This window comes from Desmodus rotundus, chromosome 8 (genome assembly GCF_022682495.2).
Source record: "Desmodus rotundus isolate HL8 chromosome 8, HLdesRot8A.1, whole genome shotgun sequence".
NCBI classification, from domain to species: domain Eukaryota; kingdom Metazoa; phylum Chordata; class Mammalia; order Chiroptera; family Phyllostomidae; genus Desmodus; species Desmodus rotundus.
The window spans coordinates 93,430,227-93,574,405 of NC_071394.1; the positions used below are offsets into that span (position 1 = coordinate 93,430,227).

The 144,179-nt window shown below is 44.5% G+C and overlaps 1 protein-coding gene and 1 long non-coding RNA gene across 2 annotated transcripts; one reads left to right on the plus strand and one right to left on the minus strand.

The window, feature by feature from the left end:
- Nucleotides 1-57,201: 57,201 nt before the first annotated feature.
- On the minus strand, nucleotides 57,202-62,412 carry LOC123479385 (uncharacterized). The gene is made up of 3 exons (XR_006654989.2): nucleotides 62,269-62,412; nucleotides 59,518-59,688; nucleotides 57,202-58,352 (listed from the first exon to the last, which is right to left on the minus strand). It is a non-coding gene; the product is annotated as an uncharacterized lncRNA (long non-coding RNA).
- Nucleotides 62,413-62,781: 369 nt separating this feature from the next.
- LMCD1 (LIM and cysteine rich domains 1) lies at nucleotides 62,782-120,505 on the plus strand. The gene is made up of 6 exons (XM_024556705.3): nucleotides 62,782-62,948; nucleotides 93,178-93,266; nucleotides 98,818-99,073; nucleotides 105,910-106,239; nucleotides 117,927-118,142; nucleotides 119,865-120,505. The coding sequence occupies exons 1-6, from the start codon at nucleotides 62,907-62,909 to the stop codon at nucleotides 120,021-120,023; spliced, it is 1,092 nt and encodes a 363-aa protein (XP_024412473.2). The 5' UTR covers nucleotides 62,782-62,906; the 3' UTR covers nucleotides 120,024-120,505.
- The last annotated feature ends 23,674 nt before the right edge of the window (nucleotides 120,506-144,179 follow it).

The following is a 144,179-nucleotide window of genomic DNA, read 5'->3' on the forward strand; positions in this document are numbered from 1 at the left end:
TTGTTTTATCCCGCCTGGCAACTTGTTTCTACCCAGCTTGCCCCTAGTTAAGGAGTAGTTACATTTATACAGTCCTAAAATTACATTCAGCCCTTTGAAGGCAACCATGAGGCTGATGTGCCCACCCCCCCACACCCGCAACCCCCAGTGAAAATGAGTTTGGCACCCCTGGTCTGTACCCTAGGGGCAGTTCATTAACATTTGAAACTCCCTACCCAGGAAAGAGGGAGTGGGGAGGGTAGGAGACGGACTCAAATCAGAAGCCCAAACTCCAGAAGTTGCCTCCACAAGCATTTCAAACATCTGTATTTAAATCTACTCTAAAGGGTTATTAATTAGCAGGTAAGATGTTAGAAACAGTTTTTCCACTGATGAAAGGAGTGGAGTTCAAAGTATATGCTGGAAATGTGATGACAGAGTCCCTCAGTCCCTGGTAAACACAGGACAAGCACCAGGACAGCCGGGCAGCCAAATGAGAGGCCCCTGTGCCTGGAATCCACTTGGTCCCTTCCCTCTCCCACTTAGACTTCGGGTCCTTCTTTTCTGTCACCTGATCTGATTAGAAGGTTTAGCTGCTGTCTCATTGACCCTTTCATGCAAGGGCTTATTGAAGCAGCTAAAAGCACAACAGGTTTCGAGTTCGGCAGCTCACTGGACAGTGCAGCATTATTCCCGGGGCTACCTGCTCACCAACAAGTGCACCTGTGGCAGAGCTCAGGGAGACATGAGAACCCACCCAGAGGTGAGGCACAGAGGGGAGCCTAGAGCCTCTGCTTGCCTCTAATAACTGGATGCTCCTGACAGTCACCACAAAGAGCCTGACAACTGAATGGCCAAATCTGCTGCCTGCTGCGGGACGGAATGGGAGGAAAAAGGAAGGGAAGGTGAAGAGAAAAGAGAAAGGGAATTCCATTATAATGGAAAACAGAAAGGGATGGTGATGGAGAAAGAAGAGAGAATGAGGAGAGGGGACCTGAGGGGAGGGGAAGGGGATAGGAGGGGGAGCAAGAGGACAGAGGGGAGCTCAGAGCATGAGCCTGGGCTGGGAACGGGAAGGGAGCCAGGGAGTGAGCAGGTGGAGAAGGGTGCTGAGGTGGCTACGGGCTGACCTGAATTCTAGGCCAGCATGCGAGAATGCCCCTAGTTTGCTGAGCAGCTTTTGCAGCCCCGTGGTCACAGTCACTGCTGCTGCAGTGAGCGGTTCCCCAGACAGCACTAGCTGCAGGAGGGAAAACTGACCAATGTTAACAGAGGGGAGCTTAGTGGAGCAAAATAGCAGACTCCAGTCTCCACCAAAGGTCCAGACCATAGGGAGGGAGATGGAGCCCCAGCAACCAAGTCCTAGGACCTGAGGTACCCAGAGCCAGGCATCCTGAAGCAGGATAATTTGAATGTTAGGCCAACCAAGGCCCCTTCCTGCCTAGGCAGCTGGGCAGCTGGAATCCTAACAAACAGCAGAGAGGAGACTAGCCATCTCTTTCTAGGGTTTTTTAAACAGCAGCTGGATTCAGCAAAGAAGCCTTTCCTGAACACCCCTTCCTTAATAATACATATTTTCCCCCATAGGTCTCACACCATCTACCTTCTCTGCTGCTTACATGTAACACTTCCAGGTGCTGAGAAAAGCACAGGGATTTGGAGAAAACGTTACAGCAAAATACTAATAACAACAACAATATTAACAGGAGATCTGATATGTATCAGGCACTTACTCTGTGCCCCGCTGCATAACATGCCCTGTGCACTCACTGTCCCAGGCACCAACCTATGGAAATCCCCATCTTGGTGGTAAGGGAAAATAAGGAAACTGAGGCACCGAGGAGTCAAGTATCTTCCCCAGGGTCACAACTAACAGGTAATGGGGCCACAATTCAAATTCTGAAGCAGACGCTAGCTCTGCCACTTGCTAACAGGGTCACCTGCGACAAGCGGCTTCCACTCTCTAGAGCTGGGTTTCCTCACTGGCCCAGGGTGGGTTATTTCACCCACCCAACAGGATTGTAAAGATTGACAAAAAATAATAGGCATAATGGGCCTGGCTGATAGCCTGGGGTGTAGCAGCACTTAATAAAAAGTTGCTGAAAAAAGTGGATAAGCATATAGTGACTATTAGCTACCAGTATCTCCCTGGATGCCTCCTGAAGTCTTCTTCTCCGCACCGAACTTTTCCGATCTTCACTGCCGCAAGCAGCACAGTAGGGGTGGCTGACCAGGCCACATTTCCCCAGGGCCCATCACTGTGGTATGTCTTTGGGGAATTGATTCTCACCCCCCTCCCCCATCTGAGTGGCTGGGGTAGAGGAGGTGGGGACTTTCACCTAACCCTCCCAGACCAACAAAGTCCTCCCTTAGGTTTTTTTCTAGCAGAATCTAGAGAGAACAAGCCTTCTGCTCTGATTAGGAAGATCTCAGGATGAGATCCAGGGTCTGTGCAGCTATATCCCCACCATGCAGAAGGAACCTGCACTCAGAAAGGGAAGATAAAGAAAGCCACATGCAGAGAGAGGAGGAGATGGGAAACGGGGGACCCTGGCAGCCTATGAGTGCCTGCTCCCAGTTGTCACAGAGGACAGCCCCAGCCCTACCCTTGCTGGGATTTTAAGAGCCAACCAAGACCCCTCTAAGCTAGTTTAAGTTGCATTCCTGTTATTTCCAAACCAAAGAAACTCAACTAATGTGATCACCTAGCTCACCATTCATTTATTCCTTTATCCAACAGGTATGTAGTGAAGGCTAAAAATATGCCAAACTCGGGGGCTTAGAGTGGGCCCTGGGCAAGGCTGTGAAAGAAGAAAGGGCAGGGACCACACATCTGCTAAATACAAGAACACACAGGGGCCTATGCATCTGCAATGCCTCATTTCAGTGTGATAAGTGTTTTGCTAAACCTACAGATGGCCCACAGCTACGTGAACAGGTGTTCATCATCACTAGTCACCAGGGAAATGCAAATCAAATGCACCTCAATGAGACAGCACCTCAACCCTGTCAAAATACCTATCACCAAAAAGACAAGATATAACAAGCGTTGGCGAGGATGTGGAGAAAAAGGAATCCTTATCCACTCTGGAAAACAATATGGAGATTCCTCAAAAAATTAAAAATAAAACTACCATAGGACAGAGCAGTTTCACTTCTGGGTATTCATCCAAACAAAACAGAAACACTAACTCTGAAAGACACGTGCACCCCTCGTTCACTGTAGCACTGTTTACAATAGCCCAGACACAGAGATGACCTAACAACCTCTGTGGCCCTCGTTGGGTGAATGGGTAAAGAAAACTGGGCGTGTGTGTGTACACACACACACTGGAATATTACTCGACCATGCAAAAGCAGGAAACCCTGCCATTGACAACAGTATGGATGGACCTTGAGGGCGTTTGCTAAGTGAAATAAGTCAGGCAGAGAAAGACCAGTGCCATGTGACCTCACATATGTGAGGAATCTAGAAACAAAACAAAACCCGAACTCATAAACACAAAGAACAGGCCAGTGGTTGCCAGAGCTGGGGGCGGGGTGACAAAATGTGGGAGAGGGGTCAAAAGGTACGAACTTCCAGTATAAAATAAGTAAGTCGTGAGGATGTCATGTAACTATACTTTAAAAATAAAAAGAATTATGCCTAGTAGGTACTCATGCTCCAACTTTGCAGGTAATAAAATACAAAGACTATATTCACTATCGTGATAACAAAGATCATTGTCATTAGTTAATTGTTTACTATAGGCAGGTGTTGTGCTAAGTGCTCATGTGTATTAAAACACTGGACTTCACTAATTCTAAGGTACTGTCGCTTATAAGATATATCATTAATTTAAAAGAAAAAAGGCTATAAATTGTAATCATAAGACATTTATTATGGGTTGAATTGTGTCCTCACAAAATTGATATATTGAAGTCCTAACTTCCAGTGCTTCAGAATGTGACCTTATTTGGGAATAGAGTCATTGCAGATTGCAGATGTAATCAGTTAAGTTAATACAAGGTCATACTGGAGAGCAGTGGGCCCCGGCTCTGATAGGAGTGGTGTCCACAGAAAAAGAGCACCATGTGAAGAGACAGACACCCACGCAGGGAGAATACTGTGTGAAGATTCGAGGTCTGCTGCCACCTCCAAGGAACCACCAGAAGCTAGGAGAAACCCCTGGAACAGACCCTCCCCTTGTGCCTTCAGAGGGAGCATGGCCCTGTCAACACCTTGAGGGAGAACTTCTAGCCTCCAGAATCATGAGAAAATAAATTGTACAAGCCACTCAATTTGTTGCACAGTGTTACAGCAGTCCTAACAAACTAACACACATTGTTGCTTGAAGGATGCACTTGAATTATGAGATGTTCAGTCACAAAATGTACCAGGGTAGTTTAGTCTTCACAACAAATCCATAAGTTATTCCCATTTTACAAATGGAAAAATTGAGGTAATAAGTATCTTACCCAAGATTCACATTATGCATTGGTGGACCAGAACAAATGCAGCACTGGGTTCTTAAATAGTGACTGTGCTGTCCCCTGAGGCCCCATCACCACACGTGTGGGTGTGCATGCTCATGTGCACACACACACACACACTCAACCCTCTTGTTTATACTTAGGCCCCCAACTTTTAGACCATTTAGAACTAGTGATAACCCCCAAGGAGGAATGACCATCTCCCCAAGGGAACTCTTCACTGACTGTTCTTTCTCTGACTCTGTGGCCAAAACCAATACAAACTTCGCCCAGGCCAGTTCTGTGCCTTGTGGCTTAAGGTCTTCACTGAGTAATGGACATTCCCCAGGCAATCCCTTGGTACAGTTCTAACCATGACGGATCAGATCAGAATGGAGGGCCCCTCAAGGGACCCAGCAGGAATGCTGACAGAGGCCATAGCGTGCCCCCTCTGCACAATGAGTGGGACACGAAGTCCCTAGAAGGTTTCTGAAGTCTCGCTGATGGCTTAGGGGACATTTGTGTCCTGGCCTGGCAACCCTGCTAAATTGTGGACGTGCCTTTCAGCACTTCACCCATTTCCCATGTTCTTTTAGTTTTGAAAAGCATCTTGAGAAAAGGACATTGGTAACAGTCCTAAGAAATATTCCATTTGGTGAGGAACGGGGAAAATGTCAGGACGAAGGATTCCAGGGTTTTGTTTAAGAGTTTGTGATAAAGTGCCACAGCTCCATGCAGACAAAGCAGGTCAGAAGCTGGCATTCGCGGGTCTGCCAGCAGGAAGGCTGGCTCTGTCTGTCCCCTGCAGGGTCCCAGGCGCCTGTCCCAGAGCCTCGCACATAGCAAGCACTCAATAACCCTCACAGAGTTAATGAAAAAGGAAAGCCTCCTGTCTCAGGGTTTTTCCAGAGTCCCCTTGCTGTGTCTGAAATTTTTATCATTATAAATTCATTTCTTTGGAATTAAATGAAAAGCCTTCTAGTAAAATGCACTGAGGAGTTACCCTCTTAGCCAGAATCAAAAGTCAAACATCTTCTAAGACAAGAGGAAGAAAGATGAATCAAGAGTGTGAGAAACTGGAAGCCTGAACAAAGAAACAGGAGACAGAAACAAGCATTTATGGCACATCTCCTAGGTGCTATGGGCTCTCTAGATGGCTTCCCTGCATTTAGGGAGACCCGCCACCAGGTTTGCCCTGAGCTGACGGGGCTCCCAGCTGGAGGACTTTCAGGGCTAAAATCAGGCAAGTCCCAGGCAAACTGGTATAAGCTGGTTATCCTACTTATATCACCTTATTTAATCCTCACAACAGTCCTATGTGGTAGATATTAGGAGTGTCAAATTACAGATGAAGAAACCAAGGCTCAGAAACATAAAGTCTTGCTTAAAGCCATATAGAAAGTTAGTCATGTAGGCAAAATTTAAATCAACACATGTCTAGTTCCAGAGACCAAGCCTACCCAACCAGACCATGACATGAAATCCAACTGACTTCGCAATTTATTCAAATATGATTCCAGACTCCAAATACTCCAAGGACAGTAGATCCTGGCTCACCAACGTTTGAGAACTTACTGGAATGGGTTTCATGCCTGGCACAGAGCAAGCCCTCAATAAATATCTGTTGAATGAATGAGCAATCAGTTGGGAAGCCATCTCCTTCTTCCCTGCAGTCTAACCTGCACAGTAAGCTGCTCTCTTGGGTCTCAATTTCCCCAAGGTTTTCTGAAATGGAAGGCTCTAGAACAGATCTTCAAAGATACTAGAGTTTGACAGCGTGAGAAGGAGAGGGAGCGTTCAGGAGGGTGGAAAAGCAGGAACACGGAGGGAGAAGGCTCGGCCATGCAGGAGGTGGGACTAACCGAGACCTGCTGGAGAAGAGCTTGCACAGCGAGCTTGCATCAGCGCTGTGGGCCAGATGGGAGACGGCTTTGGAAGCCAGGCCTAGGCCGAGCTCTCCAAAGTGGGACAGCACAGCCCCAGGAGAGGGAGATGAAACCCGGGGGTACAAGAGAAAAGCATTAGATACTGACATATGTTTACCTTTTCTCATTGTTTTTAACTTCTCTTCTGTGTGCTCTATAATGGAATGACATAGTACGGAAGAAGGACACACACACATGTTTTAAGTAACATACGTATGTATGCTGGGGGTCTTGGGTTTTCAGCTGTGGCACAGTGAGACCACTGGAAATCACAGCATTTGGCAAAGGCGGAGCTTACTTTTTTTCAGAGCAGGGAAATGGAACAGCCCAAGCCCGCACTGTAACTTGCTGTTCTCCTGAGCTTTATACCTTCCAAACCATTGCACGTTTCCTCCAATTATCTGCTTCCTTATTTTGGTATTTTAAGTTGACCTAGCCCTGAATTTGTGTCCATTCTGATTATTGGTCACATATGTGATCACTTAGGGTGTAATCCAAAGAGTACGAGGCCAGTTCTGACTGACCAGAAACGTTGCCCATCTCAGGAGGCCAGTTCTGACTGACCAGAAACGTTGCCCATCTCAGGAGCCAAGGGGGCTGACATTCACTACATTTGTGACTCTTGCGTGTTTGACACTGAAAAAAGGTATTTGAAAATGCATTGTTGTTTAGAAGATGCTGTGTGCTGGCCCCGGAATATAAAAGAGGAAAAAGTAAGAGTGAGGACAAGGGAGGAGGAAGGTGGAGGGGGAAATCTCACTGTTTAATGCAGGACTCGGGCAGGGGGATATATTACTACAATTCAGTGTAATGAGTACCTTATAGATAGCGGGTTTTCAGTAAATAGTGTTGCCTAAATGAGAAGATTTGTTTAAGCTTTAAAATAAACGGAAACAATAAATGTCTTGAAGCCCCATTGGAGCAAGTGCCTGGCTCGGTCTGGGCAGAGCAGGGAAGATCTATGGAGTCGGTGGCCGTGGAGGGTGACACATGGAGAAGGGCTTTGCCAGGCAGAGAGAATGGCCACAGGATTCCAGGCCGAGGGAACACTCCCAGTCACCAGCATGGACAAGGCAAGTCCAGGCACCCTGGCGGTGTTCTTCTGGGGGAGAGGGGATGTGTCGGGGACCTGTTAGGTCTGACTGCCAAGGAATGTTGGAAGGTGGATGCTGCCTGAATCCAGAAAGAGGGAGGAACAGAGACAGGGAGGTGGCTGACTGGAGCGGCAGCTTTTCAGGAAGGAGTGAGGAAGATCCAGGCGGAGGGAAGGACCATAAGGCTTTGCACTCTGCTCTGACCACTACCTCCTCCAACCAGTAGATGTCACCAAATGCAAAACCCCACTGGAAATTTAGGGAAAAGGAAGCCAGGGAATCTGATCCTAAAGAATTCCTGGACTCAGAGCCCAGGAACAGCCTTAAAGCTAAAGAATGTTGTGCTGAGATCACTCTAGGTCAAGGAGGACTGGTTTTCATCACTACCGCCGAAGTAGATGCCACAACTCAGGTGTCCTGGCGTCACACTGTCTCAGGTGGCCCTCAGAACATCCCAGACGGGCAGCACCACCAGTAGCCCCATTTCACAGGTGACAGCCCCTGTAAAGGGGTTCTTACCTACTCGAGTAGCTTCACACAGCTAGGGAGTGGCTGAAGTAGGGTTGAACCCAGGTCTTTCCAACTTTGTGTCCTGCTTTCTTCACCTGCACCGTGACACACACCCCTGGGATGTGACGTGCTGGCTGTCACCAGCGCAGTGAGGCTGTGGGCACAAAAGCAGACCAGAGCAGCTCTGCAATTCATCAACTCCATCCTGCAACACCAGCATCTCTCCCCAACGTTACAACAGCTGACTGTAATGGCCAGTAGAGGGGAAGGGTAGCCCAGATGATCCCAAAACACAGAACTTGGGGTTTTATGTTGTTTTTTCTTAATTTTTGACACATGTTGTATATGTTGTACCTTATTTGGGGTGATGAAGGAGTGTGTGTGTGTTCAATCAACTTATTTAGCTTCTCAGTGTTGTCTGGTGAGAAATACTCTTCATCTGAGTGTGTATGTTGTCTGACCTAGGAAGTGGATGACGACATAGATAGAAAGAGAGACACAGCCTACTAAGAGTCCCAGAAAGCTCCACTAAGTTCAAGTTCAGACTTTGCCATTCAAACATCAGAAGTCACAGAACAACACGATTGGGAATGGCAATGTGCTACAAGCATAAAATACACAGAATATTTTGACGACTCGGTAAGAACAAAGAAAGTAAAATATCTCATTAATATTTTTATATTGCCTGTCTGTTAATGATACTATCTGGGATATATCAAGCTAAATAAACTATGTTATTAACATTAATTTCACCTGCTTAATTGTACTATTTTAATGTGGCCCCTAGAAAATTTAAGATGGCATCAGTGGCTGGCATTATATCTCCACCCTTATTCAACATGGGGGTGGGTGCCATCCTGAGGGACTCGTGCTCATCGTGTAGCAAGAGGGAGTCATCAGAAGTTGGCAGCAGAGGGACCACTGGATGAGCTGTGGGTATAGAAACCCCCCAGGAGGGAAGAGATGGGAAGGGTGAAGCCAAGGTCTGGGAAAGCACTCAGAGCTGTTATGGTCTCCTAATCCCAAATGTTTAGGACCAAACAAAGCAGAGTAGGGAAATTTGAGAGAGCCCTTTAGGAGGGGAGAAAATGCCTGACAGGTCAAATTCAGATTTTCTCAGTGCAAAAAGACATGTGATCCAGCCACAGTCTTTTGGAGGGAAATTCCTACTCCTCAGCAAATCACATAATCAAACCTCGCTGGCTGATGTAGAATACAAAGCTGAAAAGATAGTTTTCAGGGCACAGGAAAAATACAGTGAGAATGCTTAAGTGAAGGACTTACTCCTGTTTCCTTGTTAAGGATCCGAGAGAAAAATCCAACCCTATTAGGCCCCAGACAGCAATACCCAATAGTGTGCTCTTTTAAACCTCCCTGCAAGGCTGCTGACAGGAAAGGCTGTTACCATGGAAACAGGCCCCGCTGGGAAGCGGAGTGGGGCAAACACAGACAGTCTCACGGCCTGCTGTGTCCACAGAGCCGACCAGTTGGTAAATATTACACCAGGCTCATACCAGAGACGCAAAGCAAACAGTAAGTCATCCGGAGGCTGTGCTGGCAGAGCTCCACGAGGAAATGTTGAACTTGGAAACTGTGCAGCTTGCTTCCCAAGTTACAAAGGGCCATCTTCCAGTACAATATGGCTGATGATGGGTCGCCGCAACATTTGCTGTACCCTTGAACATCAAAGTTCGAACTGCACGGGTCCACTTTTATGCAATTTTTTTCAATAAATACAGTCAGCCCTTCATATCTGCAGATTTTGTATCCACAGGTTTCACATCCACAGATTCAACTAGCCACAAATGGGAAACAGTATTTTCTCATTCGCAGATGTGGTTTCCCAACCACACATTCCCAACCTCAGATTTTCATCCACAGTTGCTTGAATCCATAGGTGCAAAGGGTCGACTGTATAGTCAAAATTATATGTGGATTTTCAGCTGTGCAGGGATTGTCACCCCTAACACCCCAGGTGTTCAAGAGTCAACAGTAATAAAAGGAGTATCTTGTAGCATATACTGTAACCTTTCCAGGCTACATGTACTGGTAGCAAGAGAGATCACAGGTTATTCTGAAGAGAAGCAGGAAATCAGTGGGCAAGTCATTCCCCCTTTCTGGCAGCTTCAATTATGCTTACCTTTAAAATGGGTATAATCTACATGCCAAAGGACCGCTGTGAGCATTCAATGAAATAAATGTGCAGTTAGCATACAGTAGGTGCTTAGTAAATGTTTGTTTCACTTTCCACTCCAGCATAGCCATATAATGTATGGCATCTAGGACTGAAGATATTCTACATATTGTCTGAACACCATATTTAAGTATGGAACTGTCATAAAATGGGACTCATTTTATGCATAATATTTCTGTTAAGTAAACCTGAACCTGCTTAGCTTTCTCAGCACTCACTATTAAATAAAACCTAAGTGATTTTTTTTGCTTTTTATTATTTACATGAACTGCAACTAGCCGTGTCTCCTGCTTTCTTCACTTTTTTTTTCACCAATGTAATTGATAATCTGGATTCAAGTCCTAGACTTATCAACCATCCCAGTTAATCCCACTTTGTTAGACTGAGGCCACAGCCCTAGTCTAGCAGGAGTCGAAAGCTGTCCTGTATCCTCAGGGAACTTGCTATCTGGAACAGTGTTTTCCCAAATGTGGTCTCCTAACTCTCCCCCTTCCTTTAATCAGAATTAACTGAGTTTCCCAGGCCCCATCCTAGACTTACTGAATCAGAACATCTGGGAGTGGGGTCCAGAAACCTGCATTTTGAAAAACCTTCCCAAGTAATATTCATGCCCAATGGAGTTTGAAAATCAATTCTCCCTCATTATTTTTGCATTTCTGAAATGGGTCTTGGAGCATCTACATTGGAATCTCCTGGATGCCAGTTAAAAAAGCAGTCTCTGAACATCAGCCACATCTAAGCAATCTTAATCTCTGGACTCGGGAAGCAACATGTGGAACAAGATCTCCAGGTGATTCTCACGCACATAAAGTTTGAGAACCACTGGCCCAGAGAACTGTAAAGCAGTGCCCCTCACACATGTGTGCACACAGACCTGGAGAGCTTGTGAAAGCAGAGATCCCTGAGCCGCCTCCAGAGAGTCCGATGCAGTGGGTCTGGAAGGGAGCCAACAGTGTATATTTCTAATCCTGGGTAATGCAGATGCCACCCATCTGCAGCTTATACTGAGTAACAGTAGAATAAAATAGATTATTCTTTATTTGTAGAAATAAATCTATGTGTAAAAAACCAATACAAATCCCTTTGAAACAAAAATAACCATCCCTTTTCTTTTTTTCCTGACTGGTATGTATTTTAAATCTCTTTTAATCTAGAAAAATGATCACCATGGAGGTTTTGAGTGTGTGTGTGTATGTTTTGGGGGGGTAAAATGCACATAAAATTTATCATTTTAAAGTGTACAATTCAGTGGATATTTACACACACACAGTGTTGTGCTATATCACTACTATCTGGTTGCAGATGTTTTTATCACCCCTACCGGACATCCCATACTCAGTAAGCAGTTACTTCCCACTCCCACCTCCCCCGAATCCCTAGTAACCACTAATTCCTTTTCTCTCTCTATGGATTTGCCTATCTTGGACATTTCACATAGTGGAATCATGCAATATTTGTCCTTCTGTTTCTGACTTCTTTTACTTAGCATAATGTTTTCACAGATTATCTATGATGTAGCATGTATCAGTATTTCACTCCTTTTTATGACTCGATAATATCCCATTGCATGGATACACCACATTTTGTTTACCCATTCGTCACTGATGGATATTTAGGGGGTTTCCACCTTTTGGCTAGTGGGAACTGTACTACTGTGAACACTCATGTACAGGCATATCTCATTTTATTGTGCTTTGCGTAATGTGCTTCACAGATACTGCTTTTTTTTTTTTTTTTTTTTTGACAAGTTGGAGGTTTGTGGCAATCCTACGTTGAGCAAATTAAAAACTTTCTGGAAAGGATTCACCATTCTAGATGCCAGTAAGAACATTCATGACTTATGGAAAGAAGTCAAAATATCAACACTAGCTGGAGTATGAAAAAATTTGATTCCAACCCTCACAAATGACTTTGAGGAGCTCAAGACTTCAGTGGAGGAAGTAACAGCAGATGTGTTGGAATTAGCAAAAGAAATAGAAGTGGAGCCCAAATATGTGACTGAAATCCTGCAATCTCATGACAATCTCATGAATGAGGGGTTGCTCCTTATGGATGAGCAAAGAAAATGGTTTCTTGAGATGGAATCTACTCCTGATGAAGATTCTATAAAGACTATTGAAATGACAACAAAGGAATAAGAATATTACATTAAGTTAGTTGATAAAGCAGTGGCAGAGTTTGAGAGGATCGAATCACATTTTGAAAGAATTTCTACTGTGGGTAAAATGCTACCAAACAGTACCGCATGCTGCAGACAAAGTCTTTGTGAAAGGAAGAGTTCACTGATGCAGCGAACTTCATTGCTTTACTTTAAGAAATTGCCACAGCGACCCCGATTTTCAGCAAACACCACCCTGACCAGTCAGCAGCCATCAACATCAAGGCAAAACTCTCCACCAGTTGAATGATTACAATTCGTTGAAGGCTCAGATGATGGTAAGCATTTTTTTTAAGCAATAAAGTATTTTTAAATTACGGTATATACATTGTTTTTAGACACAGTGCTAGTTCACAGTGCTAAACTACAGTATAGTGTAGCAATAAAGTGAGTCATGAATTTTTGGTACCCTAGTGTACATGGCATGCTTTATTGGTATATCTGCTTATTGTGGTAGTCTGGATCCAGACCTGCAATATCTCTGAGGTATGCCTGTACAAGTTTTGCTTGAACACCATTATGAATTCATTTAGATATATACCCAGCAGTGAAATTGCCAGGTCATATGGTAATTCTGTTGAACTTATTGAGAAACTGCCAGATTGTTTTTCACAGGGATGCACCATTTTACATTGCAACCAGCAATGCATAGGACTTCCAGATCTCCACATCCTCACTAACACTTGTAATTTCCTTTGTTGTTGTTGTTATGGCCAACCTACTGAGTGTGAACAACAGTCTCATTGTGGTTTTGATTTAGTGTTTCCCTAATGACTATGAAATAAAGCATCTTTTCATGTACTCATTGGCCATTTACCTTCTTTGGAGAAATGCCTGTTCAAGTTTTATGCCCATGTTTTAATTGGGTTGTTTGTTTTTTGTTGTTGTGTCATTTGTATACTCTTGATACTGGGCCAATATCAGATACATGATTATTAAAATTTTTATCCCATTCTGTGGGATGTCCTTTCACTCTCTTGATAGGCCATACCATCTTGAAGATTAATTAAATTCCAAAGCCATGTCAGTACTACAGAAGTGCATGACAGATAAGGGCTTGGAATACTTCCAGTTGAAAACATTCCAAGAACAAACTGAGACCTAGAGAGCTATAGTGGCTCTTCCAAGGTCACCAGTTTTAGTGGTGACTTAGAAGACATTCGGTCCACTCTCCCAACACCCAACATGCACACGCAAACATATGCACACACAGATGATGTTCTTTTATGTCTGGGATGTTAAAGGCAGTGAAATACATCCAGAGAAAGTTTCCTCTTCCCAAAAGTCAAGATGTAATATGCATACGGAGTTTATTTGTCCATACCCTACTTCCTTTTTGGGGGTTTGTAGAAGCCTACAACAAAGGGCATAATGAGTTTAGTAAAATAAACACAGGAATAGTGAGTCTATACAAAGGAAAAGGAAAGAAAGAAAATATGGGCATGGTAGTATAGATAACATAATCTACGAGTAGCACCAAATTTTGCTGTGAGCTCCCTGGCAGCCAGGAGAAAATAAGACTACATAATTCTTAGTATCAGGACTAGTGATTCTTAATAAATAGTTAAGAAAGAATATGTTTTTCTCAATGGCAATTCCCAAAATCATTGTCAAATGGTTAAAAGGTCTCCAAATGATTTTAAAATATTTTATAAGTTCTTCTGACACTGCCAATCTACTATTAATGCTTTCCCCTGATATTCTTCAGTAGAGCAGCCCAAGCAAACACAGAAAGCTACGTGCTAGAGCTAAGAGAAGACGGCATACTAAGAGTCTTGGGAAAGGACTTGGAGGGTTCACATGTTCATCTGCACACAGCATCCCTGATAAAGCCACCCTTAAACATTGAGAACAGTGTATACTACACATTTCTAGGAGTGGAACAATTCCAGAGTCTTAGATAGCTTTCCAGGAAAATAGAATGGGGAGCCTCCAACTCTAAAAAAAATTAATCATTCCTTTTTTGGAGAGAAAGAACTGTATCTGAGACATGGGGAAGATAAATTGGTGGGAAAAAAATCTAAAGAGACGTCTCCTAATAAGATAATATCTTCTGAAGCAGGAAATTTTTCAGTAGCCAATGCTAAATGAAGTAGCAAAGCAAGAAGCTTTCTTCTGAGGGGATTGCTCACTATTTTAACTAATTAATCCAACACACCCTAGCAGCGGTGTCCAAACTTTTGGCATCTCTGCACCACACTGGAAGAAGAGTTGACTTGGGCCATACATTAAATACACTGTGATATGTAATCACAAAAAAATCTCATAATGTTTTAAGTAAAATTATGATTTTGTGTTTGGCTGCATTCATAGCCATCCTGGGCTGCATGTGACCCATGGGCTGCAGGTTGGACACCCCTTCCCTAGAGTGACAGAAAACTGTCAAATGAATGTATGTGAAGGTGGGGAAAAGTGAGAAAGTAAAGGGTTAGAAACCAGGAGAAGAGATCACAGTCAAGCAGAGTTCTCCATTCCATTCTGTCAACACATACTTTTTAGTTCTTGGATCTGAGTTACCAAGCCATAAAATCTAACAGATTAATCACTGTATGCATTAAAAGTCTTTCATCAAAGGCAACGGAAACTGATTCAGATTAACTTAAGTAGAGAAGGAATTTATTGGAGGATGTAGGGTGACTCAAAATCAGAGGAAAACTAATGAGAGGAGAAAACAAAAGGCTCGGTCTGTTTAGGACATAGCATTCTTGATTTTTCAACCCCAACCACATATGTGCCCTTGCATCACTCAGCAAGAGTGAAATTCCTGGGAGGGAGAGTCTGATTATTCCAGCCTGGGTCAAATGTCCATCCCCTAGCCAGAGGAAGGCAGATTATCTGACCAGAGGTTCTCAGCGGTGGGGAGTGCAATTTGGCCCCCAGGAGACATCTGGCACTGTCTGGAGATATTTAGGGGCATCAGTGGGCTACTAAGTTTCCTACAATGCACAGGACAGCCCCTAAAGCAAAGAATCCTCCCACCCCAAATGTTAATAGTGCCAAGGTTGAGAAACCCTGATCTCAACTGACCAGCCCCAAAGGAATGCAAAGAAAACATTTCGTCAATGAAAATGTGAAGTGTGTAGAGGATGCGTCCACTGTCTGCTCTGCCCAGATTCCCTTGACTCCTTTGGGCCTTTTCTCTTTTCCCTGCCCCAGCGTGTTCTCTACCAGCTCCCATAGGCAACTTTCTTCAAAGGATGTTCCTTGGGTTGCTGGAGCCACTTGCAAGCTCTGTGAGCTGGGAGTACCTGAGAATTTACATCTCCCATGGGTGACTCTGAGTTAGGGGAGGTGATAGGAAAACTCAGCTCTCTCACCTCAAGTCAGGTGCACTTTACACTCCAGAGCTCCCACAGAATCAGGCTGAGGCTGGGGGATCCCAGGCCAACTTCCATATTTTTCTTACCAGGTTCTCCTAGGAACACTTTCTTTTTAAATTAAATTTAGTGAAGTGACATTGGTTAATACAATTACATAGATTTCAAGTGTACAATTCTATGACACATTGTCTGTATATTGCATTGGGTGCTCACTACCCAAAGTCAAATCTTCCACCACCATGTATTTCTTAGTAACTCATTTGTCCTCAAGTCCCCTCTCAACATCTGCTTTTGAGGAACCTGGCCCACAAGTCAAGGTTTTATTACCAAAAGAAAGAACAGAAAAGACTGCCAGACAGCCAAAAACAACAGAGATCCACCATAGAGCCACAAGCCTTCCTGTCTGGGCTTCCGGCTCTCCCCTCGGACAGGGCAGCTTCCTGGGGGCCCAGGGGTTAAGTGCTCCAGCTGTGCAGTCAAACCTGTGTTTGAGCCCTGGTTTGCCATTGAGTAACTTTAGGTGAATTAGTTCCTCGTTTTTCCCCTTTTTACCTATAAAATAGGCATTTAGGACCTACCTCATAGGATGGTCTTGAAAATTAAAAGGGAAAAATAAGACACATTTATTCTGGCATGGAGTCCCTTACGGATACTCATCAAATGCAGATGCACGATTACTAATCATTAGGTGAAGAAGCTCTTCGCAGAGCATTGAAAATTAAACCTGTAAGTTTAACTGGAGCTGAACTAATTCACCTTTCATTGTGAACCTTGAACTCAGGGATTTGCAGGAAGGTGATCAAGACACAAATTGTGAAGTAGTGAATACCTTCACCTGGCTGTTTTCATTTTAAAACTACACCTGTCAGAATGGCTATCATCACTAAATTAACAAACACCAGATGCTGGCAAGAATGTGGAGAAAAGGTAACCCTTGGGCACTGTTGGTGGGAATGAAAATGTGTGCAGCCCCTGTGGAAAACAGCAGAGTTATGTCAACATAAATAAATAAATAAAACTACCTTACTACCCAGCAATTCCACTTCTGAGTGTTTACCTAAACAAATCCAAAGCACTAATTTGAAAAGATATATGCATCCCGAAGTTCATTGCTGTGTTACTTACAATAGCCAAGATATGGAAGCAACCTAAGTGTCCATCAATAGACAATTGAATAAAGGAGCTATGGTGCATATATACAACAAAGTATTACTTGGCCATAAAATAGAATAAAATCTTACTATTTGCAACAACATGGATGGACCTAGAGGTTATTAAGCTAAGTAAAATAAGTCAGACAGAAGAAGACAAATACCATGTGATTTCACTTATATGTGGAATCTAAAAAAAAAATAACTGAAAAACAAAACAGAAACAAACTCATAGATACAGAGAAAAACTGAGGATTGCAGGGGGTGGGGTGGGAGTGTTAAGAGCTGGTGAAAAAGGTGAAGGGATTAAGAAGTACCAATTATCGGTTACAAAATAGTCATGGAGACGTAAAGTACGACACAGTCAATAATACTGTGATAAATATGTGTGGTGCCATGTGAGCACTACACTTATCTGGGGGATCATTTTGTAAGTTATATAAATGTCTAATCACTATGCTGTACACCTACAACTAAAACAATATTGAATGTCAACTCTGATTGAATTTTTTTTTAATTTTAAAGTACATGGTAACATTTTGAAAATCAGTATTATTATTACTTTCTTTTATTATAAAGGAAGTAAGAAAGTAAGAGAATAAAAGGAAGGGAGGAAAGGAGAGAGAGGAAGGAAGGACAGAAGGAAGGAAGGAAGGAAGGAAGGAAGGAAGGAAGGAAGGAAGGAAGGAAGGAAGGAAGGAAAGAAGGAAGGAAGGAAGGAGGGAAGGGAAGGGAAGGGGAGGGAAGGGAAGGGAAGGGAAGGGAAGGGAAGGGAAGGGAAGGGAAGGGAAGGGAAGGGAAGGGAAGGGAAGGGAAGGGAAGGGAAGGGAAGGGAAGGGAAGGGAAGGGAAGGGAAGGGAAGGGAAGGGAAGGGAAGGGAAGGGAAAGGAGAAAAAAAGAAAGAAAGATTCTTGGAATCTGAGTTAAGAAGCAAAAGCCAGGAAGTGCCCCAACCTAGATGGAATTTTGATGGGTGGGTTGCAGGCTGGCTGTTATCTAGAATTACATCTTCATAAGCAGAAGCAGAGATTTAAGGCTCCAAGATGCTTTTCCATCATTAATAGCAGATTGGCGCTTTCCAATCATTACCAGTAGAGACAGCAAAATCACCTCTGTGGCAGAGCATCTGGCATCAACCTTCCAGATGGCTGGAGAGGCCGCCAGCTCACCCAGGCAGGAAGAGACAATTATATGGAGGGAGAATTATGATGCTTAATCACAGAAATGAGGGGGGAAGTCGTGAGAGAAACCAAAGTGGAGACCCCTGGGAAGCTGAATTGCTAATTCCTTGTGGAAATTCAGGTAGCTGAAGTGCAAGGTTTAGATGAATGCCTTCTGAGTGAAAGGTAAGAGATCACTAGTCCGCAGATAAGAAAATTAGATGTTTGCAAGCAGCAGAGATGAGCAAAGGAGAGTCGGCAATCTTCACAACGTGCAAACGAAGTCCATCAAGTGAACTGAAGTCAAACAAAGGGTATTAAGAGAGACCTAGAAGAGGGGCAGTAAACTGGTCCCTGGGTGGGAAGGGAAAGAGAGTTCAAACAAGTTGTCTCGTTTCTCTGCTTTCTCTGCTGCTGTCCGGTAATGACCTTGAGGGTTCTCATTGAGGTTAAGAGGATGCATTCTTCTGAGGCTATGAAGTTGTCTGATACAGGAGCCACTAACCACATGTGGCTATTTAAATTATTTTAAATTAAATAAAATTTAAAATTTAGTTTTTCAGTGGCACTGGGTACTTAGGCAAGTCACATTCTTCCCTGACCTAAGAATCCCTACAAATAAACAAGGAGGCTGACAAGAAGGTCTGCGAGATCTCTGCCCGCTCCAGTTCTCTGTTCTGCAGTCTGTCTTGGAAAACAACTCAGGTGGAGCATCACACCTACACAGTCAAAAACATGTCCCTGCAGTCCCAGAGCTGTCCCATCCCACGTCATAGCCTTTTAGGAGAAGTCTGTAACTTAATGCTTAGAATGTGAAAGACGCTTTATTAAGAGCTTTACATCTATTCAATTCTTGTACCCCTACAATAGATGTGGAAACCGAGGCTCAGAGAGGTAAAGTCACTATCCCAAGGTCACAAAGCGGGTAAGTAGGCCCCAGCATCTGTGCTCTTGACCTCTGACAACTCACAACATCAAGGACCACCACCAGCACTTATTCAAAGTAAACATGTTCTTCCCAACAAGCACCCCAGTCCTGGCCACACCACGAAGAAGGAGACTGAAGGAGGTGAGGAGAAGAGACCAGGAGGGAAGGAGAGTGAGAAAGGGGGAAGAAAGGAGAGGAGGAAGGAAAGACACACAGACAGAGACGGCTTCAGTTGTCAGCCAATGGTGCCTAGTCAGGGAACTGTACCATCTGGTCTTCCAGTCTGACATCTGTACAGGCAATGGCTGACTTATTCCTTCCTTTTGCAGGGAGGAGAGAGAATGGAAGACAGGCAGGGTGGACAGGGGTTGGGGGCTGGGTACAAGGATAAGTGAAGTCCCATTTGTTAGTCCCTGGTAGAAGCACTTCTGACCTGTACTGATTCATTTAATCTCCACAACAACCCCATGAGACAGGCACTTCATGATCCCCATGGTGCAGGTGAGAAAAGTGAGGGACAGAAGGGCATTCTCCTGAGTCTCACCTCTAGTTAGTGAATTAGCTTCAGTTTCCATGATCATGAATTACCACTGTAGCACATAGTCCAGGTGCTAATTCATGGAGGAATGAAAGGGCCATTGTACTAGGAGTTAGGAGAGCTGGTTCTGGGGCCACTGCTGCCCCCAGCAAATTCTGATCTTCAGTATGTTCTTTCCTATCTCTTAGCCAACATTTCCCCATTTATAAAATGACCCACTTGATATAAATGATGAACACATGTAGTAGCAGCAGTAGTGGTAATATTAAAATTAGTAGTAAAAGTAGTGGTTGTAGTAACAGAAGAAGTGATAGTAGATGCAATAGTAATGCAAGTAATAGTAGTAGTAACATAAGTAGTGATAACATACATAGTAGTGATAGAAGTAGGAGTAATAGAAAAGAGAAGAAATAGTAATAGTAGTACTAATAGAAGAAATCACAGTAGTAACAGTAGTAGTCATAATAATGGGCATAGTAGTGACAGTGGTAATAGAATTAGTCAAAGCAATAGTAGTACTAGAAACAGAATAAGTCATAGCAGTAGTAATAGTAATTAAAAAAGCAATAGTAATGATAGTAGTAGTAGTAGTAGCAGCAGCAGCAATAGTAGTAGTAGCAAAAGAAGTAGTCATTGGGGAGGAGGAGAAGGAAGAGGGAGAAGAGGAGGAGGAAAAGCATTCAGTGACAGCCTCCCATGAGCCAGGCACCATGCCAAGTGGCCTACTGTGTGTATTCACTCCCTACATATCTCTTGTTAAATAACTACCTATAATCATGCCCAGTTTACAGATGGGGAAACTGAGACTTGGAGATGTCAACCTGTGCAAGGAGGTGGCAGAGTTTGTACCTTGATGGTCAGCTGTGTTGCCAGTTACTGGGGTGCCCCCCACCCAGGCCAGGCTGCCTCTCTAAGGCCTCCCATGCAGGGCTCCAGAGGGAGTTGTGTCCTTTCAGCTTTTATAGTGCTCATTCCAAAAGTCTTGTTACAAAATCTAATGATTTGATCCCTTGTCTTCTGAATTAGGAGGAAACTTAGAACTCACTTCCCTTAGATAAGGTTCTTTATAAATATTTTCCATGGAATGCCCTCTTTGCTTTGTTTGAAAGATCGGCATGAGACTGGTTGTCACCCAACACTCTGTTGACATTTCCTTTTTAAAGAACATAACATACATTCTTGGGCTGGATTCAGACATTCTTACATTTCGGTTTTTTGTGTTTTTTTAACTATTTATAGAAAAATGTAATCATTGGAAATGTTAGTTGAAAGCCCCAAGTTCTCTCTTCCTCTTTGATGAAAGGCATAAAATGTCAGCCCTCCACAATTCTACGAGCATTGCTCCCCTCACTGGCCCAGCCCTAAGGCCTGGAACAAAGCCTCAGGATAATAATTAAGAACATTAATTCAGCACTTAGTGTACATCAGGCATTGTGTAAAGCATTTGACATGCATCTTTTTAATTTAATTCTCTCCATAACCTTATGAAATACTGTGTCAGCCCCATTTACAGGTGGTGAAACTAAAGGTCCCAATCATTAAGAAATTCTCCCAAGCTCACAAGTAAGTGACAGAAAAGGAAATCTTGAATGCAGGGCTGTTTGAATACAAACCAGGACTCCCAGATTGGCTGGGAGTAGCTGCAAATAACCAGCTAAGGGAATTTAAGTAACTACAGAAGGACAGAAAATTTCATTCAGCAAATGACCCCCACTACATACACACAAAATAGGCATGAGAGGCAACTGGTAGCACCCACCTAAGTAAGATGGGAGGGGAGAGACTCTGTGAATATCTTTGCAGTCATTCATTTATCATTTACCCAACAAACATGTCCTGATCACCTGGAATGCCAAGCAAAGCCCTAGGGACTGGAGATACAAGGAGAACCAAGATAGATACAGTCCCTGCCCTCCTGGGAGCTCACAGTTGAGGGGAGACAGCAAGTCAATAGACAATTACAATTCAGTGGAAGAATAAAACACTTAGTTTAACACAAAGGACTAGAACAACCTGGGAGGGGACCTGATACAGGCTAGGAGGAAAGAGTACAGTCAAGGAAGGATTCCTGAAAGTGGTGACACTAAACTGCTATTTGAAGAACAAACAGAAGTCAGCCAGGAGGATAAGGTGGACTAGAAACAATGTCCTGGGCAGACAGAATGGCAGGCACAAAGACCTGGAGGAAAGAGCGAGGAAGGCAAGAATGGGGAAGTGCAGATTACCTGGATGGATTGAGATAGAGGCCTTGGTCTATGGGGGATGGGTGATATGAGCCACTACAATCACTCAACTAAGTCTCCTAGTTCTCGCGCCAGCTCCAAGCTCACCCAGCTGTGCTCTAGTTATCAGAGGTGTCCCATGAAGGTTTGTTTACAGAGAGAGAATGTCCAGACAGGAGTTAAATTTCAACTGCAAATTAATAAATTGACATTCCAGTTCTTACATATCATTCTTAAGTGACTTTGATCATTACCAGTAAGTCAGTCCTCTGGAGCCCAGTCACCCCAGTGTCCAAGCTCACAAAAAAACAGACAAAGAACATGGCACCCTCACTCTACGTGGACCCAACTAGTTGAGCTAGACAATCACTCCAGGAGGCATACTGCTGCCAACCAGTGTTTATAGGCCATCCGTTGGGAACCCTTTGATTGTGACCAACAGAAAACTCAATCCAAAGTATTAGACAATAAGGGAGTTCTGGCCAAGTTGGAGGTATAGGTAGATATGCTTTGCCTCCTTGCACAATCAAAAGAAGGACAGCAACAAATTTGGAAACAAAAACCACCCAGAAGTGCCAGTAAAACAAACTGTGTAAGTCTGACAACCAAAGAGTTAAAGAAGAAACGTTCATCAGATGGGTAGGAGGGGTGGAGATGGGCAGCTGGGGCAGAGAAGACATGTGGCATGGCAGCAGCTGGCAGACTGGGTGGTCCCACATTTCTGTGGGGATAAACCGGGAGAAACAACTGGGGATCAAGATAGATCATGCAACTCAGGGTTCCAGTACAGGGAAATAAAGCCTCAAAACCACTGACTGAAAAAACCTGTGGGAGTTGCAATGGTGGGAGAAACTCCCAGCCTCACAGGAGAGTGCGTTGAAGAGACCCACAGGGTCCTAGAATGTACACAAACCCACCTGCCCAGGAATCATCACCAGAAGTGCCCAATTTGCTAATGGGTAGTGGGGGAAGTGACTGAAAGCCTGTTGAGAGCCAAGCAGGCAGCATTGTTCCCTCTTGAACCCATCCCCCACATACAGCATCACAACACAGCAACATGGGTTGACCTGCCCTGGCAAATACCTAAGGCTCTGCCCCTGAAACAAAAAAATATGGCCCAAATGGAAGAACAGATAAAAGCTCCAAAAATAGAACTAAATGATGAAGAGATAGCCAACCTATCAGATGCAGAGTTCAAAACACTGGTAATCAGGATGCTCACAGAAATAGTTGAGTATGGTCCCAAAATAGAGGAAAAGGTAAAGGCTATGCAAAGTGAAATGATAAAAAATATACAGGGAACCAACAGTGAAGGGAAGGAAACTGGAATTCAAATCAATGACCTGGAACAAAAGGAAGAAATAAACATCCAACCAGAACAGAATGAAGAAACAAGAATTCAAAAAAATTAGGAGAGGCTCTGGGACAACTTTAAATAGTTCAACATCTGAATCATAGGGGTGCCAGAAGGAGAAGAGGAAGAACAAGATACTGAAAATTTATTTGAACAAATAATGAAGGAGAACTTCCCCAATCTGGCAAATGAAATAGACTTCCAGGAAGTCCAGGAATCTCAAAGAGTCCCAAAGAAGCTGGACCCAAGGAGGAACACACCAAGGCACATCATAATTACATTAGCCAAGATGAAAGATAAGGAGAGAATCTTAGAAGTAGTGAGAGAAAAGGAGACAGTTCCCTACAAAGGAGTTCCCATAAGACCATCAGCTGATTTCTCAAAAGAAACTTCACAGGCAAGAAGGGGCTGGAGAGTAGTATTCAAAGCCATGAAAGGCAAGGACCTACATCCAAGATTACTTTACCCAGCAAAACTATCATTTAGAATGGGAAGGCAGGAGTTCATCATCACCCAGCCCTTATAATATGAAATGTTAGAAGGACTTATCTAAGAAAAAGAAGATCAAAAGAATGAACAGTAAAATGACAACAAACACACAACTATCAACAACCGAGCCTAAAAAAACAAAAACAAAAATGAACTAAGCAAACAACTAGAACAGGAACTGAATCACAGAAATGGAGATCACATGGAGGGTTATAAGTGGGGAGGTGGAGAGGGGAGAATGGGGGAAAAGGTACAGGGAATAAGAAGCATAAATGGTAGGTACAAAATAGACAGGGGGAGGTTAAGAATAGTATGGGAAATGGAGAAGCCAAAGAACTTATATGTACGACCCATGGATATGTACAAATGCTGGTGGGAGGGTGTTGCTGGGCAGAGGGAGATAGAGCGAAGAAAAAAATGTAAAAACTGTAATAGCATAATCAATAAAATACTTTTTTTAAAAAAGTGTTAGACAATAGGGAATTTATTATTTCACCTATCAGGAAATTCATTGAAGGACCCAGAATCACTTAATTCGGTAGCTCAATGATGTCATCACGTACCAGGTTTCCCCCCACCCCCTACATTTTTATTGTATCATTGTCTTGCTACAGCTCCTGGTGTCCTACACAGAAATAACATCCACTAGAAGAAAAGGGACTTTTCCTGCCCTATTGTTCTCCCCCAAGTGCCCCCTCCCCAGAAGATTCCCCTTCACATCTCATTGGGCAGAAATTAGTCACATGCCCTTTATAATTAGGCCAGAATTTGGTTTAAAAGAAAAAGAGAATTGCTTAGACTAGATCCACTGTGGGGAATGGAGAAAGTGCCTGGCCCATGGCTCTGTGCAGAAGGGCAAAGGTGAACTCTTAGGGGTTCTGCAGGTCACAAAAGGTGGGAGTGGTTGAAAAATGAATATGGGTCATTGTCTGCTGCAGCAACTGTGTGCTTGGCATACAGTAGGAGCTCCACAAACATGTTCTGAATGAGGAAAAGGACAAGGAAGTTAGGATGGTTGTAAGAGGTGGAGCAGCGAAGGGGCTGTAGCCATGTATTCAACAGAATCCTTTGAGTTGCAAGAAATAAACACCCAATTCAAAACTAGTTTCAGAGAAGAATAAATTATATTTACTTGGTTCATAGAATTGACAAGTCTGAGATTGGGCTGGCTTCAGGACTTGGTTGGATTCAAATAGTATTTTCAGGAATCTGTCTCAATTTGTCTCTGGACTCTGCTTTTCACAAGATGGTCAACAGCAGCTGGTGCTTGCAGCTCACTCACCCCCAGAGAAAGGAGGCTGTCCTCCCCAACCTCCAGCACAAGTCCCTGATCTGATGTTTAGTGGCCTGGGTCAGAGCATGTGCCCATCCCTGACCCAGTCCCTGTGGCCGTGAGCAGTTGATTGGTCAGCTCAAGGGCAGGAGAAGAAGGTGGAGCAGGAGTACTCAGAGGTAAGGAGCAGAAAGGAACATGGAGGCAGAGCAGGCACAGGGTAAGGAAGAGGGCAGAGGCTGCTAAAAGGAAGTGACTTGGCCCCTGTGGCATTTTGCATTGTTTCCTCACAGCTTCCACCTGGTTGTTCTCTGGCAGGGAGGAAACAATTGAACAGTCTGTGCGCTTCAATAGTCTCTCCCTGCTAAGCAACCAAAAGCACTTCCAAGAATCATTCCACACCAAGAGTGGAGTGTGTGGGTGGGGAAAGAAGTTCATGTTTAATGAATGGACCCTAACAGTTTTCAAAGAATCGCAGTGTAAAAACCACATTTCACCTAGATTTAGAATGGGAACACAGGAGATCATTAATGAAGTTGTGTTCTTCACAGCCACAGTGAAAATGAAGGGAGAAACATAATCAGTGCCACTTGGATAAAAGCTGGGGATTTAATCACCGCCTCTTGTTCGGATGGGGAGCGGTGGGGACAGGGCACACACAGTAGGTATTTTCTAACTGCACAGCCTGGGTTACATCCCAAGATGCCTCTCCATTTGGAAAAGGAGTTGGGTTGGACATGTGAGTGGACTTTGTGTTGTTTGGAGCCACCATTAAGTACACTAATTTCAAGAGGATTTCCAAGAGGGGGCCCTTCTGCATTAAACACCACAGCCCCCCCAGCACCCCAGGGTGATCGCATGAAAAACCTAACACACACTGCAATGTAGATTTGGTGGGACGAATTCTTTGGCCCAATTTTTCTACCATAAGCCCTTTGACCTTGCTGATCTCCCCAGCTCGAATGCCCCTCACTATGATCTGTGTGTGGCTGGCTCATGCTTCGTCTTCAGATCTCAAATGTTACCCCCTCAGAGAGGCCTGGCCACACGAGCTCTTTCACACGGCACGCTGTGAAATCTTGGCATCTCACCAGCTGATATGCATGTGGTTTGTTGGCGTGTTCACAGACTTGTTTATGTTCTGGCTCAAGGGTGGCCCCATATGCTTAGTCGTCAGTATATGGCCGGTGCCTCCACCAGCCCTGAGATATTTGTTGAAAAGATGAGCTGATTATCTCTGGGCCCTTCCCCCTGATGCTTAACTCTGGAAAGGGGCCATAGCAGACTCCTTGCTCCTGTATCCCTTTTGTGCCCCCAAACCCTTGCATAGACTGCTCCCTCTAGGGGGAATGCACGTCCTACTCCACTCTCATATCCGAGGGCAACCTAATGAACCCCACTCATTCTTCAGGGCCTAGGCCAATGTCAACCCCCTTCTGTAGCTTGCCTCAACTCCCACATTAGCCCATGACAGTGTCAATTCTGCTCCCACTGCCCCAGTCAATGGCAATGTCCCTGCCTCTCTCTGATCTCACCCAGGAAGGTAATGGGTAGAGAATGATAGAAACAGCACAGATAAGAGTCAGCCCCACATTCAAATCTTGGTTCCAATGCTTATTAGCTATGGCTGCTCGGGAGAATGTGTAGCTTTTCTGGGCCTCAGTTTCTTCGTCTGAAAAATGGAGATCATAATAGCACTAACTAACAGAATTTCTGGGAGGACTAAATGAGATCAACTACGTAGAAAATGTCCAGTCCAGCACCTCACACCATTGTTTTAGAATTCTAGCATTAATCACAGCTATTTGTGGATGTGTGTGTACTGATAGGTTGTGAATTCTTCAGGGGGTGGGGAGACAACATGCGCTCTCTCTCTGTATTCTCATGCCTCAAACATAGTAGGTGCTCAATATATGCTTGTCAAATTAAATTGGATGCCACCCTTACATGACCCAGGCATTTGAGTGGCTTCAATATTCCTTCTCCGTGACCTGCAGCTGTCTAAAGAAAGCAAACCCATATGGCTCACATCTTAAGCAAAACTTTAAGAAATGTTGCCAGCCATGAGAAAATAACCATGCCCTGCGTTCCCACACCAAACAGAATTGCTTTCAATCAAACGTCGAGTCTGCACTCTGCCCTTCTGACCCATGTGTGTCAGTGTGAGCAGTCAAAAAGTTACTAAGAGAAATCGCACAGAGCGATCAGGAAATAACATTTGCTTCGTGTCTGAGCCTCTCCTCCCTCTCTGTGGATTTATCTTCACGTTCACTTCTCAAGCAGAGGTCTGTCCCCGCCCCCCGCCCTCCCCAAAATTGTTCAGAAAACACGAAACCTAATGTCCTAGCCCTTTGCTGCCTAAAATTGCCAACTGTTCCCTTCTTCAGCCTCAAGAACTGTGTCGACTTTCAAATCCTAACCACAGGGCCACAGAGGAGCCAGACACACTAACAAAATATTATTTGCTTCCCTGGTTTCTAGTACATTCTACAGGAATCGTAAGCTCCCAGAGCCCCAAGACTGCAAATTCCTACCCCAACCCATAACTTCACCACTCACCCGGGCACCAGTCATCCTCTCAGACACCTAAGGTGGCTCCAGCATCTCATTCCAAGTGTTGACTATGCTTTCTTTTTTCCAACATTATGAATGTGCTTCCTTTTAAAACGTATTTTTCTTGGAAAGATCTGTATGTCCTCATTACAAGTCTTTCAGACTTCATATTATGCCCCTTAAAAAGTCAACCACAACTGGTCAAATAGCTTCAGTGCATACATTTAACAGGAAGGCAACAAGATCCGTTACTTTGTTCAAAGATGGTAGCAGTTTGGGAGGAAAAGGCAGTGATGGGCGGTGAGGTCACAGATGGGCCATCCGAGGACCATTCTTCATTCGGCAAGTTATCACTTACTTGGAATATCTCTTCCATTCCATGGATTTTAGGCATGTTTTCTTGTTCAATGAGAAAATGGAAGGAATTTTGAGACCTTTCATTTTTCTCATTCTTGTCATATAAACATGAAGAAACTGCCCTCTCTAAAAATGCTGCTAAGTTAGGGCAGCCCCAGGATATTTCAAGCCCAAATTTCTGGCCATTTCTCTCTGTTTTATTCTCACATCTGATGAAAATAGCTCTTTCCATAGCAACATCACATAGAGATATGGCAGATTTTGGTTTCTTTTTAAAGCAATACTGTTTATCTTGAAACTAAATCAAATTCTCCCCCTTTTACTCTCACTCCTCAATCACACCAGCATTGGCAGGCTCCCTTGATAGCACGTGAGGACACCTTAGCCGTCTTTACCAGGAGACTATAGTTCTTTCTCTAGTCCCGCATGTGACATTAATCCTGCGTGCTTGTAAACAGTTCTTAAGTTTGAGCTTGAGTCCAAGTTCTTAGCTTGATGTTCAAGGCCATTTTCACAATTGGCCCAGCCTGCTTGTAAATTTCCACGTCCTAACACTGCTACATTTTACCTGGCAGGCAAACAATACCAAGCTGCTTCTCCAGGACTCAAATGTACCTGGACTTCCTGGCCAGCCCACCATTGCATTACAGTCAAGTTCAACATATCATCTCCTGCCAGGCACATACATGCTTACACACACATAAGCACAAATACATAGACACTCAAATATACTCTCTATAACATTCAGACAGTAAAGTAGAATTTTACTGAAGGTCTATGGAGAGAAAACTGAAGAAGGCCATTAGACTGTGTATCATTTGGCCAAATCCTTTAATAATTCCTTTAAAAATATTTCCTCAGAGTTCCATACCCTATGATAACTGTCAAGAGTATCCCTCCCCTCTTTATCCAAAAATTGTTCTGTAATTGAAGTTAACTCTTTCTCCTCACCCTGCCCTCTGCTCAAATATCCACTGAACAAAACAAGAGCCAGAAAACCAGCTGATAGGTTTCCGTGAAACCAGATCATTAGGCATATCTTGGTGACCCAGCATTCCTGGTGAGAGGTGGCTGCTGATGTTCAAGTTACTGTGTAGAGTTTACAAATACATCAGGCAGTTCTGACTCCATGAGTGCACATGCTGCTCCCTCTTCCTGGAATGCCCTTCCCGCATTGCCTATCTGATGAACCATTTAAGGCTTCAAAACCCAGGTCAAGAAGCACTACTTATGAGAAACTGTGGGGATTCCAGGCAGGTTTCCTCATCCAAAGGGGAAATAGGAAAGTCCAGAGCTGACCGACCACTTTGAGTTAGCTTGACCCCTGGGTTTCATACTTGTTGGCAATTCCTTTGACCCTATCATACCATAAATTCCTTAAAGGGGAAGTCTTCCTACTGAAATCTTAGCTCAGCACAGTGCATGGCAGAGAGTATAAATGTACCAGTAAATGTTTGTCAGATATAATTTTACTGTAACTGTACACCTAAGAGTAGGTGGAGTGCGGGCACATGAGTATGTGAATAGAAATTGCTGGGCAAGTTCCTTTTTCTTTCTGAGCCACAGGGTATACTGTGTGCAAGCTGTAAGCACTTTCCATGCATTCAATCATTCAGACATCATCCATAATAGTACAAAGTGAACACTACTATCATCCATATTTTACAGACAGTGAAGTCGAAATTTAAATTTCCCTTCCACAGATTTTTTTATTGTTCCAAATACTTGTCGCCTACCCTTGGTGTCCTTCCCTATAGGAAGATTATGTGTTTGGGCATGGCTATGTGACTTGCTTTACTCTTCTACAAAGAGTAAAAAGTGATGTGTCATTTCCAAAGCTGCTGGAATCAACATGTCTCTTCTCTCCTTGCCCTATGAGCAGCCTCTGCTCTATCACCCTGGAGCCCAGAACAAAGATGACACGCAACAGAAATGGGCTGGCCCCTGTGGTCAAATAGGAGGGCAAAAAATAGGCCTTTGTTTTGACCACAATCTGGGAGTCATTTTTTTACCTCAGTATAACTTAGCTTAAGCTGACGAATGAACTGCACAAACTTGGTCTTTTTTTCAACGAGTGAGATTAATATCCATATATTCACATAAGCCGTAAATCTGGCATTTGTCTCTGATGCCTGTTCTCCCTCCCCATCCCTCCCACCAAAATTCCAAGTCCTGTCAGCTCACTTCCTAAATCTCCTGGACTGAAATGTCCCATGTCTCTGTCCATCTGCAATACCACCTTTTAGGTCAGGCCACCATCACCTCTCCCCTTGATGCTGGAGTGACATATCTGAACTTCTCAGCCCTGTATCCCACCACCTTTTACCCCTTCCACACTACCCTCTACAGACGCTCTAAGAAGCATCAATCATGCTTCTCAATCATGCATGAGATCACCAAGCAAGATCTCATGCTTGGAGGTCCTCAGTGCCTTCCCATTGTTCTCAGGAGACTAAGCAAGGTCCTTAACTTGGTGACAGGTCCCTCCCTCTACTACCTGGCTCCTGCCCACCTCCCCAGTCCCACCTTACCCCACCCTCTCACTTAGTCTCAATGATCCAGCCACTCTGACCATCTTTGCACTCTTAAACAAGTGTGTTATCTTCCACCTTCAAGTCTTGTACATCTCTCTACTACCGGCCATCATTCCCTACCCCACTACTCAAATGTCACTTCCTTGGGGAAGCCTCCAGGACCCCCATAGTTTGGGTCTGGCCCCTTAATTAAGTCTTTCATTGGACCATGTACTTCCCTTTCATAATATTTTTCACAGTTGCAACATATTTATAGGATTGTTTTATGAAGCTGCCTTCCCAACTAGATTGTAAGTTCCATGTTAATGAGAATCACACCAAATTCATCTTTTAATGTGAATACCCAACAATTTCTGAAACATGGAAGATGCTCAAACAGTTGGTGAGTGAAGAAACAAGTGAAATAAAGACCCTTTCCATTTCGATATTCTGAGGCTCCTCGTAATGCTTCAAAAATACACCCACATACCATCCCTCCTAAGTAGAAAAAAGACAGTCCTCCCCATTTGGTTTGTCGGGTCAGAAAACCCCAGGTGCCACAGTAGTAATATCTTGTCAGTGTTTCTTAAGGTCCTTTCACATGTAAACTCACCCATTCAGGCCCTCTGGTCATGCAGATAAGTTGAACTCAGGACTGCTCTGGACACTGGCCCTGGACACAAGTAAGATGAACATGAGTACTGACAAGTAGGGCTGGGTCTCTGCAGTCTCAAAGTTAACTTGGTCACAAGCTAAAATGGACTGTTTGTCTTTTGGAATGTGTACAGATGGTGACCAGAAATGGAGCACTAGCTGATATTTTCCCTCAACAACCAGCCAGGGATTTGGGCATCCCAGGGGTATGGTCTAAGCAGTTTCATATAAACAGGACCAGAGGCCCATGGCAGGGCCCCTGTGTTTTTCTAGGCCACTGATCGTGACATTGGCTGTGCCACTGCTCTTACTGATGGTGTTCAGAGGAAGGAGGCCTGGGCCAGCTGCCAAGGGATGCTCTGTGATCAGCAAGGCTGTTTATTTCACAGAGTTCCAACCTGAGTTCCAGAAAGCAGCCTTGAAGTTCCCAGGACAGCAAAGCCCAAGCGTGAGCAGAATGGTACAATGAAAAGAACCAAGTTTTTCCTGTACTCCTGGGTTCAAATCCCAGCATAGCCACTTACCAGCGATAGAAAATCAGGTAAGTCACGGCATTTCTCTGAGCCCTAGTATCCTCAGCTGTTGAATGGGGAGGAGGGTGAGGATAATTCTTGCTAACTCTGGCATGATTAAATGCATATGAAGCACCTAGCACATAGTAGGTACTCTATAAATATCCCCATCTTCTCTCCTTCCCTAATTCATCTTCCAGGATTATAGCAGAGTTGAATTCTTGGATTTTACCTAAATAGCTAAAAGAGTGAGTCCTTGAACCTCATACTCCCATCCTCACTTTCATGAAAAAGATGAAGTTTTTTTAGTTCCTTTAGAAGTACAACAATTAGGGGTGAACTTTATAAGAACCAATGGAACATTAGAGAAATGACTGAATATTAAGAAGTATCTCTCCTCACATTGCAGAAGCAATAATATCAATGCATATCTTTTCTTGAGTGCCTCCCAGGGCCAGACACTGAGCCAAGTGATCTGAATCTCTGCCAGCAGTGTGACCTTGGGCAAATCACCTAGCTACACCTCCGCCGCACCTACTGCAGAACAGGGATATTAATGACGTAGGGCTTCATCATAGGGCCGCTTTAAAGAGTAAGTGAAATATTCTATTTCATTTGGGTTAGCTAAGAACTGAGTGCATAGGAGGTCTTCACTAAATGATGGATCCTATTTTCATCATGAACATGCTGGAGCAAGTACGAGTGGACCAAGAGCAGGTTGCACGTACTTGTTTCCAACTCGGCACTCAGTGACATCATACAACTTGAAATCATCTATGCCCTGGCCAGTGCGGCTCAGTTGGTCAGAGCGTCATCCCATTAACTGAAAGGTTGTAGGTTTGATTCCTGGTCAGGGCACATGCCTGGGTTGTGAGTTCGTCCTGGTCAGGGTATGTGTGGGAGGCAACCGACTAGTGTTTCTCTCACATTGATGTTTCTCTATCTCTCCCTTCCTCTTTCTCTGGAATCAGTGGATATATCCTCTAGTAAGAATTTTTTTTTTAAAGAAAGAAATCAGCTATAATGGAATTTATACCACAGAAACCAGAAAACACTACAAATAAGATTTTCAGAGAGTTTGTTATCAACTATTTACAAGAACACCGTTCTAATTATTCTTTCTATTTTACCTATAAAGAAAATGATGCTTCTGGAGAGGGTAAGTGACTTTCCCAAGGTTACATGGTCAGTAAATAGCAGAGTAGGGGGTTAAATCAAGTTTGTTTGACACCAAATTTCAGTTTTTTTCCATAATAGATGTGCTAATGTTTAAAGTAGGAAGAGGAAGCAACTTGCATTTGTAACCGGTTCCACATATATTATGATTCCTAAATAGAATCAAAATATATATCAAAATATCTACTATTTTCAATTTACCAAACACCTTGATAGCATTTTACTCTCTAACAGTGCTTCACAAGTATTAATTCATTAAATCCTAGTAATGACTTATGAGGTCCTTCTTATTTTCATCCCACTTTCGAGAAAAGAAAACTGAGGCAGAGGAATCTAAGTATGTTCAGGGTCATGCAGCAGAACAGAGATGCAATCCAGAATCTCTCACTGCAGCATCTGTGCTCTTAGCCCTGATGCTAGACTGTGCCTCCATGTTAACAAGGAGTGTTTGCTTCAAGCTTCAGCACAAAATCTGCCTCACTTCTTTACCTTGAGAACTTAGTGGCACCGTTTTTTTTAATCCTTGAATCAACAGAAAAAAATATTTACAGAGGCTTCGTGATTGCACCACGAGGGCACAAGTCAGTTTGCACAAGGGCCGAGCAGGTGGACTTCTTCCGTCAGCGAAATTCTAATTATTCCACAGCCTCCCCTTTGGAGTAAGGCCTCGTGTTGCTGAGGGTTGACGGCTGGAGCCTCTGAGAGTGCAGCCTGAGGTGGTATATAGAAAAGATCTATACTGCCTTCTTAACCTTTTATTACAGAAATTTTCAAGCATTCACAAAACTAAAGAAGTTGAACATTTTCAATCTAAGGACTGATTTCCTTACCTAATGAACAGTGTTCAACTCATGCATTTAGGAAGTAAATGAGGCAAGCCCAAATAGATTCCAATTCCAATCATTCCTCCCCAAGTCCACTGCTGTGGCCTTGGCCCAGGTGATGGCATCACTGCCCGGAAAATTGTGGTCGACTTTAGATGGTTCTCCTGGCTTCCATTCCTGCTGTCCTAAACCCTTTCTCCATGAAGCAAACACAGCGAGACTTATAAAGTATAAACTGTATTGTATAACATCCCTTCCAGAGCCCTCCGGTGGCTTCCTATCACACAGGAATCAAGTCCAAACTTGTGCCATGGCCTGTGAGACCTCAAGAGATCAGCCTTCAGCCAATATCCTCAACCTTATCTCCCTCCATCTCCCTTTGTTCTCTCAGCTCCAGCCAATGGGCTTTCTTCCAGTTACTCCAACAGGCCAAGTTCCTTTTAACCTCAGGACCTTTGCACTTGCTATTTCCTACCTTAATTCTTTCCCCCAAATGGTGATATGGCTGGCTCCTCATGATTATTCAAGGCTAAACTTAAATATCATTTCCTCAGAGTACCTTCTTTGATCACCTCATTTAAAGGGCTCCTCTAGCATGTTCTATTCACACTTCATTTCCTTCAGAGAACTTGTCACTTGCTTATGCATTTCTTGTTTTAGTTGTTATTCTCTCTCTCCTACCTAGAATATAAATTGCATAAGAGCTGGATTTTGTCAAGTTCATAATTGTCTTCCCCGTACCTGAAACAGTGCCCAGTACCTGATAGGTATTTAATCAATATTTGTTGGAAAAACTAATAGGTAATGAAAACAAAATATGCAATGGCAGTGACACCCACCCAACGTCCGACAGCCTTGGAGTTCTTTTCCCGAGTAGCAGGGTTGTTGTGGAAATGTCCTATGGTGTCATTTGTGATTGGAGGAAGTGGTCTCCAAAACAGTAACATCCAGCCAGAAGTCCTGAGGAAAGCAAAGTGATTGGCGAGACTAAGAGGTACCCACCATTCTGCCTACACTACATCTTCAGATTGGGAAAAGGAGGCCACAGACAGAACATCCTGCTAGTCAGGCCTTTGTATAAGTGTGGCAGGACCTGTGACTCGCTTCTACCTGAAAGAATATGGCAAAGGCAATGGCACTGCATTAGACAAGACTCCATCTCAGCAGGCTGGAGGGATGGAGACGTTCTCTGCCTCGCTGGGTGCCACATTGTGAAAGGGCCACGTGGCAAGGAACTGCAGGTGACTTCTAGAGGCTGAGAGTGATCCCCCGATGACAAACAGAGACAGACAAACAGGGATCTCAGTCCCACAACCACAGAAGGTGGATTCTTCCCACAACCTGAGGGATCTCAGAGTGGTTCTTCCCATGGGCAGACCTCTGATGAGACCACAGCCTGGGTGACACCTGGGTTGCTGGCTGGTAAGATTCCAAGCAGGGGACCCAGCTAAGCTGTGCTCAGACTCCAGACCCACAGACACTGTGAGGTAATTAACATTTTTGTTGTTGTAAGCCACTAAATATGTAGTAAATTGTTACACAGAAATAGAACATGCACCCAGAGGAGATTAAAGTCATTCACTCGTTTACAGGAAAAAAGGCCCCTTCACTAAAGATGTTGGCACTAAGGCCAAGTCAGAGGCAATCAGAATTTATAGAGTCTGCAAACAAGAAAATGAAGAACAGGGTCCTGTTATTTACCATTTCTAAGACAAACTTTGTAGTCAATGGCCAATACAGTTGTGATGCCTCCTGGTAGTTTGTGTTAAATTAAGCAAAATGTCCTCATGGACTTGTCTTTTGGAGCAACAGGAAAAAGAGAGTTGGGGAGACTTGCTCCCAGGCCTAGAGGGAGAGAGTCCAGAGGGATGGTGTGTATCCTGAGAAGAGAACAGGGTAGCTGAGACCCTGGGGCCTGTGAGAAAGGGAAAGAAGTAAACATTTTGTTGTAGAAAACATGGGCCCCAAATGTAAAAGAGACTTAGCCAGAAAGGATCACTGGTGGGCCCCAGTGTGGCAGCTACCCTGTCTTTTGTCTCGCTGCCTCTCTCTGAGAACAGCTATAAACATCTGCAGATCTGACTCGCCTGGGCAGGAGCTTATGGGCGTGCTGGGGCACACACCATCTTGGCCTCCCTGGCACTCCATTCACCGGCTGGGCTGGGCTCACTGGGAGGTCCATGAGGATGCTGGACAGCACCAGCACTGGGCCGAATTCCGAGCCCGAGTCAGGTTTTAAGTCCAACCACTTCCCAAACTGCTAGATAAGTTTCATAACACACTTATTATGAGCCGATGGAGACCATCTTCATCCCTCGCAAGTCATTAAAGTCAGTGCCTTGAGATGGCTGACACCAGGCACCAAACAAATATTGGAAGTAAAAGTACAAAGACATAGCACAGATGCAAAAAATAAATAAATAATAAATAAACCATCATTGACAGAGCCAAGGGACCCATCTACTTCCTAGGACATGATCTTCACATCGACTGGTGATCTCTACCCACAACAGGGAGTGTTTTCCTCCTGGAGGTGGTACTCTGCTTCCTGGCTATGACTGGGGTGTGGGGTGTGTCTCGGGAAGACTCCAGGTATACCTTGGGTTCTATCATCTTCTAGGAGCAAGGAGAATACATGTCAAAGGGCTAGGGAGGAGGCAAAGGGGAGAGGAGCTCTCTGGGAAGAAGACAGGGCTGTAGAATCAAGGAGATGAGTGGGGTTGAGGGAAAAGAGGTGTTAGAATAGGTAGGATTGGCATGGAATCAGAGGAAAGAGGACTAGAGGAAGCTTCGGCTGGATCATCACTCACAAACATCAGTTTGCCTTCAGTAATAACTATTTGGCTTGAGAAGTGGTTCCCCAAGTATGGCTCCTGAGTGAGGAGCTTCAGCATTACTCAGAAATTTGTTCAAAGTACAAATTCTTGGGCGCTGTTGCAGACCTCCTACAGAAATTCTGGAGGCAGGGCCCATCAATCTGTGTCAACAACCCTCCCGGGAGTTTTAACGCATGCTAGAGTTTGAGAACCACTGCTCTTGGGTACCCGGTGCCCTCACATTGTCTCCCAGACAATTGCTACTCCATCTAGAGAAAAACAGGCCTTTGTCTGTATTCGTCTCACCTGCCCTCCTGGAGTTGTATGAGTCCTACCTGCCAGGCCTTCTCATCACCACTCTCCATTCTCCCTGGTCTAAGTCACCTAATACTTAGGTGTTTATGCTTGTCATAGATTGAATTATTGGCCCAAATTTTTCACCACTCCCTATGACTGGTGCCTTTTGCCATGAAGTCATACAGTCCCTTCACAAAAGGCAAATTATATCAGCCCACCCCTTTTCTTTGGGCTTGGTCATGTGACTTGCTTTGGCCACCAGAATTTTAGCAGATGTGATGCAAGCAGGGACTTAAAATGTGCTTGTGCATTCCAGCTTACCCTCTGACACCTCTGCCATCCCTATGAGATGAGCTCCCCCAGGGGCCCACCATGCCTTCAGCCTTGATCTAGAATGGACACGTGTACAGCAGAGCCCATGCCATCACATATCCCAATGCATAGACCTACAAGCAAAATTGTACACCACAAGATCCCAGGTTGATTTGTTACCCTGCAATAGCTGACCAGTACATTAGGCACCTGTAGATTTGGCTGCTGGTCTACTGGGTGATCTATTTCCCCATGACATTAGACTCCTGCAATCCCTGTGCATTATGGCAGAGTAGACTCTCAGGCCCTTGCAAGGAGACAATGAGGAATAAATTTAAGGGGGATCAAGTTTGGGACACGGGGAGCTCTCCGTTTCTCTCATGCCAACTAGGTCTGTCCCATGAGACACTATTCAGTCAGACAATGAGAAAGACACAGAGGAAGTAGTGGGGAACAAAATAGGAAGGAGAGGCAAGAAAGGGTTTGGACAGACAGGGAAATGATATGTTAGGATGAGAAATAAGTGACCAGTGATAAGTGTCATGTTATGTCCTCACTATCTCCCACAGCGACGGCCCCCCAAAGGGAAGCAAGCTGTAGGTGTCTCTGCTCCAGGCAAACCCATCTTCATTTACTCCCACTTCTGGTCATGCTGCCCTGCCATCGCCTCTTACTCAGGCTTACTTTGCCAGCCTGAGCTGCAGCAGGGTGAAGCAGCATCCCTTTGGTGGGAGGTAGCTGGGGACTGTTTGCAATGAGCAAATTGCTCCCATCCAGATTCCTATATTGCAATCAGTTGTTGCTGAAGTCTTCTCAGGGTGGGTCACAGCAGTACAATGCACATGGACTTCACACTCAGAGCTGCCTGGGAACTTAACTGTCAGGGAGGCATGTGCTAGCCACCACGGCACAACCTGGCCATGCAGGGAAAGCTGAGGCCACCCCTGGTCTTCGGCACATGGCTTCCTTTTGTAGCAAATGATGCTTTCTATGAGCATGGCAGAGGCACTGTCCTACAAGTCGAATCCTGTTCAAAGAGGAAATAATTTAATGAGCACTTTCTGGGTGCTCAGTGGTGGGGATCTGGCAGCTTTCAGTACGGCATTGACAGTGTCTGAGATATGTTGTGAAATACCTTCTCTTCTTAACCCCAGTGAGTTCAGCTGGTTTGTGCCATACCAAAATCAGCCACCCCATTTGCAGCACAGGGATATGGGCTTGCCCCAGCTTCTCAGAAAGAAAAGGGGGGTACAGGAAAGTGCAATAGGCTAAGCACTTTTTTGTGCCAGGCATTATGCCAAGTGGTTTACATAAATTCACCTCCTAACTCTGCAAGGCAGTATCCTTATCCCCATTTTACAGAGAAGAATAGTAAGTCCACACAGTTGTTAGTGGAGAGCCACATTTAGAATCCAGACAGCTAAAAGCCAATGTTTGCATTCTTGCTATAAAGTTACTATAGGGGCCTGTCTATTTTATTAAATGTTAACTCATTGAGGACAAAGACTGTGTCTGCTCTCTCCCTAAGCTAAATTACACACTCATTGTCCCCTCTACTCTTCCCCACACTGGTGTTATTCTCATTTTACAAATGAAAAAACTAAAGCTCAGAGAGGTTAAGTAACTTGCCTAAGATCACACAGCTAATAAATGGTAGAGCTAGGATTTGAACACAAGTCTGAATTCCTAATCAGGTTGCATTCCTTAGGTTGTGGGTATCTGCACATTATGAACCAATTGTGCTAGCTGAGAAGTGGTTACCAGTCTGGAAAAGAACTCTCTAAAGAACATAGCTTTCTCGAAGCCCCAGTAGATAACCCAGACTTCTTAGAGACATATGACCTTGCTAATGTTTGTGTCTATGGCAACCCTGAAGCCTCAAAAATACTTTGGGAATGAATTCTACCCACTCTGTGGTTGCCTTGACCCAGCCTCTGGAGCTCACCTTTAGAAATGCCAAAAATGAAAACAACGACAACAGTGGATTTGAACGAGTGTCTATAAAAGTAAGTCACTTCTTGGATGAGAAATATTATTAAAAATGTATTCTGAAGGGTCACATTTCCCTAGCCTGAAAATATCCAAAAATGGAGATGAGAGATAAATTGGAAGAAACAGAAACAGCCATGTTCTACGACAGTTTTCCCCTAGTTAATCCAAAACCTGCATGAGCTCAGAGAGAGACACAGGAGTTTCTATGTGGCCGTATCAGGGGCTCCCTACCTAAACTCATATCATAATTAATAAAACTATTTTTTATTTCAAAAAGTTTATTTTTCTGTTTGGTTTGGTTTTGTCTGCCTACCATCTTTTCTCTCTTCTGAGAGCATCACCCTAATTTTCCTGGTGGAAAACTACCATCTCCCATTTGTGTTCAGGGGGGTTGGGAGAGGAGAGCTCCATTCCCACTGCCAAGGGCACCTGATGTACCCAGTTCTCACCCATTGACAATATTCCATTGGCTGGCCACAGGGATTGGTTCAGAACCAACTCTCAGTACCATCTGAGTCACTCAGGGGGAGCCTGAGGCTTCTGGGGGAAGCACCAGGAACAGCGGCCCTCCTCTCTTGCCTATGCCTGCGGCTGCGTGCAGGGATAACAGGGAGACTGTCGGGGGACCCTGCCTGAGGAGTAAGCTGAGAGATGGGTGTGGGAACTGACTCCTGACTATTTGAGCCCCTTTGGCCAAATGCGCAGAAGTAACCTCACTTTGCCTGTGTGGCCAGAATTGTACTGTGAGAAATTTGTACTGTTCTCTACCCATGACTACCAAAAAATCTTAATTAATATAGTATTAATATGATATTAATGAGTAGAATCCAGGAGAGACATACAAAGAGCCATCCTCTATGTCCTGGGGTGCTGGACTGGAAATCTAATATTAGTCGAGCACCTCCTATGTCCCACAGCCTGGGCCAACAGTTTTTTGTTTTTGTTTTTTTTTACTTTGAGAGCAACTATATTTGCTTCTACCCAAGTAGTCCTTCTTACTGGGATAATCTCTCTGCTCATCTCCATCCAGTGCACTCCTACTTATCCTGCAAAACCCTCCATCACCTCCTCTGGAGTTAGATGCTGCCTCTCCTGGGCTCACGCAGCACCAGCCCACAACTCTCTTATCTCTATCATACTTCCATGTTTTATATCTGAGATGTGGTGGTCTTTTTATTACCCAAGTATGAGATAATCAATGTAAAAAAATCCTAATACAACATGAAGGATAAAGTGAGATAAATTTAAGATAAAAAGTGAGACAAATTCTCCCTTTCAACCCAGAGTCTCTTTCCAGAAGTAAATATCATCAACACTCAATGTGACTCCATCCAGACGCTTTCAATCCCACTACACTGCAATGTTTGTCTGCCCCAGGACACATGAACTCTCCAAGGACAGGAATTTGGCTTTGCTCACTTTGTAATGGCACGATGGGGCCATTCAGCCTGGACTCCAACCCTGGCTCACACATTTACTAGTTTGTGACCTGGGATGTTAACCCATCCAGACAATTTTCCAAGACCATGCGCACTTCACTGTGGACAGGACAAGTTGAAGTGGGCATCAGCAGGGGACATTCCTTCCTCAAAACCGCAGCCACATTGGTACTTAAAAGCAGTAAGAATCAAAAAATTAGACATAGGTCCACAGAGCTTTGCTGGAAGAAAAGCTATCATTGCACAGATGAAGAAACCGATGTCCAAAGACACACGGGACAAATCCAATGCCCTCAGCCTGCTGGTGGTACAGCAGGGGCAAGAAACAGACCTCAGAGTCCAGCCCACAGACTTTTCAGTGGGAAGATGGCACAGTCCTGTGTCCTGGAAATACACTGAGTACACTGATTTGGCTAATCAGGCCCTACATGGAGAGCTACGTGAACTTGAACAAGTAGGACACTCAGTTTCTCCATTGATAAAATACAGATATTAATTCTTTCATTTAAATTAGTAACAAGAACATATGAAAACCCTTTAAAAAATCAGTTAGTAAAATACAACCAATGCAACAGGAAAAGTAGGCAAAATAAACAGACAACTCACAAAAGAGGAAACATAGGGCCAATATATACACATAATTCATATGTATATGAATTCATGTTCAATATCCTTAGTGCTCAAGGAAATGCAAATCAAATGGGAGACCACTTTTTTATGATTATTAGCTTGGAAAAAATTTTCAAATATGACAATTTCAAACACTGCCCTGCATGTATCTGAGGGCTCTTTGATAGGTTGCCGGTGAGCATATAAATCAGGGCCACCACTTTGGAAAAACAAGATGCACAAGAATGTTCACAGGCCACCCTGTTAACAAGAACAAGGGTCTGGGGATCGCCCAAAAACTCCTGAGTGGAAGCCTGAGTGAATAGCCTGTGAGACATAGTAGTAATGTGTAGAGTAGCATGCAGGCTAATTTTCTACAGCCACCACGATGGCTAGAAGTGCACCACATGCATGGATCTCAGAAAAGTATTATGTGGGAAAACCAAGTCCCTAAAATTAGGTAAAATATGGTAGCCTTTTATTTAAACAAACTAAAATGAAATGTACACACACATATTTTTGAATGCACATAGATGCGGAGAGTGGAGAGGGGAAAGCCAGAGGGTGGTGGAGATGGGCTTCAGCACACTGGTCACCTCTGATGGGGTGGAGGAGGGGGCCATATTCTTAAATGTAAGTGTCCACGGTTGGGCTTTTGTTTTAAAGTCCAGGTCGTGAGCGTCCATTGCCTTATTAAAATACGTAATTTTTAGTACCTGTTATGAACCCAGAGTCATTATCAACATAATTCTGTGAAGCTGAGGACCAAGGACAATGTGGACAAAGACTCCGCTTGGCAGGAGCGTTACGAGGATTCAGGAGTGGCCCAGCTCCTGGGCACCTCCACAGTAGCAGCCAGATCTGCAGTGGCGGTTGTTACACACACATGTGGCTCAAAACCACATGTTTCAGCTTGAAGGGAGTCAAAGAAAATAAAATCCTTTCACTCCTCCTCCCTCTGCCTGGGGGCCCTACTGATTTTGTGAATCAATACAATCTCTTGGAAAAATTGTTTCAAGTATGACGATTTCAAACTCTGCATTGGGTGTATCTGAGGGCTCTCTGAGCCTCCTGGTTTAAAGATCACATAACTCTTGTCTGGTAGGTATGACCCAGTTACTTCCAAAAATCTCCAACTGACCCATTTTGAATAGTAACTACCCTCTTTAAAGTTCTGTGACTTGTCTGTATCACCTTCCCTTCAGGAAGAACTCTCATAGTGGGTCTCCGGCCTTGTCCTTTAGAAAGATTTTGCCCAGCCTAGACTTTGGGTTAAAAGAAAAACAGCTTTCAGCAGGAGAGGGGTGGGGACACACTGTTGACACTGCTCTCCCACGGGCTGTAGGTGAGTTTTCTTTTTCCTCCCACACAACACAAGGAACAGAGAAGTCATTTAAGCTTTATAAATACTGGCAGGCTCAAAAAGCAAGTCGCCAGCCTTAAAAACATGTCTCTGTTTCCTTTGGCTAATTTGCAAATCCAGTCATATTTTCAGATAAGAAGGTAAACAAAGGATGAAGGAGATTAAGGAGGCCCATCTTAGGACAGCATCTTTATAGAGAAAAATAGGAGAAGAAATGTTACTGGAGTCTTTCCCTTTCAGGGAAAAGAATAGTAGCCAAGTGCATAATAGCCCCACTCCAAACCCAGGAGGGTAATAGGAGTAAGCACTTCTTTCTGCACCTTCAAGAAAATATCAGAACACCAGTGAAGAGGGGATCAGACCTATTTGTGCCAGATCCCAGTCTTGAGGCTCAGAGGCAAGGAACAGGGTGGAAGAAAAATTAGTTGTCTGTAGTCTAAGAGCTCTGGGATGCAATAGGCTGCCTGGAGAAATAAAGAGTGCCCCATCTCTTTGGGAAAAAAATCTACCTTGAGGTAAGCTCCCTCAGCAAGGCCACTGAGGAACGTTCTCCCGATGGTAGAACCAGCTCCGTAGCAGGAAATGGGGAGGTAAGGAGGATGAAACTGAAACCCTGTGAAATTGAAGGCTGAAGTTTTCATAACTCAGGTGCAGGTTCACAGCTCCTACAATATTGGCCAAGAAGCATGTGATCTTAAGAAAGATAATGAACCAAGAGACTGGATAATCTTTAGTTTCTCCCCCCTACCCCAAACCCCAGGACTTTAGAATCCTTTATGCCTCTGAATTCAGGCTGGAGCAAGTAGATATTTTATAATACTCAAAGCTATACCCTAACTGGAATGTGGCATCCACGAAGGCAAGAAATTCTGAATGTTTGCTTTGCTGCTGCACCACCAGCATCTGCAACAGTGGCCAACACTAAGTACTTGGGAAACATTTGTTGATGAATGTGGAGGAAAGAACCCCAGCCAAAGTCTCTATTTCTTTTCCATTGGTGACCCAAGGACAAATGATGTCCCATCTGGCTGCTAGTGGAGGTGGCTAGGCCTCAGCAAATGCTCATGTTTGAACCTTCTCTGCACAGATTCAAATAGCCCCCCGTTCCACATAATTCTAGCCATAACCATACCTGGAATCTAATGTCAGCTCCTGATTCTGTCATCTTTGGAACAACCCTAAAATGTCCCCCTGCTTTGAGACTAGAAAGGAAAGTGTTAACTGTGGCCCCAGACACCAGATGAATAAAAGACTCCCACTGCCCTTGACTTCAAACCTTTCCACGTTGTTGACATTGAAACCTAACTGTGTTGACATTGGTCTCCAAGGTAAACAGGGCTTTACAGGGGAAATGTTTGGACCTCGAGATTCCTGTTTGCTCAAAGTTTGGACTAATGGCCGGAATAATGAGCATTTCCATTCATTTCCTTTTAAAGTGTTGCTTATAATGGAGCTAAAGGGACAGCACAAAACCATTCCTATTGGTCAATTATCAAAAACAATCTCTGGGATGCAATTAATACATCCCACCCCCATGGGATTTCACCCAGAGGAAATGCCAAGAATGGCACCTCTGGGCAGGCCCAGATCCTGAGAGTGAAAGCAAGGGGAGAAGGGAGAAGAAGGGGAGGTTAGGAGGAAGGAGGGTGCAGGGCAACAACATCTAATCTGAACTACTGATCTCCACCCCAGTGTGAACCTGGTGCAAAATTAAACCTATTAAGCACCTTCACTCAGTGAAGCCTTTGACAGCCTGAGAGAAAGATTTTACATTTTCCATTTAATAGATGAGAAAACTGAGGCCCAGCGATGTGTCCAAGGTCACACAGCTGAGGTGTGAGCAAGCTGGGACTTATGCTAAAGCCTGTGCTCTTAACCACTATATTGCACTGCCTGTCTTTAAGCCCCAACCCTGCTCCTCTTGTCTCCATATGCATCCTTCCCCATCATCTGAGCATGGTTTTTAAATTACACTGTGACTCCTCAAGCCTGAAAAAAGAGAAAGTGAGTATATGAAACAAGGAACGAGTGGCAGTTCCATGTGGGTGGGTAGTAGTAGATTGTAAAGGCTAGAGATGGAAGTGAGCTTTGTGGGTAAGCCAATGGGCTTGACCAGGGCCAGGGCAGGGTTTGAAATGGGGGAGGAGCATGGCCAGGACTGTGTGTTAGAAACAGCATGTTGACTGTGGCGTGCCAACCCTCATGGGGCCCCAAGCGAGACAGAAACTGCTAGGCTGAGGGAGTCAGTTGGCCCATGGCACTCCCAGAAGGGACAATCCTGGCCAACCCCAGCCTCATAACTCAGTCTGGGAAGGTGGCCCCTGTAAGCTGGTTCCTTGGGCAAGGAGGCCTTCACGAGCTCATCAGGAGAGAATGCAGAGTGTCCCTGGTTTAGAGAGGAAAGGATCTGCTACCCAAGACCATAGCTGGGCCATCACACAGAAGGGCTGGGCAGAGAGCTACCTTTGTTTCTGACACAGGTGGTGTTGCACCCAAACTGGAGTCGGGCTCATCCTCAGCACATGAGGGCTGAACACTCTGAAAATGAGCCCCATGAGCTTTGCTACACCAAGTATTGCCCAGACACCAGCAGCAGCAACATCACCTGGAGGCTTGTCAGAAATGCAGAATCTCATGCTCCGCCCCAACCTCCTGAATCAGATTGTTTAAAGTCAGAGAAATGCTGTTCTAGAGCGAGCCCCAACCTAGGATCAGAATCCCTAGAGCTACATTTCTCAAATCTGCTTGACATATTAAGCTTCCCAAGTGAACTGGATACTTGCTGAATTTTAAGAACCAGCATGAGAAACCTGTGAAATGTCATAAGGACAGCAATATGGTGGCATTCAAACCACATCTTTCAGATGCCACCCTCACCCAGGAGTGTCACAAAAGTTCCCTTTGAGACAACATGGAAAAATACCATCAGTAGATTTGTAGCTTACCTACCTCTAAAAAAGGATGTCCGACAGACCATAAACAGAGCAGGTGGACAGTAAAGTAGAATTGATTATAGGAAAACTCCACAAGCCCATAACTTAATTAAGCACCTTTCTCCAATTTGGGATATTACAGAGCCGAAAATCCCACCTGTGGGCTATCTCCATTCTTGTTCTTTTTTATTATTGTTGTTCAAACATACACCCCTCTACGCCCCCCACCCCACCCATCCCTACCTCCCACCCTCAAATCTACCTTCCTTTGGCTTTGTCCATGTGGCCTTTATACCTGTTCCTTGATGGACCTTCCCCTATTTTCCCCCATTATCCCTCTCCCCCCTCCTCTCTGGTTACTGTCAGTTTGTTCTTTATTTCACTGTCTCTGGTTATATTTTGCTTGCTAGTTTTGTTGATTAGGTTCCACTTATAAGTAAGATCATACAGTATTTGTCTGTCACCACCTGGCTTACTTCACTTAGCATAATACTCTCCAGATCTATCCATGTTGTCATGAATGGTAGGAGCTCCTTCTTTCTTTCTGTTGCTTAGAATTCCATTGTGTGAATATACCACAGTTTTTTGATCCACTCATTTCCTGATGGGCACTTAGCTTGCTTCCAGCACTTGGCTATTGCAAATTGTGCTGCTATGAACATTGGGGTGCACAGGTTCTTTTGGATTGGTGTTTCAGGGTTCTTAGGGTATCATCCCAGCAGTGGAACTGCTGGGTCAAATAGCAGTTCTATTTTTAGTTTTCTGAGGAAATTCCATACTGTTTTCCATAGTGGCCTCACCAGTCTGCATTCCCACCAACAGTGTACTAGGGTTCCCTTTTCTCCACAACTTCACCAGTACTTGTTTTTTGTTGATTTGTTTATGATGGCCATTCTCAGTGGTGTGAAATGGTATTTCATTGTGATTTTAATTTGCTCCTTTTTAAAATTACAAGTTTTTCTAGGAAGAAAAAGCCCATTTACATTCAGACTAAGTTATTGATGACTTTTTAGAGCCTGCTTTTCCCAATGGCGATCCATCAACAAGTCTTTCATTCTACCCTCAAAGAAAATCTAGAATGTTCTGCTTCCCTCCACCTCCACTGCTGCATCATGTCTCATTTGCATGCCCACCAACTTCCCAGCTGGTCTCTGCTCCTACTCCTTCCCATCTCCAATCTCTGCCCCATGTGGCACTCAGAGTGGTCACTGAAAGAGGTAATTCACATCATATTCTACTCTACCTGAAAGCTAAGAACTACCTGTATCAGTTTCCTTGGCTGTAGCAAATTACTACAAACATGGTGGCTTAAAGCCTTATTGTCTCACATTTCTGGAGGCCAGAAGTCCAACATCATGATAACTGGGTTGAAATAATTGTGTCAGCAGGGCCATGCTCTCTCTGGAGACCCTAGAGAAGAAACCTGTTCTTTGCCTCTTCCAGCTTCTGGAGGCTGTCAGCATTCATTGGCTTGTGGCCACATGAGTCCAATCTCTAAGTCTGTGGTCACATTGCCTTCTCTTCTATGTGTGTCAACTCTCCCTCTGTCTCCCTCTTTAAAGGGATAATAGTGATGACACTTAGGGCCCACCTGCAAAATCCAGGATAGTTTCCCCCATCTCAAGCTCATTAATCACATCTGTAAAGTCTGTTTTTGTCATAACAGATAACATTTACAGGTTCCAGGGGCTAGGATGTGGATATCTTTGGGATTCATTATTCAGCCTGCTATACTGCCTTTCCATCGCCACTGATAAAATTCAGTCCTTTTTTTAATTTTTATCCTCACCCAAGGACATTTTTTCATTGCATTTTTAGAGAGAGAAGAAGAGAGAGAGAGAGAAACATCAATGCAAGAGAGAACATAGATTGGTTGCCTCCTATACACACCCAAACTGGGGATCAAACCTGCAACCTAAGTATGTGCCCTGACCAGGAATCAAACTTGTAACCTTTTGGTTATGGGATGATGCTCCAATAAAGCCATACTGTCCAGGGCTAAAATCCAACGTCTTGACTGTGGAGCCCAAGGTGCTATGTTACCTAGCTGTTCACCACCTCTCAGACCCCCATCTTGCTCCACTCCCCTCATCTTGCAGCCCATGCCTCTGGTGTGCTTTTAGATCTTCATGTAAGTACGTTTCTGCCACAGGGACTTTGCTCAGACAATTCCTTTGTCTTGGAAAGCTACTACTCGTGACCTCATTTGCCAAACAAATGAATGTGATAGTCCCAAGAACTCAGAAAACAAGACGGTGGACAAAATAGAAGCAGCAGCATGGGTAGAGATTAACTTCACCTACTTCTCAATTTTGCCTAGAAAATTGTTTAGCTAAAGCTGCTTACACCTGCTCTTTTTTTCAGTTGCCAAATACCTCAAAATATCCACAGCTCTTAGTTACCTGAAGACTCTCTGGGAAGGAGTTGCTTAGATAGTAGCAGCCAATCTAGAACTGGGTATTGATAGGAAAGTCACAGGGAACCATCCCCAGCCTCTTGTTCTTGGAAAAATAAGACAGTCCTCCATATAGAAAGCTATTTTGACTCCTAGTGGTCAATGAACGTTCATTGTTGGTTTTGGTGGCAATTTTACAAAGGCCACTGCTAATGGCTGCATTCTGCCTTGCAGACAGGAGCCCTGGCTATAGTTGAATGACATCTAATTATCATCTGACTCTGAGAGCAGGTCTATCATTAAGTGGAATTCCTAGTGTGCTATTAGGATGAAAATGTACGCAGCAGTTCTTTCTTGCCCCGGAAAGAAGTCTGAGTTCTGCATAGTTATCTAAATCAACAGCAGTCACTATATTATAGATAGTGGGCAGTCTAGAGTAATCCATTCACCTTGTCCAGTTTGCCTGGGTCTCTCTCCACTAGCACTTTAAATCCTGCATCCAAAGAAATCTTTTAGTTCCAAGTAAACTGAGATGACTCGTCGCTCTGCTGGTAGCTAACCAGCCTGTCCCTAGCACTTGAGGGACCAAGAGTGAAAGGGTATAAGTAGAGACCTCTATAGTATATGTCTAAATGTATAGATATTATAAATCAAGCTAACACATTTCTAAATAAAAATGTGTTCCAACCTCCTACCATGACAAATGTCTTCAAAATAACCTGGAAGGCCAGGTTTGAGTTCTGAACTCTGGGACTCTCCTCTGGCTTCTGTTCTGTCTCTATCCTCTCTTCCCGCTCCAAGCTCTGCTCCCATCCCCAAGGGAGTCTTGCTAACATAGATGCAGATACTCAAACTCCATCCATATGCCATAAACAGCTACCTCTTTGTTCCCTCCTCCCAGGGTCTAGGTGTAACTGTGAAAAGGTATACCCTTGAAGGAGAATGGCATGAGGGAAGAAGCCCATTCTGCTCTGATAGTTGGATTAGCGCCCTTCAAGCAAGGTATTCTGGGGTCCGGGGAACCTAGGCCTGGCTTGGAAGGGATGGGTGACCAGAGGGACAGAGTGGGGTCCCAGGACAGGAGCCACTCTTGCCTGAGCCTACAGGCAATTCTAGGAGTCACCATTTCACTGGAGGACCCTTGAAATTTGAAACCATGGGATAATTTTCAACTACCAAATACACCACCAGGTCTTCCTGGCCAAATGTGAGTTGTTCAGCCCAGAAAAATAAATTTTGCACAAAACATTATGTAGATGCCCCCAGACTATTCCTAGAAAGAACTAAGGTCCTCAACTAGAGGAAACAATATCATAGTATAGGAAGGAAAAGAAGTCATGTAGCAAAGAAGAACTATCTGGAATGAGTCTCTTGCTTGGTGATGGATAAGAAAAGTATCTGCCACAGAGAGGAGATCAGAAGCTTAAAATCCATCCATCTGAGTCCATGCTAATGCAAGACTTCTGTATTCCTTCATAGGATTTACTCTGATGGATAATGTAGACTGTGGCCAAGGTATCAGTAGGTTAAAAACACTGCACGCTGAAAATGACTAGTCTGCTCTCACATAAGTGTGGCAAGTACCAGGCAGCCAGTGTTACATAAATAACAGCACAGAGGTTATATGTTATGAGGTGGTGGAAAAGATCATGAAGGCAGAAAACACTGATGTCATTATTAAAAGCATACAGTCAGATCAATTGGATTTAGATAAGGCCTCTGCCACTAGGTGAGTTACTTTGCTTATTTGACCCTTGGTGTTTCTTCTTGAGCAAAGTCAGGATCAACATAGCATCTACCATATGTGATCGGTACAAGGATTAGGTGAGATATAACATATAAAGAACTTCACCAGTGCCTCTAACATTGTAAGTGTTACAAAATACTGCCTGCTAGTAGTAAGAGATGAGGTGGTGATGCTGATGGTGGTGATGGTGGTGGTGGCAGTGATGGTGGCGATGGCTGTGGTGGTAGTCATAGTGAATGGTGATGGTAGTCACAGAGATGATAGTAGTGGCAGTACTAATGATTGATGGCAGTGGCAGTGGGTAGTGATAGTGGTGGTGATGGTGGTGGTGATGGTGGTGGTGATGGTGGTGATGGTGGTGATGGTGGTGGGGGTGGTGGTGGTGGCGGCGGCGGTGATGGCAGTAATGGTGGTGATGGTGGTGATGGTGGTGATGGCGGTGGTGGCGGTGGTAGTGATGGCAGTGATGGCGGTGATGGTGGTGGTGGTGGTGGCAGTGATGGCGGTGATGGTGATGGTGGTGGTGGTGGCACTGATGTTGGTGATCGTGTGGTAGGCACAGAGATGGTAGTAGTGGCAGTACTGACGATTGATGGCAGTGGCAGTGGGTGGTGGTGGTGGTGGCGGTGGCAGTGATAGTGTTGGTGGTGATGGTGTTGGTGGTGGCAGTGATGGTGGTGATGGCGGTGGCAGTAGTGAATATGATGGTGATGGTGATAACTGCAGCATTACACAAACAGAGTAGTACTAGCTTTTGTCAAGAAGAGGCAGTACCATTGTCATTATATTGAGTTTAGGTCAATTCATTGGATTCTGAGGCTCACTATTCTCGAGTCTGGAAAGAAAGGAGACATCTTTATTGGAAATGAGACATTGGGTAAAAAGAATCCCTTTGGGAAAGGAGATGATGTCTGAACAAATCCTGTGGTAACTGCAGAATACCAAGTAGAACTGACTGGGAGACATACAGAAACATGATTCACATGCCCTCGTTGAGAATGGGTGGCATAAACCCACAGTGCCTGTGGGCACAGAATCACCTCATACCATGTGAGAGATGCCTTGAGAAGCTGCTGAGGGAGCTCACCATTGTATTCACGGCTGTACGGCTCAAACTGAGTCACTGTAGAAATTCAGTGATATCTCTGGCGATAGAAGACGGATCACTCACAAGCAAGCCTGAATCATTACCACCCCTAGAACTATCCACATCCCTGGCCAAACTTAGATACTACTCAATTTTTAGATGAATCATTTCTAAATTAAGCATGAGGATTTCCAAATTAGCTCAAAATGATCTAACATCTGGACAAGAGATACATATTACTGAGTTAGAGGAAGAGACATACGGAGTGAGAAAAAATAGAGAGAAGGCTATGTTCTCTAAGAAAACAATTTTCTTTCGAAAGATTGGGTCTATTTTTACAAAAATGACTGACTCACTTTATTTTTCTGATCATTGAGAAGGAAAGAGAGTATGTGTAATGGATTGCTTTACAACCAAATAAAGATGTCATGTGGACATTAGGCTTTCTAATTCTAGCTACATTTATATTATTCTAGCTACATTTAAAACACACATGCAAGCACAAGATTAGTTCATTTCTCAGTCGGATTTCCTAAGGTCTTTCTATTGTTATGAATAACTTCCCGCAAAGCTTTCTCATGCCTTCTGGGATGCAGGGATATAGCTCACCCCAAGATACTCTCTGACCTGGTTACCCCAAGTTCTCTCTCTTGTTCCCATGGGCTGCAAACCTCTCACTACAGGGCTCTTGGCTCTTTGGGAATACATTAGAAAAGTCCAGAGGCTCTCTTTGCCCTGACTTTTCAGTGCCCTTTGTTATAGGTTTCCCAGTTCCAGGGCCTCTGGGGGTGGGCAGGGGGAAGCATTCATGGTTATTACCCTGAGCTCTGGAAGTAAGACAGATCAGGGTTCAACTCCTGGCTCTGCCACTTCACTCTACAAGACTACCGACAAGTGGCTTATCCTTTTGGAGCCTCAGCTTCATCACCTGTGAAATGGGAATGGTTAGAGTCCCTAACTGAAGACTATTGGGAGGGTTAAGTGCGACCATATTTGTAAAGGACTTGGCTCAGTGCCTGGCTACATGGCAAGAGCTCCACAAATGTTAGCTCTTAATCTTTCTAATGGAGGAGTATTTGGAGTTATTTATTTATACACCCCAGGACTTAAGCCATTTGAATCTGATTTTTAGGTAATAAAACTGTAATCTCCAGCCAAACTAAACTTTTCCTCAGGGCCCAGGCTTTTCCTATCATAACACTTCCCATTTATCACCTTTTGTTGTAATTGCTTGTTTAAGAATCTCTTCCCAAGGAGAATAGATCCTGTGAATCTTTTTTCACTGCTGTATGCCCAACACCCAAGAGAGCTCTTGGAACAGAAAGAAATATGCAGTAGTAATTTGTTGAATGACTGAAAGAGTGAACAACCAATGGACCAATGGAATGACAGACTGAATGACTGAACCATAGACCAAATGACTGAATGACCAACGGAGTGACTGAATGAATGGGTCATCTAAATTCAACTGAATGATATGAAAATACTTCCCTAGCATGACAAAAGATGAGACTACTAAATACAAGATTTTAACTTGAAAAGATAGGATCATTGGGGGATGGGTGGAATATGTAACTGTTTTTGAATATTTTAGAGTTCAATTCTTTCCTCCCCCCATCAGTGATGGCGTAGATGTTAATACCCTCCTGGAAAACATTACTCACTCCACACTCATGTGACCCTCAAATTGCACATGCCCTCCCCCAACCTCCATCATAATCCAGGATCTACTTGACAGCTTCTGGCCTCTGCATGTCTATCCATGTCAGATGACATCATGGCCAAACCATGCATCTTGAGCTGTGAGAACAACTGGGGGAATCAACAGGAAGCCCTAGAGCTTCCACCAAATGATTTCTGATAACTAAGAATCTTTCCTGAAATCTCCCACCCACCCCTTTCTTCTGGGTGAGCTCATCCAGTCTTTCCAGAAAGGCTGATCAGTGGCAAGGCATTGCTGGACTTTGTCAGGGGGATTTGGTGTCTTCATACCTTGTTCATCAGACACAGGATACACTCATCTTTCAGGAGCTCTGGAAATCTGCCCATGGACGTCTGGACATTCTGTTGCATTCCCAAAGGGCCTATTAGGATGTACATGGTTAAGCCATAGAAGATCCAAATTGTTTTTAAATCAAAACCTGCCTCAAAGGAACTTACTTAAAATGACCATTGAGCAGTATTTTGCTTATCCTATCCTTCTTCAAAGAATATATGGTTGTAATAAAATAAGTGAAACATTTAATGCTATTTTTCAGGTAAAAGGGAAGTAAAAGACTCCCAATCCAGGCTGATCAAAACCCTAATGGTCACTGGGAAGATTTTCTAAGAAAACCAAACATGGTGACTACCCACCTGGCAGTTAGTAAATAATAATCACACAGCGGCCAGGTATCAAACACCTTTTCCATGCCAGGCACTAGATGGCATGCTTTCTATATATTAGAACATCTAATCTGTATAGCCGTACTATGAGGCTGGTATTCTTGCTTCCTGATACGGAGAGGTAAACTGAGGTTCTCAGCAAGTACCCAAGCAGGAATTTGAAGTAAATTTGTCTGACATCAAAGCTGGGCCCTTATCCTTCCACAGGTTATACCACAGTTACCAAGGTTGGAGGGAAGGGTGACTGCCAATAAGGTGGAATGGAATAGTGGAACACCGGCAGAATAAAACAATGCCTAAAATCTGGAGGAAAGAATGGAGAGAAGACTTCATGAATCATGTGAGAAGGGGAGAGCCCCTCCAATAGGTTCCAAAGGCTGGAAAGTACAGATGAGTTGACAGCTCTAGGAAGACAGATGTCAACCCAAGGGAACCAAGCACCTTCTAACAATGACAGCTGTCCAAAAGTGCTGGAACTGAATGGTGACAAAATGACCTTTTGGCCATGGAAAGCATTCAAGCAGAGGATAGGAAACATCCTGTAGGTTGCCACAGAAGAGAGAGTGGGATACCTTTCAGGTCCTGTCCTATTCCCAGTCCCTCTGTTTGCTTTGGCTAAATGCTCACTAATCATCTAAGAAAGCCCACCCTTGCCTGCACTCAACCATTATCTGTCACTGACATGCACAACCAGTCCAACATGACAGTTTCATCTCCTTGAGGATAGAGGAAACAACCATGAGGAACTGTTATTCTGAACCTATTTGTGATAAACAAGAAAGAATTGAGTAGGCATTACAAAGGAGAGGAATCTTGGAAAGGAAAGAAACTATGAGTATTACTGTGTGGCAAGAAATGAGTTGAGTGCTTTATACAGGTTCCCTCCCTAAAGGTGGGTACCACCCTCTTGAGCTAGGGCTGATCATTTCCATTTGAAAGCTAGAACAATCTAAGAGAAAGGTTACTTGTTCATGGCCACGTAGCTAATATGTGGTAGAACCAGGGTTCAAACTCAGATATGCCAGACTTCAAAACCCTCACTCTTTTCTCAATAGTATGTTGCCAAACCCAATGAGTGAGCTGGAGGCTGGGAGGGGCACTGAGAGAATGGTACTGAGGAGAGGTAGATTTTGATGGATGAAAATAGGAATAATAAGGCTGCAGCATGGGGTGAGGCACAAGGAAGTAGGTCAAAATGGGATGCTCAGACAGGTCAATTTAATCATTGAGAACAGAAAAGAGACAGCAAGGAAATGGATCAAGCCAGACATCACAATTCAATATAATTTCAGCCTTGAGCCTAAGCACAGGACTGGTCCCAAATCACAAATGATGCAGGTTCACACACAGGACCTCAGATATTTTAATCTGAACAAAACCCACACATGTCAAGTCTGCCCCAAAGGTAACATCCTGAAACATCTTCACCATTGTTTTCCAGCATGGGATGATTTCAATATCCCATGAGGAGATGTTACCGGGTAACACAGGTTCATGAGGCTTGGGGAAATTTAAGTGCCAGCATGGCAAACAGAATGGAAAATGTGATAATGAGAAAACATGTTAATGGCAACTTTAACTATACTGATTTTTATCTCTTGTCTCCTAAATTCTGAGAAACAGTGCCACAATGCTCTCCCCACCCCTCACTAATTAGATTTTCTGATAGGTTGAGTAGGTCTGATTTTCCCCATTATCTGATGAGTAGAATCTATTCTTAAATTAAATTTCATTCTAAATAGTCCCCATAATTAGATTGTTGAGGGTTACCTACAATTAGACCAGAGGTGTTAAGTGTGTAAGTGTGGCAGGAGGGGATGAAATTTTTCTTACTTCCATGCTAAGGATGCAGACCCTATAGGGTAGGGATTACATGTGACTACCATAGTGTGGCACATGGTAGACACCCCAAGAAATGGTTGCTGTGCTTTCATTGTTGTTTTGGAGGTTTTATCAGTACTAGCTTTGGAGTCTGGTTCATGCAGGTCCAAATTCTGGCTCCGCAACCTGAATTGTGACCTTAGTAAAATTACTTAGTGTCACTAGGACTCAGTGTGCTCTTCCGTAAAATGGGGATAAAACCACCTTCCTCAGGAAGGTGTTAGGAGGATACAATAAACTGCCCTTGGGTAGAAACTGGCAAATTCATTCTGATGGTAGCTCAGAAATGGCACTTGGTACCAATTTTCCTGGGCATGCCTGTTGAAGCTAGAAAATCTCTCCTTTGATAGGCCACTATAATCCCACTATCCAGCCCCCTCCAAGCCAGTCCACCTTTCCCAAAACACCTTCCTCCAAAGATCAAAACTGTTCTAAGACTTGAAACTTGGAGCATCAGTACTATCCCCTAACCCTATATAGTGAGTCAAACCAACACTTCATTCCCAGTGGGCATGTAGAACACAATATGTATTTTGCTACATCTTAGCTGCAAACTCCATGCATGTCAACAAATTAGTGATTCGAGCTAAGAAAGAGGGTCCATATCAGCAAATTGCTGCACATTCCCCAGTGTCTCACAGTCAAGCCTCATCCCCAAAGATTCAGGAATAGATTCATGTTAGTTGGCACCCTGGCATAGAAACACTCTACATTTGGAAAGGCCATCAGGGCTTACACCTGCTTCTGCATAGAGCCCACACTTACTCCTCACAATAAGCCCTATTTTTACAGATGAGCAGACCGAGGCACAGGGAGTTAAATACCTACAGTCACTGGCAGTTGCCAAAGGACAACTCCACAATCTTCTCATGATGCAAGAGCAGCAAGCAGACCTGCCCAGAAGGAGGCCCCCCAGATTTCTGTCTTGCCTCTCCCAGCACCTCTAACCGGTTTTCTATTCTAATTGCCAAAGCCCAAATCCTCTTAATGAATTCACATGCCAATAGACAAAAAGAGTGTAAGAAACACACAGGGCAGTCTATAGCTCAACCTAGTGAAGGCTGCATAGGCATCATCTAAAATCCACTTTTGCTCCATGTAGGTCAGGGTTCTCCATGGAAACCCTCAAAGGAGAAACTGAAGGGAGTTTAATGAAGGGGCTATTGATGAAGGAGAAAACTGGGTTCAATGAATTCACTAAGGAGGAGGAAGCACCCCAGGAGCCAGTGACAGCAGGAGACAGGGACTACCCCAGGCCCTGAAGTGGTCAAGGGAGAGAGCTGTTTCAGGCTGCCAGAGCTGTGGCTACAGGTAGAAAATATCATGACTTTTAAAACCCAGGCCAACAGGGGAGAGGTGGGGAGATTTGATATACCCACCTCTGATCTCCTGCCAGAGCCTCTCCTGCTGGCTGAACCTGATGGGAAGACAGCAAAGGAGCCTGTTTCTGGAGTCCTGGCTCAGCCTCCCTGGCAGAGCTGGAGGACGAGGGGAAGAAGTGAATCTGGGGGGCCGTGAGGGACAACAAGAATGGTCCCCAGGGTCTGGAGTCGCATCTCTCCACACCAATCCAGGCTAAGCCCTCACTCTGAAGCCCGGCATCTCCTCAATGATCCCAGCTGGGTTTGGATCCCAACCCGCTCTGAGACTTTAAGCAGAGCTTCAGTTTCTCACCTGCAAAGAGGAATCACAACATCTACCACCTGGAGTTGTTTCATGGATCAAAATAGTTTAACCTCTGCTCCAGAAGTACTCACCACAGTGGCAATTTCTGGCCTGTTCATGAGTAGCGCTTCCTTTGTCTGCGACACCTTAGCAAGGCTGCAGTGGTAGCGGTTGCTCTCAGAGTTCACTCTGCCGCCCAAGGATGACAAGAAGATGTCAGAGAGTAAGCCAAGAAAGACAAAGACCCAGTGAACAAATATGGGGAAAGGCCAAAAGTGAAGAAACCGTCCAAAGTCAAAGTTTGGGACAAGCTAATAACCTACTCTACTTTGATAAAGCAACATGACAAACTCTGTAAGAAGTTCTCAGCTATAAGCTTAAAACCCCACTTGTTTTCTCTGAGAGATTGAAGATCCACAGTTCCTTGGCCAGGGCAACCCTTCAGGCACTCCTTAGTAAAGTACTGATCCAACTGGTTTCAAAGCACAGAGCCCAAGTAATTTACACCAGACACACGAAGGGTGGGGACGCCCCAGCTGCTGGTGAAGATGCATGTATGACAGGTCCCACCAGCTATACATTTTGAAAAATAAAACTATTAAACAAATTTTTTGAAATATACAATCTAGCCTCCAAAAGTATTGAGGGCACATGGAAAATACCAGGCACGTGTTCACTTAACCTGTTCACTACTGCTACCCAAACAGGGGTCGCTGCAGAAAGCCAGATAAGGATTTGCTCAAACATACACACATACACGCATACACACACACAGAGGATGGATAGGCTGGCTGAGTGCAGCATTAAATATTATACCCATACAAATTAAATATGCCACATGGTTCAGTCCTGCAGAACCATACCTAGGATCCTTTTTTTGATAACAGTAAATGCTACTTTAAAAAGGAGATACTCAACTCATGTAATTTATTGCCACAGAAAGCTTTAAGAATTAAGAGGACCAAAAGTATTTCTTTTAAAAAGAGGTACCGAACTTCTTCACTCCAAGAAATAGCAGAGAACTAAATCTTTAAAACAGACCCAAGAATCGTGAAAATGAAAGTGTTTTCTGTGCAGTGTAACAATGGACCACAAATTTAGCAGCTTAGAATACTCATTTATCATCTGATAGTTTCCATGGTTTCCATTACGGAGGAGTTTAGACATGGCTTAGTGGGGTCCCCTGCTCAGTGTCTCACACAGCTACAGTCCAGGTATCAGCTGGGGCCGGGCTCTCCTCTGACGTTTGGATCCTCTTTCAAGTTCATGTGGTTGTTGGCAGAATCCATTTCCTTACAGATGTAGAACTCATGGCAGCTTCTTTAAGGCCAGCAGGATCTAAACAGAGATTTCTCCTTACCCTCTTTTAAAGGGCTCACCCGATTAAGTCAGGCCCACTCAAGATAATCTCCCTTTTGATTAACCTATGAGGGACTTCACATTGCTAAATCCCTTCACTTTTGCCAAAAGGCACAATATAATCCTGGGAGTGAAATCCCACCACCTCTGCCTCATTCTATTGATTAGAAGAACCTTAGAGTTCTGCCCATGCAGATAGTTATAGATGAACATGCGAATACACTTTGTAAGGCAGGGAGAGTAAAGATTATTATCCTTATTTATCAGAGACCCAGAGACTCTCTTTAATGCATTGCCCAGATCAGTGAGCTCGCCCCCATGATGGAGCCAAAAGACTGAGGTTGCCTGGGTCTAAATCTTGTGTTCTTTCCACTCCCTTGTCTACCTGCAAAGAAGGGAATGGCTCCATCGCATCATCAGGTGGGATGTATATCTGATCCTCCGGGCAAATGGACACTTGCTCCCAGTACATAATAATAAATCTGAGTTGTAAGTGGCCTTGCAGATGGTGGTCAGCCACACCATTTTTAGCAAAGCTAGGATCAAAATGCAGGGCTCTGGACTCCTGATCCAGTGCTCCTTCACAATGGGCAGATCTCTTTGTGTCTTTCACGGTCCCTGTCAAAGACAGGCCACAAGGCAGAATACTTGGGTCCAACAATCATGTTTTGTTTTTATCCAGATGTTTCAGCCTTCAAGCCAAAGCCTTTCTTGATCTAGGAGGGCATCCAAAAATCTGGAGAAAATTAAATAGTTATTCTAAAATTAAAGTCACTGTAAGAATGGCAGGAAAGAAACCAAAATTTTTAAGTTGTGAACAATTCACATATATATGGTATAAATGATGGTCTAAGTCGACACAAATTAAGATATACTATGTGGTTCATGGTGTACATGGTAGGGCAAACCTAGGTTTACAGTTGTTCATGTGGAAAATAATACATTAATAATAACAATACAAGAATAAACTGTGTTTTGCACACTTACAACTATAATCCTATTTTTGCCCCACCCTGCATTTATATCAATTAATACACATTAAAATATACTATGTGGTTCATGGATTATTTATATCTACCAACTCTTAAGTATAGAGTGTTTTTATGAACACAATGTTTTTTAAAAATCATAACCAAAAGAAGCATCATCACTCAACTAAGCCATGCTTGCCACACTGTAACAATAAAAATATCATTGTGAGCTAGGATTATTGGGGATTTCCTAAAGTGTCTGGCATGAAACCAAAAGATCTGGGTTCAAGGTTTTGCTTGGCCTCTTTCTAGCTTTGTGACTTTGGGCAAGTGACTGTCCCTCCCAGCAAAGTGCTAGAAACACAGAATAGACCAGGCACTTAGCTATGAGTCCCCAGCCTCTTGGTCTCACCATCTGATAATGAGGGGTTGGGTGTCCTTGCTGGGTGTTAAATAGTAAATCAGATATTGCCACGCCCCTGCTTAAAACTCTATAACTCTCTGTCCAATATGGTAGCCACTGGCCACATGTAGCTATTGAGCATTCACAATGCGCATGATCTCAACTGAGAGGCCCTGCAAATATAAGACACACCAAATTTCAAAGGTGTAGCGTGAAAGAATGTAAAATATCTCAATAATATTTCATGTCAATCACAGATATAAATGACGATGTTTTGGATAAATAAAATATAAATAGTTCACCTGTTTCTTTTCACTTTTTTGTAATGTGGCTACTAGAAACTATGAAATGGCACACATTATGCCTCAGTTGGAAAGCAATGACCTATAGCTTCTCACTGTTGTCAGATAAAAATTTAAACCCCCTTTGTGTGACTTCTGGGCCCAACATGATTTAATCCCTGACTACCTCTCTCAGGTCCTCTCCTGTATACTCCCTGTCCCTTATTACCCTCCAGCCACACTAACCTTATGGTCTCGTTAACATAGCAAGCTCATGTCCAACTTAGGGTCCTTGTCCGCATGACTCCAACCTTCTGGAATGTTCTTTCCAGGGTGGTTCTACTCATAGCTGACTTATTCTCCGTCTTCAGGTCTCAGCTCACATGTCACCTTCATCTTCAAGCCTCCCTGGACCACCTGATATGAAGGAATGGCACATCCAGTGAGTTCCTCCTCCATTTGTTTCCTCCAAGACACTCTTTGCCACACTTAGTTACCTTATCTAATTGTCTGTTTACCTGTGTAATGACTGTCTCTGCCCACTAGAATAGAAGCTGTGTGAGGGCAGGAACCTTTCCTGTCTTATTCACTGTCTTCTGAAGCCACAGCTAGGGGACTAACCCATTGTAGTTCTCAGCTCAATGTTTGTTGAATGAATGAATGAATGAATGATGAAGAGAGCATGAGTCAGAAATCCCAGTTAGGACAAACCCAGTGCTAATGATGAGGACAACACCACCATCTTACTTCAGGTGCCTAATCTTTTGCTTGTCGCCAATCCTCAACAGTCATTTTAGGAGGCGGTGGGGTGTAATCGAAAGGCCACAGTCTGGAGTTAGAAGTTCTGAGTTCAAATTTCAGTTCTGCCACTTACTGGCTGTGTGACCTTGGATAGAGTCCTTGACTGTCCCAGTCTCTGTTTTCTCTCAGACTAGTTGTCCTGAAGTTCAAGTAACAGAGAGCTTTGTCAACCAGAGAGCCCCAGAGATATTTATTACACAATGATGTTCTTGAAGGGTAGAGATTCTTTAATTTACCCGTGTGTCCCCAGCACATAGCACAGGGTTTGGCTAAAGGCAGGTGCCCCAAAACTGCCTGATGGATGAATGAAGCTTCAAGTAACTCCCAGACCCACACAGTAATGAACTTTGGAGAAGTCAGATCTCTCTACTATTCCAGCCTGGAAAAGAGACCCTGTTTTTTTTTCCCAAAGAGAAGCAAATGGACCTCAGAGTTGGAGTGAGGCTGAGGTGTAATGGCCACATTGCCTCCATTTTCCAGAACAGTCCCAGATTAGAGCAGTCTGTCCAGGTGTCCGGCCAAGTTGAAAGTGTCAGAATCAGCATCCTCAGCTGGGAGAGAGAAAGCTCTAGCAGGGAGCGGGATCACCTGTCTGGCACAACAGGCTCTTTTACAGAAAGGAGATAAGAGGGCCACTCCAAGCAGTAGCTCCCGATCCTCACACTCTGAGACACAGCCATAATATCTGACCCCTTAATTGAAACTGAGGCCAAAGGTAAAAATAAGGAGAGGGGAAGGAGGTCTTGGGTTTGGAGCTAACAGTGTTAAAGTTAATAAAATTAGAACTATTCTGTGGAACAACAATTTCTCAAGATGAGGCATGAAGGTGCCTGGGAAGGGAGTGGGAAATGACTTCACTGGAAAGGCTTCTGCCTAGTTTGCAAGGGATAAAGCTTGCCTTTGTTATTCTCCTGGCTGCTGTTCCCACACCTCTGAAATATAAAGGCCTTGGGCATGACAACCCAGTACAGCACTATTGTTCCAAGGCTTTGCTACAAAAAGGGCTGCTCACATGGAAACCTCTCTCAGGCCAGGCTTCTGTTGGCTACAGATTATCTTGCACACTGGTTTAACATGCAGCCCACCTTGGAAGCCTGGACAAACCAGACCAGGTGTAGCATTGCACCTTCTCTCCCTAGTCTCACCTTGCCAGCTCACTGCTGATTAAAAGGCTGACACCAACCTCCATTCATTCCACAAATGAGTTCTGAACGTTATCATGTGTGGGTATTGGGGCTAGAGCTGGGAAGCAAGCCAGACAAACCCCAATTAGAGCAGAAATTCATGAAAGAAGAAAAAGGCCATCCCTCCTCTTGGAAAAAGGGAGTCCCAGTCAGAAAGCCCTTTCTGGAAATGTGGAAAAGGAATCACAATTTAGGATCATTGGTTAAGATCTGGGATTGCTGGAGATGATGGTGTGTAAAGAACCAAATGGATGGGGCTTTAGGAAGGAAAAGTGCCTCCAATAAGAAAGTCCTAGAATGTGATCTGCAGCTCCCTGTCCCCCCAAATCAGTCCCACATGATGTACTTTGAAAGAAAACTACCCTCCCATCTCCCTGCAACCTGGTTTTATTTTAGCCCACTTGAGCCCTGGTTTCTAGCAGGTGGGACTACCAATGTGGGTTACAGGATGACACTCACATGACATCAGTTTTCTCTCCAGGGTGAAAAGGGGCTGTGTTTCAACCTCCATCCAGGCAGGGAAAATGACTCTGGAAACCCAGGTCTATGGAATTGGCTCAGTAGAGGAATGGGGATTCATAGGCAAACAACATGGCATAGTGAGGGAAGAGCTGGCCAGGGCTCTCCGGGAGTTATGTTAGATGCTGCAGCACAAATTTCATAGACTATGGCTTTATCCTGTGTCCCTTCTCCCCAGGTGAGTTCTTGCTCGCTGTCTAGGGTTAAAGCCTTGCTGAAGAGTTCAACTTTAGTCCAGTTAACCTCTGTGGTCATATTTTCTCATGTGTCAAATGGGAGTGATCGTGTGCATCGTAATAATGAGATGACTACAAGGACGCAGTAAGAAAGCATGCTGGTAAGGAGTGAAGGTGTACATCTTAGCATTTATAAAATCAGGGCACTCTTCTCTTCCTCGCTGAATCAGAAGGACTTACAACAGAGCAAGTTAGGAAAAGCATATTAATACTTCACAAACACTATGTTAAAAATTCATAACTCGCTGGACTCTCACCTCCTCTCTGGTGATTGGAGAATTTGCCCAGGTTTGGGAAGCGTTAGCCAGCAGGGCAATGCCCCTGCATACCACCTGCCTCCCCTCTGCTCGCACCCCTCCCGCGACAAGCAGAAAGGGTGGGAGGGGAACCCAGCTCAGCTTTTATTTTTGGATCCAACTCACTAAAAATACCTCCGCCTTCCTGTTTGATCACTCTCCCTTCTGACCTGAATGAATCGCGGACCCAGCGGCCCGCCCCACCCTCTGTCGGTTGTCCTTTAAAGGAGAAGGGCGTGGGGACGAATTCCTGCTGCTCCGGGGACAGACGCGAGCGGACAGGCCAGGCAGGGGCCGCCGCACTGACGTCAGGGAAGCTCTCGCTCTGCTGTAGCCTCAGGCCTGGCCCTGGATTCCTAAAGGGAGAGGGGGGGAGCGGCGCGCTGGGATTGGCTGGCCTAGTGCGAGCGCCCGCGTGGATTGGCTGGCGTGGTTTTAGAGGGAGTCCCACTCTCCAATTAAAGGGCCCGCCGCGCCCCGCGGCGCGCAGAGCTCCTCCTGGGCCCGCGAACTTGGCCATTCAACCACCGCTGTCCCAGCTGAGCGCCGTCGCGCCTCTGCCTGAGAAGCCGGGCGCTGTTTCTCCAGCCCAGAAGAAGATGGCAAAGGTGACCAAGGACCTCAACCCAGGAGTTCAGAAGGTGAGCTGCGATTTGTCTGTATTTACCCAGGCACTTTTCCCCGTTTCTCTCTCCCATGTGTTCGTGGAGACTTAGCTAGTAGTGAGAAGGAAACTCATTAAATTCCAGGACCTCACAGAAAACCAAATACTTGGGAATACTTGCTTAAACTAACAGGCAACCCCCGCCGCCACCGCCCCCCCAAAAAAAGGCCTTTGTGTAAAGTATTTGCAATGGATCTTAGTTCTTTGGTGATGCTAATTAAAATTTAGGTAAGGTAAAACCTAATTTTTTACGTGGTAATCCAATGGTCTGTGGCTGGAACCCTTCCTTCTCTCCCTTCCCCCTGCAGCGACTGAGGTGAAGGTTGGGGGGAGAAGGAGTGGCATGTACTATTTACTCACAAGGAATCACCCCTTTTGCCCTCACCTTAGTGTTTCGTGTTTTCCACATACGTTTCTTTAGTTGGTGATGTTGGCAATGGCAGCAGTTCCAGAGCACAGGAACTAATTTCTGTCTCCAGGGTCTGCACGTTTCCCTTTCAAGAAGGGCTGGCCGGGAGCCCAGAAGGTCACGGGTGAATTACTGCCGGAGGGGCCTGCAGCTGTGCCTGTAGCTCCAACACCCACCGGGTACTTACCTGAATGGCGCTGGGAAAGGGGACAGGCTTTCAGAACATGAGCTGGAAGGGAGCAGAGACAGCCTAGGCCAATGGAGAAACTGAGGCCCAGGGTCAGAGAGAGTTGGTGCCAGCAGGCAGCAGAGCATAAGGAGAGCCTTAACATTAAAACCCTGGCCCTGCCACTTCTTAGCTGCACCCTAGTGACCAAGTCATTTTCTTGAATGCCACTTTCCCTGTTTCCAGTGCCAGGATGAGGGTCCCCACCTCCCTCCCCGCAGCAGTAACAGTAATAGTACACTGTGGGTTAATCTCCCAAAGCAGTCTCCTTCCCGCCCGCCCCCTTTTTTAAAAAAGATCTAATAGGCTTTATTGAGGGATTCATGAATCAGGGTAGTATCCTATTTACTAAATAGAGAGGTGCTCCAAGAAGTTCCAAATCAGTTATTTTTAAACTGATTTCAGGGGACTTGGTCTTGCAGGGCAAAGTCCTCCATTTGCCATTACCTGTGGGGTAGACCAAGGGTGGGCGGGGGTGGGGGGAAACTATGTCGGAATCCAAATAAAAATGCAAGCCAGCCATTTAGAGGCACAGCATTCACACGTCTGATTTATAGCTGCACCACTGCACAGCTGACCTTCGCCAACTCCCTCGGAGTCCAGTGGGCCTGTCTTAATGTGTACACCGAGTCAGACTTCATCAGGGCATTTCTCTGGAATGTACCATGCTGCCTTGCATTTGCCAGACTATTTGCAGAATCAAGTCACCTCTCCTTCTATGGAATTCTCATAACACTTTAGACCATTGTAAGATACCTATTAATTTCTACCTAGTAGTGAGTCAGGCATGCACTGCTCTTATTTCTCTACACATCTTTCTAAACTCCTTAAGGGCAAACTTTTCTTGCTCATCTCTGTTCCAGCAAAGCATGTCATACACAATAAGACTCAACAAACCACAAGTGAACCTTTGAATATCCGTTCAGCTAAGACCAGAATGTTCAGCGGACAGTACATTTTGTGCATTATGTTTTTTAACTTGCAGCTCCAGGATGTTTGTGTCTGAACTACCTCCCCAAATCATTCCAAGTAAAAGAGTTCAGGGCTAAATAGGCAGAGTCCCACTGTCCTCTGGAAAGTCAGATGATTTCAGTGGTTTTAGCACCAGCTGACTGATGGTTGCTGTATAACATGAGACAAGGTACATGGAAACCCCCTCCTCTCTGAAAATTAAGACCTCCTCTCTAAAATTAAGTTGGAGGAAGCCTTGTTTTATTTTGTTTTTTGCTTTTATAACTTGATTTCTTTTTTAAGTTAAAGTATAGTTGACATATAATATATTAGTTTTCAGGTGTACAACATTTACAGGATGGGGCAAAAGGAGGTTTATTGTTCATATGGAAAAAATACAATAATTAATAAATAATAACACAAGAATAAACTCTGTGTTTCACATACAACTGTAAACCTACTCTTGCCCCACCCAGCAGTGATCTTATACCTTGTGATGTGATCTCCATGATAAGTCTAGCAACCATCTGTCACTGTACAAAGTTCTTATGATATTTTAACTATATTCCCTTGTCTGTTTTTATTTTTCTTTGCATAGGAGATCATGATTATCTAGGTTAGAGGTGGAATATGTTCTCCTTCTTGTCCCCTCTGGTGCCAACTTTCTCAGCCTGCAAAGGGTTTATTTTTCATTTAGATCCAGTTACAAGCTTAGAGAAAGAATGTGGTGGGTAGAGATGAAAGGACAGATATTTTTTACCTCTTGGGACTGTGATAATCAGTAGGAAGATCGCCACTTTGTAGCTTAACCAATGTCTTCAACTCAAAAAGTCAAGGGAAGGGAGTAGAAGCTTTCCTTGCTGTGCATTACAGCAGTGATTAAACATTGTCTCATATCAACAGCATGCTGAAAACCTTTTATTGCATATTTACTTGTTAAATCTGTAACAGTGGGGGGTTTTATAACATTTGGCTTCAGGATGCATAATCACACTTAGGCATTTCAAAACGACTTCATAGACTCTTAGAGCTGCAAGGGACCTATTTACAAAATGAAAAATGGTTTTAAATGGCATACAAGCTGTCTCCACTGTCCTGCCTGCAAGGGGAGGGGGTGCAGGGAATCCCCAGCAGCTGGAAAGTCATAAAAAGTCTTCAAGAGAGAACACAGAGTAGTCTTGGAGGTCACTAGCCAATTCCAGGTACCATGGGTCACAAACACAGTAGCAAAGCTTAGAAACAGTTAAGTCAAATGCTCCTATTGGATGGCTGTTCTTCAGTTATGTGTTTTTCTACTGGGAAAGAGAGGTTTTGTAGCACAGAGAATCCATGAGAATGATGAAATGGCCAACATTTCTTGGTAACAAAGGGTTTTGAAGGCCAAATGCCATTTCTCTTGGTGGAATCAACCATTATTGTGGATTTGTTCTTCTATTGTTTATTAAGTATATTTAAGAAGTTTGAGTATTAATATTCCTGTAAACAGATCTGGGTTCAAATCCCAGCTCTACCACTTACTAGCTGTGTGCTCTTGAGCAAGGTAATTAACTTCTGAGTCTGTGTCCTTGTCTGAAAATTGAGGAGACAATGTCAGCATCTACCCCCCAAGATGACTGTGATTATTAAATGAGATGATGTATATAAACAGACTCAGCACATGAACCCTGAAACAGAGTTGGCCATTAGTATTGCCGGTGGCAGTTTACTTCCATGGGTATGCGAATGCTGAAAGGAGTCTTTTGGTAAATGAAGGACACCCTTTTCTTCATAACTGCTTTATAACTAGAACAACTAATTTTCTTTCAGTATATCCAAAACCCATTGCTCAGCTGGGACAGGAACCAAAGATCTTGTGTTCATTCTAGCCCAACGGACACAAAATCTGCTTATGCAGAACAAAGTTGGCCAGTCATCATCAAGCATTTCACTCTGGAGTCATAGAACTGTCCTGGAAAGGAACACGGAATTCTTTTCACTTTTGAGATAAGGAAACTGAGGTCCACAGGGCTCAAGCTCCTGATCAGAGATTGCTGAGGTGTGCTGAAGCCTATTAGGCTCTATAAGAATACAGGCCCCTTGGCTGCCAAGGAACTTGCAGGAATTCGGAAAGGACTAGAACAAAGAGATCTAAAAGCATGTACACTGTTGACTGAGCATGTGCCAATGGACTGGCTCCAAAAGGTTCTATTTTTCACCCCTCAGCACAATGTTGGAGGAGCATTCAATGACAGTTCTTCTAAGTGCATTGCCAGGTTCAGCTGGGCGTCTCCCTCCACCCTGTCCACATCACATCCCTCTTGGCTTTCCTGTCCTTCATCTTTCTCCTCCCCTCTGTACTCAGTACTCAGTCCTTCCTGCTTTCACCTCCAGTTCCTTCAGTGTGCAAAACTGCTGGCATGTCGCCTGGGCGAGCCAATCCAACGTAAACACGGCTCCTCGAGAATTGTCGTTGGCTCCCTCAATCTTAAAAATATATTAAGCTGTCACTTAAAAACCTTAATAGCCAAGGCATTGGAGACATGCCCATAGGTGTATAAGCAACTTGGCCCAAAAGAGAGCCTTATTTAAAAAAATAAAAAAGAAAGAGAGAAAAGGAAGAAAAAAATAAATTACCTAAGACCTTCTTAAACGATGTTCAAAAACAGATGCTGAAGCCATTACTTTGCAAATTGCAGATGCTTGTCATGTTATGCAGACATGTCTGACTATGTGGAGCTGGGGGCTAATGACTGACTTTCGCCTGTTGTGATGGGAGGCAGGGAAAGGCCTCATCACAGAGCATCTCTAGGCTTTAATCTAAGCCATTTCAGCTCCAAGACTTTCTCCTTGCCCAGGGCTTACAACAGTTCTACAAGTAGGACAGTGGAAAAATACTTTGCTATTCCCCTCCAAAGATCCTACAATTTAATCTCTCCACATTAACTGACCAAAGGTGACAAGTAAGAAAAAGAATAGCAAAGTCTGGGGACCGAGAAGGAGGGACAGATGCACAGGCCCTTGTGTATCTTTCTTTCCACCCCTACTCCAGCCACTTCCGGTGAGGATAAAGTAAGGAGCAGAGAAGTGAGGGAATATTTCCTCCTGCAAGCCACTAGAGTCAAATTTAGAAGAGGTATTTGATTTGACTTTTAAAAGGAGAATCATTCTTTCTTTCCAAGTTGCATATTCAAAATAACGTGTATAAAATAAAAATATTTCATGTTATTTAAATACAGACCTTGGGAGTTCTTATGTCCCTACTGTTCATCCAATATTGTTTAACTATTTATTCTAAGACTTTCAACTTTTCTGGGAAGGAGTTGAGTCATTATAATAACTGCAGGTATTTTCACCCTGGGTGACTTTGGACATGTCACTTTTCCTAGGAAGTGGCAGCCCATGAATGAGAAATTCTAGTACACTGACCTTTCTTGTACACCAGACTGCTGCCCAAATAACAAATGACTGTGGAAAAATAGACCTAAAAGTCTGTTTCATCGGAAGCAGAATTATAGAATAGCTTTTCAAGACACCCAGAAGAAGAGACAGCTGTTACTTTTTAAGTGCCCTTGTCTGGAAACCTACCCCCCCCCCTTTTATTTGGCTGGTAGCTGCCACAATCTCACCAGATGCAGGGCCAGTCACTTCTGCAGGAGTCCCTCTAGATCATGACATTTCCTTAACTCCTCGTGGGACATTTGGTGTGTCCTGCACCCATCATGGAGCTTTGCAGATATCAATGGTACAGATCTACAGCAGCTCAAGAAATGTTTTCTATAAAGCTTTTATGGAAAGAATTAAACAAGAACGTGGGTCTCATATGTGCCCCTATAGACTTTTTTAGTGGCTGAAATTTACATTTTGCATCTAAGTCCCATTATCTAATGTGTAAATTCAGTTGTTTTCACAAAAACAGAAACAATAATGCAATTACAAAGCCTTGTAAAATTCCCACATCAACTTTTTGAGCCATTGTCTGCTCTTTTGTATGAGAAGCAAACCCTTTTACATTTGCTTTCTTAGAAAAGACATTTTGGCCTTACTTTTACTGTTTATTTGCATTCTTGTCCCCTAAGCACTCTGCAGGAAGAGATTCATCTGTTCTCTGTTAGGACAGACAGGTTTGAGGAAAGGCACAAGAGAGGAAGGAAAGACACTTCTTGAGTGCACACAGGGTGCTTGACATCTTCTCTCATTTCATTTAGCCTTAAGGACTACCATGCAAAATTATTAATGTCCTTTTTACACACGAGTAAATTAGGGCTAAGGGTTTAAATGATTTGCCTAAGATCATATGATGGCAGGTTAAGAACACAAACTCCGTTTTCTCTAATTCCAAAACTTAAGCTCTTTCCACTACAAGAAAAAACAAAGGTTTTCATCAGAAGCAGAAGTCTAGTGGAGAGAGACTATGATTATTACTATGAGTTTCACAGAGATCAAGGTCTTCCTACACAGTGATAGTCTGACTCAGGAATTGCCCAGCATTTGCTGAATGTTACTAGGCATCTGTACCTCTGTCATATCTCTTGGTCACTACCAGGTAATAAACTGCCACCCACACCAAGTCAAAGCCATTTCCCAAGTATATAGACAGCAAGGGCTTTCTGGATTTCACCTGATTCCTGGTTTTCTATGAGACTGGTAGGCTTCTCTAGGGAAGAGTTCTAGGCTAATAGACAATCTGAGGAATCATACAGTGTTATCCTGAAATCACTGAAGAAGCAGTAGCACTTGACAAAAAGGAAAAAAGAAATCCTAGAGATCTCAGGCCCAGAGCTTCCAGGAAACTCTAGCCTAGGAATAAGCTTGTATATCCATGCCTGGTCAGGCTGACTCATGGTCTACCCAATAGCACGTGAATCAGGACCAAGCAAAACATGGCCCAAGCCCCTACCAGGACATGCTTTAAAAGGGAATAAGATCGCTGAGCGGGCAGAAATCAAAGGCTCCATTTGGCAACTCATTCTTCCAGGACAAAGGAGCACCAGGGTTCAGCACATGGTGGCTGTTTCAAATCCACATGATTTCTTTATGGATTGTTTTTCTTTTCCTCCTGTTTTAAAACATTGGCTCCTTTGTAAAACCAATTTTTGGAGAAAATGCAAATGAATTATTATATAAAAGAGCTGAACAGAATCTAGCGATCTGCTTGATCAATCCCTTAATGTTGCGATGGGACATGGGGGAGAAATGGTGTACCCAAAATTTAGCTGTGGCATAATTGAGGGGAACTCTGACTCACAGCATCTTCAATGAATGAAGAAGAAATGGGTATGTTCTGTATTCCATCACTTCCATGCTCAGAATACTGATTTCATGTCCACTTTATACCCTCAAACTTCAGAAGGTCAAGTGAACATTTTGGCTATGAACTTATTAGCTTTGGCCATAAGGTTGAGGCCATTTTGAGGAGTGGTTAATCACATGACCTCTGCGAGCAGACACCTAGATGTGACTCATATGCTGCCATTTGCTAGGTCTGCAACCTTTGCCAAGTCACTTTTTTCTTTCTGGACCTCGTGGTCCTCATTTGAGAGAGAAGAGTTAATAAGTTCTATATTTAAACAATAATTAATGAGATAAAGCACATAAAGTGCCCAGGTGCATAGAAACTACTCAAAAACAATTTCTTCCTGCTGTTATTGGAATCCTCCCCATCAGCACAGAGCAGAAATCTCATAGGTAGTTACATGCTGGAACTTGGAAGACCAAGTCCAGCTTACCTACGTCACATGTGGCTTCTAAGGTATCAGATTGCAGGACCTTCTCTTTGTAGCTAAACTTAGACCTAGCCATAAATATATTCAGGCTTCATCATATGCAAAATCATAACAATGACAACAATTTGCCCTGAGTATCTGGTTGCCACACTTCCAAAAAGCAGCCCTGCCCCTTGCCTGGAGAGGCAGCCACGCATTGGCCCCAAACATGTGATCTTACACAGACACTTACCTTCACCAAGCTTTGGGTGTCTTATTTATTTATTCAGCACATACTATGTGTCAGGTGCTGTGCTGAGTGCTAAATGCAAGACAGTAAGAAAGTTTTGGTCCCAGCCATGTAAACTTGAGTCTGGTGGAATTCATTTCTCAAAAGATGGGGAAAATGCCAAATAATGCCCGGGTTCTATGATTCTTTGTGCCATCACACACACACACCCCTCTTTCTCCTCCTTTGCTACCCTACCCTCCCTCAGATTTTCCAGCACTGCACACATCTAACCCACATCCCAACCCTGGTCATCTCTACAGTGTAACAGTGGAATGAGCACAATTCTTCTCCCAATTGTTGCATTTAAACAGAGCATTGAATGAAGAGAAGTTTGAGGCAAGGGGGACTGACCACCACTGGCAGCTCCTAGATGCCACTGGTAACCAGTGGCCACTTCAGCCTCCTTGCAGACCTGTGGTGGTAGACAAGTCCTCTGTGCTCAGTCTGTGTCTTTAGGGACTCTGTCCTTCATGGTGTTGATATCAGGGGCACCAAAGAGCAGGAGCATGGGGAAAGGGCTCTTGGCTGACTAAGACTCCATAATAAAACTGCCTTAAGAAGACAGCATCTATTTGGGCTGCATGACTAAGTGGCGTTTTCAAGTACTGATTCGTGAGTCTGAGCACTGAGGTGACTGACCTTGCTCATCTGTTGGCTGGAAGAGGTGGAGGGAAAGTGGAGTCCAGCCTGGCCCTTAGCCCAGAGGAGAGCCACCCAACTACTTCTCACCACCTGTCCTCCCCACCGCAGTCCTGGCCCGGTGGTGTCCTTGTTAGGATGATCTGGCCCTAATATGGGAAGGGGTCAGCACTGGGAGCTTCTTATTCTAGAGGAAGTCTAGAATGGAGATTTTTTTTTTATCTTGTCAGTAGATAGAGGAGAGGTTAAAAACCAGGGATCTGTGGATAGAATTGAGGGTACCAAGAAATGTAAATTAAGAATATTGCATCCTTATACCCACAACCTCTAACTGAAATTCAGCATTTCCTTCCATTGTGAATGAAGACAAAAGCCCTGGCAGTTTAACAGCCCCTGTGCCTTTTTAAAAAATTCAAAGTTGTTGCACATGACATTCACATTAGAAAAGGAGAGATAGATGCAGTCCCTGTGCCCTCAATACCAATGGAACTCTTGTACTTCCATAACCCATGTGGTGGCAGATGTCCAATGTACTTATCTCCTGTTCTGCAATAGTAGTGATCAGATCCATTGGTAGGTCTTGTTAATTAATTTAATAAAGACATGACTGTTACCAAATCACAGATTTTTTATATTGATACTATTCCTGTAAAATCAGTTTCCTTTGTAGTTCTATGTATTTTATTATATGCACTTAAAATATTGTTCTGAGAAGGGATGCTTTCCTTTCAGACAGTCAAAAGAATCTAACTATATTAAGACCTCCGTTGAAATAAAACTTGAACAGTATTCTACATACACACACACAAATATACACATATGCATATATAAACACACACAGGCACACAACTCCAGAAGATTGAGATCTGAGGTACTTGGGGTAGAAAAACTGAGTTTAAATCCCAGCTCTGCCACATTTCCTATTACCTTGGACAGGGCACATTAGCTCTGAGCCTGTTTCTTCACCAATAAAATGGGCCTAAAAGTTGTTTTCCTCACAACAGTAATGTATTAAGTTCTTAACACAGTACTTGACAAATGATGAATGTGTGTTAAACATGAGTTGTTTACCACTGCTAAAAGAACTAATGAGAGTGAAGTGGTAAAGAGAATAAAAATATTTTAATGAAACTTATTCCTACCTCTGGTTTGCCCAACTTTAAAAATTCATTTTGTGTAAACATATTATGCAAGTATTACATGCCAGGGAGTGAGCTGGGAAGTAGAGAGGTAAAAGGAAAGGAATCCCAGAGGCTGATGTTTTCAGAAAAGGAACAGCCAGTTCAGCCATCGAAGATTACACCAGTGTCTAAAGACCTTGATCAGAGGTACGAACATGGAACTCAGTGAGATCAGAAGAGGAAGGACTTAACCTTACCTGGAGAGGTCAGGGTAGGCTGACGGAAGAGGAGACATTTGAGCCAGGTGTTGAAAGACAAGGATGAATGAGCTATTAGGATCGGGTCACTGTCCAGTTTTATGCCTTCCAAGCCTGACACCCATGTGTGCCATCCTGTTTAACTTCTACCTTGGGGAGTATCACCCATCTTCCACCATGGAGAAACACACCCTTCTGTATCAATCCATGATGCACATCTGTTACTTTCTCATCTGAGATCCTGTTCCTTTGCCTCGCAACCAGGACCCTTTGGGGTGGTAGGATGGCAGGGCCTGCCAAGCTGGCCTGCAGAAAACTTCTCACGGCAGTCCTTCTTAGGACTCTCCTAAGCCCAGCAGTGGAGTGCCAGCAAGCCCAACCTCACTGAGTTTGAATTTTTGGCAGGAAGATGTAGATTCATGTTGTGAGAGAAGAAAATAAAAAGATAACTGAGGATAGGCAATAAATATCGAAAGCAAGGAACAAAAAACCACACATACCCCCTAGATTCAGCACACTGCCTATGTGAAAACATGAAAACATTTCAAAGAGCCTTCACCTGTAGACTCTGATGCCATTTAAATGATTATTAGAGGAACAGAATCCCAAGTAGGATTCCTCAGTGAACTGTGAGGAAGAAAATCCGCTTTTGAAATAGGGGAACTTGATTGACAAGATCTAGAATCTTGCTGCAAAACAATTTCTTTTGCACCGTTCTGATTTCAGATTTCTGATTTGGTCTATAAATGTGGGTACCTCTTTTCCCTGTGTTAGAGCAGAGGATGCATCAAAATGAAAAAATACATAGTCTGGTATCAAAATGCCACTGGGACGATTGTTCTCGATTTTTGTCAGTTGCACATAGTGCGTTAAACAGAGAGAAAAAAATTCCAGTTGATTCCATGCCAATTAACTGAGAAAATGAAATTATGGGAATCATCCCTGTGTTTGAAAGGACCTGAAGAGGAGGCAAGTTTTGGTGGAAAAGCTGTGTTTTCTCATGTCTGTCCTGCACAGCCAATAGGCCCGAACAGCCTGCAGGGAGAGCACAGCTGTAAGATTCACACTGATTAGGACATCTACTGTCATCCGCTCTGTCCCTTTCCTTGGACCCAGCCCTGACTGGGGCCATCACAAGGGAAATAATCATATACCTATTTGAATAATTCTTGCCTGTATATTTCAACAATCAGGATTTACTTTTAAGCGGTGGAATGGGCCTTAGAGATTCTCTAGGTCAGCTTCCTTGTTTAACATACAAGGAGATAGATCTGACAGGTTAGTGGCTTACTCAAGGTCACAGAGCTTGTTAGTGCAAAAACAAGGATTAGAATTTAGGGCTTCATAGTATTGCAAGTCCAGAAAGACTTAAAAACTCTATTTTTGTCCAAGCACCCATCTGAAACCTTGAACGTAAGATGAACTGGGCAGCCAGATGCTGTAAGAATACCACTGATGAGCACTTATTCCTCCTAAAGAGATGTTTTTTTGTAATCCCTCTTATTATTAGACAGCTCTTTTTTATTTGAGCTAAAATCCCTCTCTCTCACTCTCCAACTTCTCCCCATTGGTTCTCTCTGTTTCCTTAGTTAGAGATACATTAGACACTTTTTAAAAACATTTTTGTTCTGGTTCACCAACCATCTCCTACTTATCAGTCAGGATTAAGGTCAGACCATCTTTTGGGGAGTTACTTCCTACCTTCCAGGAGACCTGACATATGCTTTTCGTTGAGTGAGATGACCAATATACAACCCCCAAGTTTTGTTCAGCATCAGTTTCGTGACTTGTGACACCTCCTCCATCTGGGCAGGTTGTTTCCCTCTCCTCCCATCACTAGCCAGTGGGCAAGGCCACTTCCACACCACCAAGCCCTCCTGTTTCCTAGAAGAGAGTGTTTTAAGTGGAAAATGTGCCAAGAGAATGGAAAAGGAAATTTCAAAGCACTATGAGAAGTGCTCTAAACCCATGTCATAAGTACTAATGCAAAACTAACACTGTTTCACACGCAACGTACCTAATTTATAAAAAGGAGGGGAGAGTAATATGAAATCAGAGAAGGCAATGTAGGAAAAGCTGAAAACCTTGGAAAATAAAGAAAATACCTTTTAAAAGCTTTTTAAAATTACTTGCAAACATGTCATGGCTTATTACTGTATGGAACACTAAAGGAGTAGTAGAGTAATCTAAGTTTTATAGCCTTGTGACTTTTCCATCTGGAGGAAATGCCCAATAAATGTGAAAGCTGGTCATTAAAATTAACTTGCTTTCATTAAAAGATACCACTAAGACAGTGAAAGACAAGCCACAGAGAGAAAATATTCCTGATACATATATCTGACAAAGGATTGTATCCAGAATATGTAAATAACCTCTATAAATCAATAATTTTAAAAGGCAATCCATTTTTTTCTAAGTAAGTGACTTGACATGTCAAAAAGGAAGATGTCTCGATGACTATTAAGTATAGGAAAAGGTAACAAACCTCATTACTCATAAGAGAAATACAAATTAAAATGATAATGAGACAGCATTACATACCCAACAGAATGGTAAAATTAAATAATGGCAACAGCAAGTGCTGACAAAGATGTGGAGCAACTGGAATTCATATATTGCCAGGGAGAATGTAAAATGATACGATCATCTTGGAAAACTGGTTGCGTCCAATAAGTTTATATGTATACACCCTATGGTCCAGCAGGTTCACTTCTAGGTATATAGCTAAGAAAAAGGCTCACTACTGTCCGCAGAAAAAAACTTGAGCAAGAATATTTGGAGCAGCTTTATTTATAATAGCCAAACACTGGAAATAATTCAAACCTCCATCAACTGGAAAATGGATAAACAAATTACTATATATTTATACAACAGAAAACTAATTAATAGTAAAAATATCTAATATTTGCAACAACAGTAATCTTAAATATGTTTGACCGATGTCAGACACAAAACCTACATACTGTGTAATTCCATTTATGTGATCTTCAAGACCAATCCATGGTGATAGAAGTAAGAATAGCGAGTCCATTTATAATAAGAGATTGTTACTGACTAGAAAGGGGCATGAGGGAACTTTCTGGGGCACAGGAAGTGTTCTGGCTTTCTCTGGACGGTGGTCAAAGGAGATATACATATAATCAAGTGAATACTTGAGATCTGTGAATTTTTAACTACATGTAAATTTTCCTTGAAACACTATTAGAAGTAAAAAAGACAATATTTGGTAAGTAATTGGAAAGTGTTATGTGTCCAAACAGCAGAAGGATGTGGGGACAGGAGGCTGAGGGGTAGGTTCTTGCTGCAGCCCCAGGGAGCCATCATGTAAATGGACAGCTTTGTCCCAGGGACCTGCCCCTAAGGATTCTTTTGAATTTTCCCATTGACTTTAGTCTGAACTAAAGTTTCTGTGTGATGAGTCCCTTTTCAGCCTCAACATTCTGCTGCCCCATACTGATCTGTCACTAGCTCCCTAACCATATGTTTTCCTCCTCACATGCATGCTGAAAGGACTTCTCCATGGGACAAATTCCTGTCCATTCCCTAGCTCCCTCCACCACAAAGCTGTCAGTGCAGACCAGGGTCTCTCCTCAGAACTCCTAGCATGGATTTACTCTCCTACTAACAGACTTTTGTTTTCTGAATGACCCCGGAACATATGCAGGCAGCCCCACCTGATTAACTCCTGTACCATAATATCCTACAGGTGCTTAAATTCTCCACTTATAAGCTTGAGTCAGGGACCACACCTTATTCTCTTTTGTGAGCTCCCACAAAGCCTGGCATACCACAAGGGCACAACAATGTTAATGGATAGAAAAGGAAATGAAATAAAGTAAGGATATAGGAGAGAGAAGGAAAGGTATCAAAAGAAGCAAGAGCAAGTCGGTTCTCCTTCCTGACAGAGACAAGGAATCTTGGGGGATAGAAAGAGTGAGAGAGAACATGAGAGTGGAGGACACAAGACAGGTGTGGAATAGAGTAAATGAGACCATTAACCTCTTCTAGTGCCCAACACATGTTGCTTAATCTAAAACCTTCTGATTCATGGACCGAGATCAGAACTGGTGAGATAGGAGTGAGGCCAGGGGAGTGGGAAGGATTTTCCTTGGTGGTGTTTAGGAAGGATCTTAAGATGAAAAGGAAATGAAAGTGAGAGGGTTGGGGAAGGCACCATTCCAAACCAGACTCTGAATTTTTAATGTCTGCTTCCAAGTTTATTATCCTCCTGCAAACTTGTCTACAAAAGGATTGATTTTAGGATGGTGGATGAGCCAAGCCTTTGACGTGTTTCCTTCCTTCAGACCACTAACTTGAACCTTCATATGAACCCAAGGCCCCCTGTTTCTGGCTGGAAGTCTCTTGAGAGCAAACTCCAATGGTCTCCATGGTCTGGGGAGGCAGTTGGCTCAGATCTCTAGACGACAGCAGCCACATCTCAGGAGAGCTGGCCCTCCTGAGAGACAGGAGCCAGCGAGACAACTGAAAATTGGCTGAAATTTAGTCCAAACAACTCATAGCTCAGACCGGTATCTACTTTAAGTTTCTAGTCCTTGATGAATATTTATTCCCAAATAGGGCCAGTGGAAAAGTTCCATCCGTGTGGATTTTAAGAGTTTTGCCTTTCCTCAGCCACGTTGACCAAACTCAGGAAAGTTGCGGAATCCTTGCCAAGTACATGCTCTTTGAAGTGCAGGAAATTATGAGAAGGCCCTGGGCCCGTCATATTTCTTCTTATCCTGAAGACTTAGAGTTGGCACTCTCTTTTTGAAAAACACTTAATATCAACACCTCTAGGTGCTTTATAATTTTAGCCAAGTCCTTGACACCGAGCTGACTGCAAATACTTTGAAACAGTGAATGATGTTCTGGGCAAAGTTTTGCTGGGGGGAAATTGCTTTGGTTGATATTTTTTCCCATCTTTTAAAAATCACAATAATTCAATTAATTACTTTAATTTTGTTCTTTACTTTGCTAGTAGAAAAATAGCACCCCACATTTTCTCCTTAGTTTTATTGATTATTCCATACTCCCCAGAACCAAAACACTAGAAACTTCAATCATGTGCTGCCCTTGATCTGAGGGGCAAAAATAGAAGCCTTGCTCTTGTACTAGGCCTAGTAACTGCACTTATCAAGCATTGGCCACAGGCCAGCATTGTTCTACATAGTTCTACAGTTTTTTCCTAATGTTTCCACCAACCCCATTTTACAGAGGAGTAGGCTAAGTAAGATTCAGGGATAAGATTCAGGGACTAACTAAATTGCCATGATCATATTCATATTTTGCTATGTAAAGTGTGGTCCCATGTATAACATGCACCCACATTTTTGTGCACACTATACACAGGATTATTATACCCATTATTAAAACCATGGTATGTGATCATTATACCCATGTATAATGCACATCCTTATTTTTCCTTCAAAAATTTAGGCAAAAAGGTACACATTCTACATGGCAAAATATGGTAACTAGTGTGATAGAGGCAAATTAAATGTAGAAAATCCAATCCACAGCTGTACACTCTTCCCTCTATACCTTTTCCATCTATACCCAACATGTTTACAGAGCTCAAGCATGAGCCGTGAACATGTTGGTCACAAGATGAACTTAGCTGGTATACAGACATGCATTTACATATTGAAACACATTAGAATTTTCTCCCTCTTCAGCTCTTCCACCCTTCAGATTATGTCAAGGAAACATTTCTCCACCTGGTGCTAAAATGTCTTTAAGGCCTCAAACACTCTACCCAACTCCACTTTAAACACATGGAGAGTGGTTCTCAGGCTCAGAGCTTTTAGAAAGCAACAGTATTAGCTAGATTTTAATAACATTGTTTCATAGTTACTGTATTTTCATGGTTACTTTCTATTTTTTTTAAGATTTTATTTACTTATTTTTAGAGAGAGGGGAAGGGAAGGAGAAAGAAAGGGAGAGAAACATGGATGTGTGAGAGATACATCAATTGGTTGCCTCTCACATGCCCCCAACTGGTGACCTGGCCCGCAACCCAGGCATGTTCCCTGACTGGGAATTGAACCAGTGACCTTTTGGTTCGCAGGCTGACACTCAACCTGCTGAGCCACACCAGCCAGGCTACTTTCTATTTTTTTTTTATATATTTTAGGGATAAAGGTATTTTTTCAAGAAGTAAGTTTTTAAAAGTGATTTGTTTAAAGAAAAAATATGAATAAGTAATCACCCAGGTGGTATATTGAGAACAAAATTAATGAAGGAGGAACATGGAGTCCCATAAATACTTCATATTTGATAGCCCCTAATATCTACAGCACTTCACAGTTTTCAAAGTATCTCATATGCATCATCATAGTTGATTCTCACAACCACCCTGTGAAGCTGATAGGGGTTATGATCCACTCTAAAGATGAAAAAAAAGCCTTGGCTGGTGTGGCTCAGTGGATTGAGTGTCTGCCTGTGACCAAAGGGTCACTGGTTTGATTCTCAGTCTAGGGCACATGCCTGTGCTGTGGGCCAGGTTCCCGATTGGGGGCACACAAGAGGCAACCACACGTTGATGTTTCTCTGTCTCTTTCTTCCTCCCCTCTCCCCCTCCCTCTAGAAATAAATGAATAAAATCTTTAAAGATGAAAATAAATCAAGTTTCAGACAGCAGAAATCGCTTGCTGGGGTCACACAGGTAGTGAAAAAAATAGCCAGGGCTCAGGTTCAACTCCCCAAGCTCCAACATGAACAGTCCTCCCCCAGCACTTTGCCAGCAAATTATTTCAAGGGCAGGCATGGATAAAGGGATATTCCAAAGCAGTGAGCCAAGTCCAGAAATGCCATGGAAAGTCTGCAGAACTTAATGACTCTCACGGATTGGCCTGGGTTTTCACAATTTCCTAGTGCTTGTATATATTCTATTTCATGGAAAGCCTGTGGTTGCTACATTCTCAGTTTCTCTAAAAAAAAGTCTGATTTTCTCTAGTAAGTCACCTTCCAGAAGGTTCAGAAACTGGTTCTCCATCAGGGGAACATCTCCTACCTTCTGGGGTACACCACGAAAGGAATTGACACAAATTAGAAACAGGTGTCTCAATGAGGAAAATTTGGGCTTTGCCCAGTCAGGACAGCTTTCTTCCGAAGTCTTCTTGCCTTGAGCAGTTGATTGGCATTCAGACTGCAGGTACATGTGACTGCATGGGCAGGGATACCATAAACACAGGAGAACCAGTGGGTTTGGGTGGCAAAGAAGGTGAGTTGGCAGTTCTATTGATCTATACATGAAGAGATTCCAAGAGCTAAAGACACTCCTGGTAAAGCTGAGAGCTGGAGGGAATGGTTGAAGCCATTTGAGTAGATTCATGCATGAGAGAAGAACATGCTGAGAATATAGGGAACACAAGAGCCAGTGCTAGAACCTTAGAAGGAAGAGGGAGCCACTGAGGGAAAAAGAGAAGGGTTTACCAGAGGGGTTGGGTGACCCCTTCCTTTTCAGAGGAGGCTAGAATTCTAGAAACCAGAGGAAACCAGGTGGTTCTTTTTTCTTCCAGCCCCTCCTGCAAGCATCAGCCTCAGATGTATTAGCTTTTAATGCACCAAGAAACACTGATGAAAGGCAAAAACGGAAGTGTTATAAAAGAAGCTATTCAAACAGAAGTTTACTGAAGCCCCACTATGTACAAGGCATTATTTTAGGCACTGGTGTTAGAGCAATGAACCAGATATGCAGGGACCCTGTCCCCATATACTTTCAGTCTAGCAGAAAATAATGACATTAAAGAGTTCCATCCACAATTAAATAATTACACTCATGATGGGTACTAGGAAGGAATACGAGATACAGGGTTTTCTGAGACCATATGTTAGAGGCTGAAGGAAGATTAGGAATTCATTAAGTGAAGGAAGAGAGAAATGGTTCAAGCAGATGGAGCTGAATGTGGGCAGACTCAGAGGCATACAGGAATTTGTCATTATTTCTGGAGCACTTGGTTAAATGCATAATTCTAAATTTACTCAAGAGGTCATTTTCTGGAGAAAAACCTGGCTTCTGTAGTTCTGATTTTACACTTTAAATGTGTTACATGAGCTTCAAAGGTGAGACCTTAAAAGTGAATCATTTGCAAAGTGAATAGCCATATACTAATTTCTGTTTCATAAAACTGCACTTAGAAAAACCTGACCTAAGTATTCTCTAAGTTATTTTCATTTCTAAGAATCTGTGATTTTCTTATGTCAGATTTTCTTAAACACAGAGTTCAACTATATAAAGTATGTATAACTACTGCATTATGTAGGGGTAAAATCAGGAAAAGGAAATATTTGAACGTGTATTGAATGTTAGTTTTAAAAACATACGATAGCACAAAAGAGAGAAGAGGGAACCCGTTTATAAGAAGGATACTTGTTTTAAATGGAAAAAAAAGTTTTGCTAACGGCATTACACTAAAACACAAGTGTTTTTCTTAACATCAAGGCACCCATATCGGATGAAAGGGCCTGTGTGTGTGAATGCTTCCATTGTCATACCTTGTATAAGTTAACCTAAGAATTTGGGCCTGAGATTTCCCAGCAGGAATCATTTGCATAAGCAAAGCCTGCAGACTTCTTAATAACAGTGCTGTACATTTACAGGGCACATTTTGTTTTAAGATATTAAGATTCAAATAGGCAAGACTAAAAATTCTCCAACTTGGTTTGCTAAGTCTCTCCCATTTCCAAAATTATTCCAATAAAAGTGTGTTATCCTTGGAAAGATCAACAATGCTGCAAGTTAAGAAATCACACACATACACACACACACACACCAGATTACATCCTTATAAGAAGACATCAGGCCACTAAAATCAGGAGAGTCTTATAAAGTCTGGGAAGTACAGTAAGGAAGTACTGGCCTCAAGCTTACAGTTTTCTGCTTGAGGAGTCAGTCTATTAGGAGCCAAAACCTAAGAACCATGAAGTCAATTAGACTTTAATTTCCAAGTGCAACCTGAAGATATTAGGCCTGGCGACACCAACAGCTTGTTCTCATTTAGGAGATGGGGAGGGATGAGTAGAGAGACCCTACTCAGACTTTATTTTCTTTTATTGTGACCCCCCCCCCAACAGGCTACTTGGTAAATCTCTAGATAAGATTCCCCAGGGGGTCTGGATAATTTCTGGCTCATAGTGAGGCTGGTGGCTTTACTTATATCTTCCAAAAAGCTGGTAGGGCCTGCCCAAGAAAGAAAAAAGGACCATTTCAAGAAAGGGGAAAAAAAAAAAAAAGATTTCAATGGAGCCTCTGGAAACACTTAGTTCAGCAAGAAATGCCAGGACAACTCTTGACCTGTAGGGATCCCTTTCATTGTCAAAGAAAATGCCCACCCTCTGGGAATCTGGTTTGGAAAGATCCATAGAAAGTCTGGAGGTGTGGGAAACACGAGGGCCCTCGTCCCACTGACTGTATCAGTTAAGCAGGGAACCCCCTCAAATAATAGGCTGACTTTTCTAGAAACTTGGGAAGTTCTCAAAAACAGAAGAGAAAGTTTTCGCCCCTCCACTGGTTTTGTCAGCCTGCATGTATGCAATTCCCTGTGTGTGCTGTCCTGGTCAGTGGCTGCATCTCGTTCAGTCCAGCAGGGTCCCTTATACGTACGACTTTTGGACCTGTTTTGGATACAACCACACGTAAACATCAGCTATTGGCAAGACGCAGGCACAGAAGAGGCTGGCTTCTTTTCTGCCTGGACTCTGCCAAAAGAATGTCAAACAAGAGAGTCAAGAGTCCTAGATTCTCCTTGACCTCTCACACAGATCTGGTCATGTAGCCCCAATACCTTTGAAAGATAAAAGAGATATTCTGCAAATATTTCACTGCTGCCCACTTCAAGCTGAGAGAGGGAGCCCAGCCATGCAAATTATTTTCTAGAATTGCTACAGCTCTTCTGTCCAAATGTCCTTTGTGTCAGGCCTTTCCAAGAGCTGCAAGCCCTTGAAAAATGTACTGATTTGAGTCTTATCGCTGCTTTGACTATTTTTTTATGAAAGTGCTAAAAAAAACAAAAAAAAGTAAAATTATCGAAAAGGCAGACAGAAGAACGGAAAAGAAAGGGGGCAGATAATCCCCTATCTTGGCTGGCAGAGAGCTCAGTGTCTGCTCCATCATGCCAAGTGATAATGGGGTAGGAGGTAGACATTACTAACTGCCTCTGTTGGCTGACCAAATAGCAGGAGGAACTGTGGTTGTAATAATTCATTTTTAATCAGGAGGTTTCTAGGATTCAGACAGTTAAGAATGGGGTCATTGTTGGGAAGGGGTGAGCTTTTAGAGCCAGTCACCCCACAGCAGGCTTCAACACTTACTCCTGCTGTGGCCCAGGGTCTGGACATTCCTGCTTTTCTGGAACCAGCTGGAATCGGTGAGGCTTCGCTGACCAGAAGAGGTGGAAGAAGCAAAGGCAGGGTCTTTAACAGAGAAACTTTTATATTTCCTTCCCACATCTGCGTTTGCTTTTCTACTCAGTTTTCATAGCCAGATTAACCCTTTTTATTCACATCTGATGTGAACCTTGGGGATCTCTGATAATTTCCTCCCCTGGAGGGGAAGAAAGAACCAAACAAGTGGTTACAACTATAGAAGTGTTCTGTAAAGTGTCAGGCATGGTGGTTAGGAGCTTATGGGGGGAGAGGAGGAGGTACCTAGCCTAGGAAAATCAAGAACCTCCCTGAGGAAATGACAGGAATTGGGTGGTGGTTTCCAGGTCTTTCCCGGGGGCATGTTCATCAAGGAGCCTGAATAGATGATTAGGACCCACTTCTGGACAGCTGGTGTGGGAGACACAGGAGCAGCAGGCCCCTTCCCCCAGCCCCAGAGAGTCAGGGGCCACCGTATATCCTGTGACCTTCTGTGAGCTCCAGAACAACATGTTAGGTTTCTTTGAATTTGATGCTCCTTCCTGGCCACCCTGACTTTAACTTAATTCTATCTGTTAAACGTGATGTTTTGAGAGAAGGAGGACAATAAGAAGAATGTGGTATAGTCTTCCCCAAATCCAAATTCTCCTAGAGTTGAACGTGGACAAACAGACAAAAAAAAAACTAGAGTCTGGCTGGGTGGCTCAGTTGCTTGGAGCATTGTCCCATACAGCAAAAGGTTATGGGATTCATTCCCGATCAGGGCACATATGGGAGGCAACCTATCAATGTTCCTCTCTCACATCCATGTTTCTCTCTCTCTCTCTCTCTTTCTCTCTCTCTCATTCTCTACCCCCCTCTCTCAAATCAATAAATATCCTCTGGTGAGGATTAAAAAACAAGCAAAATAAAACACCATTTCTTAGAGTAAAAAGTACCCTTTTGTTGGGCATTTTTACAAAACTGTATCTGCGGCATCAGACACTCCTAGCATCCTGAACTAAATCCATCAGACTAACTCTTTCTACCACAGCCAGTCCACGTGACAAATTTAACACACGCAGAAACCATTTACTAGGAAAATAATTGAATCTGTACCTTGAAATACCAATAACCCAGGCACTTCTGCAATCAGCTCATGATCCAGCAAACATTTTCCTACTCTGTAGCTTTAAATAGGATTGGTCTTAGGAAGGGAGAGAGGAAAAGAAGGAAGGAAAGAAGGAAGGAAGGGAAGGAGGAAGGGGAGAGGTGCGGAGGGGAGGGGAGGAGAGGAGAAAGTTTTCCTTCCATAGAAATCTAAGTACTAGATTACTTGAGCTAATCTTAATTTGTTTAGTCTGTGCATTTTCTTCCTCATTACACTGTTCAGGAAAACAGTATCTAAATTAAAGAGATTTCTTCACATCTGAGCCTGTCCAGACAGAGAAGTAGAAATGGCCAAGGGGCAACCCTGGGGAAGAAAACACACAGACACACACAGACCCCTGTCGCCAGATATTCTGTCTAATGCAGACGAGGACTTTGCTGCTGCCTGTGTGAGAGTCGCTGTGGTTTTAGGAAGCACTTTATCTGAAGTTGTTTCCCTGGCCAATTTGTACATCATCATAGAGACCACAGGTCCATGGTGCAGAATGAACATTTGAACAAGGAGAAAGACTGCCTGCAGCCAGTTCTGCACTCTACGGCCTCGTGCTACCATATTCTAAGCCTGCTGTCTTAAGGCAAGATGGGATAAAAGCTAGAACCCTCTAGGATCCCAGCTACAAGTCCCACTTTTCCATCTCATGTTGGGGGAAGCTGTTCTCTTGGCCACAACCTGTGGCCTTAGCTTGAGCTCCCCCCCACCCCCCCCAACCCCTGCCAACCAAAAGAGGAGCATCAGTAGGAACATAAGAAGCCAGAGGTCAGAAGCAAACAGGGCAACAGTGCTGCTTAAGACTGGAGGGGGCAAGACAGGGAGCATTCACTTTACATTAAACCAGGAAAGAAAAGATGTTATGGAAATGCATGCCAAAAGTCACCCTAATTAAAAGCAAGCAGACTGGAAAGGGCCGTGTTGTTGGCCTTCCCCCGGCATCCCTTGGGTGGGGTTCTGGGCCCCACCCTCCACCACTGGTGACAGGACAAGTGACAGGGAGGGTTTGTGGTCAGGAAGAGTGGCAAATGGAGAGAGTTACTGTACTGGTAGGTAGACTGATTGCAGGGTTGGGTGAAAAGCGTGAAAGGAAAGAAAAAACCTCATAGACAACAGTATGGCAATTACCAGAGGGAAAGGGGGGTTGAGGGAGGTCGGGGAGGGTAAAGGGGGCACAAATGGTGATGGAAGGAAACTTGACTTTGCATAGTGAACATACAATACAACTTTTAAAAATAAAGATTTTGTAACCCCTTTTTAGCAACTCATGTTTTCAATTGTTGGGGAGCTTCAAAATTTGGAAAAAGTCCAGGCCCCTGTCACAATCCTGGGGTCCTTGAGCAGAAAAGTGAAGTGCAAGCTCCCCTTTATACCTCCCAACTAGGCCACTCTCCAAAATGGTCAGACTTCCTAAGGAAAAACAATCTCTCTACGATGCAGCTTATAACCATTCTGGGCCTCAGGTGTTCCCAGGTTGGGTTCCTCCATTTGATAGGATCTCTCAGTTCCCATCCCTCATGGCCCTGGAGGGTGGGGAGGCCCACCCCTGACCTCAGGCCTAACAGAGGGTCTTTATCCAAGACAGCCCTTGAGAGGAGTCAGCCAGCTGGCGAAACTTAGAGGAAGAGGAAAGGGTGTAGCTTCCCCTCTGCACAGATGTTAAGAGAGTTATTGCATTTGGCATAAAAGCCCAGGAGACAGGCTTGTGCCAGGGCAGATGGGACCAAAATGAAATGACAATAACAAAACTCAGACATGCTATAAAAATTCAACTTGTAGGAATTGTGATCTGCAAGTTGAAGATGTGGGTGTTAAGCCAATGATGTCAAAGATGTTAAAATCCAAGTTGGAGCAGCTGCAGGTACAATGGTGTCACACAGTTGTTTCCAAACTTGTCTGTACATTGGAATACCACAAAAAACTTCCAAAATGACTGTAGCCTACGACCTGTCCCCAGAGATTCTGGTTAAATTGGTCTGGGGTGTGGCCTGCGCTTTGGAAGAGTTAAAAGATCCTCAGGTGATCCTCAATGCGGACAAGTCCCTCACTACTCAGGGTGGTCCCTGGACTTGCCACACCCCAATCGGCATGTTAGCTGGATCCCAAGGGACCTTTAAGCTAATTCATGTCAGGTTAACTTGAGACATGCTGCTTTATCTAATTCTGTATTTCTGTGAGTTACTTGAGAAAAAAAATGGAAGGGCCCCAAAATATCTGGCAAAGGCTTCTTGGCATCATCTGCAGTACACTGGTTAAATGTAAATGGAGACTCAGGATTCAGAGAAACCCGGGTTCATATCCAAGCTCCAGTGCTTTAACTTGACCTCTTTGAATCCTCTTAATGAGGGAACCCAACCCCTCCTTGGTTTGCACGGAGTTTTCCTGGTTTTGTCACTGCAAGTGTCTCATCCAGGCCCTCAATCAGTCTCAGGCAAATCGGCACAATCAGTTCCCCTCCCATGGACTCATGTGCAACCTGGGGATACAAGCAAAGATCAGTGGTTCTCTGACATTAGTTGTACATCCAAATCACCTAGAGGGCTTGAACAGCCATGGCTGGGCCCCACCTGCAAAGGGCCTAATTCAGTAGGTCTGGGACCGAGGATTTGCGAGGCTAACAAGTTCCCAGGTGCTGCTTGGGGAACACACCTTGAGGACCACTGCCAAGATAACCTATCTCATACAGGTGTTGTAAGATTTGCATGAGCTCAGGCTCAGCACAGTGATGGAAAACCACAAAGCCTGGTACTTGTTACAGCTGTTGTTAATTCTTCTTATAATAGAAAAGAGGGGCCTTATTGTAATAACTATGTATAATGCCAGGTGCGTACTAGACTTATCAGGGAAATCACTCTGTAAATTATAAAATTGTCTAACCACCATGCTATACACCTGAAACTAATGTAAAATAATATTGAATGTCAACTGCAGCTGACAAGTTTTTTTTAAAAGATGGAACTTACGCTGGTCCCTAAAGAGTGGGTGGGGTTGTAGACCTCTGAGGTGTAGATGACGATGAACAAAAATGCTGAGTGTGTATTGAGGAGAGCTGCAGGGAGCCCAGGCGACTGGGAAGGGGATCTGGGTAAAACCAGTAGATGATGGGAAGCAGAGATGGGTGAATGCCGACAGGTGAGGGGGCCACACCATGGGAGCCCCGTGACATCCAGCGCTCAGCAACTTTTATCTCTTTAAAAATGGTTCACCATTACTTCAGAACAAGGTGGGTGCTAGTATCCTCAGTGTTCGCAAACTATTAAGAGTTGAGAATAAACCCAGAAATGACTAGCAAGTTGCTTATTATCCAACCGCCTTCAGAACTCAGGGCACAGTGCGCATGCCAGCTCCCCGGGAAGTACTGAGCACACCCGACTGGCTGTCGTGTCAGGCCTCCAGGGAGGGGCCTGTGCACTAGGTGAAGCCAGTGCCCCAGCGCCTTTCTCCCACAGGCGCCTCTAGGACTCTGATTCACTCTCTCTTCTGGCCACACGCCTGACAACTGCCTCAAGGCCTGTCCATTGCCTTGAACATCTATTTACACTTCAGTTTATTTAGCAGAACAGGGTTGGATGGTGGAAATCCCAGGACCAAGATGACCGTGACCTTTTCCTACTGCCCCCAGCCCTAGCCCTTCCAGGACTTCCCATCCCTGAAAACACACTCCCCCACCCCTTTGGATCCAACTGGCCTGATGCCCAGAGTCAAGGCCAGACTCATAAGAGGTTGTCTGGGGTCTGGGACTCCTGGTGTGGTAGAAAGTCACAGGGTCTGGATTCCAAAGACATGAGTGTGAATCATGTTCTGAGCAACAAATCCCATCAGCCCTACGCGCTTGCTTTGCTCATGAGCCAAGTGCAATATATCTGCAGCCCAGGGTTGATATGAATATACTTTGTAAACTGTAAAGTGCTTGGTGGAAAGTGCCATAGCAGATTGGATAAGAGCATAGCTCTGAAGTAAGACCTACTTGATTTCACTTCCTGCCCCTACCACTTAAAAGCTATTGGATCTTAACCTCTTTGGACCTCTTTCCTCATATGAAAATAAGGTTAGGGAAAATAAGTTCAGTAAAACTATTTCTCTCTTAGGTTCACCAAGAAGCTTTAGTTAAATATCATGAAAATGCTTGGCATTTTCCTGGCACATAAGGTGTATTCAGTGAATGTTAGCTACAGTCGTAAACCTGAGGAAAGGTCAAACATTTTGCTTACAGGCCAGTACAGATAAGTGTAGATTTAAAAGGTGTCCTCCCTGCAAGGAGCCCCAGTCCAGGCCATTGTGTATGGACAAGTTGTGTCCCCTCTCTCAGACCCAGCCATGCATCACCAGGTGACCAGGAATAATGGTGATACCTCACAGGGTTGTCAGAATGGTTAAGGAAGAGAATACTTCAGTGAAATCCCTCCATAGACTGTCAAGCTGTTATTATTTGGGGGCTGTTGACGGTAGTGGGGTAGTTTCCAGGATCATTTCTCTGTACATGACCTCAGTTCTTTTCTGGACCTTCTCATAACTTCACCCCGCCCCAGCCATCTCCACCCTCTCTCCTGGGAACCCCTAGGGGAGGGTTCGTTTTTAAGTAACAAAGCATGTTGACCAATAATCTTCAATGACATGTGTGCTTATGGAGCTTACTTGTAAAACACATGTCAGAGTAGTAGACTTGGAATAGAATGGAGTGTCAATTCAGAACATGCCAGCTCAGAAGGCTAACCCATGGATGGAAGGGGGGCATGTGATGATGTTAGGAGATAATTTTCAGAAAGGTAAAATCATGACTCTTGTGCAAGTATAAATTAGAACTGAGCAAAGATTTTAGTCCACTCATTCATTAAAGAAGGACTCAGTAAGAAATTTAGATCAATTCAAAAACCATTTAAGAAGCTAGGTATTTATAGTCAATTTAAAGTTAAGATTGATGGGTTAAGTACATAACTAGTTCATGCCCTATAGGACAATAAACCCTAACCTTTGGGGTTATCTTTTTCAAAAGGAAAAAAATTATTTGTAGCTCTGCTGGAGAAAAAGCTACAAGTTAACATGAAACACCAAGTCTTGGAGTAGAGCAAAGTAAATTTTTCTAGATAAAAATTCTAGATGCTTGGGGGGTTGGGGGCAGGGTGCAATGTCATATTGCCACCATATGACATTGAAAGGATCCCCACCCATCTTTCTGCCTTATTGCTACGTTCTGGATAATTTTTAACAGTCAATGGTAAATAATTATTTCACTTTACAAATAACCCTTTACTCTTACGTGTTTCTTACAACAGCCTTGTTGAGACAAAAAGGGCAAGGATGACTAATTTATCAGAGGAGGAAACTGAGTTACACAAGGAGAGGGAAGCTGACCTGGGAGGAGAGCCCCCATTAATAATTCTAGCTCCCATGCTCACCCCTAAACTCCATATTGCATTTCCCCTTTCTGGTTCCTCTTCATCAAAGCCCTACATGGTTCTTGGTGACACTTTCCCCCTTTAAGACTTCTCTTGGGGTTCACCTGAAGGTGAATGCTTAAAGAAGGGAGGAGTCCCTGTTGACCCTGCCCCTTGCATACCCATGAGACCCCTGGTCTAAGTCCTTTCCAGCACCCGCCACAATTCTGTTCCACAACATCAAATGAACCACATCCTACTATCCTGAGCCAAAGGAAATTGTCAAAACATTTTATCCTCCCCTCAAGAAAAAGAACAAAATAGATGCTACATTCCAAGAACCCATTTTTTTAAGTGACAGGTCCTTTTAAGTGCTTCTCTTCTTAGCTACTGTGAGCCACTATGGGCCACTGTGCCATCTTTTATCAGAGACGCAGCCCACATCAGACCAACCCACTGTTTATGAACTGGAGTATGTTGTTTGAAACACTATTTCTGGTTGATGTTTTCCCCTCCTCAATAAACAGGATCATTTTCTGTGTCGGAGACAACTGGGTCTGGATGAATCGCATGCAGTGGACGAATGGCTATTTATTGTGTTAACAATCTACCAGGAAGCCAGCTGCAAGTGTGGCCTGATGGCCCCAACCTATTTCTTCCTCAAAAGGCCATTTATTTCTCTCTCCCACAGACTTCTGTCACCATGGAAACTGTCCCACTAGCAGGATGGAGACTAGAGCCAGACCTCTGCTTCCCGCACTTAGTCAGAGAGGCCACACATATCCATGAAACTAAGATATGAGGTGTGCAGTTAGAAAAGTAGTTCCTTTGAAGTTCCCTAAAACTCTGAAGCTATGGGGAAAAAAATTTTTCAGAACACCTGAGTCAGGGTCTCTCAGACTGTTTGCACGAGAAGCAATGACAACAACGAACAGTAAGCAATCAGTGCAGGCAGAGCCCTCTCTGTGCCACAGCCCGTTGGGGCCTCACAGTGACTGCGTGGGGCAGGTGGGTTCGTATCATCCTCCTGACGCAAACAAGGAACTGAGACTCCACGACTGCAGTCACTCGCCCTGGGCCAGCAGAAGGAAGGCAGACAATGAGCCTCTCGCCTCTCTTCTCCCTTCCAATGGAGGCTAGCACTTGAAAGGCTCTGGACGCCTTTTTTCATCCAGTGTTCCTCATCTTCATATGATTGTGCAACCCTTCCAGCCCCTGGCCCTCAACCACTTCGAAACATCTCACAGACCAAAGATTCTACAGAACAAGATTTGGGCAGCCCCAATTCCGGCCAGTTTTCTCATTTTACAGAGGAGCAATTTAGGCCGGGTAGGGAAATGAGTCGCTTCTAGCTGCACAGCTAATAAATGTCAGAGTTGGCACTGCAGGGCCACCTCCCCCCCACAACCCCCCACCCTGCAGGCCAGTGCTCTGCTTCGCTGTGCTGCCTTACATCACTGTTCCTAAACCAAACCCTGAGCCAGCCGCTCAAGTCTTCTGGCCAAGCATCAGGACTAATCCCCTCATAGGGTAACTGTTAAATCAGCCATTCATTCGAAGAACAATAATGCTCAAGCTTGCAGGGTGTTTGGCCACTTATGAAATGCTTCCACATAGCTCTTCTCTTTCCAGGCCTCACTGCCTCTGGGTCTGTTCAAAACAGTCTAACATTAGCCAGGGCGGGGGGAGGGGGGGGGTGGGGACGGGGACGGGGACAGTGGGAAGAGGGGATTACAGGAACTACTATAAAGGACACATGGACAAAACCAAGGGGGAGGGTGGAGGTGGGGGAGAGAGGTGGGTTCACCTGGGGTGGGGTGGGGTGGAGGGATGGGGAGAAAAGGCATACAACTGTAATTGAATAACAATAAAAATTAAAAAAAAAAAAAAAAAAACCAATCCAATGGTGGCGCCTTATTCATAAGTTGTATACCTCCCAAAGTAACCTTTGAAGCACTCAACTATGAAGTCTGAAAGGATTTCTGTATTTCAACTAGTAGAACCCAAGGTGTCAAGAACAAGTGTTCGCAAGGAGCAAAGTTCTGCCTGTGAATGAAAGCTCCCAGCTTAGAATGAGGGGTTGGTGGTACGCATTATCTTGTTCTCCAGTTTTCAATTTTAACGCAAATCTAACACTGAACAGACACAAATATGAATATACTTCCCTTCAAATAGGTGTAACATGGCTCTTCCTTGCCAGAGCTGTGAATGTGCATTAGAACCAAGAGCGCTCATATGTCCCAAAGAGCACGCTTAGACTGTGCTTGATGCTGCACATCAAGCTCTTTTGTTCCTTTTTGTCCTTGCCTGTTTTCTTTCTTCTGCCAGGAATCCCTTTCTGCCAGTTCATCTTGCACTGCCCTGACCCAGAGTCACCTCCTCTAAGAGGCCTTCCTGGATTTCCCATGCAGGTTTATTGACACCTTATTCTGTGCTCCTAAAGTCTTTGTGAAATAATGTAATAGCAGCTGATATTTTTAGTGCCTAATTCGGTCAGACACTTTACATACATTATCTCTGTACCCCTTTGACAGGTGAGAAAACCTGGCTCATTTGGTCCAGGTCAATGTGGTTGTTAAGTCATGAAGCTGGGTTTGGAATTCAGGTCACTCAGACTCCAGACTCCATGTGTTTCTACTATACAATTGGCAACTTCCTTGCCTCAAAAGTACCCTTTCCAGCATCAGGTGATAAGTATGTTTTTCTTTCTCCATCTCCCCCTAGACTATGACTTCCTCCAGGGCACACCTGGTCTTAGGATGTATCCCTGTGTGTGGCACATAGTAGACGCTAAATAAATGGTTAAGTGAATCCATAGCTTGTGAATGATGAGCTTATCCCTTTATCGTACCCGCTGAGGGAGCCTTGCTTTTTGATAAAATCATAGGACATGTACATACTGGTACCAAATCATCCACACACACCCACTCCCAATGGAGAGTCAGGTAAGATTCTCGGCCAGCAGATCCTCATACTGACAGCCCACTGCTTCTCTAGGTCTAATATAATACAAGTCTCCTAAATTCTGTTAATTGCAGGTTCTGATTTAAAAGGGCTGGGGTGGGGCCTGAGCGTCGCATTTCTGCACACTTCCAGTGATGCTGCTGGTATCAAGGCCTCGTTTCAGAGCCATTAGGGTCGAAACACAGCAGCAGCAGCAGCCATTGCACTTCTGTTCCCTTTGGCTGGTAACAGAAAATGAAAACTGGCCTGCGTGTCCTTTTCTTTCCAAAGCCCAGCCTGATTTTCTACATTTCAGCAAAATATTTAAGTTATGCTTCGGGCTATAAACTTTTGGCAGCATGAACATTGGTTTGTGCTTTGCTTTAATCACACCCTATCAATAAATTACAAATAAATGAGGGAGAGGGGACATTTGCTGGAAGATTCCATTTCAGTGACAAGTGAATCCAAGGAGTGGGGGAGGGTAGAGGAAGGAGCAGATGGTCCCTCACAGCAGCCATGGTAACTAATGACAGCACTGTCCGTTGTGAATGAGCCCCCACTGCATTTTCATTGGAAAGTGCCCCACCCTTCCACACGTGCCTGCGCTATGGCCACTTTCCCAGCTGGTAAACAGTAAGTGGTGGTAAACAGTAAGTGTTCCTGGTAAACAGTTAGTGATGGCTTACTCATCTCAAGCACTTTGAACCCCACACAATCCCTTTGCTGGCATGCCAACTCTTGTAGAGGTCAAGCATCCCTGGTCCAAGACGTTTGGAAGGAAAACACCCTCTTTTCTGCTCCTTTTCCAGATGTCCCTGGGCCAGCAGCAGTCAGCAAGAGGTGTGCCTTGTTTGAGATGCAAGGGGACGTGTTCAGGCTTCGAGCCACATTCGTGGAGGTAACAGAATTTGTCAGGAAGGCTCTGCCTGCCCTCACTTCTTGGCTGTCCTTTCAGGGAACCCTGGTCATTCTCAGCTGGGACTGCTTAGGATGCACGTTTTGGAGAGGAGTGGCTCTGGAGCTAATGCACTCCCACTTGGCCTAGCCCAGCAATGCCAGAAAAGCCCTGGGGGATGAAGATGAAGAAGGAGCTTCGCACTCCATTAACTGTTTCAAGGTGGAGGCTCAGCCCAGCAAGAACTGCGCTGGGAAGGTGTGGGCAGTGTTAGCTGGTGCCTGGTCCTCTGGGTAGAGCTGTCTGTCCTGGGGTTTGGTGTATAGGGTTGATCTCCTTCCACTGCACCATCATCCGTGTTGGTGGGTTCTTATCTGAGAGTGCCCCTGGGACAGAAATAAAAGTCAAGGTGTCCACACATTTAGAGACCAAGATGTGGTATTCACATCCACATGGGAGGACCGTAAAAGCCACCTGTATTTTTCTTTTTTTTACTGAGGACTCTGAAAACTGGAAGCAGGCCTGCCACACTACACAATCGCAGCACTGTTCACATCAGCATCTGGGTGGATGGCACCCCAGAAGCTGTGCGGGGCACAGCCTGCCTGACTGTCCCTGCAGTCCTGGGAGGGTTTGTAGGGCACCATAGCAAAGAAGGAGCTTTTGTCTCCACTGCCAGAACATTGCCTTGGGCACTCAGTGGCGGAACAAAATTTGGGAGGCCTTTGTCTCAGAGATGTTGGCTTCCACTGTAAGAAGACAATTATAAAAATATTTGTTGAGCTGAACTTAGTCATTTGTATTTAAATGTTGAGATAACCCTAAGGAATAGGTATTAGTATCTCCATTTTGCAGATCAGGAAATTGAGGGTGGGTAAGGGGGAGATGGCTATTATACGGCAGGATTCAAACTTGAGTCTGTGGGAAACCCCATGGTGTGCTCTCAACCATTCTGCAGTACAGCGCGCCATGAGATTTTAAAGCACAAAACTGTCTCTGACACCATTCCCTGACCTTCCTTCAAGGTCACCAATCCCGATTCCTGTCCCCTGCACAAATTCCTCCCATGGCTAAAACACTCCCAGGATAGGGAACCTCCCTCCATGCATCTATTTTGGCCACTTGAGCTCTTTCTGGCCTAGAGGAGAGTCACCTTCCCTATCATGTCACTCCATTGGTCCTGAATCTGCTGACAGGGTGTCATAGAACAGTGTTTAGAATCATCAGCATAGGATCCTTAAAACAGCCTAGGAGGCCTCCTTTCAGAGTTCCCGGGCAGGGAGCTAATGTTCCCCTAATGCACACAGAGTCCATTCAGTAACATTTTCCTTATCACAAGGATCATACCCCAGTGCTTCCTGTTGCCTGACCTCTAAAAATAATCATTTAATATAGTTTGCCTGGTTTTCTAGGTGTTTATTGGAGGAGGGAAGTTCTGGACACCCTGTTCCTCATAGCTGGAAGCAGAAGTCTCTCAGCATTATTTTAATCCCTACATTTCTTCATCACTCGAACATCAAGTGAATTTATCCTTGAGAAAGACAGATTGCAGCCTGTAGGTCCTTCCTGCATCTCAAGTGTCATCTTTGGTTTAAACAACCTTAACAGGGACCTTAATTGGAGCAGTGAGGTCCCACCCTTAGGGAGGAAACCATGTCAAATCACTTTTATTCTCCAGTTCCCATACTCTCCATAGTTTGAAATATATGTAAAGATCAAAGTGGTAGCCAGCCTGGTTTAGTGGGAAAGGCCCTCAACAATAATCACAGGACAGAATTCATGTGCTGACTCTGCCTGAACAAAACACTTCCCTTCTCTAAGCCTCAGGCTTCCCACCTGAGAAATAGGGATGTTGGAGCTGATGTGCTCTGGGGTCCCCTTCTAGCTTTACAATTCCATAGTTTCAGGCAAACCATTTATAATCAAATGAATGATTCACATGGTTAGTAGAATTAGAATGGAATTAGTATCAGAAGCACAGAAGAGTAGCATTACATAGAGAGGAGGGTACAAGAGCAGACTTTCAGAACAAGCATATTATACAAACAGGGAGGAGTTCCCCCAGCAGACTTTAGCATCCTGCACTCCCAATAGCCATGCTGGGCTCTTTGCCCATCTGGAAAACTTCACAGGATGCTGTACTTCCCTTCAAGGAGGAAGAAAACACACCTCCAGGACTCTAGGTGTTTCAGAGAGAGCCCAATTCAAGCTCTCTTCCCAGCTTGCATAGATTTTTTATATTATTACTATTCTAATTAGCTGTATTTTTTCAATATACACAGACTTCAGTGGATAGAGGTGGAAAAACTGATTTAAGGAAAACGGGACATACTATGAAAAATGGAAGTGAGACCACTGGCTCTTCAAATTACAAAATTTTGCATCCTTCAGTGTCTTGCTATTGATGTACTCCCCCAAACTGCTCGTGACAGCATCCCTTCTCACAAGATGCTATCTCCAGGCCAGTGTCAGCAGCTGCCCTGCGATCTGTAGTGTTAATTCTGGCTCTTCTCATCAGGGCAGGAGATCTTCATCAATAATGCTGCAGTCACATGATAGCTGGGCTTCCTGAGCTTTTTGAGGGACAATCTAGAGAAAGTCAACCTGAGCTTATTAACTTCCTGAAAGGGAGGAGTAGTAACTCTAGTGCTTTTGTGTCATCGAATCACCTCAGGAACAGGATCACAAATGTCCATGTCCGGCTCCCACTGCGGACCCATGAGTCTGACTAGTGGGGGCCAGGGCAAGGCATCTCCAAGTTTACCCAGCTCCCCAGGTGATCTTGAAACCCAGCAAAATTTAAAAACTCATCGACTAGACCAGAGGTCAGCAAACTATCTGCAAAGAGCCAGATGGGAATCATATTAGGCTTTGCAGGTTATAAAGTCTCTGTCATACCTGTTCACCTTTGTCCTTGTAGCATGAAAGCATTAATTTATTTAAAGACAGGATATTCAAAATTTTTTACCCATTTAAAAATGTGAAAACTATTCTTAGCTCATGGGCCATACAAAAATTGGATTCGGCCTATTAGCCATGGTTTGCAATCACTGATGTAGACCAACCCTGTCATTTGATAGGTAAGAAACTTGACCATGGAGCTAGGGTAGGCTAATGTGTAGGCCAGGATCATATTCCAAGGCTGTGCCTTTCGCACAGTTAAAGGTTGCCTGTGACAGAGTGCAGAAATGGCCATTTTTAACACCACAAAGAACCTGTATATCTGTGTCCTCTACAATCGTGGTACCTGGAAAGAGTGAGGTAGACTTCTATAAAGTCCCAGCCATGTGCCTGGCAACATGAAAAACATGAATAAAGGAGAAATAACATGGACGCAATCTCAAAGAACACCTCATATTTGTCAACATTTTCCTTTTCAAAGTGTTTACTTTACCAACGTCTCTGTTAGCATCCTGAGAGTCTACGTTAACCAGGAAAGCAAAAGGCAGCTTCCTCACCCAGTTTCACATACAGAAGTTATTGGGGAAGCCAGAGGACTGGCCAGAGACCAGTATTTCCTTCACTTCCTTCCTCTTCCTCCTCCTTCCACTTCCTGCTGTCACTGTGCACATTAAACCAATGGTGCTATCACCTGTCTTCTTGGAGAAGCAGTCTCCTTCCTGCCTCATAAAAAGGAGAGGCAAGGGAATATTACTGACCATAATTAAAATGCCCCAATTCCACAAAACAAGCAACCCCTTCTTAAGAGAACAAAAAGACCTCATTTTCATCCTGCATCACATTTAGGTGCTAGAATTATCCCTGAGATCACCAATTTTAACTTTTCTCAAATTGCAACCCACTGAATAGGAGCTTGGAATGCAAGCTTCTCCTCAAATAGTGTTGGGGATGCTGCCTTCTTTCCACCTAGGGTCATACTGCACATCAATACATTGAAGACAGGAAGCAGCCTCACATTAAAAAATGTGGTTCACCTTCTGTAACCCACTGTTTTTCAAACTCAGCACCACTGAGCCCTGTCCATGTGCTGCGTACTGCCATCCTGGAGAACCGGTCCGGTCCAGCAGAGCCACCACACAGCACGTGCAGCTCTCACCCGGCCCAGCCTGATTTTACTTTACATTGTAGTTTCCCCCGACTCTCCCCACTCTCCCAACTGGAAGTTCTTTGAAGATTGTGAGGGGATCTCCTCTTCATGTTACACGAGGGTTTTTCAACCTCAGCACTTTTGACATTGGGAACCAGATTACCCTTGGTTGCAAAGGGGGAGCTATGAATTTTAGGATATTTAGCAGCATCCCTAGCCTCTACCCTATAGAAGGCAGTAGCATCCCATTGTGATAATCAAATGTGTCTCCAGACATCACCAAATCTCCCTGGGGGACAGAATTGACCTTGGTTGGGAACCACTGGTGTAAACCATCAAGGCATGCCCTTTCTAGCCCCACAGTCAATATTTGTGATCTATGATTAAACGTATCAATCTCCCTAGTTTAGAAGAGCCAAGGAGGGTTTCTTCAGGCATGTCTGGCTGGGAAATACTCATGCAACTACAGTGACATCTCTCTTGCTTAGGCTGCCCCATCTCTGCGTTAGGTCTTGAAAGAGGTCACTTGACTTAACAAGCTCTTAAATCGCATGCATGGTGCATCTGGGATACAGCATGCCTGTGGTGACAGGCCAGAAAGGGAGGGGCAATATTTTGCTTTCAGGACATAGAACTCTGGATTCCTAAACCATAACAGTGTGACACAAAGTAGCCAATCACTTCTGTTTTTGTCAGAGAGAAGGCCTGGGCTTTACAGTGAATTTGAAGCTTCCCCAGGATGCTTTTCCTTTTCCCAGCCTCACCACCAAGACCTGCCAATCTCTTCACCAATCTCTTCAGCCTGAGGGGTTTTCTAAGTTCTTCCTCTTCCCACTGGCTCCTGTCCACCAGTTTCCTGAAGAAAATTTCCAGCTCTATTCTAACTTCAGAATGAGTGTTCAAGAGTTTAAAAGTTGCTGAAGCTGTGAGGCTCAGGAATCTTGGGAGACAGTATCAAGTTCCTTACAGCAGGGGGTCCACAACTTTGTTTATAAAGGTCCAGATAGTACTTACTCAGGCTTTGAGGGCCAGATGGTCTCTGTGCAGCTGTGCAAGTCTGCCGTTGTAGCCCCAAAGCAACCACAGAAGATATGCAAATGACTGACCATGGCCTTGTTTCAATAAAACTTTGTTTACAGAAGCAGCTTATGGGCCAGGTTCAGCCCACAGGCCATGAAGACTCCTGCTTTAGGGCATCTCTACTCAATAAACCAGCTTTTGCCACCACAACCACCCGGAGAATAAATGTGCTGCTGTTTTTTTCCAGCAAAAGTCATACCCCACAGTCCCCACCCATAGACAGACTGATAGACTAGTGCCTCCCAGAGGCAGTCCCAACCCCAAAAAGGCCCATTGGTCTCGTGTCACCATGTGTCTGCTGCTAACCTTTCCCAAGTCACTGGAGTTACACTTGCACTGCTTTCGAAAGGGTAGATGCTGCCAGTGGAGACTGCCTCTCTTTTCTGGAGGCTGACCTCACTTGTCCCCATCTCTACCTTACCCCAGGAAAATATGCAAGTCATGCAAATGCAGCCAAGAGGACCATTGCCTGAGCTCCGACCTAGAAGATGATCGGAAAATTGGCCGCTTGCTGATGGACTCCAAGTATTCCACGCTCACAGCCCGGGTGAAAGGTGGGGATGGCATCCGAATTTACAAGAGGAACCGCATGATCATGACTAATCCCATTGCCACTGGGAAAGATCCCACCTTTGACACCATCACCTATGAGTGGGCTCCCCCTGGAGTCACCCAGAAACTGGTAAGAGAGCTTTCTCCAACCAAGTGGTTGTTTTCTTACCTTTGTAAATATTAGCCATGCCACAGGTTCCTGAATTCCAAGGACAAGTTAAGAAGAGGGCAAGGTTACAGAAATAGTAAGGATGGCTGTGGTTTTGTTTTTGTTCCTACCTCACAGTGCAATCTTGAAGTGAAGACTATCTGGTCCTCAGCTTTCCTCATCCATAAAAAGGGTAGAGTTGTTCATCTGAACTCTAAGGGCCCTTCCAATTCTAGTCAAGGGCTGCTTATGGTTCCCTATGGGCTCCTCACTTCTAAACAGAGGATGGTTTATCACCCAGAACTCTTCAGGTGCTTGTCTTTATCTGCACCATCTTCGTTTCCCCTCAAAGTGGCTGGGGTGTGCCATTTGCAAGCCTCTAGGAGAACAGAGAAATAGCCCTTGCTTCTGCTTAGTAGCTGAAGTCTCTTGGGCTTAGAAGGGAAAACCAAACTGGCTTTTCACAACTGTGGGGAAGAGACACACAGAAAAGGCTTGGGCAAATGGTTGGAGAAGCTCTGAGGAGGGTAGAAAGGATAAGGCCCACAGAGAACAAGTGACCTGCACAAGGTCACACCCTGGCTATATGGAATCTTCTGGGGACCCATAAAAAGTCCCCATGCACCAGACCATTAAATCAGAAGCTCCAGATTGCAGGATCAGAATCACCAGAAGCAAGCATTTAAATGATGTCCCAGGTAACACCACATGTGGCCACCTTCAAGACCCAGCAGCCAGTCCAATTCTGAGTAGACCACTCAGATTTCAACAAGCATATAAATCATCTGGAGAGCTTGCAGAAATGCATTCAGTAAGCTTGGGCAGGTCCTGAGACTCTGCAGTCCTGACAAAATCCCAGGTGATGCTGATGCTTCTGGTCCCCGGGCCACATCTGAGGTAGCAAGGGCCTAGATGATTTCTATGAATTAATGAGCTAAAAGCAATCCTACAGTTTTAGAGATGCAAGCCTGACATTTAGTTAAATCTCTCCTGGGAGAACAGGAGAACTTTTGGAGTCCTACATGGTTCCATCCCCACAGGCTCCTCCCACAGCTCCTGCTCCACCCCTGTTACTCAATATGTTGCAGTGCACCAGCCTTCCTCCTTCCTGCTTAGAACACACTAAGCTCTCAACCTCCTCAGGGACGTTGCACTTGCTGTTCCCTTACTTGAAATATTCCTTCCTGTTCGTGCACGGTTATGTCTTTCCAACAGTCAGGTGTCTAACTATCCAGACTATAGCAGATGCCACCTACCCTCCTACTCTCCCTCTCTTTCTCAGTTCTCCATTGTTTCTTTAGAAGCTTTGAAGCAAACTCTAATTGTCTCATGAGTGAAGCAAGCCCCACAAGGGCAGACACCACAGTGTCCTGTACACATTCTATCTGGCCTCTTGCACTGTGCAGGTCACGTAGTGAACTTGAGTATTTGTGCTCCTGGCAAGTGACATTCCACATGCAGTCAGTGGACTGGTGCCACTTCTCAAAACCATTGTGGCTGGTTCACAGTGAGAAGTACAAAAGCTGAGAATAAATGTGGGGAAATGTTTGTAGCAATGGACATCCAAGCATGTGATCAGAGAACTCTCATTCCCTGTGGTCAGACGCACGTGAAGGTCTCACGTGTCCTGTGCTACCTTCTCATCACGTGCAAGGAGCTCAAACTCTCTCTGCACAGGTGGGAAACTAACCGCACAAACTTGATCCTTCACCATAAAGAGTTTGAGCAGCCCTCGTCTAATCTAGAGCATAAGAGGGAGGAAATCCCTTCTATATAAAGTGATAAACAGAGGCAAAGATTTGTTTTTTAAAGCTGTACTTTTTAAAAAACATGTTCTAAAAGAGCACTTCAGCATTCATGAGCTTAGCTACCCTATGAGGCGGGAATTATTGTACTTGTGAGGCAACTCAGAAAGGTTAATTAGCCTTGGCCAGCAGTGCTGAAACATGCCGGCTGGTTCCGAAGGCGGGGCTGGGTAAGCCATCAAGTGGGTCTCTGAGATGTCAATGGAAACTAAAGCATGCAGCTCATTAAAAAGCCAGCTGTGGACGTCAGGATTTGACTGGTGAAAACCCCAAATGCTTGGGCCCCAAACTAATCAGAAGAAGACAGCATCGTCAGGCCATGATTAATGATGCCTCATAAAACGCACAGGATAAAGGCCATTCTGTCTACCCTGCATCTGGCCTGCCGAGCAAGTCACATTTTTGAGACTGGACAACTCTCCCTTCCTACTCACCTTCCCAACTTTTTTATTTAATTCCCAAGTGATCAGGGCTGATTATATTTTGGAAATGGGACTGAATCTTGCTATCTGTCATCCTTCCCAACTAAAAAAGCCAGAGAAATTCTTAATCCTTTAAAAACTGATTACAGTAAGCCTAATTGCTAATATTTACTGAATACTTACTATGTGCTAGGCCCTATGCTAAGAGCCATCCATGTACAATCTCACCTAAATTTCCAATACTTTTAGGCATGTACTATTTATCCTCATCTACAGAAGGGGAAACTGAGGCTCAGAGAGGTGGCACTGCTAGCCAGATGTTCCACAGACAACTTAAATGGCAGAGACAGGTCTTGAGATTAGGCCTCCCTGACTCCAAAGCTTGGGCTGTTCCCTTCTAGGCCAGGCCAGGTGAACTAGACAGGTGGAAAGGGAGGCAGGTATTTTGGGTTAGCATTTCTAGGAAAGGCTTCCAAGAACAGGGGGGAGGGAATTGAACAGATCTTTGAAAGCTAGACAGGATTTAGGGGGCTCCACAAGATGGAGAAGATGAAGGGAACCAGCATCCACTGAGCATGTTGGATATGATGTCAACACCTCACCACTCCCTGTGTGTAGGTCCATTGCTGTCCCATTTTATTAGGGAGCAAACAGAGGCTTGTGAGGAGCCTATGCAGAGGAAGCACTCACTCATACCTGACCCTCCACTCCTGCACATTCCAGCAAACACTGGTGATGAATCAGAGCACTGTCTCCCACTGACCCCTCAGTGGGCCTCAGAATCCTTAACACAGCACTCCAGGTGGCCACTATCAGCCAGGACTGACATGCAACATGAAGCCCATTTCTTTCCTTGTCTGGAGCTGGAGAAGAATCAGGAAGAGCAGGATCTGAATTGGTTCTTCTAATTCCAGAGCCTATGTGTGTTCCACTGCCCAACCTTAACAACAGAGCTCCTTTCCCTTCCACTTTTCTGTCTGAATTTTTTTATTTCTCTCCTTATAAAGCCTGATTCCAAGAACATCTTCACCCAAGATGTCCCAGCCAGACAGCAGAGCACCAAATGACTCAGAAAGGTCCTCATGAAAAACTTAAAACCTAAGTCTATCTTTCCAGCTGGGCTGAGGAAAGGTCTCTTGCTAAAGGCTTTGGGAACATGACCTTAGTCAGCTTCCTGGATACCTAGACATCCTCTTATAGGCTATGAGTGGCACAGGCAGCTGACTCTGGCCCAACCCTCTCCCCCCTCTCATCCCGTTCCCAAGTCTTTGTAGTCCACAGTGATTGCTTGAAGGGCTGTGGTGAGGTAGATTCTGAGACCCTCATCAGGGTGATTAGCAATATCTGTTCTGGGTATGTGACTAGGAAGCACAGGCAGGAGTCTCAGGCCAACCATGAAGGCATCACAAAACACACACCAGTGACAGCGAGATGCAATGGCCTTGACAGTGCAAAGGCAGAGAAATGGTACCCGGCTGGGGCTCAGAGCTGCAGCAGGAACACTGGGAAGGAAACTGCCTGCCTCCAGGGCCCCAGCCAGGAACCCATGTACTCTGCAGGCCGCACACATGCACAGCCAGGGCAGAGCCATGAAAGAACACTGAAGGCAGGGATCAGTAGGAGACTGGCTGACGAGGCCACTGCTCCAGGACTTGTACCACAGAGTTTATTGTAAAGCTGAGCAGGAAGAGGTGCAGGCACTTTAAGGCCAGAGCCACAGATATATCCCAGGACTGGGGAGTCCTGGCACCAGGTGATATGTGCTCAGTCCACCCACCTTGACATGATGACAAAGGGAAACTCCCCCAGTGAAGAGGGGACAATTTTTTTCTCTTTGCAAGTCATCCATCTTATAGAGAGGTAAAATGAAGGGGGTTGAGACCCAAGCTGCCGAGTTCAAAGCTGTCTCTACTACATACTAGCTGTGTGACCCTGGGGAGTGACCTAACCTCTCTGTGCTTCAGTTTCCAGAGGTAATATGAATACCTTCCTCCCAGGGGTGTTGTCAGAATTAAATGTGTTCACATACATGAAGCATCTAGAAGAGTGCCTGGAACATTGTAATTACCACATGTGAGCTATTCCTATCATTCTTAAACCACTCCACCTTAAGGAGTGGGTGGCCTTCATTGAAGAGGTGATTCTCCCATGAGCTGAATCGTCCGTATGACTGAGACTGTTCCAACACATGCTGGCAGAGTGAGCAAAGGCCCATTCCACTTCTCTAAAATCCTTTCTTAGATCCTGGGAGCAGGGCAGGCCCCAGGCAAGAAATGGGAAGAGCTGGTGTGAGTGTCTGCCCCCCCAGGGACTGTCCCCTAACCCTCTCCCAAGGTCCTGAGCCCTGCTCCAGCCTGTTGGTTGTGGAACTGCCGCTTCCCCTGTCCTCTGGATGGTCACATCCTCTCCCTAACTCACTGTCTCCAGAAAGCCCCTGCCCCTCAGATACCCTGCTTCAGACACACCCAGGAGGACCTACAATAGGGCTTACTTCCATGCCCTCCAGACTCCTAAGTCAGAGTCTTTGGGTAGACTCAGAAAGTTTTGTACAAGGTCTCCCAGTGAGGCAGCGTAACGTTGGAGACTGGGTTCCTCAGACCTGGCTGTCTGGCATGTTTGTGCTGGAAGCCACCTGCAAGTTCTTACTGATCAAAAGGAAAACCATGGGTCACCTTGGTCTTCCCATGAAGACCAGGTAGACTGGTCTTCAGTAGACTAGGTCTACCTAGTAAGGTTCAGAGATAAGCCCTTACTAGACGAGTACTCAGATTCTTGTTCCCCAATGTTGGGTGAAGGATCTTGGCCTCTTTGGCCAATAAGAAACCATCACCTCCTTGGTCCCCTTCACAGGCTGTAAACCTGGGTTGGTGCTACTGCTCATCTCTCTCAGTTGTGGTAAGGATCAAGTGAAGCCACCACAGGCTTCTCACGATCATCAAGACCATAACAATCATGCAGGCTACCCTGAACTCTGCAGATGAGGAAACTGAGGCCCAGAGGGGTTGGGTACTACTCTCTCTGTTTTACACAGAGAGCAGCTGCAGGACTGGAGCTAGAAACCCAAATTTCTTAACACCCCAGGACTCTGTTGACCATCTAGGCCATCTTCCGCTTCTGGGAAAGCACCTTGAAAAGTGTTAGGGACTGTGCCGATGAACAGGGATTAACAGGGTGTTCTGTGAGTCTGCAGTGCCAGGAGGCATCTCAGGCAGGTATCCTCAGAATCTAGGACAGAGCCACCAAGGGGGCATCCATAGCCACCCATAGCCACCCTTCCACTGATGAGTCTCACAGGAACCCAGGTCGCCTCCTGTCCCTTTTCTAAACACACTTACCCACAATTCATTTATGATGAAACTCAGCAAATACCAGGCTCTGGGCTAGTACCCCTCACCCAGGTTCTTTACCCCTGCTCCCTAAAAGCAGGAAATAACTGGACTTTTCATGATAAATTGCAGTATGAATTTCCAAGCTGATTCACACAATTCCAAGATGAATCCAGCCCCAGTGATGCAATATGAGGCAGGCAAGTTCTAAAAGAGTAAATAGGGCAGCAGTCACCTGGACAATGGGAATCAGGCAACCTGGTGGGTATGTCAAGGTCATGGTCAAGGTCAGGCACAAAAGTGGAAAACCTTTGTCAAGGATACTTTGCCTTTTACAGTTTCTCATGCTTTTTTGGCCTTGACCTTTATTTTTCCCTATCTCCCCATCCCTAGGACCCACCCAAGTAAAAGATTTCTGTTCAGCCCTAGTCAGGTGGCTCAACTGGTTGGAGTGTTGTCCCATGCACCAAAAGGTTGCAGGTTTGATCGCCAGTCAGGGCACACACTTAGGTTGCAGGTTTGATCCTTAGGAGGTGTGTGTATGGAAGGCAACCAATTAATGATTATCTCTCACATCCATGTTTCTCTCTCTCTCTCTCTCTCTCCTCTCTCTGTCTCACCCCTCCCTCCCTCCCTCTTCCTCTCTCTTTGAAATCAACAAATATATCCTAAGATGTAGATTTTTTTAAAGATTTCTGGTTTGTTTGTTTTTTTTAAAAAAGCCAAATTGGACAGTGATTCTGAACATGTTAATATTCAAGTGGTTACCATCACATCCATGTGGAAATGTTATTGATGTGAGTGAGACCTTGTTGATTCTACTATTAGTCAATGTCTTTGCATATTTTAAATCAATAAACCAGGAAAAACCTTATGTCCATAATGATTTAATTATGCTTTTCTAAGAAAATCATTTTTAAACTAGATTGACTTCTTTTTTAAACTAGGAGCATCAACATGAGGTAAGTAAAGTAAAAATACTCCACTTTTGAAGGAAACAAAATATATGTCACAAAGTCAGCAAATCTAAAATGAATATCTACTTAAATTACACAATTTTCATCAAGAAAATGACTGTGACTACAACTTGGGGAGGGTGAAAGCTTATTCAGGGGTCTCTTGAGCATCACCAAAATTCACAACATTCCTTCCCCGAGAATCCTTGGGTTCCTCAAAAACCTGAAGAGGCTGGGAATTGTTCACGGGTTCTCGGATCTCTTCCTGGGAGCCTGAGAATCACAGTGGGTTTCTGTCATCCTGACCAGGGCCTGCAGTACATGGAGCTCATCCCAAAGGAGAGGCAGCCAGTGACTGGCACCGAGGGCGCCTATTACCGCCGCCGACAGCTCATGCACCAGCTCCCAATCTACGACCAGGACCCTTCTCGCTGCCGTGGACTTTTGGAGAATGAGCTGAAGCTAATGGAAGAATTTGTCAAGCAATATAAGAGCGAGGCCCTCGGCGTGGGAGAAGTGGCCCTCCCTGGGCAGGGCGGCTTGCCCAAGGAGGAGGGCAAGCAGCAGGAAAAGCCAGAGGGTGCAGAGCCCACCGCTCCGACCACCAACGGCAGCATTGGTGACCCCACCAAAGAATACGTAAGTCTCTCCCAGGCTTCCGGGGCTGCTGCAGCCAGGGCAGGCTTCTTCCCCTCATTTATGCACTCCATACATTCATGCCTCCATAAGCTATTTGGTGCTCATTTACTCTGTCTTGGCACTGTCCCATGGAAAATAATACAGGGTCACTGCCCTCCAGAGTCTCATTGTCCAGTGGCAGTCACAGACAACCAAACTGTTGCAGCTTAGAGAAAGGGTATCTAAGTTTCCTTGGGGTGAAGGTAGGTTTGGATTAGAAACTGAGGCCCAAGGTGGCCTCAGAAGAACTAGGAGCCAGCCAGGCCTTTAGGCTTTCAGGGGAAGACTTATGCTGCCCTGAAGAGGTGAATATGTGCAATGAAAGATCTAGAGAGCACAGCAGTCAGAAGATTGAACGCAGTCCCAGGTGACTGAGAGCATGGTGAGTTGGGGGGGAGCAGGACACAAGGCTGGCCAGGTCAGCAGGGGCATACTTCCTGAAGAGTCAGGCCATCCACCCATTCATCACTAAGTATTGCTCAGCCTGTACTGTCTGCCCAGGGAACCAAACAACCCGAGGATACTGTTCCCACATTGGAGAAAGCCATGGGCTTATGGCTTTACTCTCAGTGCCATGGGAGCTGTGGCAGGCTTTTCATGGGAGGTACCATGGCATCTGAGCCATGCTTCTGAAAGTTTCCTCTAGTGGGAGGGCAGATGATGCGCTGTGGGGCTGAGCCACTGGAGGCTGTTTAAGAACAAAGGAGGAGCCAGGGTCTGAGGGTGAAACCTCTGGGATGGCTTTGCCTTAGTCTGTCCCCCAGGAAGTGAAAGGACAAGCTTGAGACTGGCGTCACTGGAGCTGATGTTCACTAAGTGTCATAGCTGCCAGCTCCCTTCTACCTTTTGTACCTGTACCCCAACCCCCTCATCAGACAAGTGGTTTCACGCTTCTAATTGACATTTGGAGATAAAAAGTACACAGGGCCCTCAAGCACATTACCTGACTTGGTGGGAACAGGCTGGCAGTTACCCGTCTAAGCCAGAAGTCCCAGGGGAATGCCAGCCCAAACAATGCTGTGCACCCATCCAAAAAGAGCTGACCTGTTTCTTCCCTGTTGCGGTGACTCAGACTTATCTCAAACTCCAGTCCTGCATCTCCAACCCCCCATGTTGCTGGCACATTCACTTGGGATTACCATCCAATAAACTATGTTCATCCGAAAACTCTAAGGCAAAAAAACAAAACTTACTTTCTCTAATAAGGCAAATTCGGCAATGATGTTGGTAAGACCCATCCCTCAGGAAGAGTGTATGTCCCAGAGACTTTTAAAAAATTAGATTTAGTGATGATGTTTTATAAATGAATCTCTTCCCCAACTCTGCCTTCTATCCACCCTCAAATAGCTACTTGTCCTTAAAAATAAATACTGTGTAATTCCAAGTTGGAAGGTGACTTCTTTAAGTCGTGACCTTTCCCAGTTGCCCTTCCGAAGAGAGAGATGCAGATCTGAGAACCTATTTTATCTTTGACTCAGCCCCACATTTTGTTCAGTGGGGAAACAGGGCAAAAGTGGCTTGAGATCCCAGATCCCTGCCTACAGTCAGCTCTAGGAAACAGTTCTGACACATAGGAATTTAAACAAGACCAGACAGTAAACGGCAGATTCCACAGTCAGAAAATAAAGTGGGGACTCCAAAGGAAGCCACTATTGATTGGCCTGGGCTGGCTGGGGAAGACAGCATTCTCCTTCCTTGCCCTAACCCCAATCTAAAGTCAGTAACTAATTATGTAATTACTGGCCTCAGGTCTGTCACCACCTCTAGAGGCTGAGGTCTAGTCTTGTTCATCTCTGTACCTGCCGCAGGTACCTTCAATAGAGATAGTAGGTGCTCAGTAAGTATGTAACCCATGAATGAATGAACAAATGAATGAATAAATGAATGTTCAGACTAAATTAAGCCTGAAAAGATGGGGACAATTTGGATGGCCATTGTGCCTAGGAGGATGAGGAGATCTCAGGTCACCTTTACTAAGCACCTGCTCTGTGCCAAATGCTATGCTCACTCTTTCAGGGTCTCTGGTTAATTTGCACAGTTGCCTGAATGGGGTGAATGTCACCAATCCCATTTTACCGGTAAGGAATCAGATTCAGAGAGGATAGGTAGGTAACTTTCCCAAGGTACCCCAGTTTCTATGCTGAAGGACATGGATCCAATAGTAATTCTAGAGTTATAAAACCCTGCTTGTTAATCTGTTCCAGGAAGAAAGGAGGTTCTTATCGAACTCCCTCTTCATCTCCTGGAAGCCAGGGAGCAGATCCCATAAAGGCAGCTAGATAGCCTGCCAGGCCGTAGACCGTGTGTCCCCAGCAACGCCACGTTCAGGTTGGACGTGGGCTGCACTCCCTGCACTGCTCTGCTTTCCCCCAGTCAGTGGCCGCATCACATGAACGTGGGTGCCGGCCATCCTGGGTGCTGCGTTCCCCTTGTTTCTCATAAAAGGTCATTGCAGGACAGTTACCGATGCCGAGAAGCAGGCACAAGGTCTGAGTTTTGCTCCCCTGGGGAGGGCAGTGAACTTTACTCGAAGTGGTCAGGGCATTCAGCTCAAGAACCTGAGTGTGAGAAGGAAATTGTCGGTCTCAGTCCAACATCCCAAATCCAAACAGCATTGTACGGGGAAAAATGGAGGCAAAAAGAGGGGCACGTGAAATGATGCTACTAGAACTATATTGGTAATGTATTGCTGTTTATCGTCCTATTGACAATCACTGTTGCTGTTGCTAGCAGCTGCAATTCAGTCAGCATTTCCATGAGCCAAGGGCAGTGCTAAGCACTGCAGCATCTAATTTAAAGCTCCCAGCCACCCCAGGGCGTGAAGAAAGGCTATTAGATTCAAACCAACTCCTGACAGACCCCACGTCCATCTTTCCTGTTTCCCCAGGTTTATTTCTCAGAAAGCTCAAGGATATTGTGTTACAGAAAAGTCATGTGGCCGTGGAAGTTTGGGAGATACTAGAGTACACAAAACTAAATGGGTTTCTTTACTGCAGGACTTCTCAGAGCCTTCGTAGGCTAAAGCAGTGGTTCTCGAACTAAAGTCGCCTAGAGGGCTTATTCAAATTCGGAGGACTGGGTCCAACAGCAGTGTTTCTTACTCAGTAGGTACAGGGAGGCCTGAGAATCTGCATTTGTAATAAGTCCCCAGGTTGTAGCTGCACAATCTGGGGGCTACACTTTAAAATCCACTGCTAAACAGTGCTAAAAAAAAAAAAAAAAAAGACCTAACATATCAGCTCAGCAAAAATGAAATCAGCAATTTGGTTGATGATGAGGGTCCAGTAGACAATAACCCAGGCACTTCCCAGATTTAGTTGGCCTCCTGGCTTCAGGAGTCCAATTTGCAGAACACTGCACACCACTCTTGCATTCTTTGAGATGTCAATGGGGAGTTCTGGAAACACAAGCACAGAATCTAACTCACTGCTTTGTAGCTGGCCCTACCACCCATGTCCTTGACCACACTACACTCCATAGTCGGAGACATGAGCTCTCACTTTTCTCTGTGCTGCAGCTCAGCCTGTCACAGTCATGACCTTCTTCAGAGACCTTGGGAGGGGCTCCGACTCGGGCTAGCAGGGTCAAGCTGCCGAGACATCCCTCACAGCCCCTTCACCAAAGTGTCCTCAGAGGAAAGGGTTATCTAGACCAGAGGAGCCTTATTGCCAAAAGCCTTTCCCAGCTCGCCCATGTGGAATTCCCACCCATAGGCTGAGCTGTGAGTGAAGCCAGATAACAGAGGGCCAGCTAGGTTGCAGAGACAATGGCATCTGACCCCGACCCATCCTAGTGGCCAGAGCTGTCCAGTTTTGTGGATCTGAGCATAGTTCGCAGATCTGAACCTCATCCCCAGCTTTCAAATCTCAGGCCTTCAGACAAGGCCCCCTGACAGGACAGGGCAGCCTGAAATTAGCCACAGCACATCTGAGAGAGAACCCAGAGGCTGTGGCTGCCCACGCCAACCGCAGAGCAGTCCTCTGAAAGCATTACTATCACTGAGGGTAGGAGAGGCGGGGCAGCACGGGTAGTACCTTCAGAGTAATCCCTCTGCATGAGGACATGCCATGCAGAAATATCCCAGATACCTACTCACAGCCTGTCCCTCACAAAGCACGCCATTTAAGTCAGTGAGGACAATTAAAAACCCAAGAATATTTAGCCTCCCTCTCTTGCCCTCACTTGCCCCACTGTGTGTGCGTGGACAGGAGGGCACTGTTTACTGCAGAGCAGGCCCATTCATCTCTTTGAATCCCCCTGACAACCAACAAGAGAGGTTGGGGTTGCCATACGCATTTCACAGATGTGGAGCCTGAGACACGAAGAGGTTAAGCAGCTTGCTGATGAGAGATGGGGCTGGATTCCATCCCAGGTCCTGCTGCACCATAGACCAGTGGAGTCTGAGGAGCCCTGGGTGGGGCCCAGCAGGGTGGGTGGGTACAACAACACTAGGGGGTGTATTTAGGTTTCCTGGGGTGAACAGCAGTGTTCGGAGTAACTCACAACCCAGCCCAGTGGAGAATTTGGGGGCCTCTTGTCTGGGTGCCCAGAACCACGGAAGGACTTGCCTGTCCTGCCCCAGTCCCCGTGGGTCTTGGGGGCTTCAAAGGGTTCTGTGGTCACGTAGCTGCCAACTCCAGTAACCTGGACACTTTCACACCAGAACACTGAAGCCCCAGACCCACTTTCCCAGCCTTCCGCTCCCCACCTCTCCCACCTGGATAGAACCTGTGGGCTCCTGAGTGCCCTGCGGTCATTGACCTTACTGCTCTGACTGCTAACATCTCCCCAAACCACTTCCCTGCGTTCAGAGAGCTTACTGGATATTCTCTCAGAAATTGAATATACAGATATTTCCTGGGCATGGTCATTTTGCCCAGGCATTTCCGCCCTTCCCTGTACCCCAAACTTGTAATTGAAGTAGGGAGAGAGAAAGCCAGAACATTTAATGTAATCTCCACCCTTTAGTATTTATTATTCCTGCCATCCGCCCACCCCAGGCCCTTCCCCACACCACCCATTTTTCAGGCCAAGCCATGCCAAAGAGAGTGACTAAGAGGAGGGGAATATATTGAGAGAAGTGAAGACCTTCCTTGAAATTGTAAAGTTTTCTTAATTTGGTCCAAATTATAGTGTGGCCCCACCCCCCTCTTCCCACAAGAATGCACAGAGGAGGGACTCAGAGACCTGGGTCCCCACCCTTCCACTGAGGTCTGCCTCTCAGATGGAAACCCACAGCAGCTGGCAGCTCACCGGACTCCAGCCCCAACAAGGGACATATTTGTGGGCAAGGGACTTCCAAGTCATTGTCCAAGCAGATGTTTGGCTTGTGGGCTTGGCAGGATGGCTTGCCTGCAAGGCCCTATCTGGGAATTTGAAACCACTGCCCTGCCCCCCACCTTGTGCCAGGCTGAGCTGGAGTTCAGGATGGGAAGAGGCCCAGAGAAGCAACCCTGAAAAATCACCATGGTTACCAGGCTTCTCAACATCTGCCTTCCTCCCTTATGGCAGAAATATTTCAGTAACATTAAAGGTTTTTTCTTTTTCACAGAAAATTCCCTGTATTCCACTTTTTATACTTGTAAATACTTTTCCATGTTGCCATATAGGCCTCACAAGCATTTTTGTGTCTTCTGAAGTGAACCACATAATAATCCATTGACTAAAACAGAGGTTGGCAAACGTTTTCTGTTAAAGGAAGAGAGTGAATATTTTAGACTTTGCAGTCCTACGGTCCCAGTCACAGCTGAGACTGGACTGCTCAGTAACTACGTTGCTTCTGTCCGAGTATCACAAATGCAGCCATAGACAATATCTGAACCCATGACCATGGCTGTGTTCCAATAAAACCTTATTTGCAGACACAGGCAGTGGGCTGGATTTGGCCCATGGAGGTAGTTTGCTGACCCCGGAACTTGAAGAACCATAAAAAATAGTTTTAGCTTTTTATGAATTACTTTGGTTTTATCTGATTTTACGTGGCTGACATACGTTAGTGGATGACAGGGAGGAGGAGGATGCCATCCACCACTCATTGACCAGGGTGTGCCAGGCACCGAGCCACAGGCTTCACATTGTTAATTTATTTAATCCTAAGAATTATCCTACTAGGTAGATAACCCCCTTTTCAAAGACTAAGACATTGAGAAAAGTTCTTCATCAACTTAAACAGTGGTTTCAAACTTCAGCTCACAACCTATCAGTGGACAGTAAGTCAATTTAGTGAATTATAACCAGAGTTTTTTAGAAAAAAAAAAAGAAGTGCTTCAGGGGTGGTAAATATTTTTCTGGAAACCTTTTATCTCAGGGGTGTGGAGGGGTCCATGTGTTTCTGTGATACATCAGGCCATAACACGTATTTTCTACTCCGGATCACAGACAAAAAAGAAAAAGAAAACACAGAGTTGAGAAAATCATGTAGTCACCTAGCTGGTGAGTGGTTAAACCAGACCTGGAGCTCAGGCCTGACCCCGACCCCAAACAGTAGGAACTCCCATTGCCAGACCCCTGGCTGGAGGCACCATGCGAAGCTGTTGCCTAGGGATGACCACATGTAAGGCTTTTCCCCCCTCAGCAGCCTCTGTTTGCAGGAACTCAGTCATCACCCACACACTACACAAAGCCTGACATTCTCTGCAAGTGTAGATTTATGAAGGCTTCCCGGTTCCATCCCCCGGCCCCACACCTCACTAGATACCCAGTGAGGGAGATTCAGTTAGAAACACCTAATGTTTTACCTGGCATGACAGAGAGCCCCGTATTCAATAACCTGCCCTAAGTGGAAGCATGAGGCAAAGTGGTTGGTTAGCCTTCCACTTCCAGCAGTGACCTTCACGTGTAAAGCTTTTCCCACGAGCCAGGGCCTGCCATGTGTTTCAAGGGTGGAAAGTGAGGCTCAGAGAGGTGGGTGACTTGCCCAGGGGCTGACCAATGAAGAAGCCGTGGTACAGACCTCATTCCAAACCCGTGACCCTAAACATTGCACCCAGCCGCCTGTCCTGCACCTGCAGGAGCCTCAGGAAAATGACAGTTTGGGGGGAAGAGAGCGCAACAGCCTAAGGATGCCAGAAATCACCCTGAGCCAGAGAAGAAGAGAGGGGAGGGGAGGGGAGGGGAGAAAAGAGAAAACAATGACTGGAATACGTAAGGCTGTAAAGCAGAGATGGTGTATAATCACCATAAGAGGAAATGAGGAGATGCTGTTTATAAATAAATTATTGAGTATTTGTATTGGAAAGAACCCAGCGCCTGAATTCAAGGCCCTTGTGTTAATATTTACTATATTGTAATGGTGAGATTTTCACAAGGCACTCTGGGTTTAGACTGGGTAGGCCTTTGGATAACAGCCTTCCAAAAGAGAGAGCAGGATTGGGACAGAGCTCTGGCAGCCCTGACGAAGAGATTATTGCTGGTTTAGAGGGCTCTCCATACCTGTTGACCCCTCTCTGAAGGCCAACATGGCTCGGCCCTCAGAGACAGTTACTTGGTCAGGTAACCCTTGGGCTACCGTCCTTAATCCACTATTGCCTGATGTCTTGATTACTCTCCATGTCTTGATTACTTCCATTTCAGAAGTCTTAAAAATTCCATATACCCACATTTGACGTTCCCATTACCTAATGCTGCCTGTCAAACCTCCCCAAGATGCAGTAGTCTAAACAATAACCTCTGCTGTGCTCACAGATCAGCAATTTGGGCAGGGCTCAGTGGGGATAGCTGCTCCCTGTCCATCGGCATCATTCAGAGCAGCTTGCAGGCTGGGTACTGGGATCTTCTGAAGTTCCTTCCTTCATACACCTGGCCCGTGGTGCTGGGCAGATGCAAACAGCTGGGGCTGGGGCAGCAGTATCTTCTGTGTGTTTTCCCCACATAGTCGCCCCAGCATGGAGGCCTCAGGACTTCGTTCCTGCCTGCCCAGGGCCAGGGTGTGCATAGTGAGAGAGGGAGCCAGTGGGAGCTGTGTTGCCCTGATGACCTTCCTCAGGGATCTATAGCATCCCTTCCATCCGACAGAAGCAAACCTTTTAGGCAGGACCACATTCAAAGGAAGGAATGTAGACACCCCACTGACTGGTGGAGGGTCCCAAAATTTGCAACATCATTTTCACACTGAGGGAACCCCAGCTCTCCGGGGTCTTAGTCTCTGAGGCAACCCAATCTAAAATGTTCCTCAGCTTTCTCAAAGGCATTTTTACAGATTACAAAGGTCCAAAGTACAGAATTTTTAAACTCTTTCTTATAGACCCTTCTCATTAAGAATCTCTCGCCACTTGAACAGGGGCAGGGCAAAGCTTCAATGGCACTGGGAGAAATGCTTGTTCTGCCTATGACAGGTCTGTGGCAGACGTCCTCCCCCCAGCAGGGATCGTCTGCAAACTAAGCTATGTGGCAAATGTTGGAAAGATTCTCATGAACAAGCTCTGATTTTAGATAGTTGGGAATATGAGTAAGAACCAACTGATATGCTAATGATGAGTGTTTTTCTCTATGCCTTTTAACATAGTCCCAACAGACTTCTACTTGACCACACTATCTCCTTAGGCAAAGTGGCCTAAGAATGACCACATTGGGCTTTCTTAAAAATAGTCTAGAATTTAAGCAGGCTAGGAATTCAAATTGGCTTTTGCTGTAACCAAATCGAATTGGTGATATCATTTTTGGTGAGCTTATTTATAAGGTCATTTTTAAACACTCTATGACAGTGGTTCTCAAAGTGTGGACTCCTGACCACACCAGCATCCCCTGGGAACCTGCAAATTCCTATGCACCATCCCAGACCTACTGAATCAGACGCCCTGGGGCTGGGGCCCAGCAGTCTGTTTGAACAAGCCCTCTGCGGGATGCTGGGGCAGACTGCAGTCTGAGAATCACTGTCTTAGAGGGGGAGGGGTTGGAGGGGAATCGCAGCAGGCCTGCCAAGCCAGGCACTGATTGTAGCTGAGTCTGGAGCAGTGACCAGACAATGAAACTTGCACAACTCGATGCCAACCTGCATGCTAGCGGTGTTATGGAAGGCACCCCAGGCCTCCAAACCAGACACAGATCCCGCCTTTAACATGACTTTGTCATCTTGGAAAAGCAATTTAACTCCGCTGAGCCTCGGCTTTCTTAAAATTTTATATTGATTTTTTTTAAGAGAGAGAAACACTGATTTGTTGTTTCACTAATATATATATTCATTGGTTGCTTTGGGTATGTACCCTAACCAGGGATCGAACCTGCAACTCTGGCATCTCAGGATGACACTCTAACCAACTGAGCTACCCAGCCAGGGCCTCTCGGCTTTATCTATAAGGAGGGCTGGGATAGGGAATAACAAGATTTTATCTAATTATTACTGAACCCTTATAGAATCCATTAACTCTGTTATCTCATTTAATCATGTAACAACCCTACGATGTTATTACTAGTAGTAGTGTCTCCAGACTAAGGCACCAGAGGTGTTGGGTAACTTGTCCAAGGTCCCACAGTTAGTTCCACTCTCAACCATCCCCTGCAATTTCAAAATTGTAAACCTCAGTAGCAAAGATTCTAGAACTGTAAGTTTGTACAGAGGAAGGTGGGGCCAGGGTCCTAGGACCCAAGCAGGCTAGACATTCTGTTACCAGTTGCCAGCCTGCCCCTAGTGGTTGGGGGACCACCAGGTGACGGAGCCAGGTCACTGTCAGATCTATATTCTTTGAGATGACAGGAAAAGGGTCTCAGAAAACAGCTCAGAGGCAAGGAGGAGAAAACTGGTTCCTGACCCATGTTGACAGGGCTCATTACCCAGACATCTTATTTTCATAAAGTGGCAGTGGCACTGTTTACTTAGAAGGGCTGGCTACTGGCAGTAACAGGCCAGGAGCCAGGGGGGCTGGGTTAAACGAGAGAAGGGGCATGCCTCATGCTAAGGAGCAGAGACCAAGCTTACATGCACGATCTCTCCTCCCTCCTCCACTCTGCCACCACAATTACCTCCCTACAGTACAAACCAGAACACAGCACAAACCCTCACCTCAAGAACCAGTCATCTCTTCCCATTACCTCCAGAGTGAACCCAACCCATAACCTAAGTTCAGAGCCACCCAGGATCACCCCCAAACTCCCTCTCTGACCTCATATCCCCCATTTCCTTCTCTGCATCAGGAGCCTACTGATGCCCCAGGCCCACCCAGGTGCATTTGTGCCCCTCTCCCCTTCCCTACCTCTGGAAATGTGCTGTTGGGAGCCCTGCTGATGCATCGTGGAGACACTCGACCTGGTGCAATCGGCAGCAAGTCCCTCTGTGTGGGAGGAAAGGGCTGGAAATTTCTACCTGTGAAATTTAGAAAGACAGACAGACAGAAAATTCACTTCGTACTCACACAGCCCTCGCCAAATAGTTTACACTTCCCAGCTATGCTGAAAGAGACGGTGAAAATAAACGAATGCTGATTCATCACTTTCAGTTTAGACCCTCTGATGAGTTCCAGGCACAGGGTTTTCACACCCCGCCTTCTTGTGGGCATAACTGCAACCACAAATCTGACATGTTCTAGGAACATCAGCAGGCCTTCAGGGTCACTTAGCCAAACGTATTCTTTCTCTAGACATCTATTCAACAGCCACTATGACTAGGGACTGCCATCAGCACATGGGCTTTGGTCATTTGGTTTTCTTTCTCCAACTTTCACCATTTTAATGTTTATTCCCTCATCATATACAGGAGTATATTATCAATAAGTATGTAATGAAAGTATTTAAATTAAGAATACTCAGTGCTTAGGTTCTTAACATATGCCTACTCGTGTCTACCTGGCAAAACAGTAACTAGTTCAATGGGGGCTGACGTGTAATTGGTGCTTAGTAACAGAGTTCTCTTCCAAAGCCAAGGTCAGCAAATACTTTCTGTAGAAGGCCACGTAGTAAATATTCCAGCAGTTCCGAGCTAAGATCCAAATCAAGGATATTATATAGGTACGCTATGTAACAAGAGAGAAAACAAATTGCCACAATTATTTTTATTTTTGAAATTCAAAATGCAATTGACCCTCCAACAACAGTTTAAACCCGTGTCATTCAAGGTTCAACTGTATCTTCAATCCACAGTTGGGAATCCAAATGTGCAGAGGGTCATTTTAAGTCATATGCGGCTTTTCTACTGCACAGAGGGCCGGTGCCCTCACCCCGACGTCGCCCAAGGGCCTACTGTATAATATTATAATGAAGCTCGAGGTTTTGTAACACAGGTCGTATTAGTCAGTTCGGGCTACCATAATTGGGAACTGGGAATACCTCAGACCAGGGAACTTAAACAACAGAAATACATTTTCTGACAGTTTTTAAATGAATGAATTATTTAATTTTTCCTCAGTTTTAATTTTTCTTATAATATCAATAGGTATTACCTATGTGAACCTTTATACTCTTTTTAAGAGTATAAACTGTCATGAGAACAAAAAGTTTGAGAACCTCTGTGCTAAACAAGTACTTTATTTAGTCCTCACGACAGCCTACTAGGTCGCTAGTATTATCCCACTTTGCAGATGAGAAAACAGAGGAACAGAGAAGTATAATAACTTATTCAAGGTCACCCAGGAAGTAGAAAGACGAGTTGAAACTCGAACCCATGTTGCTTGGCTCTCATGCCTGCCTTGTATCTTTGGGGTCCTCCCCCACCCCTCTAGGTGTGTGAGCTCTGCAAGGGAGTAGCGCCTGCTGACAGCCCCGTGGTCTACGTGGACAGGGCCGGCTACGACAAGCAGTGGCATCCTGCCTGCTTTGTGTGCATCAAGTGCTCCGAGCCGCTGGTGGACCTCATCTACTTCTGGAAGGACGGTGCACCCTGGTGTGGCCGCCACTACTGTGAAAGCATCCGGCCTCGGTGCTCCGGCTGCGATGAGGTGACAGGCAGTGGGGTGGGCACCCCCGCCACTGTGGGAGAGGACCCAAGGCCAAGCAAGGGGAGTGTGGCTTCACTGATTCTGTGATTCTCAGCTAGGAAAACTGAGGCTCAGGTCACACTTCATGCTCTAGCCCGTTTTTGCATCTGCAAAATGGAGCCAATATTAGTTTCTACCCCTAGGATCATTGGGATGGGTCAGAGAGAGAGTGCCTGTCCAGTCTTGTCCTTGGCACTTAGTAAGTGCTCAGGAGAACATCATAGGGGATGTAACAGGAAGCAGGTACCTGGTTCCCCATCTATTAGTTGTGTGGTTATGCAACTCCTGTGCCTCAGTTTTCTCACTTAAAAAACAGCAAGGATAACAATGTCTATCCCATGAGGTTACTATGAAGATAACCAAGATACTGAATGAGAATGCTTGGCATGGGCTTGACCAAGTAACTAATAAATGAGAGCTGCTCTTGGCCTTAGGATAATGTAACATAACAGGACACAATAATACAACATTAACATACCTCGGCACAGTACAATAAATACAATGCAATACAGTTGTTAGAGATGCTATGAAAGGGACTCAGCTGTCCAATGGTTTAAAACCAGAGGAACTCCCAGGTATATTAATAATGATAATAGTAATTGTGATAATAATTATTGTGTGCATGCCTTTGGTGATGGGAAACTCACTACCTTCATCTTTGACACATATGAGGGTCTTCATTCTGAGCCAATAGCTGGCTCCTACCACCTTCCACAGTTGGTCTTCATGAGAAGTTAAGGCCTGTTACCTAGAACTCTGCCATCAAGCGACATTTAAAAAGGAAAAGGACTGTCGGCAGGCCTGCCCCACAGCCTCACTTCTGTGAGGACGGCAGTATGTTCACTGTAACAACACTCTACCCTTTCCTAAGGGCTCATGATGGGTCCAGAACTTGGTACGTACTTTAGGTGCGATGTGCCTTTTATACCTCACAACAACCCTGTAGAGGAAGACAATCAGTGCATCCCTCTTACGTGTGAGAGAAGTGCAGCTCAGAGACGGCAATGAGTCACAGCGTTGGCTTTGTATCCATCAGGACTGCAGCACTTCATATGTAGTAGTTCCTGCAGCACTCAGAAAATCCCATGGGATGCATAGTATTTACATCCCCATTCCACAGATGTAGAAACTGAGGCCCAAGGAGATTAAGCAATTCACACCAAGTCACAAAGCTAAGTGTTTAAGTGACACTTTACACCCAGTTCCTATGTGACCCCCAACCTCCAAAGTTACATTTAACCAGTGTACTATCCTGCTCTTTCTGAGCCTTGGGTTCCTCACCATCTATATATTCCAAAGTGTCACTTTCTTCTGAGCCTGAGTGCCCTTTGTGTCGAAGACTCTCGAAGATTGGCCATAGGCAGCTTCGCTATCATTAGGCTGTCCTCACTGGAGTATTTAATATTGTCTCAGAACACAACTGGGCTTTGCAATTGACCCAAAGAGTGTCCCAGAGACTGGATGAGTAAAACCTGCCGATGGTAGAGGACTTTCTTTCCATCCGAGGAGCTAAGATGCAACCATGACCTTCACCAAATACTGCACTTAGTTCCTCAGATTAATGTCAGATTTCTCTACTGAGGCACTTAAAGGTCAAAACAAGGATAGGATGAACCACCATCCTACAACTTACCTTCAGTATACTGTCTCTACTAGGTTCATTTCTTCTGCTCTCCTCTCCAGATAATATTCTCGGAGGACTACCAGCGTGTGGAAGACCTGGCCTGGCACCGAAAGCACTTTGTCTGTGAGGGCTGCGAGCAGCCGCTGAGCGGCCGGGCATACATCGTCACCAAGGGTCAGCTCCTGTGCCCAACTTGCAGCAAGTCCAAACGCTCCTGAAGGGCTGCCTGTCCATGGCCAGAATCCACGGGCACCCCGTGAGAAGGAAAGCCAGGTGTGCTGAGGCCATCCTACAGGTCTGATGTGACAACCTGCAAGCAACAAAAACAGTGATAATTTTTTCAGTGAGAATATATATACACATATATTCTAGGTGGGTGGTGGTGGATACTTGAGGGTCAATAGTTTCAAAGCCAGAAATGTTCTGAGAAGTCTTAGGATGGAGTTATTTTGTTTTTGTTGCTGTTGTTTCCCAGCTACCAACTAAAGACACAATCACCTGCAAGGGATGTCTAGGAGGAGTTTCCCAGAATGCAGTTCTGAGTGATAAAATCACATAGCTGTAGAATGTGCGTGCTTTTCCGTGAGCCTGGGAGCTCCCCCAGGAGCAGGGTGGTATCCCAATGATCGTTTGTTGCCTCCTTTCAAATGAAATTTGAATTTTAAATAAAAACCTTTTTTTGGCATGATATATCAATAAACATTTTACATAGTCAACATATGCCCTTATCTTATTATTTACACTAAGGCAATGATTCGTGGCATCCATTTAGCCCCATATCCCTGAATGCTGGTGTTGGCAAAGGCATTACAAATGCTGGTGTGCCCTTTATCGATGGGTCTCATCAGACTTCTTTGGAGAAGGGAGGTCCTTGGAGCAGAATCCAACCCCCAGTTTCAGGTTGCCCCAGGTCACTGATGGAACGTGCATGTTGCATTTCGTGGTATACCAAAAAGTAGCCTTCTGGGAACATCATTTGCTTAAGAAAAGGGATCAGACTCACCTGCCCACAGAGCCCAAGCAGGTGAACTGCTCTGGGAATAAGACCAGGTAGAAGGTTGGGGAGCCACCAAACAGGGCCACATGAGACCTGGTGACTTGTGCGGACAGACCTTAAGAAATACTAGAGTTTTATGAGAAATCCCTCCATTTTTAAATGTTGCCAACTAAACATTGAATGAGCCAAATAGAAAAGGTCTTAGGGCAAGATTTTCTTTTTTCATGGCCTCTCTGGTTATTTCCAGCCCCCAAGTTAGTTTACTTTCCATAATTTCTAGGAAAAAACATCTTTTTCTACTGCAGATATAAGAACAAAAAATGAAAACAAGAGCAAACTAGGCAAACAACTAGAACAGGAACAGAACCATAGAGATGGAGATCACATGGAGGGTTGTCAATAGGGGAGTGGGAGGGGGAGAGGGGGGGAAAGGTACAGAGAATAAGTAGCATAAATGATAGGTGGAAAATAGACAGGGGGAGGGTAAGAATAGTGTAGGAAATGTAGAAGCCAAAGAACTTATAAGTATGACCCACGGACATGAACTATAGGGGGGGAATTTGGGAAGGAGGGGGTGGGCAGGATGGAGTGGAGTGAGGGGGGGGGGGAATGGGACAACTTTAATAGCATAATCAATAAATATATTTTTAAAAAAGATGAGCTAGCTAGATGAAGCAATCAAGATAACCTTGACAAAAATAAACAAATAAGAAAAATTAAATATAATAAATAAAATAAAATATTTTTTTTTAAAAAAGAACAAAAAACGACATGAGTCCTGGGAACTCACAGTCCCGTCTCCAGTGACCCTTTTACTTTCTTAAACTTCCCATCTGTCACCCAGTCTCTTGAATTTTACCACCCAAATTTTGCTCTCATCATCTCTTACCTGCAATACCCTCCTTCATGTGTATTACAAGTTTGACCAAAGCTACTGCAATATCCTTCTAAGGTGGTTTTCTGCTTCCACCTCCTCTGCAGCCATGCTCAGTTTCCCTGTCCTGTCTGTCTTAAGGAGGAGCTGTGTGCCATCTTCCTCACCCACCTTCATGGCTCCCCGTTGGCTCTCAAGTTAAGAACAAGTTCTCAATCTGACATTTGAATCCTTCCAAAACTTGGCTTAATTGTCTTTCTGGTCTTAGGAGCATAATTTCTCTAGATTTCTATTTGCCTCTTTCTCCTAGACATTCAGAAACTCCCTTTGATCAAGCACACCCCACCATGCCTTTGCTACTTCTGAGCTGGTTACTTGAAGACCAACTCCTTCTTTTGAAAATCTACCTGTCCTAAAAGGTGCTTCTCAAGCATAACCTGCTTCTCAGTCCCTTACCGGAGACATCAATGGAATATTCACTCATTCACTCACTCATTCATTCATTCATTCATTCATTCTCCAAATCTGCACTGAGTACTACAAGAGTTCTAACTCCTATGCTGACTACAGACATATGACACTCAAAAGAAGAATGCTGCCCCCAGATTTACAGTCTGAGGGGGAGGTGAGCCCTAGGTGAATACTCCTACCGACAATGTAAAATCATAGCTACTGTGGATGCTATGAAGAGGAGGTACATGTTAGTACAAAGTATATGAAAGATATTGGACCTAGTCAGGGATGTCAGGTGGACCCCTGGGAAAGTGACACTTAGAACTAATCATTAAAGAGTGAGTAGACAAAGAGGAAAAGGACAGTGGTTAAAGATGAATATGAGGGTGGCATGTGCAAAGACCCTGGGGCTAAAGCAGCAGCAGTTTATTCAATACCTATTAACTGGTGTTACCGATACAGCAGTGACCATGACTCATTTGTGGGACTGAAAGAGTGTCCCAAGGATGTCCCAAAGGTGTAGCAGGAACACAAAAAGTGACTGGTCATTAGATTAGTACTGAGGCCTTAGAGGTACTCCAGCTTTGCAGGTGACAGAAAAGACTGGTCTTTGTTCTGGAAGCAATGGGGAGCCTTCACCAGCATGATGCCTAACTGATTTGTCCACACCACTTTGGGTAGGAGTGATGACCCACAACAGAAGCCATGGACCCCACTCAGAGCATGCTCCTGCCATCCAGTGTCTGCTAATGACACCCCACTTTGCATTTGGAACACCTGAATCCTCACTGACACTCCCCTCCCCTGCTCCGTCCCTTGGTACAGTTCTTTCTCTTCCACCATCTCTTTCCCTCCCTCCCAAGGTGGAGGTCCTATTTCACCTTGAACATTTCCTATCCAGCCTGACAGCACTTTCCTAGTGAGTCTCCCTGCCACAAACTCAGCCTCTGCACACACAGCTGAGGTGAACTGCTCAGAAACACGGTCTAGTTATACACTTTCCTCACAGAACACTCAGGGGCTCCCTATTGCACACACACAAGTTGAAACTTCTTAGCTTTGCAATCAAGCTTATTAATTTCCCTGGCCCCAATCCACCATGCTTCCTGCTCCCCTTTCCTTCATTAGGCGAAGCTAAATGAACAGCTTGCAGGTTCCTGGATGTGCCCTGTGCCTTCCCTACCACTTCGCCATTGCTCAGGCTGTTCCCTTCTCCCCGAGTTCCCCACACTGTGCTTAGTCGCTGCATCTTCCACGGGGCCACCACAGCTGATTGGGATTCTGTACCAGAACTGGAAAGACATATGCTTTAAAATATCACAGTGTTAACTGGTACATGATTAACCCCACCCCAGCCCATCAGCAAGAAAAGTGGTCACCATTCCCATCACTTTCATTCTCTAGGAACATTTCCCTGGCCTTACCCTCCCCGCTGGGTGTCATCTGTGCCATCACAATACCCCAGGCTCACAGTGATCATCACACTATTTCTATTGTGCGATAGCTATTAGTTCGTGAAAGGCTCCCCTATGAGCTTCTTTGCCTCTCCAATCCTTAGTACCCAGCCTAGCAATGAAATGAAAGAACAAACAGCCTAGGGCTGTTGATTCACTGGTGCTGATGATGGCTCTGTATTCCAAAGTGGCCTACACCAAATATAAAAACTTCAGACTCAAACAGACACTTGTCCACCCCCACTTCCTCTTCCCAGTGGGAAAAACCTACTTTTCGTTACATAAATTCACTTGCCCAGCCTCCTTTGCAGCTGGAGAAAGGAAATGTGACCCAATCCTGACCAAGGGGGCTGCTCCAACTGGGGGCTACCCCAACAGGGGGCTACTTAAAAAAGTTTTCTTCATTAATGAAAAGGGATGCTCTAGAGGAAGTAGCCCTACTTTCTTTTTCTTTTGATACAATTTTAAACTTACCAAATGTTATAAGAACTTTCTTCTTGAACCATTTGAGGGTAAGGCTGTCACAATGCCCCATCAGTCCTGAATATTTGTGTGTAATTCCTACAAACAAGAACATTCTCTCTCCTACATCACCACAAACAACCATCAAAATCAGGAGCTAACATTCCACCAGCTGACCCTCAGCTACAAGTCAGGCTTTACTAGTTGTCCCAATAAGGTCTTTCATAGCAAAAGGTCCCGAGCAGGGCCATCTGTTTCACTTAGTTATCTGGCCTCTCGTGCCTTCTTGAACATTTATGATCTTGACATCTTAGAATATTGAAGGTCACTCATTGAGGAGAATGTCCATCAAATTGGGTTTGTAGGACATTCTCTCATAATTAAAATTCAGGTTATGCATTTTTGGCAGGAAAGTCATGGATGTGGTGTGTTTTTGTTGCACTCTATCAGATAATCAAAGATTTTTAATTGTTTCATTAGTATTGATATAAATTTCAAACATTGATCATGCTAGATTTTTCTAGTGTCAGGTTCCTCTTTATCTCTATGTATTTAAAGAGCATTTGGGGGAAGGTACTTAGAGACTATGTTAATATTCTGTTCCTCATAAAAATCCTACCCACTGGTTTTAGTATACATTGATGTTTCTTGACTGAATTAATGATCATTATAATAACTTTAAAATATTGGTTTCTCCAATCACTTCTTCAGTGTTTACTACTTAGCATTCTAATATAAGGGAAAGCTCCATTTTCTATTTACTTATTCATTTATTTATTTCAGTTTGGAGTTATAGATTTCTATTTTATGAAATTATTTATCATCTATTACTATCATTACTTATTTTGATACTCAGATTTTTCCAAAGTTGGCCACAGAAAGCTCCTTCAAGGTGGCTATGTCCTTTGGACATGTCCCCATCATTCTTTAAATACAATTTTACATTCTATCACAATAAGGATTTCCCAGCTCATCTTGGACTTTCTTTAGCCCAGCTTTGGAGTCAGCCATTTCTCAAGCAGTTCCCTCTTCTTGAGCTGCGTGATGTTGAGTTGAAACTCCTGCTGCCATCTTAGACTCTCAAGGAGACACAAGAACCAAGCCAGTAACTAAGGACTATGGAGCTGTGAGCTTAGGTCCCTGGTTATGTCAAACAGCCAGTGAACTCACCCCTAGGCTTCTTGTTACATGAGAATTATTTCCTTATTCTTTATGCAGGGTGATACATTTCCACATTGTATAATATATTTCCTCATCAAATGGTTTCTCATTGAGGATCTTCTGAATTGCAGCCAAAAACAACGTGACTGATACCCAAGAAGTTTCACATTTCAGCTTGGGTGAAGCACATGTTTCTGAAGCCGTTACACTCCCTACTTCATTTGGGTTTTTAATCAAGTCTGTCCCACAGAGACGGAAATAATAGTGACATGAGTACTTGACTCACTGGGTTATCAGACTTTGGCTCCAAATGTTTGGCTTCAAATATGAGAAAATTACATGAAAGTCAAGGCTGTGCAGTGGCATGTGCGCCGGCCACTTACGTGTCCCTGCCTTTGGCAAGCCAAGACTGGAGAGGATGCTGCTGGAGGAAGAAGTGTGCTCACTCTTTTATCTTAGCTACTATCACGTTCAGTCGGGTTCCACTAGTTTGAAGCAGAATGGTCTCTTTCGATGATAATAAAACCTGCAGGCATAAGCATGAAGTATTTCTCTGTTCTGAGTTTGGGACAATGTTGGTTCTTCAAAAACAGAAGAAATATTATCTGGGTCTCTCATTCCAAGTGAGGAAATCCAATTCAAACCAGTTTAATGCCCTCCCCCCAAAATCAGAGGAACTCCGCATTCTAGAATTTACTTTCTAGTCAGAAAGTTCAAGAGAAGGGCCAGCTTCGAGAACAACTGGATCCAGTAGTTCAGACTATGAAGTTAAGAATCTGCTTCCTTTCTCCATCTCTCACCTTAGTTTTCCTCCATGTTGGCTTCACCCTCAGGCAGGCTCACCCAGAGGGTAGCAGATGTGGCCACCAGCAGCAGTCCGGGTCACTTTTGCCCTTGGAGCCAGTGAGCCCAGTGAAAAGGAAGTATCTCCAACTGGAGCTTTCTGGGAATGACTCTGATTGGCCCTAGCTTTTGACCTATTACTGTGCCTAGATGGCTGGGATACTGTGATTGGTTGGCCTTGATCATGGTGACAACCAGCCAGTTTCTGATGGGGAGGAGAAAGGGTTTGAAAAGACAGACACATTCAAGTCACGTGAAGCAGGCCCCTTGTGAAAAAGAGAGGCCTTGTTAGAGCTGGAGGTGGCAAAGCAAAACCTTCCAGCCAAAGTGGAGCTGGCTTAGTTCTCCAAAGAGAGGAGCGGTGGATAAAATACAAAAGCAAAGCACAGGAAAGCAGCAGTCAGAGAAACTGGAAGATAACTAACCCAAGGAAACCGAGGGACTAAAACTGTCCCTAGGATTGGGGACTGGAAGCTCCTGAGAGGCCAGGGAGGAGCTGCAGCAAAGAGCAAGCATAGAAGCTAAGTCACAAAGCTCATCTTGAAGTAATTATCATGCCACTAAAAATCTCATTTGTCTTGATATTTTTTTTAATTAATGGCAAGAACAAAATAAATGGTTTTAAAGGCCTAAATAAAATGGTATTCCCTAAAGCAAATGTCTGAAGGTTTTTATTGTGAGCTTTTCTGTTTAATTCTATGGGAGATGATGGAGACTTACTGAACTGTTTTTATGGGAAAAGTTTAATACATGTGAAGGATGTACTTCCATGACTTCAAATATGGAAAGTTTTAAAATAGAAGAGTGACACAAGCAGCAAACGATCCCAATATGTTAGATTATGCAGGCTTCTGGCACAGATTCCACTTTTTAATCAAAAATATAAATTATGAAGTATTGTTGCAAAGTTCGCCAGCCTTTGCCCTACAAGGGAATGACTTGTGCTTCAGTTGACAAGTGAGCTCTGTGGAGTTCATCTTCAACTGATAAGGGGAGAGGGAGCAGGAGCAGACCGGCAGGCATCCTTGGCCAACACGAGGGACCATGTGGTGCCAAAGCTGGATGAAGAACATGCTCCAGCCAAAGTCCCAGGCCAAGTAGGAAGGTGTTTGTCAGCTCAATGCATAGCCTGTGTGGTCCTCCTCTGCAGGGGAGGTGTCTGTGATTGCTTGGGCCAGAGCTCACAAACAATGAGCTTTTGGCTCGTGTTCCCACCTAAAAAGCCACCCTTCTGCCACCTCCTCCAGGAAGCCCTTGCTAATTCCTCCAGATGCTCAGTTTCAACCAACTGTGTGATTGATTTGGCCTTGACCAGACTGTACTATGTCAGACTCTGTGGTTTGTCTTCTGAACAGCAGACAACTCACTCACTCACTAGTGTATTCTTTTATTCATTCATTTACCATGCATTTACTCAGCACCTACTATTCCCCAAGCACTGTGCGAAGCATTGGAAATGCAATAGTGAACAAAGGAGACATGGTCCCTGTCCTTGAAGAGATACAATCTATCAGACGAAAGCAAGAAATAAGACAATTATCCTCTCAGACCTGCCTGAATCCCAGCAGAATCCCAGCTTGTGCTCCTTCCCAAGACATCCCCCAACCTCCTGGCAAATAGGCTTCTAGCTGTCCTGATCTTCTCACTTGCTCACCAAATAGATCCCATCTGCATAGCAGTGCAGCACTGTTGTGGACAGCGTGGGCTTTGGAGCTAGATACCTTGATTCTAGTCCTTAATCTACTGTGTCACCCTAGGTATGCCATTTTACTTCGTTCCCCGGTTTTTCCATTATAAAATGGGGGTAGTAACAATATTTACCTTACAGGATTGTTCTGAGGATTAAATGGGTTTATGCATGTTTAGAGATTTAGAACAGCTCCTGGCACATAGGAAGCATTCAATAAATACCAGCTTTTATCATTATTATTGTTGTTTGTATTACCCAACAGTGGACCATGGAAGGAGATGGCTCAATTGCAACATCCTCTGCTCTTAGAAACAGTGGTTTAAAAAAAAATCATGTGTTCTTTTTAAAAGCCCATCAGCAAACTTCCTTTCCTTATTTCTAATCTCTGAGGCCTCCTACTAAATGCTCAGATACGGCCTGCCCACTGAGACATTTCAGCATCCTGACACATACACACAGTCATGAATGTGCTACCCCTGGGTGCAGACTATTTCAAGCTGGAAAAAAAATCCAACAAGTTCAAGGAGAGTATTTTTTTTTCCCTTCACCTTTACCTGCCTCAAGGGATTCAGACGGAAAAACCTGCTTCAGGAAGGGAATCTTAGCATATTCACCTTAGCATATAAACTAAGAGTGGCAGACAGGGAGGATCCAAGCAAGTCTGTTTGTTAGACTCCCCTCTGTGTCTCATTGTTTCTGGGTGGCCAAGCAAGAAATTATTTACCCTGTGTTTTCTTTTTCTTAACTACCTGTGAAATGCCTGCTTTCTCTTTGAATTCCCGGACCCCTGCCTCCCTCTCCTCCATCCAGAATGGCATATAAGCCTCAACTGTCCAATATGTTCTCAGGTGCCGTATTCTTGCATAACCCCCATATGCACTTACTTAATAAATTTTGTCATTTTTCTCCTGTTAATTTATCTCCTGTTAATTTGATTATTAGTCCAGCCTGAAGAACTTAGAAAGGTGGGACAAAAATTATTTTTCCACCCCCACAATACTCTTTCTTTACAGGTCTACCTGCCATTTCAAAGCTCGGTCTTGACTGTCTTATATTCCTGCCGCGCGTGTATTAAGAACAGCGAGTGGCTCTGTTGACCCTCAGACTCACGGTGGGTCCCACAAAGTCTTAAGAAAGTACCTGAGGGAAGGCTGGGGAGACATTACACTACTGAGAGCTTACATTTTATATCTCACCTAACTCAGCCTAGGAGTAAAAACAACTCAGAAATTCAAATACCCAAAGGCCTCCAACTGAGAAAACAGAAATAGGCATTTGCTACTCACATCACACCAGGAAGACGATATTCTAGAGAAGTGTTTCTCAAAAGCAGCATTTATCAGAACCACCTGGGGAGCTTGTTGAAGTGGGGGTGCTGGTTTAGTAGGTCTGAGTTGGGGTCTGAGACTCTGCATTTCTAAGCAGCTCTGGGCATCAATGCTGCGGGCCTGAGGACCACACTTGGGATGGCAAGACTACAGCATGTTAGAGTTGAAAAGGCTGATTAGAGGCCAGGTAATCCAACCTCTTGCCCAAGGAGTGGGGAAACTGAGGCCAGAGAGTAGAGTAGGTTTATCAGGGTCACACAGCGAGCTCAATGTAGAGCCAAGACCACAACCCTGCTCTCCTGACTTCTAAGCCAACATCCTTCCTGATCCGCTAGCCAGGGGCGGGATTCCATTGCCTACAGGATCCCAGCAGTGAGATAAATGGATGAAGCAGGCCAGCTGCCAACCTCAGGGGCCAAGCTGCCTGTGTGTCTGCTTGTTTGCTTGTTACTTCACTTTTAAAACATCAGCAAAACATACCTGTAGGCTATGGTGGTCTGCAAGTGGCCAGATTGCATCCCCAATAACCTAGACCAGGATTCAGCAAAGTTTTCTGGTTAAAGAGCCAGAGAGTAACTACCTTAGGCTTTGCAGGCCACATAGTCACTGATGCAACTACTCAGCTCTGCTTCTGTAGAGGGGAAGCAGCCACAGATGATATGTAAACAGCTAAGCATGGCTGGGTTCCAATAAAACTTTATTTACAAAATCAGGAGATGGGCCTGATCTGGCCAGTGGGTTGTAATTTGCTATCCCCTGACTTAGCTGATTAGACACACTGGGGGTGGGCCCAGGGGTGGAGGATGGTCTCTATTTGTACAAACTGTATAAGACAGTTAACTATCTTGTTTCTGCAGTTCCAAAGGACAGAGTAAACAAAAACACTGCATTCCTAAAATGAGAATTCATCTTAGAGTTATGATGTCCATTAAATGTGCTGGAGTGTCAACCACCAGCCGCTACAAAGTTGTTAGTTAAGTGGATGATATGGATGGTGAGCTAAAATCCACGGATAAGGTGACATCAGATCAGTTGGACACAACTCCCATAAAAAAAAAATCCTCCTCGGAGAGGGAGCAGGTTTAAGGCGCCGTGAACTGATGTGACAGGGTTTACAACAAGCTGACTTTCTGGGTCAGAGCAAACAACACCTTTCCATTCAGGACATACTCATGACTTGCTTCAATAAGTGGACTATGGTTTCCTTTCAGAAGTTAAACATCTCCCCCACCACCCACTGCTCACACACACACCCCTCACTCCCCACAAGAGGTTTTCACGCCATGTATGACCAGTGTAACTTCACTAAAGAAAATCAATTCAGTAGTGGCTCAATTACTACAAGTTCCAAGTTAACGTGTGGGTCTGAGAGAAGGAGCCTTGATGGTACTTACCCACACATTTTTTTAAGGAAAGCATTTTTGTGAATCAGAGAGATGTTAAAATAGGGGCCTGGAAGAAAATGCCTAATATTCTAAGCAGGATGTCCAACCTTTTGGCATCTCTGGGCCACACTGGAAGAAGAAGAGTTGTCTTGGCCACCCATTAAATATACAAACACTAATGAAAACTGATGAGCAAAAAAATGTTTTAAGTAAATTTATGATTCTGTGTTGGCCGCATTCACAGCCATCCTGGGCTGCGTGTGGCCTGTGGGCCGTGGGTTGGATGCCCCTATGAAGAAACACCCACAGCCTAAAACAAAAACCTTATTTTAAAACAACTACACAACAATTTCAATGGCCACAGAGACACTTCTGTGAACTAGTGAGAAGCTGAAACATTCAAGTGAGAAAATACCAGACAGCCTGCGGCAGAACTCAGGAGGCCAGCTTTTCTTATGACTTATTCTTCTTTCATATTCAGTCACAAGTACCTTCTGAGGGATACTTTTATTTGTTTTGGTTTGGGCTTTGTTCCACTATCAATCTGCTAGTTAGAGTGACGTATTTTGCCCAAACTGCCATTGCGTTTTATTGTCTTGCAATGGAATCCCCTCGTGGAACACACACGTGGCCTTATTCAAGACCATTGGTTTCATGTGGACAGTGAGGTGGGGACAGCTTCACTCTGAAGTCAGGGCACTGTTCACTGTAGGAGCTTTCCTGTGTCCCTGAGTTTAAAGGCAGACCCAGTCTCAGACAGAGGTTATGTGACACAACGTGGTGCCCTCCATGCTAGGACACTGTCCAAAAGGAAAGCAGTGAGCAGAAACAGAGCTAATGTGGCTCTTGTCTGTTCCTGGTACTACAATATAATGCAGAATATGACGTATTACAGTGATGCAGAATTAGAGCTACTTTCTCCAGTGATGGCTTTGTCTGAAAGGCTAAGTCAAATGCAGGCAACTGGTTGGGGGTTTGAACAGTTATTCTAAGGAGCACATTAGAGATGCATGCAGCGCCGGGCCTCCTTTCTCTGGGGGAAGGGGGGGTTACTCTCCCCCAGAGAATTTGGGGCCAGACATCTGGTTGTTCTCCCCTTCTACAAACACCCTAACTGCAGTACTGCAGGCAGAGGTTTAGGGAGAGGAAAAATGGCAGACACTGTCCCCCAGCACCAAACGGCCCATCAAAGGAAGTGACCTCAGGCATTCCTTAGAGAGAGGAGCTTTCTGAGGGTTCTGAAGACGAGGACACCATCCTCGTGCTCTGCTGACTGCACCCTCCTCTGCTGCCCTGCTACCTGGGCACCACTGGCAGATGGCTGTAGGAAAGGAAAATAATTTTTTCCCCTCTACACATCTTAGGTTCATTGGCTGGGGCTTGCGAATCAAAGTGATAGGAGATGGATTTAAAAAGAGGGGAAAACAATGGTTTTAATTATGTACCTATATGTAATCGGAAGTTCAAAAAAAAAATGTGGCTCAAGGAGGCAGCCAGATGAACGACGCTTACAGACCATCTTAGTCTGAACACAGAAAAATGGGTTTCGGGACTTCTGTCAGGGGAAGAAAGTTATGGGAAGGTGACCAGGAAAAGTAAGGTAAACAAGAGTTGTTAAGTAAGGTTTGTTAATGCAGATTTAAGTCTGAATTTTCTTCATTGATCAGAGTTATCAAGACTCCTCCTCTTCCTATTACCAGTCAGGAAGACAGGTTTATAAAGAGAATTTTACTTTTAAATGTGAACTTCCTATTGTGCCCTGTTTTAACAGCTTTTCCTGCACCTGTTGGTTCTCGATGACCTTTAGTTCATTTTGGGGTTAGGTATTCTGGTACCCTTCATTAGCTTAGACGTTTTCTATCCTGACTCCTCTTTCAGCCAGCCAGGGCTCCCCATTCTTCTCGGGGATTCTAGATGTGAAACTATGAATGAAAAAGGGCCCATATAGCCCAGAGACATATGAAAAGATGCTCAGCGTCATTAGCCATCAGGGAGATGCAAATTAAAACCACAATGAGGTACTATCTCACACCGGTCAGAGTGGCCAACATAAACAAATCAACAAACAAATGTTGGAGAGGATGCGGAGAAAAGGGAACCCCAATGCACTGTTGGTGGGAATGCAGACTGGTGAGGCCACTGTGGAAAACAGTATGGAATTTCCTCAGAAAACTAAAAATGGAAATGCCCTTTGACCCAGCAATTCCGCTGCTGGGATTATACCCTAAGAACCCTGAAACACCAATCCAAAAGAACCTATGTACCCCAATGTTCATAGCAGCACAATTTACAACAGCCAAGTACTGGAAGCAACCTAAGTGCCCATCAGCAAACGAGTGGATCCAAAAACTATGGTATATTTACAATGGAATTCTATGCAGCAGAGAGAAAGAAGGAGCTTATACCCTTTGCAACAGCATGGATGGAACTGGAGAGCATTATGCTAAATGAAATAAGCCAGGCGGTGAGGGACAAATACCATATGATCTCACCTTTAACTGGAACATAATCAACAGAAGAAAAAAGCAAACAAAATATAACCAGAGACATTGAAGTTAAGAACAATCTAACAATAGCCAGGGGAGAGTGGGGAGGGGACAGTGAGGGGAGGGTATTACAGGAACTACTATAAAGGACACATAGACAACATCAAGGGGGAGGGTGGAGGCGGGGGAGGGAGGTGGGTTTGGCTGGGGTGGGGTGGAAGGATGGGGAGAAAAGGCAGACAACTGTAATTGAACAACAATAAAAATTAAATATATATATATATCAATTCTAAAAAAAAAAAAAAGAAAAAGGGCCCATATATTAAACTTGACAAGCTCAGGGGGCCTCACGTGGCAGGCCTTACAGAAGTAACCACACAGGATGGTCTGGTCGTGAAGTCCTAACTGGGCATGGAGAGTAGTCACATCCCAGACCTACCGCTTCCTTAGCAATGGTCAAGCTTTCCCTTGCATGAGCTCTGTCCAATGTTCTTGTGCATCTACGGTGACCTACCTTAGAAATTTCAGTGACATTTTCTTTTGTAGATTCCTCAAAGGCACAAGACCACAGAACCCCTCATTGTTATCTTATTCCCCAAATACCATCTCTGTGTGCTATAAATGTGAATTATTAACTATCCTGTACCCACACGTACTATACGTGAAAACCATCACCCAACCTGTCCAAGCAACTCACATGAAAATGAATAAAAAGAAAACTGAGGGAAATTTTTCCACATTTTTTTTTCTTAACTAACCAATTTATTGGAGTTGCATTTTGGCCCTGGAGCTGCCAGTTGCTGGACCAGAACTCAGGATCTTTGGTGAGGGGGACTGGGGCCTCTCTCACCCCAGATGCTGATGGCAGGAAGGCAACAGCGTGGAAGGAGGCCTGAAGCTGACCCAGGGGTGGCCCACGCTGTCTGATAGCAGGAGACACAGATCCTGTACACGTCACAGCTTGTGGCCCAGCGTCACTAGGGAGTCCTCGCTCAGTCCTGTTTCCCCCCAAAACTGACAGACCCCTAGCACTTGAGAAAAAAGCTCAACAACAATTGTGTTTGTTTCCTTGACCGTCATTGTAAGTCACCAGCTATGCAGCATGGAGCAGAGGGAGATTAGGATGGGGCAGATGTCAGGACAATTCAGGTGGGCAGCATATTGTCAGTAATGCTGCCTAGAGAGTGTTGCTCCGGGACCCAAGCATGGGCCCGCGTGTTGCCTACATGGAAGTTGGCATTATTAATCTTCATTTTGCAAATAAGGAAATGCTGGCTCTGGAAGGTTATGGGACAAGCCCTGGACCACTTGGCTGCTCGCTGGCACACCAGGATAGGTGCCACTGCACTTCACAGATGGTGAAATGCGTTGCAGGAAACCCAGGCCCTAAGAACAATGTGACGTGCTTGAGACCACACGGCCAGGAGGTAGCAGATCTGGGACTGAAGCCCAGGTTGCCTGGCTCCCACTCGTGTGATCTTTGTGCTCCTCTTTCAGAATGGCGACTTAACCAACAGAATTCATCACCACTAAACCAGCCTTACGAGAAATACTAAAGGGAATCCTTTAAGCAGAAAAGAAAAAGGCAAAACTAGAAATAAGATAATATATAAAGAAAAAATCTCACTAGTAAAGGTAGTAAACTAAGCACTTATAAAGCTATTATGAAAATGGCATTAAGTATGTGCCTGGCAATAATCACCTTAAGTGTAAATGGACCAAGTGCTCCATTCAAAAGACATAGGGTGGCTGAATGGATAAAAAGACAAGACACACACATACACTGCCTACATGAGACCCACGTCAGATCTAAAAACACACACAGCCTGAAAGTGAATGGACGGGAAAAGATATTCATGCAAATGAAAATGGAAAAAAAAAAAAAGCTGAGGGAGCAATACTTAGGCCAGATGGACTTGGAAACAAAGAGTGTGACAACACACAAGGGTGTGATGTGATGATGAGGGAGGGGTCCGTCCCACAAGAGGATCTAACACCTGTAACCATGTGCACCCAATGTAGGAGCACCTACCTACATAAAGCAAAAGTTAACAGGTGTAAAGGAAGTAAATGACAGCAATGCAATCATAGTAGGGACTTCAACTCCCCACTGACACCCCGTCAACGGAGAGATCATCCACACAAAGTCAACAAGGAAACATTGGCTCTTAGTGACACAGTGGACTAGGTGGACTTGATGGACATGTACAGAACGTCCCATCCCAAAACACTGGAGCACGCATCCTTTGTAAGTGCACGTAAACATTCTCCAGGCTAGATCACATGTTAGGTCACAGAACAAGTCAATAAGTTTGCAAAAAGTAAAATCATATCATGCATCTTTTCTGACCATGATGGTATGAAGTTAGAAATCAAGTATAGGCGGAAATTTGGAAAGAACACATGTGGAGGCCGAACAACGTGATACCAAACAACCAACGGGTCAGTGAAGAAATCAAAGAGGAAATCAAAAAAATACTTTGAGACGAATGACAATAGAAACAACATCACAAAATCGATGGGATACAGCAAAAGCCATTTTAAAACCATTCTAAGGGGGAAGTTTATAGCAACACAGGCTCTCAAGAAACAACCAAAAATCTCAAATAACCTAACCTTACACCTAAAGCAACTAAAAAAGAGGAACAAAGCCCAAAGTTAGTAGAGGGAAGGAAGTAATAGAAACAAGAGCAGAAGCAAATGAAGTTAAAGTTGGAGACTTCACCCTCCCTGATTTCAAACTGTACTGCAAGCCTATAGTAATCAAAACAGCATGGTACCGGCACCAAAAAACAAAAAAAACCAGACATATAGGTCAGTGGAAAAGAATAAAGAGCCCAAACATAAATCCATGCTTACATGATCAATTGAATTTATGACAAAGGAGGCAAAAATACACAATAGGGAAAAGTCTTAAATAAATAATGTTGGGAAAACTGGAGAGCTACATGCAAAAATGTAAAATCAGACCACTTTCTTACACCATATACAAAAACAAACTCAAAATGAATCGAAGGCTTGAATGTTAGACCTGAAACCATAAAAATCCTAGGAGAAAATATAGGCAGTAAACTCTTTGACACTGCTGTTAATAATATTTTCTTTGGACACGTGTCTTCAGACAAGAGAATCACAAGGAATGACATGTTCTTATTTTCTTCACCCACCAGTTCTGAGAAGGGATTGATCGTTCCACTTTGCAGGGAGGGAGCTGGAGTGAGGAGGTGGCAGGGCTGCTCTCTGGCTCACCCCCCTGCATTGGGAGGGCCTGAGAACCCCAGAGCCTCCCAGTGAGGGCAGAGAGCTGGCCTCCGTCCCCCCACGGGCTCACAGGTCCCTCCTGCTCCTCGCCCTCCCCCTTCCTGACCCTGCCTGCTGAGTGCTGTATCTTGGGTTGCACACACAAGCCATTCAGAGCAGCAATAGCCTGGATTCCAGGCATTCAAGTTCAGCTACAATTACGCCTGTGAAATCATAATTATGTTGTGCTTGGCAGAGAGGCTGTCCAGTGGGGCTCAGGCCTCAGCCCACTCCCAATGTACTTTAAACATTTTTATTCATTGCCAACAATGACAAAGTGTTGCCATTCCACATATTATATCTAAATATCCATATTTTGTTGAGAAGTCAGAAGGTCCAGCCATATCAGCCTTGAGGGACCTGCGCCCCCGTCACTACTGACCCTTCCCCCAGACCACTCACTCACACCCAGACCATCACAGCCACCCTCAGGAGTCCCTGTGGGTGGACTCCTGAATTGGAGGACTCACCTCCTCCATGTTTTCCTTCCTCTTCCTCCCCAGGGATTCTACACCACTGCCCTTGCCTCAGGAATGTCGTTAGAAAATACCCATTTTATCAGGTCACCCTCTTGCTCTAAATTTCTTATTCTTTGTTTCTCTATAACTGGGTGTCTAAACTTACTGGGGAATTCCCGGCCTGCCCTCTGGCTACCTTCCTGGTATCATTTCTTTTCACTTATTGCAAAGCCATCTTAAATGGTCACTATATCCTAATGGGGAAGACAGACGATGAACAAATGAAGATTGAATGAACAATCTTACAGATGAGCTATGAAGGAGCTGGACAGGCCAGTGTGATACATGGTAACTGAGTCACCTTGAGATAGAGCCATCTGGGCTGGCTTCTCAGAGGAGGTGGCCTTTGAGCTGAGACCTAGGCAGACAAACAGGATTGTGTGGTGAATGGGCCCAAAGGCCCATCCAGTTCCCTGGGGTGGTAAATTCCAAGATGAATTCAGTCCTTCCTGTCTCCCTGTCTCTATCCACACGCTTAGCAATGTGACTTTCCTCCCCCTCACACCAAAAGTTGAGTCTATTTCCCTAGTCCTTATATCTGGACTAGCCTTGTGACCTGCATTGGCCAACAGAATGCAAAGACTAAACTTTCCCCACCTAACTGCTTTGGCACGTTTGTTGAAAATCGGTTGCCCCTATGTGTATATGTCTGTTTGGGACTCTCTCTGTTCCACTGATCACTATGTCTGTCCTTTCCCAATACTGCACTGCCTCCATCACTATAATTTTGCAGCAAGTCTTGAGACAAGGTAGGGTAAATCTTCCAAAATGTTTTTTTTTTTCCAAAATTGTTTTGGTTGATGCATTTGCTTTTGTAATTTGCACCTAAAGAGGTAATTTGCATGTGCACATGAACTTTAGAATCAGCTCCTCAATTTCTACAAAAGTGATGCTGGGATTTTGATTGGGATTGTGTTGAATTTATATATCAATTTGAGATAAATTGTCACCTCAACAATTTTGAGTCTTCCAGTGTATGATTATGGTATATCATTCCATTTATCTAGGTCTTCTTTCATTTCTTGTATTGCAGATGTCTTCTGTTATAAAAGTCTTGGATATCTTTGGTTAAATTTATTCCTAAATTGTTGATGACATTGTAATTTGTAAGCATTTCATTTTCCAATTGTTTACTGCTAATATATAAGCATAAACACAGTCAATTTTGTTTAGTCTTAGCTGCTCACAGCTGACCCGCACACATTTCTGCAGTGCTCAGCCAGGGGCATTGGGCAGATTCAGAACTCCGGGAGCCCCCTCTCCAGCTCGCTGCTGTCCAGCTGCCACCCGCCACTCTCCAGGGTCACACAGCCCCACAGGACCAGACAGGTGGTGGAATTGCTATGGAAGTTCTGGCTACTGTTCATTCACCATGACTGCCCCCTGCCTTCAAGCTAAAGGCATAAAAACTGGAAACCACTCCATGCTGGCCCCTTCTTTCAAGTTTTGACCTTTTTAAATATCTGCTCACTTTAGCTCACCTTCCAGAGCCTTCTGGTACTAGTGTCTGTATTTTATCCAGAGTTTACAGTTGTTCTCTCAGGGAGGATCAACCTATTAGGAGCCTACTCTGTCATCACAGATGTGAAACTCCTTGTTGTTCATTCTAATGCCTGTGGTTATGCAGGTATCACAAAAACAAACATATCACAAAAAATGTAAAATGACAAGTGCTGGCAATGATGTGGAGAAATTGGAACCTTTGTCTTTGCTGGTAGGAATATAAAATGGTGAAGCCACTGAGAAAAACAGTTTGGCAGTTTCCCAAAACATTAAGCACAGAATGACCATATGATCTAGTAATTTAACCTCTGGGCATATGCCCAAGAAAACCAAAAGCAGAGACTCAAGTAGATACTTTTACACCAATATTCAAAGCAGCATTAGTCACAATAGCAAAAGATGAAAATAACCAAAGAGATGAGCAGATAAACACAAAATGTGCTCTACACATACAATGGAGTATTTTTCAGCCATAAAAAGGAAGGACCTTCTGATATGTGCTGTTAGCTAGGACTGTCATAACAAAGTACCTCGGGCTGGATGGCATAAACAACAGAAATTTATTTTCTACAGTTCTGGAGGCTGCAAGTCCGAGACAAGGTGTCGCAGGGCTGGCTCCTTCCGAGGACCAAAAGGGGAGCATCTGGCCCAGGCCTCTCTCCGTGGCTTATACATGGTCATCTTCTCCCTGCATATATGTTTGTGTCCAAGTTTCTTCTTCTTATGAGGACACCAGTCATATCAGGTTAGCGTCCACCCTAATGGCCTCATTTTAACTTAATTATCTCTGTACAAACCTGACCTTCAAACATGGCTATATTCTGAGGTACTGGGGATCAGGACTTCAATACATGAATTTTCGTTGGAGACAAACAATTCAGCTCATACCATGGTACACCATGGATGAATCTTGAACACTTTTAGCTTAGAAAATAAGCCAGACACAAAAAGACAAATACTATGTGACCCCACTTATTTCTACTACTGAGGTACCTACAGAAGTCCAATCCATAGAGACAGAAAGCAGAATGGAGGTTAACAGGCGCTAGAGGAGGGGTGATGGGGAGTTTGCATTTCATGGGAACAGTTTCAGTTGGGAAAGATGAGGAAAGTTCTGGACATGGACGGTGGTGATGGCTGTACAACATGGTGAATGTACTTAATGTCACTGAACTGTGCACCTAAAAATGGCTAAAATGGATAAGAACCAAGATGGCGGCGTAGGTAGACACACTGCGCCTCCTCGCACAACCAGAACTGACAGAAAATCGAACAGCAAGGAAGTCCGACACCAAGTAGATAAAAAATAAACATTCATCCAGACTGGTAGGAGGGGCAGAGACAGGCAGCCGGGGCTGAGAGGACTCGTGATGCTGTGGCGGGACTGAGACTGGCGGAGTGTGGGACGAACGGGGCAGGCAGTCTGACCACTAGAAGACCCTGCGGCCCCACATTCACGCACAGATAAACCGGACGAATGGCAGGAAGCGAAGCAGACCGCGACCCAGGGCTCCAGCACGGCGAAATAAAGCCTCAAACCTCTGATTGAAAACACCCATGGGGGTTGGGGCAGCAGCCGGAGAAACTCCCAGCCTCACAGGAGAGGTCATTGGAGAGACCCACAGGGGCTTAGGGCGTGCACAAGCCCACCCACTCGGGAACCAGCACCAGAGGGGCCCAATTTGATTGTGGGTAGCGAGGGAGTGACTGAAAGCCAGCACAGAGTGGAGCAGGCGCCATTGCTCCCTCTCGGCCCCTCCCCCACGTACAGCGTCACAGCACAGGGACCAGCATTACCCCGCCCCAGGGAACACCTCAAGCCCTGCCCCTTTAAGCAACAGAAGCACCAAGACAAAAAAAAAAAATGGCCCAAATGACAGAACACTTCAAAGCTCCAGAAAAAATACAACTAAGCGAGGAAGAGATAGCCAACCTATCAGATCCACAGTTCAAAACACTGGTAATCAAGAAGCTCACAGAATTCTTGAATTTGGTCAAAAACTAGATGAAAAAATGAAGGCTATGCTAAGACAGACAAAGGAATGTACAGGGAACCAATAGTGAGGCGAAGGAAACTGGGACTCAAATCAATAGTGTGGACCAGAAGGAAGAAAGAAACATCCAACCAGAAAAGAATGAAGAAACAAGAACTCGGAAAAATGAGGAGAGGCTTAGGAACCTCCAGGACATCTTGAAACGTTCCAACATCCGAATTATAGGGGTGCCAGAAGGAGAAGAGGAAGAACAAAAAATTGAAAACTTATTTGAACAAATAATGAAGGAGAACTTCCCTCATCTGGCAAAGGAAATAGACTTCTGGGAAGTCCAGGAAGCTCAGAGAGTCCCAAAGAAGCTGGACCCAAGGAGGAACACACCAAGGCACATCATAATTACATTAGCCAAGATGAAAGAGAAGGAGAGAATCTTAGAAGCAGCAAGAGAAAAGGACACAGTTACCTACAAAGGAGTTCAGCTGATACAATTGTCACCCATACGACTGTCAGCTGATTTCTCCAAAGAGACCCTACAGGCAAGAAGGGGCTGGAAAGAAGTATTCCAAGTCATGAAAGCCAAGGACCTACATCCAAGATTACTGTATCCAGCAAAGCTATCATTTAGAATGAAAGGGCAGATAAAGTGCTTCTCAGATAAGGTCAAGTTAAAGGAGTTCATCATCACCAAGCCCTTATTATATGAAATGTTAAAGGGACTTATCTAAGAAAAAGAAGATAAAAAATGTGAACAGTAAGAATTACAGCAAACTCACAGTTATTAATGACCACACCTAAAACAAAAACAAAAGCAAACTAAGCAAACAACTAGAACAGGAATGAAACCACAGAAATGGAGCTCACATGGAGGGTTATCAACAGGGGAGTGGGAGGGGGAGAGAGGGGGAAAGGTACAGAGAATAAGTAGCATAAATGATAGGTGGAAAATAGACAGGGGGAGGGTAAGAATAGTGTAGGAAATGTAGAAGTCAAAGAACTTATAAGTATGACCCATGGACATGAACTATATGGGAGGGATGTGGGAGGGAGGGGGTGGACAGGATGGAGTGGAGTGAGGGGGGGGAAATGGGACAACTGTAATAGCATAATCAATAAATATATTTTTAAAAATGGCTAAAATGGTCAATTTTGTTATACTGTATGTGTCTTACCACAATATAAAAGAAAACCTTGTTTAAAAAATCTATAAAAAGAAATTATTGCCTGAAGTTTCTTCTCTTTCACTTCTGAAAATTGGTGGAGTAGTAGCAAGTATTTCTATTTTTCTTATTTCCTGAGAAACAAGAAATTTCAATTTCCTGTTATTTCCTTTTTTCCTTTGAATTATGTACCTCAACACAGTGCCACAGACCATTATTTTAAGGCAAGAGACAGGTTATTAAAAGTAAAATGAGAAAGAGAAAACAACTTCTGAACAAGTGTTTTGAAAACGAGATTACACTCAGGTCGTCAGTTTGAATAGCCAGTCATCAATAACTCAGGCATTTAATTTAAATAGTGTACTTGAAACTTCCCAGATGGTGGCCTGGGTGTCCTTTTGCCCCAAAATATCATCTTATGGGCTACAGACTTAGAAGACGGATTTATCTCTGTGTCAAATGGCATCATCACACAGAACACAGAAACCTACGGCCCTGTGGGTTTAACACACGAGGACAAGCAATTCTTGTTACGGAAAGCACTTCAGGGTCCACAAGGCTTTTCAGACTCTTCATTTAATGTTCACCACAACCTTGAGAGAACTACAGCCACCCTCATTGAGCAGGTGAGACAATTAAGGTCCCGGTCTTCCTTTGGGAGGCCACACGCAGCCTAGTACCTGGAAAGTCTCTACAAATAGACACCTGTCTATTTGATAGCCATCTACATCATCTAACTTAGCCAACTCAGCACTCTGCAGAATAGATTCTCTTATCCCCATCTTAAAGGAGGGGAAACAGAGGCTCTCACATCAAGTCACTTCCCCAGAATGTGCAGTTTATCGGGTTTGAAGTCCAAGGTTTTAGAAAAAAAGCTGTGTCTTTGAAAACCTGGTTTCACAAACAATCACTGGTTTATGATTGTCAGCAAGTCGCTTTGCCTTCCCCAACCTCGGTTTTCTCATCCGGAAGCTGTGTACAGCCAGCCCCTCCCTCCTCCACATATGTGCCGTGGACCCCAGATGCAGCTGTGGGTGGGAAGACACTTTCTCACGATTAAAGAAGGGGGTCCTCATCTGGTCTGTTACTTACTGTCCCGGTTCCTAGCACATTGGATGGGACATGGTAGGTGCCCCATTAAAAGTAGGTGGATGAATGGGCAAAGTAGTTGCAATTGCTTCCACTGAGCAAAAGTGTCCCAGAGCAGAAGTTTCCTGAATAATTCCCCACTTCCTAGCAATCCTGTGGTCCTCAGAACAAGAGCCTGAGGGGGTGATCACAGTATTTGTGCCGGGTTTACCTGCGATTCCGAAGAAGAAAAACAGATGCCGAGTTCCAGGAGAGAGACGCCACAGGGGCTGTGACAGAGGCAAACGTGGCTGGTGTCTTTGTAAAGACTGCCAGGTTGTGCCCTGCTTGCCCACAAAGCCCTCTGCACAGGGAGGGTACAGTCCATGGGGTGTCTCAGAAACTGAAGTTTACATAGAAAAGTCAACCAGTTTCGTTCATGACTTATTTTGGTAGCTCGGAGCCCAGGCACCCTCGTGAAGCCCACACGGAGGTCACAAAGAAAAGCACTCTAAGTCACTCGCTGACTGCCCTGTGGTCATCCTGCGTTCAGCCTGGGTTTTTCCTATACTGCTCAACAGAAATTGAATTCTCATTAGTTTTCAATTGTATCTGGAAGGAAGGATGTATTTGATGATGAATTATGCCTGGAAAAATGGAGAGAACCCTCCAGAGGTAGCCATTTATTTGTTTGCAGATAAAGCTCAAAAAGAAACTAGTTAAAGCTTTTATTGTTAATTTACGGTCAATTTTGAAATGCCCCACTGCTGAGGGCCTCTTGTCCAGCAGTGAAACACAACTCCAAATGAACAGGCTTTGAAGTGAGGCATGCCTCCTGGACTTCGGTCTTATTCCCAGCACATTTGGCCTTGTCAAGTTAGGCGCATTGCTTAAACCGAAGCTCGGTTTTCTCTTCTGGAAAATGGGGTCACAGTATTTTCCTCCTAAAGGTGCTGTGTGGATAAAATGAAACAACAGTGCCTGACTGTGAGTAGATGTTCTAATGGATTCTCTTCTCCTCATTCTTCCCCCAAGGCACTAGTTTTTATAATCCCACAGTTACCAAGACAGCGCTCTTGGACATAATGTGTGCCAGATTAATGTTTGTGCAATAAATAATTGGTGCTTAATAAATACATGTTCTAGATCAGCCGGCTAACTCACCTGAACTTGTAGTTCAGCAAAAGGATCATTTCCCATAGAACATTCCAGCCCCCAACCCTCTTTGTGGGAAACCCAAGGGAACTAATAAAAGTAATATCTATTAGTCTGCTATTAAAGGCAATAAGCTATAGATTTCAATGGTCTGGCATGGAAATCAAAATCACCATCATAAGCATCATGTCTTATGTAGCCTAAACCCCATGGCAGGCACTGTCCTAAGAGCTTTATAGATATTCATTCATTTACTCTTCAAAATGACTCCAGGTACAGGTACTATTATTAACCCCATTTTACACGTAAGGAAAATGAGGCACCAAAGCCTTAAAGAAGGTGTCTAAGAATATAAAAGGTGAAATTGTTCAATTCCCAGAGCCATGAAAGTAATTCCCAATTATGGAATTTTAAGAAAACACACACACGTAAAGTCACATACTGCAATGAGTTTAGGACAACTGCAAAGTTAGAGGGCACTGTCCCCAAGGCCACCTCTACTTCTCACACCAACTGCAAACCCAGGAGGGTTCCCAAAACCCTCAG

What these genes read in the sequence shown, in the direction of transcription:
- LMCD1 (XM_024556705.3), top strand. Translation starts at nt 62,907, where the DNA reads ATGGCAAAGGTGACCAAGGACCTCAACCCAGGAGTTCAGAAG. An exon ending in GTGACCCCACCAAAGAATAC is followed by an intron (nt 106,240 to 117,926) that starts GTAAGTCTCTCC and finishes CCACCCCTCTAG; the next exon opens with GTGTGTGAGCTCTGCAAGGG. An exon ending in GGTGCTCCGGCTGCGATGAG is followed by an intron (nt 118,143 to 119,864) that starts GTGACAGGCAGT and finishes TCTCCTCTCCAG; the next exon opens with ATAATATTCTCGGAGGACTA.